Here is a 117,960-nt window from a genome sequence, read left to right as displayed (position 1 = left end):
ATAACACGCAAATGACATGTAATAACACACAAATGACATTTAATAACAGGCAATAACATCTGATGACATTTAATAGTATTTTTCCGATCGGGTTGACGTCAGTCCGTCACCTAGTTTGGTTGCCGCGTCAGAGCGCCAGGTAGTTTCGGTTCCCACCAAGCGCCCTCTAGTTTTCAAGCTTTGGCCGTCTGTAGTTTCGGTTTCGGTTTTAAATGAATGGACGCCAAGCTTGGTTGCTCCACGTGTAGTTCTGGTTTCAGTTTCGAATTCCTAGGTGTTGCCAGATGCCCTCTGGTTTCAAGCTATTGACCGACTGTAATTTCGGTTTCAAACCGCAGCACGCTAGTTTCGCTGTGACAACGTCAACGCATTTTCTGGCGATATAAATTAAGCGTACGCGTAGAAATTTCATCAGAAAAAGAAAAAAAAAACATGGTTGACCAGTTCTATGTGAACCTGCTCTCAAATGCATCTTTGGATGTGTTCCCCGACAACACAATGAGCAAGTTCCGAGTAAAGCTAGCCCATCCACAGACGTTGGAGGGTAGGTGGGAGGCCGCTTTAACAGAAATCAACATCCCTTTTGCGATTAAAAATGTAACTGACACAGTCAATAGTATATCGGAAACGACATTCCTTGGTTCTACGATTGAAGCAACAGAGAAGGTCAAGTTCAACGCTAATGAAAACATTCTCTTGTCTTTGAGACAATTTTTAGCAAAACATTTGCAGTATAAGACAAGAATTATACGTGGTAGCGGTCATTATGAGATACAACTTCCTCTGAACTATGGTTTGGAAATTAGCGCAACTCTTGCCGCTAAGCTTGGCATGGCTGAAAAGATAATCGGCTGTGGAGAGTTGGACAGAGGGTCACCCGTGAAGCTACTCAAATACCAGGTGGATACGGAAGAAACGATTAACATAGTTACCTATCGTTCACGAACGGTAAAGTATGAAGTTCCAGAAGGCTACTACGAATCGGGGAAGGACCTCGTTAATTCCATTAACCATGCCTATCGAACAAAACTTCATTTGTCGCAAGATGTTCGTCTCCTCGTATGTAACCCATACAACGGAATTTGTCACCTGGAACGCATGAACGATGGCTATGTGACCTTTCATCCTTATTTGGCTTTGATGTTGGGCTTCGGAAAGAGGACAACTTTCTCAAGTTATGCAGTCGCCGAACGAGACGTTTGTCTATTCCCTGCTCAAAACTATATTTTCATATACTGCGATGTCATCGAGAACGAATTTGTGGGTGACGTGACAGCACCACTTCTTCGATCGATACCGTTCAGAGTCCAGGGTAGGAATGATGTGATGTCTTATTTATTCACAAACCTGTACTATAAATATGTATCTGCGAAGGAATTGACAACCATTCAAATCGAGTTGGCAAACGAGATAGGTGATTTCATTCCATTCATTTCTGGCTCTGGACGTGTCGGGTTGACGATCCACCTACGTAAATGTATATAACAAACCCACCATGTTGCATAGCACATTTTGGTGCAGGAAAGCGAGAGCATCTACCACACTATACTGCTCCCGAGCTTTATCAGATTGGAGGAGGCATATTTGGTGACGTATTGAGGGGTTTCTTGCCCATACTGACCAAGAAGGTAGCGCCATACGTTGGAAGAAAGCTCCTTGATACTGGAAGACATATAGCCGAGGAAGTCCAGCAAGGAGCATCATTTCGAGAAGCCGTCAAGAAAGGAGTAGACCGCACAGTGCATAAAACTCGTGACGAGTTACTTCAGAGACTCACAGGGAAAGGAAGAAAACGCAAGGCCGTTAAAAAAGCTCGACCTGCGGAGAAGCGGAGGAAATCTGACTTCTTTACTTGACAGAAAAAAAAAATGTCTATTGCAGTAGTGCATAAAGATTCCTGTCTATGTACTACAAACCAGCTGGAACTCTTCTCTCTTCCACCTACAAACTTTGCTTTGGAGAAGTCTGAATACGTCGAGTTTTTCCCAGTATCTGCTCCGACATCAAGCGGAGTGATCGAGTACAATGTTCCGGGACTCGGCGGGGGCTTCTTTGATCTTCAATCCAGCTTTTTGCATATTCAGTGCAAGATCATTCGAAAGAATGGAGATCCAGCGGTAACTACAACAAGCACTTCAACAACACCTGATGCAGTCATACCTGTCCAAGCGTTTGGTTCATCATTGTTTGAACACGTACATATCTACCTGAATTCAACCTTGGTTTCGAGTTTCGAACATTATGGCTACCGTTCCTACTTGGACATCATTACGAATGCCAACAATGTAACTCAGACACACACCCTTTCAGCAATGTTATACGAGCCAGACCCTTTAGGCACGAGTGAGGTATATGCTCCCACATCTGATTCAAAAGGAGTTTTCGCTCGTTACAAGTGAACCAAAGGATCGGCACTGTGTGACATGTACAGCCCAATCTTCAGCGACATATGTCAACAACAGAAGCTCATTCTTAACGGAACCGACATACGAGTTGTGCTACGTCAAGCGTCGGATGATTTTCGTCTCTTGCAAGCTGATGGTGCAACAGAAAAGCACACTGTGGAATTTTCACGTATCGTGCTCTATCTCCGACGTGTTCAGTTATCGCCGAGTATACTTGTTGGTATAGAACGAAGACTTCAAACAACACCTGCAGTATACCTTCTCCGAGGACTGGAAATTAAGTACAGAACCATCGCCCCTAACCAATCTCAGGTGATATTTGACGACTTGTACAGCGAGCGAGTTCCCTCCAAGTTAACAGTATTGATGGTCAGGAGCGATGCCTACCAAGGTAGCAGACCACGAAACCCATTCAAGCTTGAGAACTTCAAACTAAAACGAGCACTACTGGACGTTGGTGGACAACAGTACACGGATGAGTTCGACTTCCAACGAGACATCTATTCCAAAGCCTATATACACCTGCTTCACAAACTAAAACGCAAGGATATACCAATAGCTCCAGCTGCGTATGCAAAAGAGACATTTATGCTTTATTACCATCTGACTCCAGATGCAGAAGTGAATGCTCTTTGTCCTGTTGTTCAAGCCAACTTTCGTCTGACCCTAACGTTTGCTGCCAATCTAACAGAAGCAGTTACGGTGTTGTTTGTATCCGAAACACCACGTGTGCTAGAAATCAACAAAGACAGACGAGTGAAATTTGTCTGAAAAATAAACATGGAGGAGTGGCAGTTCTATGCAGCATTCAGTAGACACTACTGCACCAGAGAACTGTTTCGGGGAACCTTTGCATGCAATGAAATCGCAAGACAGGAAGCCATACCCGGGATTTATGTGATTAACACAGCTCCAAGGAGCAGTAACGGTGAACACTGGACCATGACTTATGTTTCCGGTGACAATGTGGTTACGTATTTTGATAGTTACGGCATTCAGCCCGTCTACAAAGAATTCTACCAATTCATTCATCCTACCAGGTCATTTTACTATAACAAGAAAAGACTTCAGGACTATGGATCAGCTACATGTGGCCTCTACTGCCTGTATGTAGGCAGCATGCTCGCTTGTGGGTTCTCGCTCTGAGAGTGCACTCAGAGATTTTCGTCAACGAAATTCACACTGAACGACAAGCTGGTACCCGTCCTTGTACGGAAGCAATTCCCAAGAAAGACAGACAACATGTCATGTTGCAGTGTACTTTGACACAATAAAATTGTATTTATTTCCATGTCGTTACAGGCACAATCTTATATATATATAAAAAAAACAGCATTACAACAACAACAGCCAGGTAGGGCAACATATGCATAAAAACTGTCTACATCTTTCCATTGGATGCGTACCCAAAGGGTAACGTGTGGATACCATCCTCACAAATGAAACGCTTTGTGTCTAGGGGATTTAAAGCTACTTTCGTAACACATACACTTTTATTTATATTTTCCTTGCGCACAATGAGGTTCTGACAAACTTTGTACACTTCACCAAGCTTAAGAGAGTCTATGTACATTGAATAATGCAACTTCTGGGCTTCACATTGTTTCACCCCCTTAGCACGATTGTATCGTCTTTTACTATGGAGGTCTAGTGCATAGAGCTTTGGTTTCAGGCAACAGAACCCTAGGATGTGGTCGTGGGGCATTTCGTTCTTAAATTTTCCTAGCACCATCTTGTTTTTCGTAGAATACATCGAGTCATCACAAGAATGACCAGATGTATCAAGGTGGGTATCGGCGAGCTCCGCAAGGGCCTTCTCAGCGCTCAGCATCACGATATAAGAATCTGTGTCCATATACAAGAGCCTTGTGTCCGGGGCTACCCGAAGCAAGTTGTTATAATAAAAGTCGTACATCATGACTTTAGACAGCTCGAGAATAGTGAACCCCAGGTACAGAGGCTGTCGCATACGGACTATCGATTGAGCGAACTGAAACAAGACTACGTTAGAGCTTAGAGCCCTGAATTGTTTGAGGTTCGGTTTACGCAAGAATTCTACGTAGACCGCCTCGCCATACCTCGTTTCAATTTTGTTAACATCAACCACATCATACTTGATGTTTTTAGGAATTGTCGCCATTTTTTGAAACTCTCCACATTTCTTTAGCTTGTCAAGTTTATGCAAGATCGACGAAGACATGATGCTTACTTGTACACTGATGCAATGATGACGACGATGATTCTTCGGACACGTTGGACCGACTGAAAACAAAAGGAGCACATGTTAGAACACTGCAAAATATTTCATCATTCTGAACACCATACCTCCTCAGAAGGAGGTTCGAGAATGAAGGAGCTGAGCGTCAGACAGTTCTTATATAAGAAGTTGCCAGCATGGCAACCTTGAGGAGTCTTCTTTTTTTTTACATCGTCAACTCTGCAGTCGAACCTACCTTTGCAGTTTGCTTTTTTTTTTCCTGCACTTTGCAAGCACGGACTTGTTTATCTAACGAAACGTATCTTGACCAGACTTCATTCCTTTGCACGAAATGACAGTGATAGCACCTTTTAGGTTCGTGACGCCTGCCTCGGTGTCAATTTCAGGGGCTAGTCAAAGTGGGAAATCCACCTTCGTGGCACGACTAATTAAACATAGAGCTGTCCTCTTTGACAAACCGTTCAAGCAAATATGGTATATCTATCTTTATAAGCAGCCGGTATTCGATACCCTTCCTGAAGTAAATTTCAGTCAAGACATCCCTGCAGATCCGGAGAATTATAGCCACTCATTATTTATATTTGACGACTGTTTAGCCGACCGGCAAAGACTCAAAGAAATCTGCGAATTTTATATCGCTGGGTGTCACCACCTGTCAATCACGGCTGTGTTCATCTCGCAATACCTGTTCGTCAACGACCCTTTGTATCGCACAATACAATTCAATAGCACGGCTCTCGTTTTATTTCGTTCACCACGCACTACAGACCAGCTGCGTATGCTGTCCAGGCAGATTTTCGGGCGAAATGATTTGTTGCCCACGATATATAAAGATGCGTGTCAGAAACCATACTCATACTTAGTTATCGACTTGTCTCAACAGAGCAACGATCACTATAAGGTGTGGACCAACATTTTCCCGGATGATCACAGACAGATCGTATACAGGTCATGAAAAGGCTTAACAAACACATTCGTTTCCTTCGTATGATCGCTGAAGCAAAGACAGGGGAAGATCGTTACAACCTGATTCAACATGCCAGCAGGGAACAGCTACGAACAATCAGGGAGATTTGTATGAACCTCTGCAAAGGAAACATCGACGTACCGCCGAAAGTTAAAAAGCAATTGAAGCCTTTTGCAACACCCATTAGGACACTGGCTTCCAGGCAAGACCGTGCAGATGTGAAGAAAGTTAAACGGATTCTTCATCAGTCCGGCGGGTTTTTGCAATTTTTGTTGCCCCCCTTGTTAGGTCTCGTTTCAAGTTTAGCGGGCAAAAGCATCGCAAAAGCAATCGGCATTTAAATAATGCAGAAATACGAGCTTGTTCCCTATCGGGAAAGCACTATTCCGTCGATATTGAATAAACAGGAGCCTCATGATATCAAGGCCAAGGAGATCATCCAGTACTTGCACAAGCTATTGCATCCTCCCGCGAACACATTAAGACAGCCTAGTGCAGCAGGTGAGGAGACAAATCATGTGGCGTCGACAAGAGAGCAGACACAGATTCAAGCGGACGAGGAGGAAGATGCCATCGTTAATTTTATGAGCAGCGGCTACAAGATGTGAGCAAGCCAATTACTGCGGTTACTAAAACCCGTGCTCGGCTGGAATAGTAAAACGTTTGAGCTCATTGTCAATGGTGAACAAATATCAAATACCAACGTTGTAGACCTTGTTTATTATTTGGTCACAAGAGCGCGAAATGTGTGGCGACCCGCGTATCTCGAGAGGATCCTACCACTATTGGTCAAGCTAAATATACCGACACTTATCGTACATCCATCTCGACTTGAAAAGGAGACTGCAGAGCCATCAGCCAGTAGTCCTACGTTCACACCTGAGACACCTCGTCGACGCATTTCTCCGGTTATCACAAGAGCGGCTAAGAGACTTCGAGAATGGAAACAGTATTGAGCACGTTGGAAACGCAACAGGAACACTGTGGTTACCTTCGGGACGAAAACATTCTGGCGCATTTTCCCGGACGACACAGGAAGAAGGCCCTCGCCATTCTGCAGATGCTAAAGACCGTATTTGCGATAGATGAAGAGGGAAGGATTATCTGTCATTCTCGCGTTGTTCCAAGTAGTTCCGTCATCGAGCTTATAAAATACGAACTGCACAATCGATCGCCCTCTTGGTACAAAGGTGACGTGGCAGCCGTTATAAATGCCTACTTGTCATTCGACGGACTTCGTGTTCGTGGAAGAAAATTGTGCTAATGGCTGCTTACGTGGACGTATACCATCCTGGTGCTCTAGGTGGTGTTCAACGACTCGCACGAGCGATCGGTGAAAAGCCGGCGAAGGTTGCCAAGTTCCTGGAAACCAGTGATGTGTACTCTCTCTTCAGAGAACTTAAGCGACCACGTCAGTTCCGGAAGACCATCGTTTTGGGTGTGAAGGATATATTCCAAATAGATTTGAAAGACCTTCAGAAACTGTCGAGATACAACAAGGGTTTTCGCTATCTTTTGTTTTGTATCGACGCATTTTCTCGTATGCTTGCTGTAGTGCCTGTGCAGAATAAACGAGCAGCGGAAATTATACGTGGACTGAGACTCGCTTTTAGACGTATTGGGACTCCGAGACTGATTCATTCAGACAGAGGTACAGAGTTCACCAATAAGTCAGTCGGAGCATTTTTAAAATCAAAAGGGATATCTCTCTTCCACTCTAATTCAAATACGAAAGCAAGTATTGCAGAACGATCTATTCGAAGTCTTATGACGCCACTTTATCGTGCTTTTGAATATCAGGGACATAAATCGTACTTGAAAATTTTACAGCCTCTGGTCAAAGCATATAATCATCGTGTTCATAGAACTCTGTCGGCACGGCCTGTGGATGTCAACAAAGAAAGTGAACATTTATTTAGGCAAAAGCTCTATCCTACTCCGAGCAAACCCCCAGAGAAGCCACGTTTTCGCGTTGGCCAGCTTGTCAGAATAGCAAAGTCTACGATGAAAGATGAAAGTCACTGAAAAGGTTAGCCAGCTGTAGGGATCGAACCCACATCTTCTGGATTGCCGGTCCAGGGCTCTACCAATTGAGCTAAGCTAACACGCCTCTCCAGTGACTTTCGGGGTGCGTCATCTGAAGGGACGACAAACCAGCCACTCACTCTCACTCACCCTCCTTTCACTCTTACATTTTTGCTCACTCATACACACATTCATACGACGGAAATCGACGCAGGCGGCACCTGTTGAACAAGAGATAAACTGATGTTCTGAGGCTGGAACGACATAGAAGGGACAGATACAAACAAAGCCTCAAATTGCCTAAGAAGTCAACGATGAAAGATGTGGGTTCGATCCCTACAGCTGGCTAACCTTTTCAGTGACTTTCATCTTTCATCGTTGACTTCTTAGGCAATTTGAGGCTTTGTTTGTATCTGTCCCTTCTATGTCGTTCCAGCCTCAGAACATCAGTTTATCTCTAGCAAAGTCTAGACACCAGTTAGTCAAAAGTTATCTTGGTTCGTTCACGCGTGAAATTTTTGTGGTGAGAGCAGTCAAGATTGGTTACCCGAATACCTATCTCTTACGTGACCAGCAGGAAGAACCTATTGAAGGTCAATTTTATGCAAGCGAATTAACACGTCTGCAGCCTGGAAAGGGCCACCGCATTATAAAAAGACGCGTTCGGAACGGAAAGGTGCAGTACCTGTTGCAACCTTCTGGAAGTCGTAGAAGGACTTGGGTTCCGGAGAACTACCTGCCACCACCGACGACGAAATGACTGGCGATCACTGGTCCGATGTCGAACAGCCAGCCAACGCTGGCGATTCCTGGTCCCAATCGGGTGATGATGTGTGCGGCATGCGGGACGTTACCCAGGATCATCAACTCCAAGGAAAATGTCGCCGTCCTCATACCTGTTGGAATGACATGTTAGAATGTGGTTCATCGAAGTCAACGGACGACACAGTGCTCGTCGCAGCATTTAAGATAACCAGAGACATTTTCCTGTTCCAGTCCCTGCCTCTGAACCTTCCCGCGAAAAAGACTGTGTGGGAGTCTTCAAAAACAATGTATGCCAGGGTACACAGGAAGTGTGAGCACCTATCCGACCACCCGTTCGACCTGGTCTCCGAATGGGGAAAACAAATGAGCTCCATATTCAGCTATTACGGTGATCGTGACGTCGACGTAATGCAACTGGTGGCCGAAAGTCTATGTATCATGTACTACGCAATGAAGACCGGCTACCATTACCTGGCTGTGTACATAAACGACATGACAATTGACCTGTTGCAAAATAGGTTGTCACCCAAAGACGCTTACCAATAAATATTGAAATCCATGACGAGTTGTCTCATTTTACTGTAGGTCGTCATGGTAAATAGATGTCCGGAGATGTTCTGCTACACCTTGTCCTTTCTGAGTGCTGTTTCCCTGTTCGTTTTCGTAGCTACAACAGAATTTACAAAACCAACACTGAAACAGGGAAAATGCACTACCGTGACTCAGATTGACCATAACATCTACGTCCATCGATGTCCAGCTGCAGTAACTGCCGTACGCCTTTGGCTCAGCAATGGTCATCCGACGAGATACGGAGTAAATCTGTCGCAAAATGATACACGTCAACTATGGTATTGCTTGAAAGAAGCAAATGTCGCGCACAATTATTATAACTTCGAGTGCTCGAAGCTATGTGAAATAAACTTCGAACCCAGGCAAGTAATAGAACGATGTCCCGGCAATGTGTACAATATTGCAAGACTCATTGGGAATGGAAAGCACAGCGGTTACGGTATCACTCTTTCGAAATCGGCTACCATGTATCTGTTGTCTCATCTGAGCGAAACAATAAAAAGAATTTAAAACAAATACATGCCCGCATTTCATTTAGCTATAAGATACACTGTAACACAAGAATGGTTTGAAATACTCACATCACTTGGCTCTTACGTGGCACACTCACTGCTGGAAGCTCGTACGTGGCAGACAGCGTATACCACCAGTCGAAAATGCATCTTGCGAGGGCGATAACGGTTTCTTTTGTGTGTGTGTGTGGTTGGTGTTCCCAAAGAGCGTTTGGAAAAAGCCAGACGGGTGTTTCGCGGTTGTGTTATCATACCAAAAGAAGAAGAAAAAAGAGCGCGTCGGCAAGAGGTATCGCATTTCACATGCTGCTCCTGCGAAAGGAGAAGCTGTCCACGATGCATTCACGTGATCCTTCCTTCCCTTGAAATAAAACAAAAATGAAGGGTCTTATAAGCTAGCTGTTGACGACTGAGACCGATCAGACCTTCATCGACGACGCAACTTTGAAAGGATGTGAGTATACCTCTTGTCTTTATGCCTTTTCTTTTTGTTATTTTTATTTCGAAACCATCACAGCTGGTAACCGCAATACGTAGTCATGCAATGCTTCTCGATTCGTTGTATGCTGTTGTCGCAATGCGCAACACAAGTTTGGAAATGTGTGTGTATAGAACACCTCTATTTTATTGTGATTGTTGTCACTGGGTTATTTACTTCCAAACGTCGTACTCCAATGCAAATGCATGACACAGTAACAGAGACATATCGGAAAGTGGAAAACGTTAACCGATTCTTTGATAATGCTGCTTGTTGTTGTTGCGTGACACCTGATCGAGATTTGAGTCATCCTAGACTTTGTCCTGATTGAGAAGAGCATTCACAAGATGTTTCGTTTTCCCTTTGTTTTTGCAGATTGCTTCTGTACAAGGATGAAGTCAAGCAAGACTCTGGTAATTTGTAACATATCTTTCGTTAGTTGAATAAAAGAGTAGTAAAATAATGTGCTGAAATAAAAAAGGAATATATACAGTGTTGTCTGGTCTCTGATATACATCATTATTTGAGTGTACTTATCAAATGGGGGGAAAATCATGCTGTGACGCGGCATTTATTTTTGTCAAATGAAACCGAAAGTACAGACGGTCAAAAGCTTGAAACTAGAGGGACATCTGGTAACCATTCAAAAACCTGCGTTGACGTTGTCACAGCGAAACTAGCGTGCTGCGGTTTGAAACCGAAATTACAGTCGGTCAATAGCTTGAAACCAGAGGGCATCTGGCAACACCTATGAATTCGAAACTGAAACCAGAACTACACGTGGAGCAACCAAGCTTGGCGTCCATCCATTTAAAACCGAAACCGAAACTACAGACGGCCAAAGCTTGAAAACTAGAGGGCGCTTGGTGGGAACCGAAACTACCTGGCGCTCTGACGCGGCAACCAAACTAGGTGACGGACTGAAGTCAACCCGATCGGAAAAATACTATTAAATGTCATCAGATGTTATTGCCTGTTATTAAATGTCATTTGTGTGTTATTACATGTCATTTGCGTGTTATTACATGTCATTGCGTGTTATTAAATGTCATTAAACGTGCATCCAGGTGCCCATCAAACACTATCGACACGTGAGTTCCCATTGTTTACCTGGGTTAACCGTTACCTTATCCTGGCGGCGCATGTTATTGAAACCTGGGAACCCATTGTTCACACTATCGATACATGATTTCCATTGTTTTCTGATATATCTTATCGTGCGTGTGCGTGTCGCATGTAACCTGAGCGGCCCATTGTTATAAGATCTTATATATACCACTACTAACCTGTTTCCAGCACGTACCAAAAATCGCTGCCGACCGGAAAGAAAAGCTAGATGAAGAAATGAGCATAGAGGAGGTGGCCTAGGCGATTAAAAACCTGCCTGGAAGAAAGGCTCCGGGTCCTCACGGATTTGGCTCCGCGTTCTACAAAGTGTTCAGTGATCGCGTCGCTCCTATTTTGAAAGCTGTCTTCAGCGATATCTATCGAAGAAAGCTTCTCCCTCCCTCGTTGAGGCAAGCTCACGTCGTTCTTATTAAGAAAAAGACCAAGGACAACGTTCGTGGTGTTGGGGATTTCCGTCCGATCAGCCTGCTGTCAACGGAGTACAAGATACTCGCAAAGATTTTAGCTAGACGAATGGAGCTTGCTCTCGGCCCGGTAGTGGGGCATCATCAACCCTACGGATTCAAGGGTCGTTCCCTAGTGACCAACCTGCACTTGATGCGGACAGTGGTGGAAGCAGCGGGTGCGCTGGACAAACCTTTGCGCGTGCTTCAGCTTGATCTCCGGCGTGCGTTCGACAGAGTAAGACATGATTTCTTGTTTGCTCTGCTGGAGTGGTGTGGAATCGGAATTTACATGAATACATGGATCAAAGTGTGTTATAGAGACATTACGACAGCGCTGCTAATAAATGGGAATCGAAGTGCACCAATTCCAGTGAGGCGATCGGTGCGGCAAGGTTGCCCCTTGTCCCCAATCCTGTTCGCCTTATACTTGGAGCCACTCTGCAGGAGCCTGCTGGCGGACGTACGTCTGAAGGGGCTTGAAACACCGGTAGGAAACCTGAATGTTTTGGCTTATGCAGACGACGTAGCGGTTGTGTTTTCAGAGAGAGAGCACGTGCCAATGATACTTGAACACGTCACTGACTTCAGCAATGTCTCCGGAGCCAGCCTCAACAAGGAGAAGACGTCGGGGTGTTGGTTAGAACAATGGGATGTAACCCCTGATTGGTTTGCCGGCATCAAGTGGGATCAGACTATCTCAAAATACCTCGGTATTCCTTTTGCTTCGACGGCGCCCCTGATCGAGCAGTGGAGCCCTCACATTCAGCATCTACGGGCCCCGCTTCTGCAGTGGGAAGGCAGGAATGTATCATTCCTAACCAGGTCCTTCATTTGCAACACCTCGGTGTATCCAATTTTCTTTTATCGACCCCAGGTCACACCGTGCCCTGCCGCGATCGCACACCGTGTGCATAGAGTCTTCGTGACATTCGTGTGGGGATCCCCTTTCGAAAGGATGCGGAGAACTAATGTTTTTCACTGTGTGCAAAGTGGTGGTTTCGGACTGGTGAATGTGGCGGTGAAAGCTCTCGTTCACCGCTTCATGTACTTCCGTCAGCGGAAACAAGCGATTCTTGAGTGGGCTCTACAGGTGCTGGGCCCTCCTTTTCTGCAGAGATACAATGCTTCGAGTGCAGGTGTCCCGTTGCGAAAGAAGCCCCTCATCTTCTACAGAGAAGTAGCAGAATCTGTAGACTTCCTAAGCAGCAAATATTCGTGGGCATACCTCGCTTCAGTACGACGACGTAAACTGTACTGGGACCTGATAAGCGATATCTTTCCTGCTCCTCTCTACCGGACAGCGTATCCCGGACATGAACATGACAAGGTCCTAAAGAAAGCTACCAGTGCCAACAAGCACTTTGAAGTTTTTCACCTTGCTTCATACTCAAACTTTACCGGTGAAAACTTGGTTGCTTCGTAAAGGCTTCATTGTGCCATGGGGAAGCCGCTGTGGCACATGCTTCGCAGAAGATGAAGATTTGTTTCATGTTTTCTTGGGCTCCAGGACAGCAGTACAATTTTGGGGCCACCTCAACATGGTGTTTGGCATGTCTGGCGAGCTCACCTGGACCCGCATCACCTTCCTCGATATAACAGGGGAAGATGCTTACGCTTGGGATATTTTAGGCATTCTAGGTCTGCATGCTTTGTGGCTACACAGGGCGGATGTTGTGAACGGCAGAGTACCCCCTCAAATTCCTCTCGTCGTGCTCGCAGCAAAGCTCGACTGGTGCGTCAGCGTCGTAAAGGAGCGCTGCGCAACAGACACAAACTTTCAAACCAAGTTGGGGAACACAAGGGACAGACTGAAGGCCACTCTCCCCAAAGAGCTCAAAAAGTTCGTGGCGACAGTCGGAGATCATCGAGACCCTTCGGATAGCCCTCAACACAACGTAAGAGTAAACTGAACGAGTGACATAGGCGTTCGGGCACCTGTATGAGTACAATTGCAGCAAGTGATACCTATGTCCTCTGATGCCGTACAAATATAACTGACAGTCAGCCGTGTGCTTAGGGCTTAAGTGTTTTTAATCTTGGGCGCTCAAGCGAAGGCGTCGACCATGTTTTCTATATAGATGTTTGAATAATTTTAAATAAAGGGAAAAAAAAGAAAAAAAAAGCTCAGTGGAAGAGCACTGGTCTTGTAAACCAGGGGTCGTGAGTTCAAACCTGACTGGCGGCAGCTGTCCCGCGTTTTCATTATGAAACGTATTATTCTGGTGATGGTGTAGCCATCTTGAACGAACAAAAAACAAACAAAAAACAACAACATTGAACAGTATTCATTGTACGACTACTCTATGCAAATATTGGACGGCCTAGGCGTTCGGAGAGGGAGGTGAGAAACCTCATGACGTGCTGCTATAGCAAAGGAACTCACACGCTAGATTGGATCGCATATACTATTCCGCCAACAAACTCAGAGAGGTGACGAAATACCAAGTCTTCCCAGTCCACTTCAGCGATCATTGTCTCGTAGTGGCAACAATTGGAAATCCCGAAACGGCAAAACGCACTCCAAAGACGTGGAAGCTATGGAAAATGAATTCGAAGCTTTTACAGGACTCTGTTTTCGATGATTACATACGACGAAAGCTTGCATGTCTTGCCGAGAATCCCTTAGGCTGGGCCGAAAAGTGGGAAATCTTCAAGCAGGAGGTTAGAGGTTACGTGATTGAGAGGAGTAAAATAATAGCATATCAAGGAATGTGTGAAGAAACCAAATTGAAAGAAGCTCATCGCAGTCTGGTCCAGCTTGAGGCGAAAAACCCAGGCACATGTTTTGACGATGTAAAGGAAATCGAGCTCCGGCTCGACCTTTTCAGCGAACATAGGTATGAAGGCGCAAGAGTTAGATGTCGAACAAAGAGATATTTGCCGGATGAAACGCCAAACAAAAGCTATTTGGCAACAGAGAGGAAGCAGACGCGTAGTAGGCGCATTGAAAGTTTAGAGCACGGGGGTAAAGTAGTGGGTGATTCTGAGAAAGTGAGGGGGATATTCGTCGATTACTATAAGAGATTGTTTGGACAAACAGCACGAAACGTCGATGAGGGTTTGATAAATAGGTACATTGCAAATGTTAGGGTCGGACATTGCAGCAACAGAAATACAGTGTGCAATCAAAGAGTTAGCTTTCAACCGCACTCCCGGGCCCGATGGCTTGGGAGCAGAGTTCTACAAGAAGTACGTAGAGCTGCTCACGCCTGTTTTACTTAATCTTTATGCAGAAGCGGAGGAAACGGGCATTTTTTCTCTTAGTTTTCGGAGGTCGCACACTGTATTAATCCCGAAGAAAATAGCTGAGGGGTCCACTCCGAAAGTGACTGACTATAGACCTATTACCCTCTGCAATGTTGACTACAAAATTTTCGCTAATGTGCTTGCTGCACGTCTGCAATTTGTGTTGCCCCATCTAGTAGGGGAACATCAAACGTGTGCCATCAAGAATAGAAGAATACAAACCAATATACACCTAGTTCGTACGGTGTTGGACTGGTGCAGATATGAGGGTGGGCATGTGGCGATGCTACAGTTGGATCTTTCGAAAGCTTTCGATAGAGTTTGTCATACATACCTGTTCGCATTGCTGCGTCATGTCAACATGGGAGATAGGTTTGTAAATCGCATCCAGTTGTGCTACAAACTAGTTGCAACGAGCCTTGTGGTGAATAGATTCATTGCCACCCCGATTGCGCTTGGAGCTTCGGTCCGGCAAGGTTGTCCTTTATCGCCTTTGCTTTTCGATTTGTACTTAGAACCGTTGTGTAGACACGTAATCTGTCAGTATGACGTTCATGGCTTTCAGCTGGGTGGTGTTGAAGTTAAAGTTGTGGCGTATGCAGATGACGTTGCGTTCTTGGTGAAAGATAAGAGAAGTGTCGAAAAAATAATGGAGCAGGTCGACTTGTTTTGTGCAGCTTCTGGAGCTCAAGTAAACAAAGAGAAGTCTTTAGGAGTATGGTGTGGGCTTTGGGGTTCAACTCCAGAAATATTTTGCGATATCAAGTGCCAGACGAGCAACCCGGACTACCTGGGGGTGCCATTACACGCAAGTAGAAACACAAACAGGATGTGGTCAGAAAGAATTGATAAGATGAAAAAGCATGCATTCACTTGGAGAGGCAAGGAACTGTCAATATTCCAGCGGGCTTCAGTTTGCAATGTGTTTTTCGTGGCGAAAATGGTATACATTTTGCAAGTACTTCAGTGTTCCCGTAAAATCGTACATGCATGCCATCGCGTGTTTGCCACCACGATACGGTGCTCAACATTTGAAAGAATGCGCCGAGAAAACCTTTTCAAGAAAGTCGAGGATGGAGGTTTAGGTCTACAGCACTTGTTTGTAAAGCAGCTAATTATGAGACTCTGGTTTTATAGGCAGTCTGTCCACCCCCTATTAGACGCCGTGAAGAGAGCAGTAGCCTACAACTATATGCCTGATATATATGTTGGCTTCCACGAGCAAGGCTTGCAGTTGACAGGGTTTTATCAGGAGGTCGTGGACTGCATCAACTTTCTAAAAGTCAGGTTTACCCCAGATTACCTCTTTTCGGTTTCAAAGAAAGTGTTGGCAGCCCATTTGATAGATACCTTGTTTCCCGTGCCAATTTACAGGCAAATTCCGTCTGAGTGGCCTGGAGCGGACGTTTTACACAGGGTCAAACGCATGCACATAAAGCCGAATATGAAAACATTCTTTTTCAAGCTTCATACATCAACGCTCTCTGTGAAAGCATGGTTGGAACAGAAAGGCATATATGTTCCATGGTCTGCCAACTGCAGGTTTTGCAAAGTCCCTGAAACCGTTGACCACATCTTTCTTGATTGTACGGAAGCACAGTTTTTCTGGGACGACATACAGATTAAAGTACTGAATAAACGCCTCTCTCTGAACCCACATACAATCAGATTCCTACCTTTACATCCGAATGAAGATATACGCTACGATATTATCATGCTGATAGCTATGTATTGCTTGTGGAAGCTGCGTATGGCAGACAGAAATGAAGAGCCATTGGCGTCGCCCATGCAGTATTTTAAAGTAGAAATAACGCAGCAGAAGCTATGCTGCATGCAGCATTTGGAAGCACCACCGTGGTTAGAGCATCTGTGTGAATCGCTGTCCTCTATGTAAATTATTACTCTCTGTGTGTGACGTGTTTAACCTGTGCGTTGTGTACCATGTATTTTTTTTTCTATCCTGTGTGTATGTAAATTTTTACTCTCTGTATGTGACCTGTGTAACCTGTGTGTTGTGTACCATGTATTTGTATTGTGTACCTCTCGTAAACCAGGGGTCGTGAGTTCAAACCGCACTGGCGGCAGCTGTCCCGCGTTTTCATTATGAAACGTATTGTTCCTGGTGATGATGTAGCCATCTTGAACGAACAAACAAACAACAACATTGAACAGTATTCATTCCATGACTACTCTATGCAAATATTGGACGGCTTAGGCGTTCGTAGAGGGAGGTGAGAAACGACGGAACGTGCCGCTATAGCTCAGTGGTATAGCACTGGTCTCGTAAACCAGGGGTCGTGAGTTCAAACCTCACTGGCGGCAGCTGTCCCGCGTTTTCATTATGAAACGTATTATTCCTGGTGATGATGTAGCCATCTTGAACGAACAAAAAACAACGACATTGAACAGTATTCATTGCACGACTACTCTATGCAAATATTCGACGGCTTAGGTGTTCATAGAGGGAGGTGAAAAACGTCAGAACGTGCCGCTATAGCTCAGTGGTAGAGCACTGGTCTCGTAAACCAGGGGTCGTGAGTTCAAACCTCACTGGCGGCAGCTGTCCTGCGTTTTCATTATGAAACGTATTATTCCTGGTCATGTAGCTATCTTGAACGACCAAAAAACAACAACATTGAACAGCATTCATTCCATGACTACTCTATGCAAATATTGAACGGCTTAAGCGTTCGTAGAGGGAGGTGAGAAACCTCAGAACGTGCCGCTATAGCTCAGTGGTAGAGCGCTGGTCTCGTAAACCAGGGGTCGTGAGTTCAAACCTCACTGGCGGCAACTGTCCGCGTTTTCATTATGAAACGTATTATTCCTGATGATGTAGCTATCTTGAACGACAAAAAAACAACAACATTGAACAGCATTCATTCCATGACTACTCTATGCAAATATTGAACGGCTTAAGCGTTCGTAGAGGGAGGTGAGAAACCTCAAAACGTGCCGCTATAGCTCAGTGGTAGAGCGCTGGTCTCGTAAACCAGGGGTCGTGAGTTCAAACCTCACTGCCGGCAACTGTCCGCGTTTTCATTATGAAACGTATTATTCCTGATGATGTAGCTATCTTGAACGACCAAAAAACAACAACATTGAACAGCTTTTTTTTTTTTTTTTTTTTTTTTTTTTTTTTTTTTTTTGCGAGCTCGTGCGAGTCGGCCGGACGCAAGAAATATGTGCTCTGATCGAGCGGCTTCTACGGCTAGGCCTAGCCGGGATGATGGATATAAATTTGTTCTGCCAATGATTCCTTCAGGTACTGTTGCCTTGAATACAGTTTTCCTACACGCGGACCCCGCTGGGCGACCGTACAACATTGGTCATTTTAGTGATGCACTCAAGGACAAAGTGAACCGGAGTCAGGTTACATCAGTTGGTCCCTTCGTATACAATCATCTGTGGGCCCTGACGTTCGATAATGTGGCTGCGAGGGACGAGTTGCTAACCCTTGGGGAAGTGACAGTAAAAGGGAAACGCTGCGTCATTCTGGACCCCCACAAAAAAGAGCTTCAAATCAAGCTACATTGGCTTCCGCAGCATGTACCTGACGAAGCTGTTGAGGCTGCTTTAGACCGTTTTGGTGTTGTGAAGAATATCACTCGAGAACGGTGGAGAGACTCTTTCTTTGAGGGCGCTGAGACGACCACTCGACAGATGTTTATTACTTTGAAGCGTGGTGTAACGGCAGATAACTTGCCGCATCAGATGTTTATCGCCGGATGTCAGATTCTAGTTGCCGTCCCAGGTAGGCCACCCCTGTGTCTGCGGTGCAAAGCAGTCGGCCATATTCGGAAGCAGTGCCACACCCCGTGGTGCAAGGTTTGTCGTCGCTTTGGCCATGCGGATGATGAATGTGTCGTGACCTATGCGTCTCAGGTTCGTCAACACACCAGCCACGGCGATCAGATGGACATAGAACTTGATGACGATGCCGACAGCAATCCGTCGCCTTGTGTACCCAGTGCTCCGCTTCAGCCCGCTGCTCTGCCTCAGCCGACATCGTCGGCCCCCCTCTCAGTGAGTCAGCCTCAGAAGTTGGTGGAAAATGGATGTCCGTCCTCGTCGGAACCACACCCAGTACCAGGAGATGGTCCTTCACAAGTCCCAGTCCTGGAAGGTGGAAATTGCAACAACTGGGCCGAGACCCGCGTAGAAGACGATGATAACGATCAATGGGTAACCCCGAGAAGGAAGAAGGGTAGAAGATCACCTCCGGCGACATTGCCCGTCAAGATTGTCGAAGTGGGGCACTCTGCCCTCGACGATGTCGGCTTTCAGTCGGAATAGTGCTGTTTGCTGTGCTGACATGTTGTCACATTGTGCTGTTGTGTGTTGTTGCATTGTACGTTTCCCTTGTTTTAAGACTCGGTTCTTGTGACTGTGCAGTTTGACTTCTTCAAGCGCGGTAAGTCTACTGCTACGAACTCACTCCTCTTGTTTGCCCATCCTGCATGTACGCTTCCCCACTCTCCTAATGACGCCTCCACAACTTACATTTGCCACGCTTAACGTCAGGGGTTTGAATACCAAAAAGCGACAGTATCAACTGAAAAGACTCCTTGACAGCTTCCCACATGTCGACTTTTTCGCACTCCAAGAAACAAAACTAGGTTCTCCGGAAAACACTGAGCATATGTTATCCCAGTATTTTCTCGATGAGTTCGACGTTGTTGTTAGTGAGGCTGTGGGCTACTCAGCAGGTATTCTCCTTCTCGTGCGAAAACGCCTAGGCTACACTCATGTTTATCACGCGGTGGACAACGACGGTAGGGCTGTGATGCTTGATATCCTTATTGACAGAACGCCTTGGAGGTTTCTAGTTATCTATGCTCCCAATGATGCAACCTTAAGGTGTGCGTACTTCGAATCCTTAACGCAATATTTGCAAGCCCGTGGTAACCTGGTCGTTTTAGGGGACTTTAACTGCGTGCTGTCAACTAGTGACCGGAGCGTTGCCTCTCAAGCGAAGGACCGCAGTGCCGAGTGTCTGCAGCGAATAGCACGTGATTATGGTTTAAGAGATGCCTGCGAATACAGCACACAGCCAGTGATAAGATACACTCACTTTCAAGGTACATCGCACGCACGATTGGATCGTATTTATCTTTCTGTCGCTCAGTGGAATACGGTGTGTGAGTACGAAGTGCACCCTGTTTATTTTACTGATCACTGCCTCGTGAAGGTCGCTATTGGGTGTCGCCCTCCTAGGCTGGGCAGCCCCAGGTCATGGAAGTTGTGGAAGATGAACGTTAGGTTGCTCCAAGATCCAGTTTTTGATGAGCGCGTGGTGGCCAATCTTTCACGGCTTCAACATGACCCGCGAAATTGGGCTGCTAAATGGGAAACATTCAAACAAGACGTGAGAGCCTTTGCAATAGAGAGAAGTAACGTGCTAGCCTACCTAGAAATGTATGAAGAGAACATGTTAAAGGAAGCACAACAAGAACTCACAAGACTGGAAGCAGATAACCCTGGGACGTTCTTGGAAGATTTAAATGAGATTCGTCTCCGTCTTGAACTTTTCAACAACAATCGGTATGAAGGCGCGAGGGTACGATCGAGAACGAAGAGGTTTTTGCCGGATATGACCGCGTCTAAAAGTCATGCTGCAGGAGAGCGTAAGCACACCGGCTCTCGACTCATCACGCGGTTGGTGGACCAAGGGCATGTTGTCACAGACCTTGAACGCATGAAACAAATATTTGTTGACTACTATGAGAACCTGTTTGGGAGGCCAACTGCCACGGTGGACGACGATTTGATCCAGTCGTTTCTCTCTCATATGCCCAAGTTAAACGAGCAAGAGAAAGATGTCCTGGACGCTTAAATTACAGAGGCGGAAATCCATTCTGCAATACAGAGTTTGAATTTTAACCGTTCTCCTGGACCTGATGGCTTGGGAGCTGAGTTCTACAAGCGGTACGTGGACCTGCTGGTGCCCATTCTACAATGCGTCTACGCGGAAGCTGAGACTAACGGGATCTTCTCGCACAGTTTTCGAAGGTCCCATACTGTGCTCATACCCAAAAAAGTGGCGGAGACACGGTTACCCAAGGTGACCGATTATCGGCCTATCACACTCTGTAATGTGGACTATAAGGTGTATGCTAAAGTACTTGCTGCCAGGCTCCAGCTTGTGGTGACACAACTTGTTGGCGATCATCAGACATGCGCAATCAGGAACAGGACCATACAAACAAACATCCATGTTGTCCGCTCAGTTCTAGACTGGTGTCGACTTGAAGGAAGTCATGTAGCCCTGCTGCAAGTGGACCTCTCTAAGGCTTTTGATCGGGTGTGTCACGATTATTTGTTTTCGCTCTTGCATTACGTCAACATGGGAGACAAGTTCGTAAGCCGAATCAAGTTGTGCTATGAACAGGTTGCAACGAGCCTGGTAATTAACGGCACTCTTACCGCGCCAGTGCCCCTTCGAGCTTCAGTACGACAAGGCTGTCCCATGTCGTCCCTACTATTTGATCTATACCTTGAGCCGTTATGCCAGCGTATCATCTCTCGTGATGACATACGTGGTTTCGAGCTTCGCGATGCTGTGGTGAAGGTCGTGGCGTACGCGGATGACCTTGCGTTTCTCGTGACAGACAAGCCAAGTGTCGTCAAAGTTATTCACGAACTTCATGTGTTTGGTCAAGTCTCTGGGGCACGTCTAAACAAGGACAAATCTCTGGGGATATGGTGCGGTCAATGGGGAACAGCCCCGGAATTCTTTTGTGGCGTTCAGTGGCAAACCCGTGGTCCTTGCTACCTTGGGGTCCCGTTAGACAAAAGTTGTAACACGACCTCCTTGTGGTCGGAGCGATTACAAAACATTAGGACACATGCTTCGACCTGGAAAAAACAAGATATCTCAATGTTTCAACGAGCTTCTGTGTGCAATGTTTTTCTGGCCGCTAAGCTGATTTACCTCTTGCAAGTTCTGCAATGCTCCCGCAAAATTATACATCGTTGTCATCGCATATTTGCCACCACAATATGGTGTTCAACGTTCGAAAGGATGCGAAGACAAAACCTGTTCAAGAAAGTCAAGGACGGCGGACTAGGCTTACAGCATCTCTACATCAAGCAACTCGTCATGAGACTGTTTTTTTATAGGCAGAGTTCACACCCGATTCTGGAAACCATCAAGCGGGCCCTTGCGTACAACTACATTCCCGATATATATGTTGGGTTTCACGAAGAAAGTCTACGCTTAAGCGGGTTCTACAAAGAGGTTGTCGAGAGCCTAAACTTCTTGAAGGCTAGATTCAGCTTAGAGTACCTCTTTTCTGTCGCCAAGAAAACGTTGGTAGCTCATCTTCTCGATGTACTCTTTCCTGTGCCCATCTACCGTCAAATCCCCTCCGGATGGCACGGCACGGATGTATTGTGCAGAGTCAGGAAGATGCCGGTCAAGCCCAACATGAAGTCATTTTTCTTTAAATTACACACGTCCACACTGCCCGTGAAAGCTTGGCTTCAACAGAAGGGATTCTATGTTCCGTGGTCCGTGAATTGCAGATTTTGCAACACGCCCGAGACTGTCGATCACCTTTTTCTGGACTGCACAGAAACTTTATTCTTTTGGGATGACTTACAGTTCAAAGTCCTTAAGCGCCGTCTTTCGCTTAATCCTCACACTATCCGCTTCCTCCCATTACGCCCCGGTGAAAATGTGAGATACGATATCGTTCTTCTTGTTGCCATGTACTGTTTGTGGAAGCTTCGTATGGCCGATAGGAACGAAGAGCCCTTGTGTCCTCCTATGAAATATTTCAAAGCCGAACTACTGCAGGTAAAGTTAGCTTGTACTCAGCTCTTAGAAGTGCCTGAGTGGTTAGATACAGTTTGCGAAAGGCTGAATGTTTTGTAGAAATTGTTATTAACGTGTCCGGTATAGAGGAGAAACATCGTATTCTCTCTCTGTGATTTTGTCGTATTGTGTATGGTATTGTGAGGTATTGAGTCGACGTGACTCCGAGTAGTAAGCTCTGAAAAATAAAGGTGGAAAAAAAAAAAAAAACATTGAACAGCATTCATTCCATCACTACTCTATGCAAATATTGAACGGCTTAAGCGTTCGTAGAGGGAGGTGAGAAACCTCAGAACGTGCCGGTATAGCTCAGTGGTAGAGCGCTGGTCTCGTAAACCAGGGGTCGTGAGTTCAAACCTCACTGGCGGCAACTGTCCGCGTTTTCATTATGAAACGTATTATTCCTGGTGATGTAGCTATCTTGAACGACCAAAAAACAACAACATTGAACAGCATTCATTCCATGACTACTCTATGCAAATATTGATCGGCTTAAGCGTTCGTAGAGGGAGGTGAGAAACCTCAGAACGTGCCGCTATAGCTCAGTGGTAGAGCGCTGGTTTCGTAAACAAGGGGTCGTGAGTTCAAACTTCACTGGCGGTAAGTGTCCGCGTTTTCACTATGAAACGTATTATTCCTGATGATGTAGCTATCTTGAACGACCAGAAAACAACAACATTGAACAGCATTCATTCCATGACTACTCTATGCAAATATTGAACGGCTTAAGCGTTCGTAGAGGGAGGTGAGAAACCTCAGAACGCGCCGCTATAGCTCAGTGGTAGAGCGCTGGTCCGTAAACCAGGGGTCGTGAGTTCAAACCTCACTGCCGGCAACTGTCCGCATTTTCATTATGAAACGTATTATTCCTGATGATGTAGCTATCTTGAACGACAAAAAAACGACATTGAACAGCATTCATTCCGTGACTACTCTATGCAAATATTGAACGGCTTAAGCGTTCGTAGAGGGAGGTGAGAAACCTCAGAACGTGCCGCTATAGCTCAGAGACCGGTGTGCAGTGGTGGGGTGGGACTACAACATCTGTTCGTGATGCAACTCGTTATGAGGCTTTTCTTTTTCCGTAACTCTACGCACCCTGTGGTAAAATGTATGCTGCAAAGTATTGGGCAAGTGTACCTCCCAGAACTAGTAGTGGCAACAGTGGATCGTACATTCAAGCTGTCAGGTTTTTACACTGAAGTACTGTTGTGCATGCGTTTCTTGCTGGTAAGGTTTTCACGGGACTACCTCTTTAGTGTGTCAAAAGCGAGACTGAAAAGTGATCTTATAGATTCGCTTTTCCCAATACCTCTTTACAGAGAGATTCCCAGTAGCTGGGCAGGATCAGACATCCTAAGCAGAGTGAAGAAAATGTGTATCAAGCCACGGATTAAGACGTTTTTCTTTAAAGTGCATACAAATACCTTACCAGTGAAAACATGGTTAGCGGATAAAGGTATATTCGTACCATGGTCCACCAACTGCCGATATTGTAATGAACCTGAGACCAGTGAACATGTATTCATACATTGTACTGAAGCACAGTTTATGTGGGACGACTTGAGCCGGTTGATTAACAAAAGGATACGATTGAACCCTCACACTATGAGATATCTGCCCCTAGTGGAAAAAAACGGTCCCGCGTATGACACCTTGTGTATCCTAGCAATGTTTAGTCTATGGAAAGTTATAGTCGCTGGCAGAAATGAAGAGCCAAGGAGACCACCAATGGAGTACTTGGCAGACGAACTGTTACAAATGAGGCGCTTTGCAGAGTACAGAGGACATGTGCCAGGTTGGCTTAAGAAATTCTGTTCTTGTGTGACTCCAGGCCGGAGCACACTTTTTAATGATATGCAATTTTAATGTAATTACTGTGGTGGTGTGATGTGCACATAGTAATAAAAAAAAAAAAAAAAAAGCCGCTATAGCTCAGTGGTAGAGCGCTGGTCTCGTAAACCAGGGGTCGTGAGTTCAAACCTCACTGGCGGCAACTGTCCGCGTTTTCATTATGAAACGTATTATTCCTGATGATGTAGCTATCTTGAACGACCAAAAAACAACAACATTGAACAGCATTCATTCCATCACTACTCTATGCAAATATTGAACGGCTTAAGCGTTCGTAGAGGGAGGTGAGAAACCTCAGAACGTGCCGTTATAGCTCAGTGGTAGAGCGCTGGTCTCGTAAACCAGGGGTCGTGAGTTCAAACCTCACTGGCGGCAACTGTCCGCGTTTTCATTATGAAACGTATTATTCCTGGTGATGTAGCTATCTTGAACGACCAAAAAACAACAACATTGAACAGCATTCATTCCATGACTACTCTATGCAAATATTGATCGGCTTAAGCGTTCGTAGAGGGAGGTGAGAAACCTCAGAACGTGCCGGTATAGCTCAGTGGTAGAGCGCTGGTTTCGTAAACAAGGGGTCGTGAGTTCAAACCTCACTGGCGGTAAGTGTCCGCGTTTTCACTATGAAACGTATTATTCCTGATGATGTAGCTATCTTGAACGACCAAAAAACAACAGCATTCATTCCATGACTACTCTATGCAAATATTGAACGGCTTAAGCGTTCGTAGAGGGAGGTGAGAAACCTCAGAACGTGCCGCTATAGCTCAGTGGTAGAGCGCTGGTCTCGTAAACCAGGGGTCGTGAGTTCAAACCTCACTGGCGGCAACTGTCCGCATTTTCATTATGAAACGTATTATTCCTGATGATGTAGCTATCTTGAACGACAAAAAAACAACAACATTGAACAGCATTCATTCCGTGACTACTCTATGCAAATATTGAACGGCTTAAGCGTTCGTAGAGGGAGGTGAGAAACCTCAGAACGTGCCGCTATAGCTCAGTGGTAGAGCGCTGGTCTCGTAAACCAGGGATCGTGAGTTCAAACCTCACTGGCGGCAACTGTCCGCGTTTTCATTATGAAACGTATTATTCCTGATGATGTAGCTATCTTGAACGACCAAAAAACAACAACATTGAACAGCATTCATTCCATCACTACTCTATGCAAATATTGAACGGCTTAAGCGTTCGTAGAGGGAGGTGAGAAACCTCAGAACGTGCCGTTATAGCTCAGTGGTAGAGCGCTGGTCTCGTAAACCAGGGGTCGTGAGTTCAAACCTCACTGGCGGCAACTGTCCGCGTTTTCATTATGAAACGTATTATTCCTGGTGATGTAGCTATCTTGAACGACCAAAAAACAACAACATTGAACAGCATTCATTCCATGACTACTCTATGCAAATATTGATCGGCTTAAGCGTTCGTAGAGGGAGGTGAGAAACCTCAGAACGTGCCGGTATAGCTCAGTGGTAGAGCGCTGGTTTCGTAAACAAGGGGTCGTGAGTTCAAACCTCACTGGCGGTAAGTGTCCGCGTTTTCACTATGAAACGTATTATTCCTGATGATGTAGCTATCTTGAACGACCAAAAAACAACAGCATTCATTCCATGACTACTCTATGCAAATATTGAACGGCTTAAGCGTTCGTAGAGGGAGGTGAGAAACCTCAGAACGTGCCGCTATAGCTCAGTGGTAGAGCGCTGGTCTCGTAAACCAGGGGTCGTGAGTTCAAACCTCACTGGCGGCAACTGTCCGCATTTTCATTATGAAACGTATTATTCCTGATGATGTAGCTATCTTGAACGACAAAAAAACAACAACATTGAACAGCATTCATTCCGTGACTACTCTATGCAAATATTGAACGGCTTAAGCGTTCGTAGAGGGAGGTGAGAAACCTCAGAACGTGCCGCTATAGCTCAGTGGTAGAGCGCTGGTCTCGTAAACCAGGGATCGTGAGTTCAAACCTCACTGGCGGCAACTGTCCGCGTTTTCATTATGAAACGTATTATTCCTGATGATGTAGCTATCTTGAACGACCAAAAAACAACAACATTGAACAGCATTCATTCCATGACTACTCTATGCAAATATTGAACGGCTTAAGCGTTCGTAGAGGGAGGTGAGAAACCTCAGAACGTGCCGTTATAGCTCAGTGGTAGAGCGCTGGTCTCGTAAACCAGGGGTCGTGAGTTCAAACCTCACTGGCGGCAACTGTCCGCGTTTTCATTATGAAACGTATTAGTCCTGGTGATGTAGCTATCTTGAACGACCAAAAAACAACAACATTGAACAGCATTCATTCCATGACTACTCTATGCAAATATTGATCGGCTTAAGCGTTCGTAGAGGGAGGTGAGAAACCTCAGAACGTGCCGCTATAGCTCAGTGGTAGAGCGCTGGTCTCGTAAACAAGGGGTCGTGAGTTCAAACCTCACTGGCGGTAGGTTTCCGCGTTTTCACTATGAAACGTATTATTCCTGATGATGTAGCTATCTTGAACGACCAAAAAACAACAACATTGAACAGCATTCATTCCATGACTACTCTATGCAAATATTGAACGGCTTAAGCGTTCGTAGGGGGAGGTGAGAAACCTCAGAACGTGCCGCTATAGCTCAGTGGTAGAGCGCTGGTCTCGTAAACCAGGGGTCGTGAGTTCAAACCTCACTGGCGGCAACTGTCCGCGTTTTCATTATGAAACGTATTATTCCTGATGATGTAGCTATCTTGAACGACCAAAAAACAACAACATTGAACAGCATTCATTCCATGGCTACTCTATGCAAATATTGAACGGCTTAAGCGTTCGTAGAGGGAGGTGAGAAACCTCAGAACGTGCCGCTATAGCTCAGTGGTAGAGCGCTGGTCTCGTAAACCAGGGGTCGTGAGTCCAAACCTCACTGGCAGCAACTGTCCGCGTTTTCATTATGAAACGTATTATTCCTGATGATGTAGCTATCTTGAACGACCAAAAAACAACAGCATTCATTCCATGACTACTCTATGCAAATATTGAACGGCTTAAGCGTTCGTAGAGGGAGGTGAGAAACCTCAGAACGTGCCGCTATAGCTCAGTGGTAGAGCGCTGGTCTCGTAAACCAGGGGTCGTGAGTTCAAACCTCACTGGCGGCAACTGTCCGCATTTTCATTATGAAACGTATTATTCCTGATGATGTAGCTATCTTGAACGACAAAAAAACAACAACATTGAACAGCATTCATTCCGTGACTACTCTATGCAAATATTGAACGGCTTAAGCGTTCGTAGAGGGAGGTGAGAAACCTCAGAACGTGCCGCTATAGCTCAGTGGTAGAGCGCTGGTCTCGTAAACCAGGGATCGTGAGTTCAAACCTCACTGGCGGCAACTGTCCGCGTTTTCATTATGAAACGTATTATTCCTGATGATGTAGCTATCTTGAACGACCAAAAAACAACAACATTGAACAGCATTCATTCCATGACTACTCTATGCAAATATTGAACGGCTTAAGCGTTCGTAGAGGGAGGTGAGAAACCTCAGAACGTGCCGTTATAGCTCAGTGGTAGAGCGCTGGTCTCGTAAACCAGGGGTCGTGAGTTCAAACCTCACTGGCGGCAACTGTCCGCGTTTTCATTATGAAACGTATTAGTCCTGGTGATGTAGCTATCTTGAACGACCAAAAAACAACAACATTGAACAGCATTCATTCCATGACTACTCTATGCAAATATTGATCGGCTTAAGCGTTCGTAGAGGGAGGTGAGAAACCTCAGAACGTGCCGCTATAGCTCAGTGGTAGAGCGCTGGTCTCGTAAACAAGGGGTCGTGAGTTCAAACCTCACTGGCGGTAGGTGTCCGCGTTTTCACTATGAAACGTATTATTCCTGATGATGTAGCTATCTTGAACGACCAAAAAACAACAACATTGAACAGCATTCATTCCATGACTACTCTATGCAAATATTGAACGGCTTAAGCGTTCGTAGGGGGAGGTGAGAAACCTCAGAACGTGCCGCTATAGCTCAGTGGTAGAGCGCTGGTCTCGTAAACCAGGGGTCGTGAGTTCAAACCTCACTGGCGGCAACTGTCCGCGTTTTCATTATGAAACGTATTATTCCTGATGATGTAGCTATCTTGAACGACCAAAAAACAACAACATTGAACAGCATTCATTCCATGGCTACTCTATGCAAATATTGAACGGCTTAAGCGTTCGTAGAGGGAGGTGAGAAACCTCAGAACGTGCCGCTATAGCTCAGTGGTAGAGCGCTGGTCTCGTAAACCAGGGGTCGTGAGTCCAAACCTCACTGGCAGCAACTGTCCGCGTTTTCATTATGAAACGTATTATTCCTGATGATGTAGCTATCTTGAACGACAAAAAAACAACAACATTGAACAGCATTCATTCCGTGACTACTCTATGCAAATATTGAACGGCTTAAGCGTTCGTAGAGGGAGGTGAGAAACCTCAGAACGTGCCGCTATAGCTCAGTGGTAGAGCACTGGTCTCGTAAACCAGGGGTCGTGAGTTCAAACCTCACTGGCGGCAGCTGTCCTGCGTTTTCATTATGAAACGTATTATTCCTGGTGATGTAGCTATCTTGAACGACCAAAAAACAACAACATTGAACAGCATTCATTCCATGACTACTCTATGCAAATATTGAACGGCTTAAGCGTTCGTAGAGGGAGGTGAGAAACCTCAGAACGTGCCGCTATAGCTCAGTGGTAGAGCGCTGGTCTCGTAAACCACGGGTCGTGAGTTCAAACCTCACTGGCGGCAACTGTCTGCGTTTTCATTATGAAACGTATTATTCCTGATGATGTAGCTATCTTGAACGACCAAAAAACAACAACATTGAACAGCATTCATTCCATGACTACTCTATGCAAATATTGAACGGCTTAAGCGTTCGTAGAGGGAGGTGAGAAACCTCAGAACGTGCCGTTATAGCTCAGTGGTAGAGCGCTGGTCTCGTAAACCAGGGGTCGTGAGTTCAAACCTCACTGGCGGCAACTGTCCGCGTTTTCATTATGAAACGTATTATTCCTGATGATGTAGCTATCTTGAACGACAAAAAAACAACAACATTGAACAGCATTCATTCCGTGACTACTCTATGCAAATATTGAACGGCTTAAGCGTTCGTAGTGGGAGGTGAGAAACCTCAGAACGTGCCGCTATAGCTCAGTGGTAGAGCGCTGGTCTCGTAAACCAGGGGTCGTGAGTTCAAACCTCACTGGCGGCAACTGTCCGCGTTTTCATTATGAAACGTATTATTCCTGATGATGTAGCTATCTTGAACGACCAAAAAACAACAACATTGAACAGCATTCATTCCATGACTACTCTATGCAAATATTGAACGGCTTAAGCGTTCGTAGAGGGAGGTGAGAAACCTCAGAACGTGCCGCTATAGCTCAGTGGTAGAGCGCTGGTCTCGTAAACCACGGGTCGTGAGTTCAAACCTCACTGGCGGCAACTGTCCGCGTTTTCATTATGAAACGTATTATTCCTGATGATGTAGCTATCTTGAACGACCAAAAAACAACAACATTGAACAGCATTCATTCCATGACTACTCTATGCAAATATTGAACGGCTTAAGCGTTCGTAGAGGGAGGTGAGAAACCTCAGAACGTGCCGCTATAGCTCAGTGGTAGAGCGCTGGTCTCGTAAACCAGGGGTCGTGAGTTCAAACCTCACTGGCGGCAACTGTCCGCGTTTTCATTATGAAACGTATTATTCCTGATGATGTAGCTATCTTGAACGACCAAAAAACAACAACATTGAACAGCATTCATTCCATGACTACTCTATGCAAATATTGAACGGCTTAAGCGTTCGTAGAGGGAGGTGAGAAACCTCAGAACGTGCCGTTATAGCTCAGTGGTAGAGCGCTGGTCTCGTAAACCACGGGTCGTGAGTTCAAACCTCACTGGCGGCAACTGTCCGCGTTTTCATTATGAAACGTATTATTCCTGGTGATGTAGCTATCTTGAACGACCAAAAAACAACAACATTGAACAGCATTCATTCCATGACTACTCTATGCAAATATTGATCGGCTTAAGCGTTCGTAGAGGGAGGTGAGAAACCTCAGAACGTGCCGCTATAGCTCAGTGGTAGAGCGCTGGTCTCGTAAACAAGGGGTCGTGAGTTCAAACCTCACTGGCGGTAAGTGTCCGCGTTTTCACTATGAAACGTATTATTCCTGATGATGTAGCTATCTTGAACGACCAAAAAACAACAACATTGAACAGCATTCATTCCATGACTACTCTATGCAAATATTGAACGGCTTAAGCGTTCGTAGAGGGAGGTGAGAAACCTCAGAACGTGCCGCTATAGCTCAGTGGTAGAGCGCTGGTCTCGTAAACCAGGGGTCGTGAGTTCAAACCTCACTGGCGGCAACTGTCCGCATTTTCATTATGAAACGTATTATTCCTGATGATGTAGCTATCTTGAACGACAAAAAAACAACAACATTGAACAGCATTCATTCCGTGACTGCTCTATGCAAATATTGAACGGCTTAAGCGTTCGTAGAGGGAGGTGAGAAACCTCAGAACGTGCCGCTATAGCTCAGTGGTAGAGCGCTGGTCTCGTAAACCAGGGGTCGTGAGTTCAAACCTCACTGGCGGCAACTGTCCGCGTTTTCATTATGAAACGTATTATTCCTGATGATGTAGCTATCTTGAACGACCAAAAAACAACAACATTGAACAGCATTCATTCCATGACTACTCTATGCAAATATTGAACGGCTTAAGCGTTCGTAGAGGGAGGTGAGAAACCTCAGAACGTGCCGTTATAGCTCAGTGGTAGAGCGCTGGTCTCGTAAACCAGGGGTCGTGAGTTCAAACCTCACTGGCGGCAACTGTCCGCGTTTTCATTATGAAACGTATTAGTCCTGGTGATGTAGCTATCTTGAACGACCAAAAAACAACAACATTGAACAGCATTCATTCCATGACTACTCTATGCAAATATTGATCGGCTTAAGCGTTCGTAGAGGGAGGTGAGAAACCTCAGAACGTGCCGCTATAGCTCAGTGGTAGAGCGCTGGTCTCGTAAACAAGGGGTCGTGAGTTCAAACCTCACTGGCGGTAAGTGTCCGCGTTTTCACTATGAAACGTATTATTCCTGATGATGTAGCTATCTTGAACGACCAAAAAACAACAACATTGAACAGCATTCATTCCATGACTACTCTATGCAAATATTGAACGGCTTAAGCGTTCGTAGGGGGAGGTGAGAAACCTCAGAACATGCCGCTATAGCTCAGTGGTAGAGCGCTGGTCTCGTAAACCAGGGGTCGTGAGTTCAAACCTCACTGGCGGCAACTGTCCGCGTTTTCATTATGAAACGTATTATTCCTGATGATGTAGCTATCTGGAACGACCAAAAAACAACAACATTGAACAGCATTCATTCCATGACTACTCTATGCAAATATTGAACGGCTTAAGCGTTCGTAGAGGGAGGTGAGAAACCTCAGAACGTGCCGCTATAGCTCAGGGTTTTTTCTGCTTCCGGCACTCGATGAGTGCAGACGCAGGTTCTTCGAGCTCCGTTGGAGCGACTAGTACGGCTAAGCCTAGCCGGGTGCAAGGACAGGAAACAGGCTCAAAGGATACAATGAACTACAAGATTATTATGCCAACGATTCCAACAGGTACTGTGACACGTAACACCCTGTTTTTGCATGGAAACCCCGAAGGAAGACCATATAACGTAGGCCATTTTGGGCAGGCGCTGGAAGGCTTAGTAAAGAAGGAAGACGTATCAAACTTCGGGGTTTATCAGTACAATCATGTTTGGGTTATCAGCTTCCGGAGTGCAATAGCAAAGGAAAGGTTGCTGGCTATGAAGGAGTTAGAGGTCAAAGGGCAAAGATGTATGGTTATCGACCCAAACCGCACGGAAATAGAAATTAAGATTCACTGGATCCCAGGAAATGTGTCGGACGAAGCGCTTCAGAAGGCGTTAGAAAAGTATGGAAATGTTAAAGAAATAAGACGAGAAAAATGGAAAGGCTCCTTTTTCGAAGGGATAGATACCACAACACGGCAGGTCACGATTCGGCTTCATGAGGGAGTCTCAGCTACGAACTTGCCGCACCAAACTTTCGTAGAGGGCTGTCGTGTGCTGTTCTCTGTGCCAGGCCGACCGCCAATGTGCCTCAGATGTAAACAAATAGGACACATCAGAAAACAGTGCCACACCCCTTGGTGTAAAACGTGTCGCAGCTATGGTCATTTAGACGAAGAGTGCGTTGGGACGTATGCCTCAAGAGTAAGAAAGAATAACGAACAAGAAAGTGAGTTTCACATAGCGGACCCGAATGAAGAAAATAAACAGCGCGGAACAGAGGCTGACAAAGATGACGTTGTAGGCCGAGATTTGCGAGAAAGGAATGCTCAGTTACAGGAGCAGGAAGGACAGGTTGATGAAAGTGGCACTGATGAGGAAATGAAAGAGGCAGAGGTAGCACAAAAGAGAAAAGGTAGCACAAAAGAGGTTGTTGCTGAACTGAGCGAAAACAAAGCTCAACAGTGGTCTACAACGAAAGGAAAGAGACTAAAATCGAGCAGTAATTTGGGGTTGAGACTTCTTCCAACGCAAACTGACTTGTCCCAGTTGGAAGATGCAAATTTTTTGACAACATAGGCTTCGTAGCGCACAGCGGCAAAAGAGAGACACCCATAACACCGTTTAAAAGCAATGGGAAGAACAATATCAGTGGCAACTTTAAACGTGAGAGGTCTTAACTCTCGGAAGAAGCAGTATCAGCTAAGCCGCTATCTTGAAAAGTTCCCAGAAATAGACATGCTTGCGATACAAGAATCAAAAATCAGCACACAAGAAGAAACAGAGAGGTTAGTAGAAGAATGCTTCATCAAGAACTACGACGTCGTCGTAAGCCATGCTATGGGAAACTCGGGAGGCTGTCTGTTGCTGCTAAGGAAGTTGGATTGTTTTAAACCGATATCTCACATGGTCGACAATCGGGGCAGACTAGCAGTGATGGACGTACTCATTGACGGCGAAATATGGCGTTTTCTAAATGTCTACGCACCGAATGAACCGCAAGACAGAGCAGCCTTTTTTGAAACTGTGAGTAAACTCGTCAACAGCAGTTATAAAACGGTGCTACTGGGTGATTTCAATTGCACGTTGAACAGAGAGGACCGAAGTAATCGGAAAGAGGATAAAGATAAAAGTACGGACGTACTGCAAGGTATACTAGAAGAACATGGATTGTGCGACGCAGCAGATGGAAACTCGGACAGGAAAACAATATTTACACACTTTCAGAACAACTCCCATGCTCGACTAGACCGAATTTATGTGGCGCAAACGAAAACTACGCATTGTGTAGAGTATAAAGTACACCCCGTCTACTTCAGTGACCACTGTCTGGTAATAGCGTCGCTAGGTCAGATGCAAAGAGAAAGGAGGAAGCACATTGGATGGCAAATGTGGAAGCTCAACGTAAATCTACTTGAAGATGAAGAATTCTCGAACTTCGTAAAGGATAGCATAGTTGAAATAATGAATGAAAGAACCAGTTGGACGAGAGCATGGGAGGAGTTTAAACTCAAGTTACGGGCCTTCGCCATAGAACGAAGCAGCATTTTGACATTCCAGAAGAAACACCGAGAGCAAGAACTACAAAAGACGCTGGGAAAAGTAATGGAAATGGAATCAAGAAGGGCGGGAGAGTTCACAGAAGAGATGGCTCGGATAAAGTTGGAGCTGAATATAATTGACGAGCAAAAGTATGAGGGAGCGAAGATAAGAGCAAGAATGCAGTGTTGCGTAGCGGACGAAATGCCCAGCAAAAGGTTCATAAGAAAGGAGAAGGAATATAGTAAAAACAAGATGATTACAGACATACAGGAGAATGGAAAGATACTAGCAAACTCAGAGGAAATACGAATGAGTTTCGAAAGATATTACACTGATTTGATAGGGAGGTCCAGAGGCAAAGTGGATCATCAGATAGAAGGACGCCTATCGGAAGTGGTAGCGCGGTTGACAGAGGCGGACCAAGATAATCTGGAAAAACCGATAACATTGGAAGAGGTCAGGCAAGCAATAAGCAGTTTAAAAAAGAACCGAGCACCTGGGCCGGATGGGATAGGACCCGATTTTTACATTAAATATGTTGATTACATATCTATGATACTGTTGCAAGTAATTCGGGAAGCCGAAACGGAAAGAATGCTTCCGCCGAGTTTCAGGAAGACCCACACAGTCATGATACGGAAAACAGTGCGCGATGATGCTGTGCCCAAAGTGACAGACTATAGGCCGATAACTTTGTGCAACGTAGATTACAAGGCGTATGCAAAAGTGCTTGCAACGAGGCTGCAACAGTGTGTGGACAAGCTCGTCGGAGACCACCAATCCTGTGCCATCAGGGGGAGAACTATCCAGACAAATATTCATGTGCTGCGAACGATTTTTGAACTTAGTAGAATGGAAAACAAACAGATTGCTGTGCTGCAAGTAGACCTTAAGAAAGCGTTTGATAGGGTTAGTCATTTGTTTTTGTTCATGGTATTGAAAGCAATGAACTTTGGACCAGTGTTCATAGAGCGAATTAGAATGTGTTACTCTTGCGTAGCAACGAAGCTCGTGGTTAACAACCACCTCACAAACCCAGTACCATTGTGTTCTTCGGTGAGGCAAGGATGTCCCTTATCTCCGCTGTTATTTGACCTTTACCTGGAACCTCTGTGTCAAAGTGTCATACGTAACACTAGCATCAACGGTTTCAAAATGTATGGTGTCGAAGTTAAAGTCCTAGCCTATGCGGATGACATAGTGTTTCTAGCGGAGGATAAGCCCAGTGTCAGTAAGATTCTGTGCGAGCTTGACCGGTTCAGCGAGGCATCTGGAGCGCAAATCAATAAGGAAAAATCAATTGGAATTTGGGGAGGAATGTGGGGTACAACACTGGCAGTCTTTGAAGGAATAACCTGGCAGACCATACCAGCCACATACTTAGGTGTACCTTTGGAACACAGCACAAATACAAACACGGTGTGGAGAGAACTAGCTACGAAAGTGCAGAAGCACGCCAACATCATGAAGCAAGCAAGGCTCTCAATATTCCAACGTGCTGCGGTCTGTAATGTTTTCCTAGTTGCTAAACTAGTGTATCTGTTACATGTACTGCAATGCTCGCGGAAGAACATCCATGTATTCCATCGCATATTTGCCCGCTTTATATGGAATTCCCCATTTGAACGCATGAGAAGAGAAAACCTCTTCTGTAAGGTAGAGAGAGGGGGACTAAGTTTGTCTCACTTGTACATCAAACAGCTGATCATGCGACTAAGCTTTTACAGAGAAAACAAACATCCACTGCTCGAGTGTGTGAAGCAATGTGTCGGACATGACTTTTTGCCAGAGATAACCGTTGCTGTAAAAAAAGTGGACATTGTGCTACGTGGTTTCTATTTTGACCTCGTGCAAAGTATCAGGTTCTTGATGGTAAGGTTTTCCAGGGAGTATATTTTCACGGTCTCCAAGAAACAGTTAGCAAATGATTTAATAGATATGCTTTTCCCTATCCCGATATATCGGCGCGTACCACAAGGATCACATGGTATGGACATATTGCAGAGGGTGAGAAGAATGCAGATTAAACCGGAAATGAAAACTTTCTTCTTCAAGTTACACACGAGAACCTTGCCAGTGAAAACCTGGTTGCACGAAAAGGGTATATTTGTACCTTGGACAACAAATTGCCGTTTGTGTAAGACACCCGAAACCATAGAGCATGTTTTTGTTTATTGTACCGAAGCTCAGTTCTTTTGGAGTGACCTCAGTAGGATGATTGGGAAAGATCTGGATTTGAACCCGCACACAATACGTTTTTTGCCTTTGCGTGAGACAAATGGTGTAAGGTATGATGTGCTATGTCTAGTTGCTCTCTTTTGTCTATGGAAGCTCAGGCTGAAAGACAGAAACGAAGAACCTTTGCTGCCACCGATACAGTTACTGAGAGAAGAATTGACGATGCTAAAAGAAGTAGCTACAGTGAGTGGAGAAGTGCCTACATGGTTGAATGAGATTTGTGTGAAAGTCCTTGCGAGAGACAAGGTAGTTTATAGCACTACAGGAAGTAGTGTATATGTATAGAAATATTTTAGCGTGAACATTGTTTTACAATAAAGGAAAAAAAAAAAAAGCCGCTATAGCTCAGTGGTAGAGCGCTGGTCTCGTAAACCAGGGGTCGTGAGTTCAAACCTCACTGGCGGCAACTGTCCGCGTTTTCATTATGAAACGTATTATTCCTGATGATGTAGCTATCTTGAACGACAAAAAAACAACAACATTGAACAGCGTTCATTCCATGACTACTCTATGCAAATATTGAACGGCTTAAGCGTTCGTAGAGGGAGGTGAGAAACCTCAGAACGTGCCGCTATAGCGCAGCCTTGGTGTAGGACGTGCAGGAAGTACGGGCACGAAGATGAGGAATGCGTAGCCACATATGCATCGAGAGTGAGGCAACCGCAACGAGAGCAGATTGAAGAGCACATAATGGACGTGGAGGAAACAGAAAGAACAAGTCAATTGACGGAGACAGATAAAAAGGGCGAGCAGCAACAATCAGGCGTCGGAGGCGCTGAAACACCGCAGAAAAAATCGAACGAAGGTTCGACCGATATGTACAGCCCCAAGGTTATCTCTTCTGGTTCACCGGAAGGGTCGAAGGGCATGCTAGCTTGTGGTTCTCAAGAAACAGAAAACATGGGTATGGCGGCGGCGAAAGAAAGAAAGAAAAGAAAAACAGAAGGTCAAGTTGCCAGTATGCCGCAGCTGGACGAAGTGGGAGCATCGAGACTTGAGGATATGGACTTTTTGACTGCTAAATAGCCGACGGGTAAAAAGTGATGCAAGTGTAGAACGAGTAAGTCGGCTGCTTTCTTCACAATTAGATGAGTGCAAATAACATAACCGTGGCTACACTAAATGTAAGGGGGTTGAATGCAAGGAAAAAACAGTACCAACTGAAGCGTTTCTTGGAACAATATTCATATATTGATGTCCTTGCTATTCAAGAAACTAAAATAAGCACAGAAGAAGAAACCACAAGATTGGTCAATTACTTGTTTGATAAAGACTACGACGTAGTAGTCAGCCACGCCGTGGGACATTCAGCCGGGTGCATCCTATTGTTGAAGAAAAGCGAACGTCTTATCCCCGTATCGTACATTACTGATAATGCAGGGAGAATAGCTTGTCTTGATATTCAAATTGACCGGTGTGCTTGGAGGATTGTATGCCTTTATGCACCTAATGATGTGCGCGAAAGGAAAGTGTTCTTCGAAGAGATGGCGCAACTCATCAACAGTACAGGAAATATCATGTTATTAGGGGATTTTAACTGTACGCTAAATGACTCTGACAGAAGTGGTAATCGCATCCAAGTCGACGCAAGTACTCTCACGCTAGCGGGCATTTTGGAGAGCCATAACATGAGAGATGTTTTCGATGACGTTGAAAATAAGGACACCCTCTTTACGCACTTCCAAAATGGCTCACATTCTAGATTGGACCGGATATATATGAAGTGGGAACGAAGGACGACCGTAACCAGATATGAAACACACCCGGTTTACTTTAGTGACCACTGCATGGTTCTAGTCACTTTAGGGGAAGTGCGGAAACCCTCCGGGACAGGTAGTAACCGATGGCAATTGTGGAAGCTGAATTCTAGACTATTGGAAGACGACGGATTCGTAAATTTCGTAAAGGACGGAATTGTGGACATTGTGACTGCAGGGACTTCTTGGTCTTCAGCGTGGGAAGCCTTCAAGCTGAAACTGCGAGCTTTCGCTGTGGAAAGATCCAATGTAATCTCATATGCACGTAAAGGGCGCGAGGAAGAATTGAAGAAGCGGATGAATGAAGTGGTTAAGCTGGAATCTCTAAAGCCAGGAGAATTTCAACAAGAGATGGAAGAAATTAAATTGGAACTAAATCTCCTTAACGAAAGGAAATATGAAGGTGCTCGGATCAGGTCGAGAATGCGCCTGTTTGCACCGGACGAAATCCCCCGCAAGACGTATGTTTATAAAGAGAGGCAACAAGGAAAACTTAAGAAGATAGAGGCTATAGAGCATGAAGGAAATTTAATAACAGGCGAAAGTGAAATAGAACGAATTTTTGTACGCCACTATAAGGACCTCATAGGCACGGCACACGCAACGCAAATAAATGCGGAGGACAAATTAAAAACTCTTCAACTGCCGGCCCTCACTGAGGGCCAACGTCAATCACTTGAAGGACCCATCACCAGGGACGAAGTACTCAGCGCCATTCGATCACTATCCAAGAATAAGACACCAGGACCAGATGGCATCGGTGGCGAATTTTATCACAAGTTCAGCGAACATATGGCGTCTATTCTTTGGAATGTGTTCCTGGAAGCCGAAGAAAATGGAACCTTTTCGCCTTCCTTTCATCGAACTCACACTGTGTTAATTCCCAAGAAGATAACGGCAGGGAAGACACCGGGAGTAACAGACTACCGCCCAATAACACTTTGTAATGTTGATTACAAAGTGTACGCGAAAGTACTTGCTGCAAGGATTCAAACAGTGATAAAGACCGTTGTTGGCCCAAGCAGCAAAATGTACTGAAAGTCGAGTGCAATAGGGGTGGACGGGTAGGTGGAAGGCCTTGAACAGAGTCGTGAAACTAGAGAACATTGATAAGACACATACCGTCCACCCCTATTGCACTCGACTTTCAGTACATTGTGCTGCTTGGGGGAGAGCATCAGGTGTGTGCGATAAAGGGCCGGAACATCCAAACGAACATTCACGTGCTACGCACTATCCTAGATATTGCAAGGACAGATGGGGATCAAGTAGGTGTAGTTCAAATAGACTTATCTCAAGCGTTCGACAGAGTGGATCACACTTATCTGTTTTGTACATTGAAAGAAGTAGGGTTTGATGAAATGTTTATGAGAAGACTAAAATTATGTTATCAGAACGTGTCAACTAAGCTAATTTTAAATGGTCATTGTTCAGGCCCAATACTTTTGAGATCCTCGGTAAGGCAGGGATGCCCCCTATCTCCATTACTGTTTGCCGTATACCTAGAACCCCTTTGTAAGGCTATTGTGGGTTGTAAAAATATTAGAGGATTTACAATGGACAATGCAGAAGTAAAAGTGCTAGCGTACGCGGACGATATTGCTGTTGTGGTGGAGAACAAGCAAAGTGTTAATGCATTGTTTAGCATTATTGAGGACTTCTGTCGCATATCTGGTGCGCGTATCAATAAGAAAAAATCTCTTGGGATATGGGGAGGTCAATGGGGCAGCACCCCAACTACGTACGCAGGCATATCGTGGGATACTGTGCCAGGAATGTACCTCGGAGCTCCACTGGGAGACAGTACAAATACGAATTCTATGTGGTCTCAAGTTGCCGGCAAGCTCCGCAAGCAAACCTCTGTGTTGAAGCAAAGTGTGTTTTCTGTCTTCCAGCGTAGTAGTATATGCAGTGTTTTCATGTTGGCACGGATTGTGTACCTCTTGCATGTACTGCAGTGTTCGCGTGCCAATATTCAAAGGATCCACAGGATTTTTGCAACGTTTGTGTGGAATTCTTCTTTTGAATCGATGACGCGTGACAACTTGTTTAAAGCGGTGCAGGATGGTGGGTTAGGGCTACCACATATGTTTGTGAAGCAGCTTGTCATGAGAATCGTATTCTACAGAACAAAAACGCACGCGCTACTGGAGCATGTAAAACAATGCATAGCATTAGAACACTTACCATACATAACAGTGGCAACAAGAACCAGACATGTTTCATTGAATGGTTTTTACAGAGAGGTTGTCGAGAGTGTTAAGTTTTGCTTAGTTCGATTCTCAATCGATTATGTGTATTCAGTGCATAGATCACGCTTATATTGGGACCTTATTGACACATTGTTCCCGGTTCCAATTTATCGAGTCTTATCGCAGGAATGGCCCGGAAAAGATATTTTATGTAGAGTTAAGAGAATGCCCATCAGACCCAATCTTAAAACTTGCTTCTTTAAACTGCATACAGGTACGCTGCCTGTCAAAACATGGCTTGAAAGAAAAGGTTTCTTTGTACCTTGGAGTACCAGTTGCAGGTTTTGCAAGGTGGCGGAAACTATTGATCATATTTTTATTGACTGCACTGAGGCGGCATTCCTGTGGGATGACATAAGTCAAGCATTGGGCGTTACCTTCACACTGAACCCACACACCATTCGGTTCCTGCCATTAATTGACCGTAACGGTCCTAGGTTTGATGTCCTCTGTGTTATAGCAATGTACTCTTTGTGGAAGGTGCGCATGCTGGACAGGCACGAAGAGCCGCTAAGTCCACCGATGGTCTTTCTCCGAAAAGAACTGTCGAACATGAAACTGGCCGCGAAGTATCGCGGGCAGGGCTCGCAACCGTTATTTTTTTGGGTTCGGTTCAAGTTCCGGTTCAGGGTTATCGGTTCGGTTCGGGTTCGGGTTCAGCGCAGCTAAAATAAAGGTTTGAACCGATGTTTATCGGTTCGAACCGGTTTACGTCTGTTATACTAATCAGCAGAGTTCGAGGTAAATCGCTACTGTAACTAAGTTCCTTTTGTTAGTAACTTGTACTAGAGTTCCGGGTTGTCGGATTTATCCGAAAAACATATACCCCGGTGAAATTTTAAGCAATTCGGATTAATACGAAAAACTCCTCTTGGCAGATGTTTTTTTTTCGGATAACCGTGTTATTGTTCTTGGCCTCCTTTTGTGTCCTGGGTTTCTTCTGCATGACCTCGCATACCGGCCCCGCCGGAACCTGATAATGGTCTCCGCGACCTAGCGTTTTCTTTCGCGGTCATACCGACCACTTTGAGGATTCACAGCCCGTGTTTTTCCCCAGTCTGTTTCCCTATATCCTTGTCCTACATTGACCTAAGCTCTAAAATGAGCATCGAACCGAGGTCATACGGAGTGATCTTTTTGGAAGGACAACTAGTTGCAATGCTGACGAGCAGATGGGACGCAAAAGAAAGCTGCATTGGGACTACGTCAAGGAGTACGCTGATTTCGATGAGTTCACATCATCCCGAGATCTCAATGTAGAGGTTGTCGTATGTAAGCACTGCTATAACAGTGACCACAGTACAAGGAAAGGGTGCATTTGAAATTGCGGAACACTTCAGTGTGCGTCGTACGAAATGTATTTTTAAGCTTGTGGTCTTTAGTGTTGCGTTTTCGTTGCACAACCGTGCGTGCGCCGTCAAGTTTTCTCCAAATGTCGGATATTAACTGAGCTGTAAATCATGCACACCGAAAAACTTCGTTCTTCGAAAAACCAATAAACTCCGAAAAATATCCTCCGGTAAAGCCCGGAAATAAAACCCGGAATCCTATTATGCCGTGGTAACTTTAAGAGGGACTTGTTTCTCTTTCAGGTAACTTTGTCAAAGTAACTTAAACTAAGTTAAGTTACAAGTTACTTTTAATTCTTTTTTCACTCGCGTACACTTATTTTCTTGCTTTCTCTCCGGCTCTTTCAATGAATTTTATGCTATAAAACGTGATATTCAATCAATACGGTATTCTCTTCAGGAAGTAAGAACAGCTGCCACTGAAATGAAGCTGAACCATTGTGCGCCCACAGGGACTAACATGCAAAGCGTTCGAATTGTTGGACATAAACGAAAACGATCTAAGCGTGTTGCACTCCTCCGCAGAAAGCTGAACGTTGAACTCAACTGCTCACACGCTCAGCAGCTGCGTAGTGCTATTTTGTGTCCGAAGTAACTTCGAAGTAACTCGTTCTTGTTTCTAAGGAACTGCGAGTTACATTTCAGGCTGAAGAACTTGAATATTACCTTAGTTACATTTTTCATACAGTAACTTAACTCGTAACGAGACGGGTAACTTCTCTATCTATGCTAATTAGTGTATCACATGTGAGAGGTAATATCAGGTTCCGGCGACGTCTTGCTCCTGGTTCCTACATCTTACTCCCTCGACAGAGAACCATGCAGTTCACGGCAGATCATCCTTTACTGTACTGAAAAATGCTGGGAAATGACGCACAGCGTACCATTGAACTCCATTGCAAAAGGCTATCGCCAATTTCTCAAGAAAACGGAAGAAAGCGGTCACGTGGTAGATAGGAGTATCTCAGAGTCCCATTCGCAGGCCAGCACGCTCCCCGTTGAAAAGAGAGCGGGAGACCGCTCCTGTGTTCCCTTCCTCCATGCTCTGGACCACACGCCAGCCTCTTTCCCTTCGTCGCTAGAGGTCTGCGTTGCTTGTGGATGTCACTGTGAACTATAAAAATGTATGCCGCCTTCACACTGCGGTGCTGAATGAAAGGAAGCCGCCGATGCAATAATACAAAATGTAGCTGTCGTGTAGCTCATCTTTTTTTACACATCGAGTTACAAAAATGTACAGGGATGTCATGAATCTTTTGAAGGTGAAGCTGTAGGAGGTACATGGACTAACCAGTTCTTAGTTTATTAATTTGTCTGTTCTATAAATTCGGCAAGATTCCGAGCGATGCAGAGAGCTTATGCGGGGCAGCCGAGAGGAAAGTATAGGCGTTTTTGCCGTCTCGCGAACCGGTTACCGCATCATATTTTTTCGGTTCAGTTCCGGTTCGTTCAAGGAGAGAGAAAAAATGTTTACGGTTTGGTTCGGGTTCGGTTCGGCAAAAAATAACGGTTTTTTGCGGTTTTCGGTTACGGTTCAGTTCCGGTTCCGACCCCTGATCGCGGGTACACTCCACCGTGGCTCACGCTTTTCTGTGAAAAGCTTCTTCCCTGTGTTCATATCCCACGCCTTGTATAAATTCACATTGTCATCTTCATAGAAGTGTTATTTTGAAATGAATGAAATAAAAGTTCAAAAAAAAAAAAGAAAGCCGCTATAGCTCAGTGGTAGAGCACTGGTCTCGTAAACCAGGGGTCGTGAGTTCAAACCTCACTGGCGGCAGCTGTCCTGCGTTTTCATTATGAAACGTATTATTCCTGGTGATGTAGCTATCTTGAACGACCAAAAAACAACAACATTGAACAGCATTCATTCCATGACTACTCTATGCAAATATTGAACGGCTTAGGCGTTCGTAGAGGGAGGTGAGAAACGCCAGAACGTGCCGCTATAGCTCAGTGGTAGAGCACTGGTCTCGTAAACCAGGGGTCGTGAGTTCAAACCTCACTGGCGGCAGCTGTCCGCGTTTTCATTATGAAACGTAGTATTCCTGATGATGTAGCTATCTTGAACGACCAAAAAACAACAACATTGAACAGCATTCATTCCATGACTACTCTATGCAAATATTGAACGGCTTAGGCGTTCGTAGAGAGAGGTGAGAAACCTCAGAACGTGCCGCTATGGCTCAGTGGTAGAGCACTGGTCTCGTAAACCAAGGTCCGTGAGTTCCAACCTCACTGGCGGCAGCTGTCCGCGTTTTCATTATGAAACGTATTATTTCTGATGATGTAGCTATCTTGAACGACCAAAAAACAACAACATTGAACAGCATTCATTCCATGACTACTCTATGCAAATATTGAACGGCTTAGGCGTTCGTAGAGGGAGGTGAGAAACCTCAGAACGTGCCGCTATGGCTCAGTGGTAGAGCACTGGTCTCGTAAACCAGGGGTCGTGAGTTCAAACCTCACTGGCGGCAGCTGTCCCGCGTTTTCATTATGAAACGTATTATTCCTGGTGATGATGTAGCCATCTTGAACGAACAAAAAAACAACAACATTGAACAGTATTCATTCGATGACTACTCTATGCAAATATTGGACGGCTTAGGGTTCGTAGAGGGAGGTGGGAAACATCAGAACGTGAAGACAGCAGTAGCCTACAGCTATATGCCTGATATATATGTTGGCTTCCACGAACAAGGCTTGCACTTGATCAGGAGGTCGTGGACTGCATCAACTTTCTAAAAGTCAGGTGTACCCCAGATTACCTCTTTTCGGTTTCAAAGACAGTGTTGGCAGCCCATTTGATAGATACCTTGTTTCCCGTGCCAATTTACAGGCAAATTCCGTCTGAGTGGCCTGGAGCGGACGTTTTACACAGGGTCAAACGCATGCAGATAAAGCCGAAGATGAAAACATTCTTTTTCAAGCTTCATACATCAACGCTCTCTGTGAAAGCATGGTTGGAACAGAAAGCCATATATGTTCCATGGTCTGCCAACTGCAGGTTTTGCAAAGTCCCTGAAACCGTTGACCACATCTTTCTTGATTGTACGGAAGCACAGTTTTTCTGGGACGACATAGAGATTAAAGTACTGAATAAACGCCTATCTCTGAACCCACATACAATCAGATTCCTACCTTTACATCCGAATGAAGATATACGCTACAATATTATCATGTTCATAGCTATGTATTGCTTGTGGAAGCTGCGTATGGCAGACAGAAATGAAGAGCCATTGGCGTCGCCCATGCAGTATTTTAAAGTAGAAATAACGCAGCTGAAGCTATGCTGCATGCAGCATTTGGAAGCACCACCGTGGTTAGAACATCTGTGTGAATCGCTGTCCTCTATGTAAATTATTACTCTCTGTGTGTGACGTGTTTAACCTGTGTGTTGTGTACCATGTATTTTTTTTGTATCCTGTGTATTTGGATGCTACGGTGTGCATCATTCATTCATCATACATCACTCATTAACACTGTACAGTCAAAGCTTATTTTAATGTTTGTAAATAAACGTTTTTACCTGGTGGAAAAAAAAACGTGCCGCTATAGCTTAGTGGTAGAGCACTGCTCTCGTAAACCTGGGGTCGTGAGTTCAAACCGCACTGGCGGCAGCTGTCCCGCGTTTTCATTATGAAACGTATTGTTCCTGGTGATGATGTAGTCATCTTGAACGAACAAAAAAACAACAACATTGAACAGTATTCATTCGATGACTACTCTACGAAATATTGGACGGCTTAGCCGTTCGTAGAGGGAGGTGAAAAACGTCAGGAGTGAGAAAAATTCAAGTTAGATTTCAGAGCATATGCAATTGAACAGAGCAACATAAAGTACGTACATACTATGTACGAAGAACGTCAATTAAACAAACTACTCCTGGAGTTAATGAAATCAGAGTGCGCAAGTCCAGGGGAATACGCAGCAGAGATAAAAGACGTGAAGCTTAAACTAGAGTTGATATGCCAAAACAAGTACGAAAGTGCAAGAATAAGATCAAGGTCACAAGTGTATTTCCCAGACGAAGTACCTGATAAGAGGCTACTGTACTTGGGAAAACGCCATGCTAAGAGGAAAACAATAACGGAAATTCAACATCAAAATAAGATAGTCACGAAAGCAGAAGAAATCCAGGATTCCTTTGAAGAATATTACAAAGATATAATCGGGCAAAAACAACAGAAGTATGACAAAGAAAAGGCTGAAGAAGTGCTCAAGCAAATGCCGAAAATTCAGGAAGTTGAGAAAGAGAGACTTGAAAGTGACATTACTCTTGAAGAAGTAAAAAAAGCGATTAACGAGCTGTCAGCAAATCGAACTCCGGGGCCTGACGCAATTCCAAACGAGTTCTACAAAGCAAACATAGAAAAAGTGGCTAGAATATTGACTCAGGTTTATGCCGAAGCAGAACGAAGTAGAGAGCTACCAGCCTCTTTCAGACGAACACATATTGTGTTAATACCCAAGGAGATCCCAGAAGGAAAAGTCCCAAGTGTTAATGACTTTAGGCCCATAACACTGTGCAACGCGGATTATAAGATTTACGCCAAAGTATTGGCTTCGAGAGTTCAAAGTGTGATAAAAGTGCTTGTCTGGGAACATCAAACATGTGCCATAAAAGGACGTAAAATACAAACCAAAATTCATGTGGTCAGAACAATCTTGGACTTCTGTAGATACGAAGAAGAACACGCAGCACTGATAGAGACAGATTTATGGAAAGCATTTGATAGGGTCGAGCATGAACTTTTGTTTCATTTGCTTAGCTGTCCGAATTTCGGCTCGTTGTTTGTCAAAAGAATTCAAAAGTGTTACCACCGAGTTACAACAAAACTACTCATTAACAATATGTTAACGAATGCCATGAAAGTCGATCGTTCTGTTAGACAAGGATGTCCATTATCCCCCTTGCTGTTTGACATGTACCTTGAGCCGCTATGTAGAAACGTTATCGCTCCCAGGCGCATTCGAGGGTTTGCACTGGCCCATGCCGAAGTTAAAGTGATGGCTTATGCAGACGATGTTGCCCTTCTAGGCAAGGACAAAAGAAGCGTGGTTGAAGTCTTTAACGAAATCGAGAAATTCTGTAATGTCTCTGGTGCTCAACTAAACAAAGCAAAAACAGTTGGTGTGTGGGCAGGGCAGTGGGGCACTTCCCCATTTCTATTCCAAGGGATAACCTGGCAGACAGTGTATCCCAAGTACCTGGGTGTACCGCTAGAAGCTAGTCGTAATTCGAACTCTATGTGGACGGAAGTAAGAGACAAAGTGGAAAAGCGTGCCCTAGTGTGGAAACAACGACGGTTGTCAATCTTTGACAAAGCAAACGTCTGCAATGTGTTCCTCCTCGCTAAAGTGGTGTACCTCCTGCCAGTGCTTCAGCGTAGTAGAAAAAAAGTGCAGGAGCTTCATCGAATATTTGCTACGGTTATCTGGGAATCAACTTTTGAGCCCATGAGGAGAGAAAACCTCTTCAAGAGACTGAAAGACGGTGGACTCGGCCTGCAGCACCTTTTCTTGAAACAACTTGTGATGAGGCTAATGTTCTTCAGAGAGGCTGCACTTCTTCAGGTTTGAGGACCTGTTACAAGTGGTGAAGCATATATCAAAAACCAGGTCACATGGTACAAGAGAAAAGGGTAAGGGTGAAGAGAACTACAAACGCAATACAAATATCAACAAAAATGAAAAACAAAACGCAATCAATAGGAGGTGGCTGGACAAGGTCAGACAGACATACAGACGAGTCGGAGTTGTACGTGGAGGAAACCAATGAACATCACATGAATAGGCAAAGCAGCCAGTTGGCACAAAGAGCTTTAGAATGCGTACGGGGAATTAGGGCTCAAGAGCGAAGGATTGGGGACACACAGCACCTTGATGCCTAAGAGCTTCCAGACTCTGGGAAAGTAACGCGGAGTTGGTGTCTTACTGATTGTGTATCATCGTGTATGATGTGAAAAATGGCAGACAAGTGATAATACAATAAATAGACTCATAGTATAAAGGACTGTAATGGGCCGCCGTACACGTTGATGCCGTGCGGCTGTAACGTTGCAAATTTCGAAATGAAAAAGGATTCTCGATTTTTGCGTTTGATGTCATTAGCGTACCCGGATTCTAAAACGGTGATAAGTATATGCGTATGCAGATCATGTCCCGGAAGTTTAAAATGTAGCGATACAGGGGATTGACGTCTGATTTATGGCCATAAAATCTTTCACGGATGGTGTTACGTGTTTCGCCTATATATTGTTTATTGCACAATTTGCATGTAATGAGATAGCAGACATTGAATGAGTTACAGTGAAGAATCTCTTTGAGACGAACCGTAGCATCAACTTCATGAACCAAAATTTTTGGTACTTGTCAATCGTCAACGACGACATCGGCTTCATCCGACACAACCGCCTATATCAGTCTCCATGGGATTTTCTGGGGTTAGACGGTCACCACCTCAATCTCCGCGGGGCCAGAGTTCTTTCATCACCCCCCCTATCGCAACTGCATCAAGCGTTTCTTCTCTTCCGCCGTTTGCTCACCCCTGGAGCCCAACGATACGTTTCATCTGAACCTCCAAGATTTTCCTCCGATTGACCTTCTTTCGCCGGGCCCCCCACCTCAAGCCCAACATGTCAAAACCCCCGTCACATATACAGCCCCGTTGAGCCCTGTTGTGCCACTTGCAGGCCCGAGCAAGTCGGATTCTAGCCATCATCTTCTGCCTGTGGTAGTGCCTACGTCTCCACATGCCACCCAGTGCGCACCATGTGACCTTCAGTGTGACTCTACCTGCAATGATGGTAATTACGTTCTTGTGCAGCCCTCAACTTCTTCGCCTCCAGCGCCCACTGTGTGTGAATGTCCTCGTTTGGACACTGTGCACCCCACTGTAAGTGTCATCCCTGTCTCCAGTTCACCAGTTCGCCTGGCATCCAACGTCAACCTTCCGAGGCCTACATCCCTTCGTCTTCGGGAGGGGCCACTTTCAAGAAACCAGGATTCCGCACTTCACGGTACAACACACGAAGCTCAAGTTCACGTTGACTCATCTCGGACAACTCAAAATCCCCTTCTTTCCTGAAGGCTCGTAAATTGTTAGATAAGAAAGCAAGGTTTGTTTCCCACTTGTATTTTTATACCGATTGCATTAGACAAAACGTTGTTCCTAAAGGTTTGTTGCTCAGTGCATGTTCCTCCTTTAAATTTCAATCTCCCCGTAATTCCAAAAGTTGGTCCAATATCTTGACCCATGCTTCCATAAGCCTCATCAGAATTTCACAGAATGAAGCCTCATATGTCATTAAGGACACAGAAAATCAACTTCGACAACTTAGCCGTGTACTATCGCCGGAAGAGCTCTAGAGAGAGCTCTAGAGAGAGTACTATAGCTGGTGGAGTGAGTACCTGGTGGAAAAAAAAAGTACTATAGCTCAGTGGTAGAGCACTGGTCTCGTAAACCAAGGGTCGTGAGTTCAAACCTCACTGGCGGCAGCTGTCCTGCGTTTTCATTATGAAACGTATTATTCCTGGTGATGATGTAGCGATCTTGAACGAACCATGAACAACAACATTGAACACTATTCATTCCATGACTACTCTATGCAAATATTGGACGGCTTAGGCATTCTTGGAGGGAGGTGAGAAACGGCAAAACGTACCGCTATAGCTAAACGTAACGAGGGGTCGTGAGTTCAAACCTCACTGGCGACAGCTGTCCCGCGTTTTGATTATGAAACGTATTATTCCTGGTGATGATGTAGCCATCTTGAACGAACAAAAAACAACAACATTGAACAGTATTCATTCCATTACTACTCTATGCAAATATTGGACGGCTTAGGCGTTCGTAGAGGGAGGTGAGAAACGTCAGAACATGCCGCTATAGGTCAGTGGTAGAGCCCAGGGGAGGAGGAGGAGGAGTGTCGTTGGGAGGAACCCGAGAGGTCTGCCTGCCAGGCGGCATGTTTCTCGGGAAGGGAAAGGTGGTGGAGAGGAGGAGAGGAAAGGGTGAAGTGGAAGACCGAGCGGAATCCGCTCGGGGGGAGGATAGCTGCGTCCATGGGCCGACTTCAGGGGAACTGTGCCGGCATACGCCTATTACACATCTGAGGGAAACCCAGGAAAAACCCCAGACGGCACAGCCGGCCCGCGGATTCGAACCGCGGACCTCCCAGTCTCCAAGCGCACGCGTTACCGCTGCGCCACCGGAGCTGGTGTGGTAGAGCCCTGGTCTCGTAAACGACGGGTCGTGAGTTCAAACTTCACTGGCGGCAGCTGTCTCGCGTTTTCATTATGAAACGTATTATTCCTGGTGATGATGTAGCCATCTTGAACAAACAAAATAAAAAACAACAACATTGAACAGTATTCATTGCATGACTACTCTACGCAAATATTGGACGGCTTATGCGTTCGTAGAGGGAGGTGAGAATCCTCAGAACGTGCCGCTATAGCTCAGTGGTAGAGCACTGGTCTCGTAAACCAGGGGTGGTGAGTTCAAACCTCACTGGCGGCAGCTGTCCCGCGTTTTCATTATGAAACGTATTATTCCTGGTGATGATGTCGCCATCTTGAACGAACAAAAAAACAACATTGAACAGTATTCATTCCATGACTACTCTATGTAAATATTGGACGGCTCAGGCGTTCGCAGAGGGAGATGAGAAACGTCAGAACGTGCCGCTATAGCTCAGTGGTAGAGCACTGGTCTCGTAAACGAGGGGTCGTAAGTTCAAACCTCACTGGCGGCAGCTGTCCCGCGTTTTCATTATGAAACGTATTATTCCTCGTGATGATGTAGCCATCTTGAACGAACAAAATAAAAACAACACCATAGAACAGTATTCATTGCATGACTACTCTACGCAAATATTGGACGGCTTAGCCGTTCGTAGAGGGAGGTGAAAAACGTCAGAACGTGCCGCTATACCTCAGTGGTAGAGCACTGGTCTCGTAAACCAGCGGTCGTGAGTTCAAACCTCACTGGCGGCAACTGTCCCGCGTTTTCATTACGAAACGCATTATTCCTGGTGATGACGTAGCCAACTTGAACGAACAAAAAACAAGAATATTGAAATGTATTCATTGCATGACTACTCTATGCAAATATTGGACGGCTTAGGCGTTCATAGAGGGAGGTGAGGAACGTAAGAACGTGCCGCTATAGCTCAGTGGTAGAGCACTGGTCTCGTAAACCATTGGTGGTGAGTTCAAACCTCACTGGCGGCAGCTGTCCCGCGTTTTCATTATGAAACGTATTATTCCTGGTGATGATGTAGCCATCTTGAACGAACAAAATAAAAACAACAACATTGAACAGTATTCATTGCATGACTACTCTACGCAAATATTGGACGGCTTAGCCGTTCGTAGAGGGAGGTGAAAAACGTCAGAACGTGCCGCTATAGCTCAGTGGAGTTCACTTCCGGTTTTCGTCCGAGACGGTTGTGCACGACATGAGCTCCGACGGAGCAAGGAATATGGCTGGTGACAGCCAGGCTGAGCATGTGGTTGGTGGTCGTATGGATGAAGAATACAAGACTTTGCTTGTCAAGATTCGACTGCACTGGGTGCCTTTTGATGTCGCTGACGAGACGATTAAAAGTTTCTTCAAAGTGTATGGCGAAGTGAAAGAGTTAAACCGCTTGAAATGGAAAAGCGAAGGAATGGAGCAAGTGGAGACGACGTCAAGGCTTTTATCGCTCAAACTGGACCCGGGAGTGACTGTTGAAAGTGTTCCTCACCAAGCAAGGATTAATGGCAGTCAAGTGCTTGTTACGGTGGAAGGCAGGGCGCCGATATGTCTGCGTTGCCGCCAAAAAGGACATTTCAGGAGGCTGTGTAACGCCCCGCGGTGTACTGGGTGTGGCCGAGTAGGCGGCGAGATGGTTGATTGTGTTAAGACCTATGCCAGCATGACAAGAGCTTCAGGAGAGTACATCGTAGAAGGAATACCAATGGATCATGAGGAAGCTGTGGAAGCAGAAAGAGAAGATTTGGCGGATAGCAGAAGCGACGGCACCGATCCCATCCCTTGAGAGACCCCCGCGAAAGCAGACGACGGCGGTTTGGTAGAAGAGGCAGCGGGAGGTAGGACAAGCGTAGAAGACAACCAGGAAGGTGAAATTGGAAGGCCTCCAAAGCATGACGGAGGGATAGATGAGGAGGCAGGGTTGAAGATTTTAACCAGCGGAGATCGTATGGAAGAAGACACCGGTGAAAAGCGGAGGCCAAGGGAGGACCCAATGGCAGAAAGAAGCTGGAAAATAGTGCAAAGCAAGAGAAGGAAATTTGTTGCAACGCCGACAGTGCCGTATGACACCAGAGACAGGTATATGGAAGGGATAAGCAGAGAAAATAGTAAAACAGACGGGCAGAAGACAAAGGAAGAGGGCACATAAATAACATGCGCAGTTGTTTTGTAATTGCTACTCTGAACGTAGTAAGTTTAGTGTCGAGTTTTCGAAAGCAGTGTGTATTGAATTTGCTGTTAGCGAAAAAAGTGGACGTTGCCTGTTTGCAAGAAACCAAAATTGCAACTTTGGAAGGAGAGATTGAAGCAGCAGAGTTTTATAAACGCCACTATCAGATTTTCTTATCCAGAGGAAGCCCAAATAGAGCCGGAAAAGCGGTTTTGATAAGAAGATGTGCAGAAATAGTGGTAGTACCTGAAATTGGAAATGATCTTGAAGGACGGGTGTCCGCGGTCGACGTTTTCCTAGGGAAAAGACTGGTTCGCGTCTTATCAGTTTACGCGCCAACAAATGTAACCGATAGAACGAAGTTCTTCCAGTCGCTGGATGGCTTTACTGACACTTCGGCGGAAATTTTGATGGCAGGAGATTTTAATTGCACCACAAAGGACAGTGACAGACAACCCAAGCGTCGCGTGAAAGATGGAAGTGTGTCTGTACTTCGTAAACTATGTGATATAGTTGACATTGTAGATGCATCTGAGGAATGTGGTAACGGACAAGTAAACTTTACCCATTGGCAAGGAAACAGCCATGCCAGACTAGATAGGATCTATATGTCCGCCTCGCTGAAGAGGGGTCGGTGCAAGGTTGCAACTGTCCCGGTGCCATTCTCGGATCATGCTTTGGTTGCGACTACTATTTCCCTGGGAAAGAGCGAAGTTCGGCAGATGAGTGGGCAGGGCCATTGGAAGTTGAATGAGGAGCTTCTAAAAGGTGAAAAATTTTGCAATAGGATCGCTTCAGAGCTTAGCCACATGTTGCAGTCAGAGGCATGTGACGCTTGTACGTGGGAGAAGTTCAAGTTGAAGGTGCAAAGGGTTGCCAAAGAAGAAGGCGAAAGAAGGAAGAGAGAGGAGGATGAAGAGAGGAAGGCTTATAAAGATCTTCTTTTGAAGTTGGTGCAGGAGGAAGAAGCAAATCCAGGGAGCTTTGTTGATGAGATAAAGAAGTGCAAGGAAGAGTACCTCAGAATCCTCCAGAAGAGATACAGGGGAGCGGTGGTTCGGAGCAGGGAGCAGGCTCTCGCTGCAGATGAACAGCCTGCGCGGGTCTTCTTGACAATGGAGCGCAAGCATGCTGAACGAAAAACGATCAGAAGACTCAAAGGCATAGCAGGCGTCATTGAGGAGGAAAGGGAAATTGAAAGAATATTTGTCGACGAATACCAAAGACTTCTCAGTAATAAAAGAACACGGGATGCAGGCACACTCGCGGAAGTTATCTGAACTGCAACAGTACCGACAGGAGTAAGAGATCAAATCAATACTGTGATTGAAGCCGACGAGATAGCTGCAGCGATAAGAAGTATGAAAAAGAATAAAGCGCCTGGTCCGGATGGCATTGGAAACTCCTTTTATCAAACCTTTTGTGATCAAGTAGCTGGAGTATTGGAAAATGTATATGCTGATATATACAAACGGAAGTTACTTCCGCCGTCTTTGAGAAAAGCGCATACCGTGCTCCTGCCAAAGAACAACTGCGCAGTTCCTACAGTAAGTGACTTCAGACCCATCAGCTTGCTCTGTAGTGATTACAAAATCCTTGCCAAGATTTTAGCGAAAAGACTGCAATTGGGGCTCAGGGAATTGATTGGAAACCACCAGGCATACGGCTTGAAAGGCAGATCGATCACCGAACAGTTGCATATTATGCGGACAGTGTGGGAATGGGCAGAAATGACTGGCACGCCGCTCGCCGTATTGCAGGCAGATCTGAGCAAGGCTTTCGATCGGGTTAAACACGAATATTTGTTCGAGTTGCTGAAACAATGCCAGGTTGGAGAATATGTGTTCAACTGGGTTAAACTGTGCTACAGAGAACTTACACTAAGTCTGGTAGTGAACGGCAGGATAACGGAAAGCATCCCCGTGCGAGCATCTGTTCGTCAGGGATGTCCCCTCTCTCCTACGTTATTTGCATTGTATATAGAACCCCTGTGCAGACGTATATTACACCAGCGGCATGGCCGAGTGGGCTAAGGCGTCCGCTCGTTGGTGGTAACCAAGGTCGTGCTAAAGACTGGGAGGTGGTGGGTTCGAATCCTACCGCCGGCTGTGCTGTCTGAGGTTTTCCCTGGGTTTTCCGAAGACTTTCCAGACGAATGTCGGCACAGTTCCCCCTGAAGTCGGCCCAGGACGCATACTAACCCCCCTGTCCCCCACTCCTTCCTGCTATCCTCTCTCCGTCTGTCCACATCTGTACGTCGCTCATAGCCACAGTTGCTTCGCGGCGCTAACACCCAATCAAAAAAAAAAAAAAAAAAAACGTATATTACAGGACACTACAGTGATTGGCCTGAGAACGCCTACAGCAGAGGTGAAAGTGTTGTGCTACGCCGATGACCTGGCTGTGATTTGTTCTTCCAAGGAACAAATAGGAAATGTGCTTCGTCATGTGGGTGAATTTTCTAGAGCTTCGGGTGCGGTGCTGAATATAAAAAAGACTAAAGGCTCGTGGCTAGGCGACTGGGGGACGACCCCTGTCAACTTCATGGAAGTCACTTTTGAAGTGGGGAGGCTTAAGTATCTTGGAATTGTGTTAGACCGAGACGCTCCTATAGGGTCATCATGGACATTCCGCCTGGGAGCGGTGCGTGGGAAGGTGGCAGGAATTCGGGGGAGGTCGCTGACCTTTTTAAATAGGGCGTACCTTTCTAATGCTGTTTTGTATCCAGTGCTGTGGTATGTGGGTGAGGCGGCGCCGTGTAACGCTCAGGTGATTGGGAATGTGCACAGGATCTTTGCCCAGAACATTTGGAATTCATCCTTCGAGAGAATGGCCAGGAACAATTTGTTTCGAGGTCTAAAGATGGGTGGATTTGGCCTAGTGAATCTTGAAGTGAAAATCTTGGTGCATCGATTCATGTATTTTCGTAATGTGCGCAGCCCGCTCTTACGGTGGGCCATGCAAACTTTAGGTACTTGTTATCTTGGAGAATGGACGGTATCATCCTGGTATGGCCGGGGTAGAAGTGCAAGGAAAGTGAGTGCCTTTTATAAGGAGATAGCTTACGCTGTGCGTTTTCTGACTCTGAGGTTTTCATGGGATTACCTAGTGGGAGTTAAGCGAAAGACTCTGTACTGGGCGGTGTTGGAGAATGTTTGCCCGGTACCCATATATTGGAGTCCGACGGCGGGTAAAAGGCAGGCAAATGTAATGGCTAGGCTAAGGCATTACTCGGTGGCGCAGTACGTAAAAAACACCTTCATAGGATTGTTGACGGAGACCCTTCCAACGAACAGATGGTTACTGAACAAGGGTTTCCTAGTGATGTCGACGAAGTGCTACTTCTGTTCAGCGGAAGAGACGGTTCGGCATCTATTTACAGAATGCAGAAATGCTATATGTATTTGGTCAGATATTGAGAAAGCTCTGGGGCAGAGGTTGGATGTGACATGGGAGAGCCTTAAATATCTGCGTCCAATACAGAGCATGCCTGGACAAACCGCGGAAGTCATCTTGTTGCTTGGAATCCAAGCAATCTGGTCAGATCGAAATGACAAGGCAGATGGTAGAGCGAGAAACAAGAGTCATTGGGAATATGTTGCCCAGGTAGCGCAGTGGTCTCTTAGCTTGATGGACACAGACAGGGGTGGAGCAATGGATCTCCCGACACTTCAGAAATGCCTGAGTAACCCGTGAAAAAAAAACTGTGCTGTAACGTGAACTGCGGGTGCCTCGCGTAGCACTAGGAGTTGAAGGTACGCTAGCAGTAATAGCGTACGGCCACCACAGTGTGGGTGACCTTTTATGATGTAATGGTTTTAATGTAGCGACGTAAAAAAAAAAAAGCCGCTATAGCTCAGTGGTAGAGCACTGGTCTCGTAAACCAGGGGTCGTGAGTTCAAACCTCACTGGCGGCAGCTGTCCCGCGTTTTCATTATGAAACGTATTGTTCCTGGTGATGATGTAGCCATCTTGAACGAACAAAATAAAAACAACAACATTGAACAGTATTCATTGCATGACTACTCTACGCAAATATTGGACTGCTTAGCCGTTCGTAGAGGGAGGTGAATAACTTTGACGACACTTGGCTTGTCTGTCACGAGAAACGCAACTTCATGTGTTTGGTCAAGTCTCTGGGGCACGTCTAAACAAGGACAAATCTCTGGGGATATGGTGCGGTCAATGGGGAACAGCCCCGGAATTCTTTTGTGGCGTTCAGTGGCAAACCCGTGGTCCTTGCTACCTTGGGGTCCCGTTAGACAAAAGTTGTAACACGACCTTCTTGTGGTCGGAGCGATTACAAAACATTAGGACACATGCTTCGACCTGGAAAAAACAAGATCTCTCAATGTTTCAACGAGCTTCTGTGTGCAATGTTTTTCTGGCCGCTAAGCTGATTTACCTCTTGCAAGTCCTGCAATGCTCCCGCAAAATTATACATCGTTGTCATCGCATATTTGCCAGCACAATATGGTGTTCAACGTTCGAAAGGATGCGAAGACAAAACCTGTTCAAGAAAGTCAAGGACGGCGGACTAGGCTTACAGCATCTCTACATCAAGCAACTCGTCATGAGACTGTTTTTTTATAGGCAGAGTTCACACCCGATTCTGGACACCATCAAGCGGGCCCTTGCGTACAACTACATTCCCGATATATATGTTGGGTTTCACGAAGAAAGTCTACGCTTAAGCGGGTTCTACAAAGAGGTTGTCGAGAGCCTAAACTTCTTGAAGGCTAGATTCAGCTTAGAGTACCTCTTTTCTGTCGCCAAGAAAACGTTGGTAGTTCATCTTCTCGATGTACTCTTTCCTGTGCCCATCTACCGTCAAATCCCCTCCGGATGGCACGGCACGGATGTATTGTGCAGAGTCAGGAAGATGCCGGTCAAGCCCAACATGAAGTCATTTTTCTTTAAATTACACACGTCCACACTGCCCGTGAAAGCTTGGCTTCAACAGAAGGGATTGTATGTTCCGTGGTCCGTGAATTGCAGATTTTGCAACACGCCCGAGACTGTCGATCACCTTTTTCTGGACTGCACAGAAGCTTTATTCTTTTGGGATGACTTACAGTTCAAAGTCCTTAAGCGCCGTCTTTCGCTTAATCCTCACACTATCCGCTTCCTCCCATTACGCCCAGGTGAAAATGTGAGATACGATATCGTTCTTCTTGTTGCCATGTACTGTTTGTGGAAGCTTCGTATGGCCGATAGGAACGAAGAGCCCTTGTGTCCTCCTATGAAATATTTCAAAGCCGAACTACTGCAGGTAAAGTTAGCTTGTACTCAGCTCTTAGAAGTGCCTGAGTGGTTAGATACAGTCTGCGAAAGGCTGAATGTTTTGTAGAAATTGTGTTATTAACGTGTCCGGTATAGAGGAGAAACATCGTATTCTCTCTCTGTGATTTTGTCGTATTGTGTATGGTATTGTGAGGTATTGAGTCGACGTGACTCAGAGTAGTAAGCTCTGAGAAATAAAGGTGGAAAAGAAAAAAGTAGAGGGAGGTGAAAAACGTCAGAACGTGCCGCTATAGCTCAGTGGTAGAGCATTGGTCTCGTAAACCAGGGGTCGTGAGTTCAAACCTCACTGGCGGCAGCTGTCCCGCGTTTTCATTATGAAACGTATTATTCCTGGTGATGACGTAGCCAACTTGAACGAACAAAAAACAAGAATATTGAAATGTATTCATTGCATGACTACTCTCTGCAAATATTGGACGGCTTAGGCGTTCATAGAGGGAGGTGAGAAATGTAAGAACGTGGCGCTATAGCTCAGTGGTAAAGCATTGGTCTCGTAAACCAGGGGTCGTGAGTTCAAACCTCACTGGCGGCAGCTGTCTCGCGTTTTCATTACGAAACGCATTATTCCTGGTGATGACGTAGCCAACTTGAACGAACAAGAATATTGAAATGTATTCATTGCATGACTACTCTATGCAAATATTGGACGGCTTAGGCGTTCATAGAGGGAGGTGAGGAATGTAAGAACGTGGCGCTATAGCTCAGTGGTAGAGCATTGGTCTCGTAAACCAGGGGTCGTGAGTTCAAACCTCACTGGCGGCAGCTGTCCCGCGTTTTCATTATGAAACGTATTATTCCTGGTGATGACGTAGCCAACTTGAACGAACAAAAAACAAGAATATAGAAATGTATTCATTGCATGACTACTCTATGCAAATATTGGACGGCTCAGGCGTTCGTAGAGGGAGATGAAAATCATCAGAACGTGCCGCTATAGCTCAGTGGTAGAGCACTGGTCTCGTAAAGCAGCGGTCGTGAGTTCAAACCTCACTGGCGGCAGCTGTCCCGCGTTTTCATTATGAAACGTATTATTCCTGGTGATGATGTAGCCATCGTGAACGAACAAAAAACAACAACATTGAACAGTATTCATTCTATGACTACACTATGCAAATATTGGACGGCTGAGGTGTTCGTAGAGGGAGGTGAGAAACGTCAGAACGTGACGCTATAGCTCGGATTCTACTTCCGGCAGCGTTAGCGATCGGTCGCAGAAACGATGAGCTCCGTGGGAGCGGCGAATACGGCTAGGCCTAGCCGGGGGAATGCAGTACATACAGGAACAAAGGACGCGCAAGCAACGGATTACAGGTTGATTCTGCCTTCCATACCTGCTGGGAGAATTTCCCACAACACTATTTTCCTTCATGCTGATCCTGCCGGAAAACCGTACAACGTGCATCACTTCGGGGAAGCGTTACAAGGGAAAGTGAACAAGGAGAACGTTGCGAACTTTGGTGTGTTTCAATATAACCACGGGTGGACTCTCAGCTTCCACGACGGTGTGGCGAAGGAAAATTTCCTTGCGTTAAAGGAACTGAAGGTGAAAGGTAGGAGTTGCAAAATCATCGACCCGAACGTTAAACAGGTGGTCGTCAAGTTGCACTAGATGCCGAGAAATATCCCGGACGTCTCAGTTGTTAGGGCGTTATCAGCGTTTGGTGCAGTAAAGGATATCGTTCGCCAGAAATGGAAGTCGTCATTCTTCGAGGGCGTGGAATCTACTACAAGAGAAATAGTTTTTGAAGTCAAAGATAAAGTGTCTGTGGACGATATCCCGCACCTGATGTTCATCGACGGTTGTCAGGTTCTGTTGGACGTACAAGGTCGCGCTCCGCTTTGCCTACGTTGCAAGATGGCGGGCCACATCAGGAAGTCCTGCAATACGCCCTGGTGTAAAAAATGTAAGAGATTCGGGCACGACGAAGAGGAGTGTGTAGCGACGTATGCGTCACGTGTAAAGCGGACGGACGAGCCAGCCAGGGAGATGTTCGCCGACCGCACAGATGACGTCACAATGGTGGAAGCCTGCGAGAACGAAAGGGAAGGAACAAAGGAGGCCTTTCACAACGCTGATCGCCCAGAGGAGTCGACCGTTGGCAAAGGAGATGTGCACGGCCAGGACGCCCCCAAAGACTATGACCCGGCAGCAAGAAGGAAAGAGAGAAGTTCCTCAGTTGATGGCAGCGATGACGAACTTCTTAAACAGGATATGCGAATGACTACTTCTGCAGCAAAGAGACTCAGACAGACAGATCCAACAGGTTTTCCTCCATTAACGCCGCAGGAAACTGCGGGATCCTGCCTCAACGACATCAATTTTGGAACTCTTTAATGTGACTTGGCATGCACTCAGCTGATCGTCCGCTATATGGCAATGGAGATAAGTATGAACTGCTCTCGGCTTTTATTAATTGACGCGGCCGTTCCATGAGAGGCACATCAATCACTGTAGGGACCATAAAGGTGAGGGGACTCAACTCAAGAAAGAAACAGTATCAACTTAAACGTTATCTTCAAGACCACGACGATATTGATGTGCTAGCAGTTCAGGAAACTAAGATCTGCTCTGAAGAAAAGACGACGGAATTGATATCGTATGTGTTTGCATCTGACTTCGATGTTGTCGTCAGCCACGCGGTTGGGTGTTCGGCCGGAACTTTGCTGTGTTTAAGAAAGAGACAAAACATGCTTCCGCTGCAGTACTCTACTGATGATCAAGGTCGAATAGCGAAATTAGACGCCCTTGTAGACAACGAGATATGGCGCTTTATCGGTGTGTATGCGCCCAACGATATGTTAGAAAGGGTCGCTTTTTTCCACTCCGTGGGTGACATAGCAGAGGAAGTGGACAACACAGTTCTGCTGGGCGACTTCAACTGTACGTTAAGCGATAACGATCGGAATAGAATCAAAAACACTGCCGACAAGAGCGAAGTAGCCTTGCAAGCTTTAATAACAAATTGCAGCATGACGGATGCATTTGAGTGCATGAAAGGAACGCCTCCCGTATTTACACACTTTCAAGGGAATTCCCACGCGAGATTAGATAGAGTATACATATCAACACTGTGCAAGAAGAAGGTCACGAGATACGGTGTGAGGCCTGCGTATTTTAGTGACCACTGTTTAGTAAAGGCGACCCTCGGTCAAGACAGAAAGATGGCCAGAAGCGATGGATGGTCGTTGTGGAAGATGAATGTGAGGATACTCGATGATGAGAGCTTCGTTGGGTTGGTAAAGGATGAGATTGCAGGACTCATAACAACTGACAGAACGTGGAGCTCAGCGTGGGATCTCTTTAAACAACGTGTACGTTTTATAGCAATCGAGAGGAGCAGTGTGCTGGCATACCGTGAAAAATGGCGAGAGGAAGAACTAAAGAAGAACCTGAGCGTTATTATCAAGGCTGAGTCCAAAAACCCGGGATCGTTAAGTAAAGAAATGGATGACACAAAATATGAGCTGGAACTAATCAATCAAACGAGATATGAGGGGGCAAGAATACGGTCCAGATCCAGACAATATTTACCGGACGAGTTGCCCAGTAAGAGACACGTCCGACATGAGCTGGAACATGTTCGGGTGAAAGCTATAGAAGAGATTGAACAGGAGGGGGCAATAATTAGTGATGAAGGAATGATACAAAAATGTTTCTACGAGTACTTCGAAAATTTGATTGGGAAACCAAGGAAACCGCAACCGAACGTCGCTGAGATAACGCAGTGGGCGGATGTGGCCAAGTTGACAGAGGAGGAAAAGAGAACACTGGGTGCTCCGCTTGAGCTAGCTGAGATAAAACATGCGATACAATCACTCGGGAAAAACAAGACGCCTGGTCCTGATGGCTTAGTGGGGGAGTTCTATCAGGTGTTTGCTGACTTCATCGCTCCCGTTTTGTTAGAAGTGTACAAGGAGTCAGAAAGACAAGGCACCTTCCCTGCATCTTTTCGGCGTTCTCACACAGTTTTCATCCCTAAGAAGATACCCGCGGGGATTGTCCCTCAAGTGACAGATTTTAGACCAATCACCCTATGCAACCTGGATTACAAGCTATTTGCGAAAGTACTCGCGGCTCGTCTACAGAAGGTGATTCCGATCCTGATAGGTCAGCATCAAACGTGCGCAATCAGAGGCAGGAGCATTCAGACCAACGTGCATGTGTTGCGAACAGTCGTCGACGTGTGTGCCCAAGAAGGAGATCAGGCGGCAGTGCTTCAAGGAGACCTCTCGAAAGCTTTTGATAAGGTTTGCCACGACTTCTTATTTTCCATATTGAACGTGATGAACCTGGGCCAAGAGTTTATAGACCGTGTGCGTTTGTGTTATAGAGACGCGTCAACGAAGCTTGTTCTCAACAAAACCTGTTCAGAAAGCATTATTCTCCGTTCATCAGTGAGGCAGGGATGTCCGTTGTCGCCTCTCTTGTTCAATCTTTATATAGAACCACTGTGTAGAAGGATTATTAGCAACCCCAGCATAGAAGGGTTTCATCTCGGCACCTGCGAGGTGAAAGTGTTGGGCTATGCAGATGATCTAACTTTTGTTGTTTCCGAGAAAAAAAGTGTTGTTGGTGTCATATGCGAGATTGAACAATACTGCAAGCTATCGGGTGCTAGCCTCAACAGGAACAAATCTGTCGGAATGTGGGTAGGTCAATGGGGGACAACTCCCGAAGTATTTCAAGGCATCAAGTGGCAGTGCGTACCAAGGAACTACTTAGGTGTCCCACTACAGGGGGGCAGAAGCATCAGTGGCACATGGACGAAACTTTGTGTGAAAGTGAGAACGCATGCAAACATATGGAAAGCACGGGAGCTTTCCATCTTCCAAAGAGCAGAAGTATGCAACACGTTCTTGGTCGCCACTGTTGTATACTGGTTGCAAGTGCTACACTGCATGCGAAGCAATATACAACATTTTCATCGTGTGTTCGCTACGCTTATCTGGAAGTCGAGCTTCAAGGCAATGCGAAGAGATAATCTCTTCAGATCGGTCCGTAAAGGGGGCGTAGGCCTCCTACATTTATTTGTGATGAAACTAAGTATGAGACTGTTTTTTCGAAAATGCAATCATCCGGTGATTAGAACCATGCTACAGAACATTGGTCATGTCTATCTTCCTGATATTGTGGTGTCGAGTGTACGTCGAATGTTTACTGTGTCCCCCTTCTATGTGGAAGTAATCCAGAGCATGCGATTTTTACTGGCAAGGTTTTCACGTGAATACATCTTCAATCTGTCCAAATCTAGGCTGAAGGCTGATCTTGTAGACGCGCTTTTTCCAGTGCCACTTTACCGAGATATTCCGGAAGACTCAACAGGATCTGATATCCTGTGCAGAGTCAAAAAAATGCCCATCAAAGCCAGAATCAAAACATTTTTCTTCAAGCTGCACACAAACACTTTGCCAGTAAAGACGTGGTTAGCGGCTAAAGCGATATTTGTGCCCTGGTCTACTAACTGTAGATATTGTAACGAGGCTGAAACGATTGAACACGTGTTTATACATTGTACCGAAGCGCAGTTTTTATGGGATGACTTAAGCAGGGCTGTTGATAAGCGAATCCGTCTCAATCCGCATACCATAAGATATTTGCCACTTGCTGACAAGCATGGACCCAGGTATGATATATTGTGTGTGTTGGCAATGTTCAGCTTATGGAAAGTTGTAATAGCTGGTTGGAACGAAGAACATAGGAAGCCGCCTATGGTGTATTTAGCGGAGGAATTGCTGCAAACACAGCGGTTTGCTGAGCACGCATGTGACGTGCCCGAGTGGCTGCAACTCTTCTGTTCTAAAGTGGCTCCGAGACGGGGTTCACTCTTTTAACTGTTTTAATACTGTTTGAGATGTGTATACTGTGATTAATAAAGAATATCTGGACAAAAAAAAGTGGTAGAGCATTGGTCTCGTAAAGCAGCGGTCGTGAGTTCAAACCTCACTGGCGGCAGCTGTCCCGCGTTTTCATTATGAAACGTATTATTCCTGGTGATGATGTCGCCATCTTGAACGAACAAAAAACAACAACATTGAACAGTATTCATTCTATGACTACACTATGTAAATATTGGACGGCGCAGGTGTTCGTAGAGGGAGGTGAGAAACATCAGAACGTGCCACTATAGCTCAGTGGTAGCGCACTGGTCTCGTAAATCAGGGATCGTGAGTTCAAACCTCACTGGCGGCAGCAGTCCCGCGTTTTCATTATGAAACGTATTATTCCTGGTGATGATGTCGCCATCTTGAACGAACAAAAAACAACAACATTGAACAGTATTCATTCTATGACTACACTATGTAAATATTGGACGGCGCAGGTGTTCGTAGAGGGAGGTGAGAAACATCAGAACGTGCCACTATAGCTCAGTGGTAGAGCACTGGTCTCGTAAAACAGGGGTCGTGAGTTCAAACCTCACTGGCGGCAGCTGTCCCGCGTTTTCATTATGAAACGTATTATTCCTTGTGATGATGTAGCCATCTTGAACGAACAAAAAAAAAAACAACAACATTGAACAGTATTCATTGCATGACTACTCTATGCAAATATTGGACGGCTTCGGCGTTCGTGGAGGGAGGTGAGAAACATCAGAACGTGCCGCTATAGCTCAGTGGTAGAGTACTGGTCTCGTAAATCAGGGATCGTGAGTTCAAACCTCACTGGCGGCAGCTGTCCCGCGTTTTCATTATAAAACGTATTATTCCTGGTGATGATGTAGCCATCTTGAACGAACAAAAAAAAAACAACAACATTGAACAGTATTCATTGCATGACTACTCTATGCAAATATTGGACGGCTTCGGCGTTCGTAGAGGGAGGTGAGAAACATCAGAACGTACCGCTATAGCTCAGTGGTAGAGCACTGGTCTCGTAAATCAGGGGTCGTGAGTTCAAACCTCACTGACGGCAGCTGTCCCGCGTTTTCATTATGAAACGTATTATTCCTGGTGATGATGTAGCCATCTTGAACGAACAAAAAAACAACAACAACATTGAACAGTATTCATTGCATGACTTCTCTATGCAAATATTGGACGGCTTCGGCGTTCGTAGAGGGAGGTGAGAAACATCAGAACGTGCCGCTATAGCTCAGTGGTAGAGCACTGGTCTCGTAAATCAGGGGTCGTGAGTTCAAACCTCACTGGCGGCAGCTGTCCCGCGTTTTCATTATAAAACGTATTATTCCTGGTGATGATGTAGCCATCTTGAACGAACAAAAAAAAAACAACAACATTGAACAGTATTCATTGCATGACTACTCTATGCAAATATTGGACGGCTTCGGCGTTCGTAGAGGGAGGTGAGAAGCATCAGAACGTGCCGCTATAGCTCAGTGGTAGAGCACTGGTCTCGTAAATCAGGGGTCGTGAGTTCAAACCTCACTGGCGGCAGCAGTCCCGCGTTTTCATTATGAAACGTATTATTCCTGGTGATGATGTAGCCATCTTGAACGAACAAAAAAAAACAACAACATTGAACAGTATTCATTGCATGACTACTCTATGCAAATATTGGACGGCTTCGGCGTTCGTAGAGGGAGGTGAGAAACATCAGAACGTGCCGCTGTAGCTCAGTGGTAGAGCACTGGTCTCGTAAATCAGGGGTCGTGAGTTCAAACATCACTGGCGGCAGCTGTCCCGCGTTTTCATTATGAAACGTATTATTCCTGGTGATGATGTAGCCATCTTGAACGAACAAAAAACAACAACATTGAACAGTATTCATTCTATGACTACACTATGTAAATATTGGACGGCGCAGGTGTTCGTAGAGGGAGGTGAGAAACATCAGAACGTGCCACTATAGCCTTTTCAAGAAAGTCAAGGACGGAGGTTTAGGTCTACAGCACTTGTTTGTAAAGCAGCTAATTATGAGACTCTGGTTTTATAGGCAGTCTGTGCACCCCCTATTAGACGCCGTGAAGAGAGCAGTAGCCTACCACTATATGCCTGATATATATGTTGGCTTCCACGACCAAGGCTTGCAGTTGACAGGGTTTTATCAGGAGGTCGTGGACTGCGTCAACTTTCTAAAAGTCAGGTTTACCCCAGATTACCTCTTTTCGGTTTCAAAGAAAGTGTTGGCAGCCCATTTGATAGATACCTTGTTTCCCGTGCCAATTTACAGGCAAATTCCGTCTGAGTGGCCTGGAGCGGACGTTTTACACAGGGTCAAACGCATGCACATAAAGCCGAATATGAAAACATTCTTTTTCAAGCTTCATACATCAACGCTCTCTGTGAAAGCATGGTTGGAACAGAAAGGCATATATGTTCCATGGTCTGCCAACTGCAGGTTTTGCAAAGTTCCTGAAACCGTTGACCACATCTTTCTTGATTGTACGGAAGCACAGTTTTTCTGGGACGACATACAGATTAAAGTACTGAATAAACGCCTCTCTCTGAACCCACATACAATCAGATTCCTACCTTTACATCCGAATGAAGATATACGCTACGATATTATCATGCTGATAGCTATGTATTGCTTGTGGAAGCTGCGTATGGCAGACAGAAATGAAGAGCCATTGGCGTCGCCCATGCAGTATTTTAAAGTAGAAATAACGCAGCTGAAGCTATGCTGCATGCAGCATTTGGAAGCACCACCGTGGTTACAGCATCTGTGTGAATCGCTGTCCTCTATGTAAATTATTACTCTCTGTGTGTGACGTGTTTAACCTGTGCGTTGTGTACCATGTATTTTTTTTTCTATCCTGTGTGTATGTAAATTTTTACTCTCTGTATGTGACCTGTGTAACCTGTGTGTTGTGTACAATGTATTTTTTTGTATCCTGTATATTTGGATGCTACGGTGCGCATCATTCATTCATCATACATCACTCATTAACACTGTACAGTCATAGCTTATTTTAATGTTTGTAAATAAACGTGAGTACCTGGTGGAAAAAAAAAAAGCCACTATAGCTCAGTGGTAGAGCACTGGTCTCGTAAATCAGGGGTCGTGAGTTCAAACCTCACTGGCGGCAGCTGTTCCGCGTTTTCATTATGAAACGTATTATTCCTGGTGATGATGTCGCCACCTTGAACGAACAAAAAAAACAACATTGAACAGTATTCATTGCATGACTTCTCTATGCAAATATTGGACGGCTCAGGCGTTCGTAGAGGGAAGTGAGAAACTTCGAAACGTGCCGCTATAGCTCAGTGGTAGAGCACTGGTCTCGTAAATCAGCGGTTGTGAGTTCAAACCTCACTGGCGGCAGCTGTCCCGCGTTTTCATTATGAAACGTATTATTCCTGGTGATGATGTAGCGATCTTGAACGAACAAAAAACAACATTGAACAGTATTCATTCTATGACTACACTATGTAAATATTGGACGGCTCAGGCGTTCGTAGAGGGAGATGAGAATCGTCAGAACGTGCCGCTATAGGTCAGTGGTAGAGAGAGAGTATTCTACTTCCGGCACTTGCTGAGTACGGATGCAGGATGATCTCGGAGCGAACGGCGTCAAGCCGGGTGGATACTAGGCCTAAGATGAACAACAGCGACTACACGTTAATATATCCCACGATTACCGCAGGTAACCTTTCTGCTAATACTTTGCTTATGCATGCGGACCCATCGGCGAAGCCCTACAAGATTCTTGACTTTGACGAGCCTTTGAGGCAAGTTGTAGAGCGCAAGGCTATTGTGACCTTTCGAGCGTACCGATTCAACCATGTATGGGTCATATCGTTCAACAGTGAGAAAGAGAAAAACAAACTAATCGAACGGAAAGAAATATTGGTGAAGGGGAAACGGTGTGTAATAATTGACCCGCACGCAAAGGAGATATCGATAAAGCTGCACTGGGTCTCGAGTCTCTTTCCCAACGAAGCCATCCATGAGGCCATGAGAGATTATGGTGAAATAAAAGAAATTGTCCGGGAGAAATGGAAGTGCCCTGAGTTTGCGGGAATAGGAACCACAACGAGGATTGTCAAACTGCGACTCAAGGAAAGCTTGAGCGTGGACCACATCGCGTACATGATTTATATAAGGGGAGACCCCATTCTGGTAGCAGCGCCGGGAGACCCGCCTCTTTGTTTGCGGTGCAAACAGGTAGGGCATATAAGAAGTCAGTGTAAAACACCTCGATGCAAAGATTGCAAAAGTTTCGGTCACCAGGCAGAAGAATGCGTGCAAACGTATGCAAGCAAGACAAAAGGTCAAGATTCCGACATAATCGCGGAGCATCTGATGGACGAGGATGAAACTGAAAGAAGCGAAGAAGCCAGTGCAGACGATAAGAAAGGAGATCAGACTGGAGCTGAAGTTGAAACGCCCACCACGACGCAACCAAAGATAGAAAAGGAGAACGACGAGAATGCAGATAACAGTGATATGGATATGACAGAAGTTGAAGAAAATAGGGTCAAAAGGAAACGACTGGAAAAACTTAAAACCAAAGGAAAAGAAACTTTGAAGGAACAAAGATGGAAAGCCAGGCAAGAGAACCGGTGGAAAAAGAGCGATGCGCTAAGACAAGTAATGCAGCTTGAAGAGGTAGGGGCATCACAGCTGGACAAGGGGGCCTTCGGAAATGTCTAGCACCTTCTGAATTGTTACCATAAAGAAGATAAAGATTGGAACCTTGAACACTTATAGCCTTATCCGATGGAACAGAAAACAATGGACATTGGAAACAATAAATCTACACAAATTGGACATAATCTGCCTCCAGGAAACAAAAATTTCGACGGTGGACCAAGAGAAAGATTTGATTAATCTATTCAAGCACAAGTTTTGGTGTTACCACTCCGCCGGCCAGGGACATAGTGCAGGGACAGCGATTCTGGTGAGAAAAGAGCGGAGGTTCAAGGTAGTGGACACCATACTGGACCAAAGGGGCCGGTTCACAATTGTTGATCTTCTCGTGTACAATCATCTGGTACGGGTGGTCTGTGTCTACGCACCAAATAAAAACGAAGAGCGGAAATACTTCTTCAAAGAGCTTCGAGTATTAGTTGACACCCCCGCTAGAGTCGCTTTCTATTGAGATTTTAATGTCGTCACGAGTAGAACAGACTGCAGCTACCCTTTTAGGGGGGATCCGAGTGTGACGGAATTGAAGAGATTGCTGCGGGACTTCAGCCTAGTGGACACGGGAGAGAAGCAACACACTGAACCACACCTACTGGCAAGGAGCGTCGCACGCGAGGCTCGACAGAATTTATTTCTCAGCGGAGTGGGACACTTTGGCAAGTAACTATAAGGTCAGCCCGGTGGCGTTTACTGACCACGGCTTGGTGAGCGTGGAAATCAACTGGAATGGTAAGAGAGCACAGGAAGGTCCAACAGATAACGTTAGAGCTAGATCCTGGAAACTGAATGAGAGCATTCTGGAAGATGAGGAGTTCAGGCTCGAACTGGAAAGTGATATAAGGGATTACCTGGATAACGGGAAAGTGGATGCAGTAGCGTGGGAGGTCCTAAAAGGGAAGATAAAGAATAAAGCTATAAAGTATAGCCAGCTGAAGAAACATAAAGAAAGAGAAGAAACCAAGACGTTGATGAGGGATCTGCGTTTGCTCATAGCAGAAGAAAATCGTAGCCCGGGGTGCTACATAGAAGATATACGACATCTGAAGAAAGAAATTCTTCATATTATGGAAAGGCGGTATGAAGGAGCTCAAGTCAGAAGTAGACTGAAGGACATTTCCCTGGATGAACAGCCAAGTAAAGTCGTTCTTATTCGGGAGCGAGAAAGAGCATACGGCAACACCATCTCGGCCCTGAACGTCTCGGGTAGCATAGTAGAGTCGCAAGAGGCGATAGAAGAGGCGTTCCATGCAAAGTACAGTGAACTCTTCGCTTCGACAGGCGCTGAAGAAGGTCCTTCCTTGATAAGAAACTTAAATACTTTGCCTAAAATGGACGAACAGCTAGCGAAGTCAATGAACGAGGAGATATCAATAGAGGAAATAGAGAAAGTCATCAAGAGACTGGGTCCCAATGTCCTGGGTCCTGGGCCTGACGGAATCGGATCTCTTTTCTACAAGAAATTCGCAACGCCACTGTCATTCATACTGAAGATAGTGTACAAGACATCGGAAAGCGCAAGCTACTTCCACCATCGATGCGCCAGTCCTTTACCGTGCTTATTCCGAAGAAAAAGGCCAACGACGGGGAAGCAGCTACGGTGAATGACTACCGCCCTATCAGCCTTCTAAGCACAGATTATAAGATCCTCGCAAAAGTCTTTGCCACCTGACTAAAAGTCTGTCTGCGTAGCGTCATCGGACACCACCAGGTGTACGGTATCAAAGGCAGAAGTATTGGAAGGAACCTACATATCATGCGAGCTCTATGCGAAGCAGCGGAAATCCTTCCCGCAGAGCTTGGGATCCTCCAGGTCGACCTCCGGCAGGCCTTTGATAGGGTTAATCATCAATATCTATGGGCTGTCCTGGAGAAAATGGGTGTGGAAGACTACCTGCGGAACTGGGTGAAAGTGTGCTATGCCGACATCGGCGCCAGGCTACTAGTAAACGGCAAACTGAGCAAACCTATAGACATTCGCTCATCAGTTAGGCAGGGGTGCCCACTCTCCCCACTGCTCTTTGCAGCCTATCTCGAGCCGCTCTGTCGTAACATAATCGCAAACCAACGTATCAAGGGTCTGCAAATCGGATCAGAAAACATTAAGCTGTTGGAGTACGCCGACGACGTAGTGATGGTGTGCACATCAAAAGAAAGCGTAGGCGAATCGCTCCAAGCCATAAAAAAGTTTACGAAGCATTCTGGAGCGCAGCTAAATGTCGAGAAGACTATAGGAACGTGGCTAGGGACGTGGGACGTAGCACCGACCTTCTTCCTCGGGATACACTGAAAAACAACACTCGACAAGTATCTTGGAGTCCCCTTCTACCTTCACAAACCTACGGAACAGTTGTGGAGACCCAAGATGAACGGCCTTCGAGGAGCGCTCAGCCCAGGGCACGGCAGGCGCATCTCACTCTTCAACAAGGCGTACATCTGCAACACTTGCTTGTACCCTGTTTTACTATACAGCACAGTGCACAAGGTATAGCAGCGCAACGGTAGGCAGGTTCCATAGACTTTGTGCAACATTCATTTGGAACTCTCCTATGGAACGAATGCGGCGAACGAACCTGTTCTGGAATCTAAAGATGGGCGGCCTAGGGCTTGTGAACCTTGACATCAAGCTGAAGGTCCAGAGATTCATCTACTTCAGGGATGAAAGCTATGTGTTCCTCAGAACCTGCATGCAAACCTTCAGTGCGGACTACCTTAAAAGTTGGACTGTGAGAGTGGATGCCCACACGACCAGGAAACAAACTGGGACTTTCTACAAAGAAGTCGGAGCTGCCATCAATTTCTTTGAAGATCGTTTCTCTTGGGACTACTTATGCAAAGTGAAAAAGAAAAGGCTTTATTGGGACACAATCGAGTACCTCCTTCCGTATCCCCTATACCGCCAGATAGCACTCCCCAAAGAGGCCGAAAACGTTTTCCGAAGACTCCGAAAGCTTCTGGTACCAACCAGTAGCAAAGGGTTTTTCGTCAAATTCCACTGCGAGGTGCTTCCTGTAAAAGTGTGGCTGTAACGAAAGAAGTTCTTTGTGCCGTGGTCCCTTAACTGCGATCTGTGCACAGCAGAAGAAACGTTGCTCCACGTTTTCGTGAACTGCAAAAGGGCAAGGGACTTTTGGGGGGAGTTTAGACTCTACACTGACCTCGATGTAAATATTGACTGGACCTCACTGAAATACCTGGTTTTCGAAGGCTGTGAAGACAACAACACCCCAGCAGCTCTAGTGACCGTAGGCCCCCACGCCCTCTGGCGCTTCCGGATGGCGCTTGCGGAATGCGAGTCCAATCCCAAGGCACCCTGGATTAACTTCATCAACAGCTTAACCTGGATACACACCGCTGTCTGCGCTCTAGAGGACGGCAGAGAAGACGATGCCCTCAGGACGCTGCTGAGGAGGAAGATCGCAGGCACAACAAGAACCTTAAGAAGCCCCCCCCCCCGCCAACTTCACAGGAAGGGGAAACCTCGGGAAGTTTAAGGCGACCATCAAGCAGGGCCTACCCCCATAGTTCTGGAAGCATCGAGTGCGAAGACGCCTCGTGGTTTTTATGTAGGTTTTCATTACAAAAGTAAAGTCAAATAAAGGTTTAAAAAAGAAAAAAAGGTCAGTGGTAGAGCCCTGGTCTCGTAAACCAGGGGTTGTGAGTTCAAACCTCACTGGCGGCAGCTGTCCCCCGTTTTCATTATGAAACGCGTTATTCCTGGTGATGAGGTAGCCAACTTGAACAGTATTCATTGCACCGTGGTTAGAACATCTGTGTGAATCGCTGTCCTCTATGTAAATTATTACTCTCTGTGTGTGACCTGTGTAACCTGTGTGTTGTGTACCATGTATTTTTTGTATACTGTGTATTTGGATGCTACGGTGTGCATCATTCATTCATCATCCATCACTCATTAACACTGTACAGTCATAGCCTATTTTAATGTTTGTAAATAAACGTTATTACCTGGTGGGAAAGAAAAGCCGCTACAGCTCAGTGGTAGACCACTGGTCTCGTGAACCAGGGGTCGTGAGTTCAAACCTCACTGGTGGCTGCTGTCCCGCGTTTTCATTATGAAATGTATTATTCCTGGTGATGATGTAGCCATCTTGAACGAACAAAAAAACAACATTGAACAGTATTCATTCTATGACTACTCTATGCAAATATTGGACGGCTTAGGCGTTCGTAGAGGGAGGTGAAAAACGCCAGAACGTGCCGCTATAGGTCAGTGGTAGAGCCCTGGTCTCGTAAACCAGCGGTCGTGAGTTCAAACCTCACTGGCGGCAGCTGTCCCGTGTTTTCATTATGAAACGTATTATTCCAGGTGATGATGTAGCCATCTTGAACGAACAAAAAAAAAAAAAAAACATTGAACATGGGGGCTCAATGTGTAGGTTGAATTGAGTAATTGTTCTTTATTACTGTTGTAATTTCTACAGAAGGCGCCCGATAATCAGGCACTCATATCTTGACTTCTTGCATGTCACTTCTTGCGAGGTGCACCTCGAGCACCCATGAAGAAGACCGAGAGACACGGACACAGAAGACGACACACGTAAGTTCTCAGGGCACACCCAGTGCTGCTGCTTCACTCGTGCTGTTGCACTCGTACAAGACGTGATGCTGTTCAAGACAACACTCGCATATGATGGAAGGAGCATCGTCGATGCATGCTAGACAGCTGCCACAGCAACATGTGTCAAGTCTTTTCTTGTGGTTCACGACGGCTTTTAGAGCCTTCTGGTGTAAAATGGTCCGTCACCAGGGACAGGTTCACGGACTCGTCCAGGATGCCATCGGGTACCCGTTCTGGCCTCACCTACAAAAAGGAGGAGCACGTGATAGGTAAGTGCTAACAATCTGGACGAGGACAAACACACACGACTGAGCACAGCCATAGACATGTACTGTAACAGCCATGAGTGTCCTATTTAATCAGGCAAATTGCATCTGCTCATTGCAGTTTAGATATTTACTTGCATGCAACAACTTGCCATAACAAAGAAGAAAAATGTGCTTGCTTTGGCGATTATCTGTTGAAATTTGCAAACTTAGTCACTCTCCAATTAGAGTTTGCTGTCTCAGTGCATCTTGTACAGCTTGTTCATCTGCAACCCATGACAGGATCTTTCTCCTCTTCTCACTTGCCAACAGTTTTACAAATGATGTTGCAGCAGTTCTGATTTTCTTCTTGTGCAGGCCAATGACAGTCTTCTCAGCTCTTTTCGGTCGACCACGCTTCCTGACAATTGGTGGGCCCGGATGTCTGAGAGGCTGGATGTTCTGCCACCGACATCCACAGATGAGAAGCAGCATTGCTGTTCATGGTGCCTGGCTGCTCCTAGTGGATCATCATTTACAACAGTTGTTGCCAGGGGAGTGGCTGCCTCTGAAGTGGATTGAGTCTGAGGGCCCCCTTAATTCTCAATGCGCACGTGTGCTGCCCGTCATCGTCGGCTGTAGGTGTGCTGGAGATGTCAAGAGCAGGATGTAGAATACCCAGCCGTTTTTCCTTCAGGAAACGAAGGTCTTAAAGCTGCTGGAGGTATTCCTCTCCAGTTGCCTCCGACGCCAGTTTGGCAAGGTATTTTCATAGTTGCATGGCCTTTCGGAACTTGTCATGTTTAGACAGGCCACGTGCTGGTCGTTCAGATGTCCTTGTGATCGCGAGTCGGGTTGCTTCGGGCATACGTGCTTCCAGCATGTCCTGGTTAGAATTGTAGTAGCCGTTGGTCCACTTGCTGTGGCACAGTTCCATGCAGTGAAAGTCTGCTCCTTTGAGTTCTGTTGCTGCCAATATATGGCGGCTTGGCAGCAACGTTGATCAACTTGTGGAGCGCATGCAACTATTTACAGTCACAACGGTGGGCCCAGATGATGGTGTGAGCGAGTACGCGCTCTCATGCTGGCAGCTTTACTTTATGACGCTGCTGGAGATATCTCTTGACTGAATTGAAGGCAAATTCGGTCAGAGTGTTGTAGTACTGCTCCTCAGCCTCCTGGGCAAACGTGATTACTTTTCGCTTGTGGGTGACCTGTGGTCCCTTGTTGGTCGCAGCTCTCATCGCGGTTCATTAGGACAGCAAATAGTTAACAGCGACAACGAATATATATATGTAATACAAACAAATAATTAATAAAATATAATTAATAAAAATAGAGAAAATGGAATAACAGAAAAAATATACAGGGTGAACAAAATTAAGCTTTCACAAGACGGACAGAGGAAAACCGGGCGGTATTTTTCTGCTACTTGAGTAAGCATCTGTTTCTTACTCAAGTAGCATAAAGATGGCTCCGGTTTTCTTTTAGTGTTGTTTGTTATGCGCTCGTGGAAGCTTAACGTTGTGCACGCTGTATAACTAGCATATATAAAAATATATAATAAAATTTATAAATGTAAAATATGAGTATTAAATGTAGGTATAAAAATAAATAATATAAAGTATAGTAAATAAAACTATAATATATATGTACATGTACACATCATTATTATACACAATATTAAGCTGTTACACCAGCCGCCGGCTCTAAAGCGAAACGCACCGCCTCGAAAATATTGTCGCCACCGGCGTGCGAGCTCGGAATATCTCTGATTGGCTGCACAACATATGTATATTTGGACGCTCATTGGTCTAAAAAACTGGCGTCAGTTTCCTTCGCGCTGATTGGGCGAGAGTCATTTGATTGAGGCGCGCGTATCCAAACGGTTCGTCGAACGGACCAGCTCCCGTGGCTCAGTGGTTAGCGTGCTGGCCATGTCACGTCGAGACTGGGAGGTACCCGGGTTCGAATCCCGGTGCCGGCTGTGCTGTCTGGGGTTTTTCCTGGGTTTTCCTCAGACACTCTCAGACATATGTCGGCACAGTTCCCTTAGAAGTCGGCCCAGGACGCACATTCCCCCAGAGCGTCAGTCGTGACGTTGCCCACATACGTGAGGCCGACAACGGCAAGCCCTTTCACCATCACCACCACCATTCGTCGAACGGAGGAGAAAGAAAAACGACAGAGGAGACATCGCGTCTGTCCGGCCACGCGTGTTCTCTCGGACTGCAACCGTTGTGCACGCAGACGCTAGGGGTAGTTTGAGGGTTTTGAATGCTTTAGATTTAGATTGTGGCGAACTGCTAATGTGAGAACGGAATGGCATATCCACCTCATCATCACAACAGAGGGAAGACGATCATGACATGGAATCCCTGCACCTCCAAAGGACGCAGAAATCGTCAGAGAGGAAGTCTGCACTCTTTCCGACGTACTGCAGGTGAACGGTAAGACAAGTTTGATTACTTTTTTGTGACCGAAGGAAGTAATGCAGGTTCATCACGTTAAGTGTATTACGTACAACATTTACGAGTCATTCAGTACATTAGCGGCGTTTCATTGTGCAGTGCATTGCCGTAACTTGTACGTTTCTGATATGCCGCTAATCAAATTATGTGTGGTTATGCTAGTTGCCCATCATGCACGTCGCAGCCGTTCATTCACTGTGATCTATGAACATTCGTGACAAATGCGCTTTGGTGTTCAAATACGAAATCAAGATCGACTGCCTATCATAGCAGTGATTTTCGTGCAGAGTTACGGATCATCAATAGATTTTTTTTTTAAGTTCTCCCGCAGCCATGGGCAACGACGACGCACATAGCTCAGCATTGGCTTCTGAACTGCCCTTGGATGTCGAAGCACCTAAAGCTCCAGTAAAGCCTGTTACAAGACGTAAAAAGATATGTACTGTAGCTTTTTCGAGGCATTTCCGGAGGCCAAATAAACTTGATTTGTCATACACCATCGTTTTTTGATTGTCTGCTTTGGGACAGCATGATCGTTGCTCTACAGCTAGCGCCGAAGACAAACGGACGAGGCTGGGGGGTAGGGGGACCAGAGGAGAGACTAAAAACCCGAGGAGAGAAGGGGGAGGAGGTTGAGAAAGGAGGTCGGTCTGCGCATGCGCACTGGGCCCCAGCTTTTTTCCCGCGCTGCACCTCGGAGACGCTGTGAGTGGCCCCTGGGGATCACGTGGTTTGGGCGCCCGCCATTTTCCCTGGACCATTGCGTAAACGGCAGCTTCCGGCGGATGGTTACACTACACTATTATACTATTACATACATATTATAACACATTACATATAACAACTACACTATTACACTACACTATTTCACATATATAAGTATATATAAAACAAATATACAATATAAAGAAAAATAATTTATATAAACAAAAATAAAGAAAATAAATTAAAAGTATATATATATATATATATGTAATATAAATAAAGCTGTTAACAAAACCCTGAAGAGAGCTGCAACTTTTGACAGCAGGTTTAACTAACTTTAACCCAGCGACCACTGGTTGGAGATATCCAGCCAGTCCCGTATTCGAGCACTGGTCTTGATGCGACTTTTTCCAACTTGTCCAGGAACTTTGTATAGTCTTCTTTGCTCTTTGCAGGCAGACTTCCCTCTGAGCCGGTGATATACCAACTTTTCACATCTAACTTCCCAACAAAATATACACAGCACATGAAATATGCAGATTAGCACATTTGCGTTGGCAAATTCTTCTTTCAGGAGATGTCACTCTTTGAGATCTTTATCTGCCATGGGTGCCAGCCCATGTTGGGTTGCATTCCTTGTATTTCTGTAGCAACGACTGGGGACTTTGCTGGACACAGGACGCTTATGGCAGCAACTCCTGACACACCGTTGCGGTCTTCAACGTGCAAAATATACAATGGACAACATATTTTGAGAAGATTTTATATTGCATAGATGGCGATGAATTCCGGGCAGCACTGCATCTTTTTCTTCATTCGAGCATAGGTGATGAAGAGTCCCCTGAATTCTTTCTTGCCATCCAAGAGCAGATGGCAGTCACATCCTATGGGTATTACAAAAAGTTGTGAATGTAGAAATGATTCAACCCTGAAGTTCCTCCTTTTCCTCCTTTCTTTCCTCCTTTCAAATTCTGGGGTAAAAATTGGGCCGGTAGTTTCATGTAAAAAATTTACGCAAATTCGGGTGGAAAAATTATCATCAGACTGAATTTTGGTAGAAATCAGGCTTTGTTGTAGAATTAACGTCCATTGTACCATTCATCTCGAATTTTAGGAGTCATCAACTCTGTATTTTGAGCAAGATTAGTATGTCACTGCCTTGAGGTGTCTAGCTATCAGGTTTAACCTAAAACGGGCGAACCTCGATTCTGGGAAATGTTGGGTTACACCCTAAGAATGAATGGCTCAGAAGTGATGAAGCGATCAATGCAGTCAGGAGGACATAAGAACTGGGAGGCATTACCATACTTCTCCTTCAGTATGGGGACAGTTGCCTCGATGTTGTTTCGTGAAGGAGATGAGAAGGCTGTGACCATGTTGTTGAGGTCCTTCCTGAGGATTACCTTATCAGACTCTTCTTAAATGCTTTGCCTCACAAGCTTGGTGTTCGCACCAATGTTGATGAACTTATTTACCTCTTGTCGCGTTGCCTCAGGAAAATGTCTGTGTAGCTCCTGCAGCAACATGAATGTCAGTTCAATGAAATTTGAGTCGTTCTTGCTGTACGGATCAATGACTGATAACCCAGAAGTTGTAGTGAAATGGCTGTGCATTACAGCATCTAGCTCATTCAGTTATCGACAGAGGACTGAGCATCTGTGGACCACGACTGAGTACACACCTTTGATGTGACATGATTGTGCCTGTCGTCAATGCTGATGATTTGCAAGGACTCCCACCTGGCGTCGCACGGCACTTAATCCGTGCTGGGCAGCCTGCTTAGTATGTGCTGTATCAAAGAAATTGACATGTTGCTTAAATTTGTGTCGCCTTACCTTTTTGGCCCCTGCTCTTACCTTGAGTTCCTGATTCTCTTAAACTTACATTGGAACTTCATGCCACATTTAATGCAAGGGTATATGAGCCCGTAGTGTACAAGCTGTGGATTTACATGCTTTGTAACTTTCTTTCGAGCAGCCTCAACCTTTTGTGCTTCACGCCTGTACTAGCCCTGGCAAACAGGCTGAGAGTAGCTCTCAATGGCTTTGACGAATTCATCGGGCATAGAAAACTCGTCACCCACTTTTAACATTGTTTCCATCATGAAAGACTTAGTGTCTCGCACGACAGTTGGAAAGCGCACCAAGTTCTCAGCGTTCTCAGTTGCCTGCAACAAGCCTACGTGACATGGAGCGTAGCTGCACCAAAGCAGTGCTTGGGTTGCATGAGTAGTGATGCTGATGGGCGATGGCCTGCTTATGCACTTGTTTACATACATGTGTTGATGCATTAAGAAAGGCCAAAAATGTCTACATGAAAAGCACTATGCCAAGACCGTGCGAAAGCAAGGGACTAAAGCCTGAGCATAATTTACCTCGCAACAAGAAAAGTACACAAAGAAAAAGTACTGTTGGTTAACAGTGTGTCATGTCTATCAGATACTTTCTTGCAAATGTCTAACCCCTTATGGCGGACAACTTGCACAGTACAGGTAGACGTGTAGTATTCACTGTGTTGCAATACAGTTGTGGTGCGAGATTTTGTCAGCGAAAGATGGCAGTCTCCTGTCTCAAATAAATGTCAGTTGCTGGTATTAAGTCTTCATGCCTTCTCTCAGTCTCAAGGTTTCATTACTCATTGTGGATGTTCACCTGCTTGCTGCCGCCCTTTTTTTTCTGATATGGTAAGAGTTCGGGCAGCGCACACCCGACCTCGTGGACAACTACCTTGTGCTGCCGGTCTATTAAGGTAAGGCAGGCATACCCAAATGAATCAAATAAAAGATGTACAGGGCGTTTCAGGTTACAGTATACAGTGTGTCCCGGCTAAATGCAAACGATATTTCTAATAAAAAGGGACTCTATAGAGAAGATCGGTGCCTTTTCTTCGATACTTGTGTTGGAAACGTGGTGAGATGTGCCTGTTTTTAACACAAATGGCATAGAAAAGGTACCGTTTTTTCTTTATTTCTGCATTGTATTAGCACTTGGCTGGGACGCTCGGTATATACCTAGTTGGAAATGGTGCTAAAAGTACAGAGCTGACTACACCGACAATACTGAAACTAGTTGATTCAGTAAAGGAAGACTGCTCCGTTTCACTAACTTAACACAGTTCATTTAGTCATTGCTCCACTAGTGTACCGCTGCACACCTCGTCGGATCGTGGATGGAGCTTTGAACCGCACATAGGCCATTGGGAATGTTAGAGGCAATGCTTTTCCAGACTTTCACGGTTTAGCCATGAGCCATCAGATAAGGTTCCTCTATCAAGTAAAACTGTAGCAAGAAACGAGTGTTCTGGCAACGGGCGCAGCCAGAAATTAAATAAAGGAAGGCCCCATGGGAGGTTTATATGGGAGAGGAGGATTTCCCTCTTCCCTTTCCCAAATGCACAACTAAGTCATGGTTTCGGAGAGGGGGGCAGAGCTTCAAAGCCTCCCCCCTCCCCCGCTACGCACACCTAGTTTTTGCGTAAGTTGACTCCAAATTTTCTTTTTATTCGTTTTGTCGCCATTATAAACTGGTACTTTATCTTGGCTCACCCTTGGACTAGCGCCCCACAGAACCAGCGAACGGTGTACGATGGTGGGGCGGGTTAAGTGACTTGCAGTAGTAGTCACGCACAATCCTGTGCGCGCTTCCGAAATCTTACCATATTAGGAAAGGAAGGAAGGAAGGAAGGGCGGCGGCGAGCATAAGTGAACATCCACAATGAGAAACCAAACCTTGAGACTGAGAGAAGACACGGAGTCAATACCAGCAACAGACATTTATTTGAGACAAGAGATTGTCGTCCTTCGCAGACAAATCTTGCACCACAGCTATATGGCAGCACCCTGAGTACTACACGCTTTCCTGTAATGTACAGTCGCCGACCGATTTTTCGGACATGCTCGATTACTCGGACTCGTTCGCGGAACGGCCGCGGGTCCCATAGAGGTGATGTATAAGAACATCCAAAATTTCGGACGTCGTGCAGCTCCGTCGCTCGATATTTCGGACTCTGTTTGCCCAACCCGCGAATTTCTCTCTTGGGGTGACAGAAAATATTGGTATCACCCGAAATTCGTATCAAAAGAAATCAACCAACTAAAATATTGAGGCAAAAAAATAGGCATTGATGATTGTTGACTTTCCATTCCTCTGAGTAGAAGAGGTCTGTCGTAGCGCCTTTGCGTCTTCCGAGCCGAGCACCAGCTCCCGTGGCTCAGTGGTTAGCGTGCCGGCCATGTCACGTCGAGACTGGGAGGTACCCGGGTTCGAATCCCGGTGCCGGCTGTGCTGTCTGGGGTTTTTCCTGGGTTTTCCTCAGACGCTTTCAGACATATGTCGGCACAGTTCCCCTAGAAGTCGGCCCAGGACGCACATTTCCCCAGGGCGTCAGTCGTGACGTTGCCCACATACGTGAGGCCGACAACGGCAAGCCGTTTCACCATCACCACCACCATCCGAGCCGAGCGCGTGCTGTCTGCCCGCGAGTCGCGCGAGAGCGCTGTAAAGCGAGCTTCACCTAAAGCTCGCATGCGTTAGGTGAAGCCTACTTGCGGACTTGATGCGGCGGTGCCTCTGATAGTGTACATTGACGAAATATCGCTTCGGGAAATAGAAGCTGATGTTATCAGGCAGAGCTGGAAGCGCGTTAGGGAAGCATCGACAAATCTTTCCAGCCTACTAGCGCTTAGTTTATTTTGAAGCGAAATTCGTTTTTTCGGACTGCTCGATTATTCGGACTTTTGCGAGATCCCCGCCGAGTCCGAAAAATCGGACGGCGACTCTACACGTTGTGCGCCATAAGGGGCTAGAGCCAGGGTTCGGGAACCTTTACAGTTCCAAGGGCCATATTTCAGCCCCCCCCCCCCCCCTCGTCGTCGACTTTTTTCTAGGGACCGCAGATGAGATTTGAACCCATTCTAAAATAAGTCTAAATTAGCCTGCCGCAATTATTAATCGCTGTTGAATGACAAGCTGACCATTCCACAAGTGCAACTAATACTGAAAGCTTGCTTGTTCCGCTCAATAAGTTATGGTACGAGAATACGACAAACATCTTTTGTTACATGAGAGAACTGATGTGTTCGACTCCTACAGCTGGCTACCCTTTTCAGTGACTTCCATCTTTCACCTTTTGTTAATTTTAAGCGCGGGAAAGGAAACACATAAAGCATACTTTTGCTTTCGGAATTCGCCCAGCTAAACACCGGAATTTTTGCCGTGCGCTCAGTCTGCGCCAAGCCGCAACTGTAGTGCAGCTAGGCCGAAGCGGCCCGCGGGTTCTCGACCCCTGGGCTTGACAGTAGCACGAAAGTATCTGACAGACATATCAAACTGCTAACTAACAGTGTCTTTTTTTTTAACGAAGTAAATTATGCTTAGGGTTTAGTTCCTTGCTTTGGCATCGTACTTGCCATGTAGACACTTTTGGCCTTTCTTAATACTTGAACTCATGAACCTGTACAAGCGCGTAAGCGGCCAATCAGCATGACCACCCATGCAAGCCAAGCGCCGCTTTGGTGCAGCTACGCTCCTTGTCACGTGGCTCGTCGCACGGCAACCGCGAACGCTACGAACTTGGCGCGCTTTCCGATTGCCGTGCGAGACACTGCGTCTTTCATGATGGAAACCATGTTAAAAGTGAGTGACAAGTTTTCTACACCCGATGAACTCGCCAAAGCTGTTGAGAGCTACTCTAAGGCTGTATGCCAGAACTATTACAAGCGTGACTCGCGAAAGATTGACGCTGCTCGAAAGAAAGTTACCAAGCATGTAAATCCACAGCTTGTATACTACGAGCTCACATATCATTGTATCAAAGGTGGCATAAAGTTCCAGACTAAGTCCAAGGGAATCAGGAACTCAAGGTAAGAGCAGGTGACAAAAAAAGGAGGGCAACACAAATTTAAGCAACATGTCAATTTCTTTAATACAGCACTTACCAAGCAGGCTTCCCAGCACGGATTAAATGCCGTGCGACGCCAGATGGGGAGTCCTTGCATATCATCAGCATTGACGACAAGCACAATCATGTCACATCAAAGGTGTGTGCTTGTTGTGGTCCACAGAAGCTCAGCCCTCTGTCAAAAACAGAATGGGATGCCCCAATGCACAGCCATTTCACTACAGCTTCTCGGTCATCAGTCATTGTTCTGTACATCAAGAACAACTCAAATTTCATTCAACTGAAATTCATGTTGCTGCCATGCAGGAGCTACACAGACATTTACCGCATCAACGCCGTCTCCCTGAGGCAATGCGACAAGAGGTAAACAAGTTCCTAAAGCTTGGTGCGAACACGAAGCTTGTGAGGAAGAGCATTCAAGAAGAGACCAACAAGGTAACCTTCAGAAAGGACCTCAACAACATCGTCACAGCCTTTTCATCTCCTTCACGAAACAACATCGAGGCAACTGTCACGAAAGTGAAGGAGAAGTACGGTAAGGCCTCCCAGTTCTTGTCTTCCTGGCTGCACTGATCGCTTCCTCAGTTTTAGCCCCTGAAATTCTAGAACTTAGCCCAACCTTTCCCCGAGTTGGAGTTTGCCTGTAGTTGGTTAAGCCCGAAATCGTGAAGCCGTGCCTAAGCTAGACCCCTCTAGGCAGTGACATACAAATCTTACACAAAATACACAGTTGTTTACTCCTAAAACTCCAGGTAAATGGTACGACAAACTTAATTTCTACGATAAAGCCAGATTTTCCCCAAATTTGGTCTGATGATCATTTTTTTACGCAAATTTGCATGAATTTTTGGCACGAAGCTATCCTCTTGGTTTCTACCCCCAAATTTAAAAAAAATAAAGCCCTTGAACTTCGCGGTTCAATCACTCATTCACAACTTTTCGTACTGCCCTTAGGATGTGACTGCCATTTGCTCTTGGATGGCCAGAAAGAATTCAGGGGACTCTTCATTACCAATGCTCGAATGAAGAAGAAGATGCAGTGCTACCCGGAATTCATCGCCATCGATGCAACATACAAACTCCTTGAGATACGTTGTCCAATCTTCATTATCCATGTTGAAGACGGCAACGGCATGACAGAAGTTGCTGGCGTAGGCATCCTATGTTCAGAAGATAAAAACAAAGTCTTCAGTGGTTGCTACAGAAATTCAAGGGATGCAACCCAACATGGACAGAAACCAGATGCATCATGGCAGACAAGGATCTCGAAGAGCGCCAGCTGCTGAAAAAAGAATTTCCCAACGCAAATGTGCTAATCTGCATATTTCATGCGCTGCGGACATTTGGGCGGGAAATTAGTTGTGAAAAGTTGGGTATTTCACCGGCTCAGAGGGAAGTCTGCCTGGAGGTCCTACAGTCTATGGTGTGGGCAAAGAGTAAGGACGACTATACAAAGCTCCTGGCCAAGTTGGAAGAAGTCGCACCAAGACCAGTGCTCGCATACTTTAATAAGAATTGGCGGGATATCTCCAGGGTGATTTCATCTCAATTCAGGCAAGCCCGTCCGTCGAGGTCCTTCGATTTTGCTACACATTTTTTGTGTGAAAGCCACATCTTTGTGATGAACATTGGCACAAATCTCGAACTTCAAATCGGAACGGATGCCGATAAAAAAATTGAAGCGCGCACGACGGTGCCTCATCGGAGCGCACGACGGAGCACTCGGGCCAATGTTTGAGACAACTCTATGCGCCCTACGTACAAGTGACGGGGACGACATTTTTTCTACTCGTTCTCTACATACTGGACTGTAACTGTGTGGCATACGCTGATACCTACTACCGCCCTTTCGCGTGAGAAAAAATCGCAAAAACGCCGTAGAGCGCGTTTTTGCGTAAACTTTGTCGCCTTCCTGTAGGGGAAGTGGACACTAGACCAAATTGATTTTTACACTGAAAGATAGCCCATTAAGTGCTCTTTCTAACGGTATGCTGTTAAAGATTATGAATGATAAAGCTAAGGCGGTATGAGGGAGCAAACCGGGATCACCATTGAAAAATACACCGATTTCAAGGATCGATTTCTCGAAAACCCCACTTTAATTTTCTAAGAAAAAAAATATCATGTATTCATCATTCTATTGCCTTTCAAGCGGTATAAATTTTGTAGGGACTAAAAACATTTGACAACCATAGCGGAGCGAAAAGGCGACACATGGTACGCAGTGACATCTCACAGGCGTACGGCTGGATTAATACACCGCAGGCGTGCGCTAACGTCTGTATATCCACGTTACCATTTATTTCCTGCGTTCCTACATGCAAGCGAATAATCCCAAACTCTTTCTTGTACCGTCGGGCGTATTTCCATTTCCGCAGTCACGAGATATCACGTTAAGAGGACACAGGTTGACAGACAGCTATTTAGTATTTATTCTTTACATGCATGTATTTTACTCTCTGTTCCGCGTACAAAATGTATTTCACATGACACGTACAAGGTGGCACTGGACATCACGAGGCTCGTGGCTCGTGAGTCTATGAATTCACGGGCACAAGATCACAAAATTGAAGTAGATGAACTGCATGCATCACGAACCAGCGGGTCTGGATTACGGAATGTTCGGATCCTGAAGCCAGGCCCAATCACTCAGGCGGATACATGTCGATGACGCTTCTTGCTAGCAGGACGTCTTCATTGTCGAACCCTCTATTCCATTTCTTATACCACACGTGGGAGGAACGAATGCCTGCGACGGGACGGACCGTCCCCCCACTCCTCCTTTCTTGCTTCTCGGAACACCGTGATGTCGCTCGACGGAATTTCCAGCAGGTGCGTTGAGTGATTTTTCTCTTTGAGAACACCGACGAAATCAGCAGGTGTTCGAATACCTGCAGCAACTGTACACCGCAGGTTGTGTAAGCTTGCCATATGTTTCAAAGAACCGCCAACACCATCGCAATGATTTTTGCCGTGACCACTAGCAGAATACAACCATCTCACTAGCAGCCTGTTCTTCGTCATCTCGTACAGCTGATACCTATTCTTGAAGTGCGCAGCTGCGCCGTCTGAGACATAGATGAGATGCGTGAATACAGGTAGAATTTCTTCCACGGCCTCAACTATCCTGTCCAGGGCTAGAAGTGCGTGCGCCGTGTCATGGGACATGTCGTCGCTCACCGTTGCGAAGCTCGTTGTCGACACAGGTGTTGTTGCCACGCAAGTGAATAAAGAAATTTGATCTGTTTTCCAGTACCGTCCCTGGACCTCGCTTGATAGATTCACTGACCAGTTTTCGGCAAAATCAAAGTGCAACACGACATGACATCGTTCGACAAGATATTTTTCGTTCCAGATGGCGTTCCTCTGGACGTTGCGTATGTGTTCGTGCTTGATGTAAACAGCGGTGCATTTCCTGACTTCCTTAAGAAATTGTGGTGCTTTTAGCGTCTTCGTTATGAGGTCTCCATTTTCCCAGACTGCTCATTTAACGTCGTCGTCCCGCTGTATCTTCAATTTCTGCAGAGAAATCTTTTTGGCCCCTGCGCAACGTGTGCAGTCTTGGGAAAAGCAGGCATCTTGTGGCTCATCACACAAAGACATCGTCTTTAGGTCCTCTCCCTTTAGCTGCGCGGATGAAGCACTGTTGATACCTGCGATGACCAAGTCGAAATTCGCACAGTACGAGCACACACACTGCTGTTGACGTGGGACTGTCTGCACCCACTTGGGCCGGAGTGTATAAAACTTCGTTATTCCCATCTTGATACACGGATGAGCGCTTTTAAACAGGTTAAAGGTTTCACGTATGGTGCATGTCATAAACCTTTTCGTCACAGCCACTCTCTCGCCGTCTTTCAGTACGTGGATAACATCCTTCTTGTTAGGGCTTTGGACAGTACAGTCCATCTCGTCTTGGAGATAGTATTTCAGCGCAGTAACTACGTCAGCCTCGCTGACAGGGTGTCCCGTGTACTTCTCGGGCATTGCCCACACTCCGTGCTTCGCCCTTAGAGCTCTTGATTTCTCTATGACGTGTTTTGTGGCTTCTGGGATTAGTCTCAACGCTTCTTTCTTTGTCATGCTTTCATGAAGAAGTGTTAGGAGTCGACACCGCTGTTGATGCGAGGTGCACTTCTGGTACGCGCTCCTAATATTTTGTACATAGGTACAGCAGCTCGAACAACTTGCATCGGACGTCGCAGGCTCATCCACATTAAATGCCTCACTGATTTTGCGGCTTATTGTCTTGCTTAGTGCGTTGCCAACTTCTTTCTTTTTACGCGAAACGTACGACGCTACTCGTTCCCGTTTTACTGCCGTTGGGTTCCGCAGTGGAGTGACATCAATATTCGCAGTGGAAATACTCTCGTTAATTTCAGCAACAATTTCTGCGCTCTGAACGTACACTGCGTCTGGTGGAGATGTGGGAGGAGACCACTGAGAAAGTTCAGCTATAGCTGAACGGAAATACCTTGCGCAGTTCTTGCACAACTGGTATTCATCGTTGACTGCACCACTGCCATCCGAGCCGAGGAGTTGCTTCAGTGCATCGATGTCGAGGCATGAAACAGACACGAAGCCGCGCTGCTTGTAGATCCTCCTACGATGTCGTCGTGCGTAATCCGCACAATAGGCACGTTCCGTACTGTGGACGAGTCGAAACATGGTACTATATCGAACAGGGACACGGAATGGTTTGGAGCCTTCACTTTGGACAGAACCAAGAACACGCGTTTGTTCAAGCTCGACCCTCTCCCCTGGTGATTAGTAGCCACAAGGTAAGCTGGCAAGGTCATATTCGTTAGCACGTCTACGAAGCACACAGGAAAGGAAGTGTTAGGTTGTAAAGTACAGCGCTCCGGCGACAGACCTAATGAAAACGACCTCCCAAGACGTGGCTTTGGAAGCCGGACGTGTGTTCGTCAAAGATGCGTTGACGCGTGATAGGTGGCGAATGAATGCAAAGCGAAGCGAAATGCAAGGAAAGAGCCGGAAGGCTGGCAGCAGCATCTTGGCCTTTTGGCGTTAGATCTCATATAGTTTAAAAATATAAACACGCCTACACGATGACGGCGCAAGAAACTACTAGGGATCATTCCCCTGCATATGGGAACGCAGGGAATAAATGGTGACGTGGATATACAGACGTTAGCGCACGACTGCGGTGTATTAATCCAACCGTACGCCTGTGAGATGTCACTGCGTACCATGTGTCGTCTTTTCGCTCCGCTATGGTTGTTAGATGTTTTTAGTCCCTACAAAATTTACACCGCTTGAAAGGCAATAGAATGATGAATACATGATATTTTTTTCGAGAAAATTAAAGGTGGGGTTTTTGAGAAATCGATCCGTGAAGTCGGCGTATTTTTCGATGGTGATCCCGGTTTGCTCCCTCATACCGCCTTAGCTTTATCATTCATAATCTTTAACAGCATACCGTTAGAAAGAGCACTTAATGGGCTATCTTTCAGTGTAAAAATCACTTTGGTCTAGTGTCCACTTCCCCGACAGGAAGGCGACAAAGTTTACGCAAAAACGCGCTCTACGGTGTTTTTGCGATTTTTTCTCACGCGAAAGGGCGGTAGTAGGTATCAGCGTATGCCACACAGTTACAGTCCAGTATGTAGAGAAGGGTAGAAAAAATGTCGTCCCCGTCACTTGTACGTAGGGCGCATAGGGTTGTCTCAAACTTCGGCCCGAGTGCTCCGTCGTGCGCTCCGATGAGGCACCGTCGTGCGCGCATCAATTTTTTTCTCGGCATCCGTTCCGATTTGAAGTTCCAGATTTGTGCCAATGTTCATCACAAAGATGTGGCTTTCACACAAAAAATATACATATAGCAAAATCGAAGGACCTCGACGGACGGGCTTGCCTGAATTGAGATGAAATCACCCTCCAACGAGTGGTCACTGGGCCCGGAGTTCCATGTCTCCAACTTTTTGAGCAGCACGAACAACAGACTGGAGTCTCTGAACAAGGACCTAAAATCTGCTATCAAAAGATTCAGCTCTCTTGAAGATTTTGTCGATGGGCTATTTGCTGTCCTCATGAACCGCAATGAGAGCTGCGACAACAAGGCAGCACAGGCCATCCACAAGCAAAAAGTAATAAAGTTTGCCGAGGAGCTGAGCAGCAGTACTACAACACTTTGACTGAATTTGCCTTCAATTCAGTGAAGAGAGAGCTCCACCTGAGTCATAAAGTAAAGCTGCCTGCAAGAGAGCGTGGCACATACTCACTCATATTATCATCTGGGCCCACTGTTGTGACAGCAAACAGCTGCACGTGCTCCACAAGAGAATCGATGTTGCTGCCATGCCGCCACATATTCGCAGCAAGAGAACTTGAAGGGGCGGACTTGTACTGCCTGGAGCTGTGCCACAGCAGGTGGACCAAAGGTTACTACAATTCTAACCAGAACGTACTGGAACCATGTATGCCTCACGATCACGGGGACAGCAGTACGACAAGCACGCTGCCTGCCTCAGCACGAGAATTTCCGGAAAGCCATGCAACTGGCAAAAGACCTTGCCGGACTGGCGTCGGAGGCAACTGGAGAGGAATACCTCCAGCGGATCCAAGACCTTCGTTCCCTGAAGGAAAAATGGCTGGGTATTCTACATCCTGCTCTTGACATCTCCAGCACACCTACAGCCGTCGATGACGGGCAGCACATGTGCATTGAGGATGAAAGGGGCCCTCAGACTCAATCCATTTCAGAGGCAGCTACTCCCCTGGCAACAACTGTTGTGAATGATGATCCACGAGGAGCAGCCAGGCACAACAGTGAACAGCAATGCCACTTCTCTGCTGTGGATGTCAGTGGCAGAACATCCAGCCTCTCAGACATCAGGGTCCCACCCATTGTCAGAAAGCGTGGTCGACCAAAAGGAGCTGAGAAGACTGTCATTGGCCTGCACAAGAAGAAAATCAGAACCGCAGCAACACCATTCGTAAAACTGTCAGCCAGTGAGAAGAGGAGAAAGATCCTGTCATGGGTTGCAGACGAACAAGCTGTACAAGATGCACTGAGACAGTTGACTCTAATTGGTGAGTGGCCAAGTTATGGCAAGTTGGTGCATGCAAGTAAATATCTCAACTGCAATGAGCAGATGCAATTTGCATGATTAAATAGGACACTCATGGCTGTTACAGTACATGTCTATGGCTGTGCTCAGTCGTGTGTGTTTATCCTCGTCCAGATTGTTAGCACTTACCTATCACGTGCTCCTCCTTTTTGCAGATGAGGACTAGGTTGAGGTGAGGCCAGAGAGGGTATCCGATGGCATCCTGGACGAGTCCGTGAACCTGTCCCTGGTGACGGACTATTTTACACCAGAAGGGCTGCAAGCTCTAAAAGCCGTCGTGAACCACAAGAAAAGACTTGACACATGGAGCTGTGGCAGCTGTCTAGCATGCATCGGCGATGCTCCTTCCATCATATGCGAGTGTTGTCTTGAATGGCATCACATGTCTTGTACGAGTGCAACAGCACAGGTGAAGAAGCACTGGGTGTGCTCGAGGTGCAGTGGTGCACCTCGTAAGAAGTGACATGCAAGAAGTCAAGATATGAGGCCCTGATTATCGGCCCAGTCAACCACATCTGTCCTACGGATGTCCGGTTATTATCCCAGAACAAACTGCCTGAATCGATGTCCTATAGATCTCCGTAGGATACCCTTAAAAGATATCTAATGTCCCAAAATTATACAATGAACTACGAACGTCGGATGGACAGAGGACGTCGTGTGGGCATCCGTGTCAGAAGACTTTGCAGTGAAATTCGATTAGAATTAGTGCTGCTACTTCAATAAGCATTAATCTAGTGTACCTGGCTCACAAGTTGGCTTTATTGGTACATGTGATCCCAAAATGCAGTTCATTACCGCGACGCATTTTTTGACTGGGGTAGGAGATCATGCACGAAATCGAGAGCAGCTCACGGCTGGCAACAGTGGGCAGGCGACCGTGGCGTTTGGTTTTGACCAGTTTGCCCGTCGATGAGTGTGTCAGCTACACAAGTTGGTACTTGTGCACGCTTCAGTTAAAGTATCGCTGAAGCAGCAACGTGTACGACACGTAAGCTATGCAAAAACAGAACGGCGAGCAGACGCCGCTCATAGTCGTCTTCCACAACAGGTCAGGCAGCAGGGAGCAATTGAGCCGGCCGCCATATTGCTGTCTCCAGGTTATCACAACAGCTGAGGACATCAGGTACGGATATGTCAAACAACAAACGGTGTTCGCTCAAGCGGTGGCATCGCTGATCGAGGTGGGTACTGGGTACACCTATCCTGTCAGAGTGCAATATATTTCGGATAGCGAAGTGTTTTCAGGTAGTATTTCTGATTTGGGTTCAGAGGTTCATTTTGCGTTGTGACATATGTATCTGCGTAGGTCTAGAACGACGCATGGAATTAACTGACGGTGACAAAATAAAGCTATGCTCAGTGTTGTAAAAGCTATATCTAGGATGCTCCAGAAAAATCTTAAACCTGTTCTTTTGCAGTGTAGAAGTGGGAGCTGACTTACACGCCAACTACATTCCTCCAGTCTAAGGGACTGTAGCACTCGCAGATGTGCCGCTTTGAAGTTTCTTATTGTGTAATAAACGTTCTTTGTTCTGTATATGCTGTCTTTACTGTGTAACCACCACAAGTAAATAAAATAAAGAAATAAAATAAAATCATATACTACCTGTAGAACCCAATAAAAACCTGCCACAGCGTCCACAGGATAACCACAGAACAGACCCCTACATGCCTCAAATTATCCAAAATGTGTCCTCTGTCCGTCGGCCAGGATGTCCTGTAGACCGGTTCGGGCGGTAACATTGAACAAACTATGTTAGTACAATTTCCATCCTTGGGAAGTTTCACGACGTCCTGCGGACGTCTGGTTATCCGAGGTCGTTACTCCATGGGACATCCTAAGGTTGTATATGGCTGACTGGGGGGTGCCTTCTGTAGAAATTACAACAGTAATAAAGAACAATTACTCAATTCAACCTACACACTGAGCCTCCATGTAACGTTCCACACCAGAAGCAAGGGATAGGAGACAGCGGAGCCGAGCCTTGCCTCCAACAGCCTCCTGCGGCTGTGGCCGAGCTCATAGTATCGCTATGCATTGATCTTGAGAAGGTGTCGTGAGCTTGACGATTCTCCTGGCAGCGGAAAAAGTATGCAGCGAGCGCTTGCACGTAACTTTTCACGACAGAAACGACGACGGAGGTCGAGTTTCTTAGTGCGAGCACGGAGGAACAGAACGGCGGTGGCACAGATCACGTGGCCCGACGCAGCCAGTGAGGCACCACTTACGGAAGGACATAATTCTTCCGGGAAAGTCGGGCGGCGGCGGCGAAATGTCACGTGATCCGGCGCAGCCAATGAGGCGCGACTCACGGAAGAATACGGCGGCACAAATTCTTCCGGGTCACGTAAGATTAGCCACTCCGTTTTTCATTCATGTTTTTGTTTTTGCTTTTTTTTCGATCATTCTCGTGTTTTAGACCCTTCACACCACGGATGTTGTCGAACTAGCGTAGCGCGCCAGAGTAGTACTCGTTGCCCCCCAAAGCCGGCCAATCTCTTAGTTGAAAGGTCCAATTACTGCACAACGAAAATGTTAAGAGATTCGCGCACTTTCCGAGGCCACGACTGCTCAAATTGAGTGACTGTCCAGGCACACACTACAATTACATGTTGCAATTGAATGCATATTCACTTGTGCCTTTTCAACTTTCCAGAAACCTTAAGCTGCTGAGGCTCAAAGGAAAATATTGATCCATCGTGTGCTATTAAGAACATCTCAGATACTTTGTTGAATGATTCAAGGTGTCCACAAGGCAGTCAAGCAAGGGACCAATCAACCATGAAGTTATCTATTCCATGTAACTCTGTAGTTCACCTACTGCTATAATTTAATTATGTTATAGTTACGCTACATGTACATTAGAATATGTGTTATGCTTGACTACAAATAAAACACAATTTTGCATTGCAGTTCTTTGGATCTGCCGTTGCTGGGAACAGCGATCCTGCAAAGGGGCACCGGTTACATACAAGCTAACCTCTGTCCGAACAGGCCGCTCTAAGTGAAGCCACTTCAACCGGTCCCAGGTCTAACAATGAGGTTTGCAACCAGTTCCAGTCGAGACTGCGACCGGTTAGAAACCAGTTGGGCCAACTGGTACCAGTTGATCGAACAGGGACCAGTTCGATGAACTGGTACCAGTTACCAGGTACCAGTACCCAGTCTCAACTGGGACCAGTTGCAACTGGGACTGGGTGAACTGAGTTATCGAACAGGCACCAGTTGTCCCAACTGGTACCAGTTGATCTGGGGCCGGTTGAACTCGTCCCTGTTCGATAACACAGTTCAACTGGTACCAGTTCAAAAAATTTTCGCCTGGGATTGCACAACAGGACGAGAGTGTTGGAGACAATCACACTTGTCTAAACAAGTTTGTGTCCGAAACGAAAAGAACTCTCTGCAAATTCTACCTCAAGATATCAGAAAAGCATAAGCATTCTGTGCATAAGCAACATAAGCATAAGCAACAATGTGAGGAAGCATAAGCTTCCTCACACTGTTGCGTCTAGTATATTTAGTGATTGCCAGCTATTGTTGCAAAATGTTGTGGAAACATTCGGCAAGCTGGTTTTACTAGGATTATCCGACACTGACAAGGACGAAGACGTGACAAGGCTCCTCAACTGCTCGTTCCTCACGAATATATTCGGAGGACTAGAAACTCATTCTCAACGGGAGCAGTTTGCCAAGCAAGTGTTCCCACATGTAGCACCTCAGGAACAAGTTTTTTCAGACGAGAAAACAAGCTTCCAGTACATCCCAATAGGGCCACAACTAAAATGCCTTTGCGAAGTGCCACAGTTTGCTGCAAATGCATTCGAGCAGCGCGAAGGGAGGGTGAGCAATGGTGGGATGCTTTTAAACAGTTTCGTGGATGGTGCACTCTACCAAAGATGCTTCGGAGAGCTAATGTCGGAACCTGACTAGTAGACGATCTTACTGCTGATGTACACCGATAAGCTCGAAATTTGCAATCCTTTGGGTGCTGCACGTGGCAAATACAAGCTTGTATGTGTTTACTTTTCTATGCTGAACCTTCACCCTCGATACCGGTCCCAGCTGCAGTCTATTCACCTTGTCTTGCTCGCACGGAATGTTCACATCCAAAAGTTCGGCATAGATGAGTTTCTAAAGCCACTGATAGAAGACCTGAACGAAATCGGAAGACACTGGATTTCACTGGATGCGTCATAAGAAATTTAGATGCCCACAAGTGGCACCTCTCCAGCATACTGATGAACGGCATCATTAGCAAAAGAATGTATGGCGTGAGAGGGCCTTCACCACTTTTAAAGTTTGAATGGTTCGACGTGACCCTTCAGTTGCCGCCGGACATAATGGACATCCTGGAGGGCTCCTTTGAGCATGTTCTCAAGCAAGTCCTCGTGGCACTAATCAAAGAAGGCACCTTGAGGTTCGATGATTTGGACAAGGTCACCAGGTTTCCTTACGGATTCCATGACAAGAAGAACAGGCCTGAGCCGATTCCCAAATCTTTCATCGATGGCAATGCCAACTTGCGGGGAACCGCGTCGCAGAAGTGGTGATTGCTTCGAATGTTCCCCCTGATTTTCGGTGACGGTGATCCACCTAAGAACCCAGATTGGGAGGTGCTGCTGTTTTTAGAGATTGCAAACCTCAGCTTTTCTCCAGAGATAGCGGTAGACTTTGTGGCGTACCTTCAAATAAAGATCCAGGAGGTTTTGTGCAAGTTTGTGAACAGGTACCCGCAAGCATCACTCAAGCCGAAACTACACTTTCTCGTGCATTATCCCCGATTCATTATGCGGCTCGGACACTTACCCAATATTGGTCGATGAGGTTCGAAGCAAAACACCAGGCACTCAAGGCGGTGGCATCGAAGGTAAAGAACTTTAGAAATATTTGCAGGACTCTGGCGTCCAGACACCAGTTGCGTCAGTGCTATGAGCTCCAGTCTTTCGCTTTTGATGATGATCTTTCCACGTCATGTGCGAGAGCGGTCAAAGCGGAGCAAGTGCATGAGTGTGCCAGGCAGCACTTTGACACAGCAGTGTTTAGTGTAAAGAGTGCTTCAGTCAACAGATGCTCATACCACACAGGATATGTGATTATTTTGGAGAGGAAGGACATTCCACTGTTTGGGCAGATTGATACTCTCTACCTGTCCTCTTCAACAGTCTACTGTGTCGTTCACATGTTTCAATGTGACGGATTTGACAGACATAAGTTCTGTTATTCGGTGAGGCCAACCAATGAGCATAAGCTGGTGTGTGGAGGGGAGGAGGCCGTGAACTGCCGTCTTGATATCTATCGAAACTCGGTAGTTCCAAAATGGGAATTGTAATATTCCACAATGTGACGTGATTCATTCGCCTGCAGAAGCTGATCGTATTTTAGGGTGACCAAGACAGGCTCCCACGTTCCTTAGTGTGGATGTCAAGCGACTCAGCAAAATCAGTGTGAATACTTGATCCGTTTTCTGTTGTCTTCTAAGTGTCATGACATCGTAGTGCATTTCTGTACAAAGAGAAAGAATAAAAAAGGAACCGAAAGAAGCATAAATAATCCAAGTGCTTTCCTATATCATTTTCCGTTTATTCTTAGAGCCTTTCCACAAGAAAGGTTTTCACGTTCGCGTGCAGCCTTTTTCTGCTATCTATTATCCACGTTTAGTGGAGTCCAGCGAGATCAAAGTAGACAGACAGTCGAACAACAACAACAACAATAGGTGATGACGATGAAGTGGCGGAGTTTCGCCACCGCCAGACAGTCCAAGGCAGCCGTACACGGACGTGAAAAACGTATCGTGTGGAATGGCCCTAACTTCGAAAAACGGCCCTGCGCACGAACGCCCGCACAGCCTACGCCTACTGCATTTTCATGAGACACAGAGCTTTTTTTAGTAAACATATCGTAGTTTGGAAAAGGAGAAAGAAAAAGAAACGTGGCCCACAGGCTCGAATGTCGGCACACGTCCTTAACGGCGTCCTTGGTAGCTCTATCAGTGCGCTGAGGAAGACGGAGGCTAACTTGGTTATCGCAGTGACACAGAGCCCTTCGCAGTATGCTTCGGCCTTTCATTTCTACCCCACACATGGCAATGCACCGACATATTTTACCGCTGAGAAGAGATAGCCGAGGGGAGGGGTAGAAACTCCGCACTCATGCCTCCCGTAGGCTGAAAAAAAGTTGTCTGGGAAGAAGTGCGCCGTTTCAACCCCTTTCCAACCTTTTTTACTTAGTGATACGGAATCATGTTTAGGCAAACAATCCACAATCTGTAAGCAATGTAACATTCTAGCGAGGGTAGAACTGAAAACCCCGGAAATACAGGGCCTCGTACATCATTCATGACCTCCTCAGGGTAAAGGTGCGCTTTCATAGTGACACTGTATTGCTAGTATAGTAAAGGTGTCCCTTGCAGGAATGGTTAGCACTGTTGTAGCGCATTTCTCTTGCAATATGTTCAGGCAATGCAGACACAACGTGCGTATCTTGCAAATACATGTGCTAGATGCTCCTCCAGTTCGTGCGCCGATCCCAGGTTCTAAAGCGGCAGAGCACCAGCCTCCAAGAGCGCTTGCGTGCTAAACAGCGCGCACTAAGAATGCAAGCCAAGAAGCTACTGCAGCTGAAGGAGACCCTTAAGGTGATGCGTAAGCAAAAATATAGAGGACGAGGTTCTGGAGGATAGGGTATGCCGCACTTTAAGAAACTGTGCCGTGCCCCGGTCTCGTAAAACAAGTGTCATACACAGTTCCAATGTATCTTCCCCAACAGGTTACAGCCCTCAGTCCTAAACAATAGGAGAATGTGCGACACTGCTTCGGTGCCGCCATGCGCAAATCCCTTAAAGGGTACAAGTACAGCCAGGAGTGGATTTTGGAATGCATCGCTCAGTACATGAAGGGGGCACGGTTGTACAGGCACCTACGGTGCAATAAGATCCTGGTGCTGCCAAGTCGATCCTGCTTGAAGCGTATACATTAGCGTGAGTTAACTTTAGTCGTGCATGCTCACAAAGGGAGTAACAAAAACTGCCGAAATTAAAACATTTTATTTCATCGACATTATTGAAAAAAAATGAAACGCCTAATTGGTACTCACCATTGCTAACACTCCCCTTTGATGGCCGCCATGCTATGAAGCAGGGTATTGCATTTCCTGCGGTGAGAGTACTTGCTTCATCATCAGTTGTTTACGAATTGTTGTTTTAATGCCATACGTAGAAACATTTTGTCTTGTTTTTGTGACCACGCTTATGTTGTTGCATGTTATGTGCTGACTTGATTTTGATTTGAAGAAAGAAGTAGCAAACTGACTAGAGCACGTACAGTGCTGGGCAAAAGTTTACGGAACACTCTCCGGTACATTCCTTGCTCAGAATGACACGCTAGCAGAGAATGGGACATTTGTGGACTTACAGACATGTGCCTATAGGTAGTCCAGTCACCTGTTTATAAGCCCACTCCAACAATCCTTGGCCCCGTGCAGCGAGCTAGTCAGTGGAGTGTCACAAAAGCGGTGCTCCGCTTTCTGCGTGGTACAGGCCTCCTGGGGTCCCTGTGAGCCGAGTTTCTTTTTATTTTTATTTTATTTATTTATTTGTCTTTTTGTTCTTTCTTTTTTCTCTCTTATTTATGTTTTTTGTTTAGGGAATAGCAAGCCGGCGTTCTGGACGGCTGAAAGGAAAGCTCAGCTAAAGCTCAGGCTAAAGGAGAAAGGAAAGGTCAGCAAGACGGAGATCGGCTTGCTATTCCAAAAAATGGAAAAAAGAAGAAAAGAAAAGGAGGGAAAAAAGGAGGAAAGAAAAGAAAAGGAAAAGAAGAAAAGAAAAGGAAAAGACAAAGAAGAAAAGAAAAGCAAAGGAAGGACAAAAAACTAAAACTGAAAAGTCACACACACGGTCACACTATCACAAGGCGTTGACAAGGTTCGAAGCGTGGAGTAAGCGGAGGAGCGCAGTGGTGACAGCCCACCGGGTCGACTGACGAACGGGACCCAGTAAAGGTAGCCAGTGTCATAGTGCCGTAGCCAAGCTTGGATAAACGACGACAGAGGGTGTCACGGTGCAGAAGGTGTTGCCGGCAGTGTATGATGCAGTGGGGAATACCACCCACCACGCCACAGCTAGTGCAGAGGGCAGTGCTAGACTGACCCATTCTGAACAGTTGCAGCGGTGTGCGGGCAACGTAGACAGTGCAGGAGCGATTCCTCGTGACGAGTGCAGCCACACGTAATAAAGAAGTCCACTGCGGGGTCGATTGATTGCAGGTGACTGTTGTATGAGGCAGCCTCAGCTCTGAACGCTTGGGCCCGAGCAGCACACCGGCGGCGTATACACATACAACAAGCAGAAACAGTAAGAGGCAGATTTTAGGGTGACCAAGAGGCAGATGTACCGTAGCACGCGTCACAACTTGTGCAGCACGTCGTGCAGCCGCATCTGCGCGTGAGTTACCAGATTAGCTCACATGACCGGGAATCCACTGCAGAGAAAGAACGTGACCATTTGCACAGAGCCGATTGTATGCCTGGATGATCATGCTGTGCAGGTCACGTATGATGGTGGGGTGGGAAGACAGCAAAAGGAGGAGGGACGTCCTGCTGTCAGTGAGGACAACCCAGGACTTCTCAGGTGGCAGACCAGCAATGTACTCTAGGGCTGCGAAGATGGCATATAGTTCCGCCTCAGTAGAGGACACAGGATAGGGCAACGTGTAGGCTTGTTCGTGGTCCATATCTGTGACGTAAAAGGCTGCACCTGATGTGTCACGCATCACAGATGCATCTGTGAAGATTTGACGACAGCAAGGGTAGGTGGAGTGATATGTGCCAAGGAGAGCTGATGGGCTACAACTGGAGGAGCTTCGTGTTTTCGAGGAAGGTCCGGGATTGCAGGTTGAATGACGGGACGTTCAAGGGTCCACATAGCTGGCGCAAAGGAGGGAGTAGGTGTCATGGGCGGGAGATAATCGCTTAGGCGGACAATGGCAGTACCGAAGGCGGAAGCAGGGCAGCTTTCTGCAATCTGACAAAGGGGGGTGGGAACGGTGGGTCAGACAGCGGGCGTATACGCGCAGGGTGGTTGAGTCCCGTAGAGTAGTAATAGGGTGTTCTCTAGGTTCTGCGAGGACGGAGTAGGTCTCCGTTGTCGGAGGGACCCCTAGGCAGACACGGAGGCTGCGGGCTTGGAGGTTGAGAAGCCCCTCGGTCTTGGGTGGGACTGATTTCATGGAGGATAGGGAGATACCGTAGCGTGCCCAAGAGAAGAGCCGGACTCGGTGGAGGTCACGGCTGGAAGGGCCCCAGGAGGCACCTGTGACACGCTTAAGGACGTTAACCAGGCTTGAAGGTTTGGCAACAAGTGTCTTCACGTGAGGAGACCATGTCAAGCCTCGGTCAACGGTAAAACCCAAGTAACGGCAGGTTGAGACAAATATGTGATGGGCGACCCAGCAAGGGATAATGGGTACTTGTGAAATGACTTCATTGAAAAGGTCATGGCTACAGTCTTGGCAGGTGAGATCGTTAGGCCTCGGTCGGCGATATAATGACATATTGTGTCCAAGGAGCCTTGCTGGCGACGTTGGATCGCATCACGACGAAGGGCAGATGTCCAAATACATATATCGTCCGCATAGAGTGTAACGTGAGTGTGTTTTGGCAGCTGTACTGAAAGGGAGGCCATGACTAGATTAAACAATAGGGGGCTGAGTACGCTACCCTGTGGGACACCTCGTTGGACGTGATGCGAAGCAGTATCCCCGTCCGTAGTGCATACAAAGAGAGAACGGTCTGTGAGGAAGTCTCGCGGCCATGGCGGGAAGAGAACTCATACGTTGGCATCTTGGAGGGCTCGCAAAATTGCCTTATGTTGCACACTGTCATACGCCTTCTTAACGTCTAGGAAAACAGCGGCGGAAAGGAAGCCATCCGCACGAGCTTGTTGCACTTCGCTGACGAGGGTAAGGATACTATCAAGTGACGACCGGCCTGGGCGAAACCCCATCATTGTGGCCGGGAAAAAAACCGGTACTCTTTAGGTACCAGCTGAGCCTGTTGAAGATCATTCGTTCCAGGGTCTTCCCCACACAGTTGGTAAGGGCTATTGGGCGGAAGGAGTCCACTTCAGGAACAGCTTCGCTTGACGCAGGCAAAGCGGTGAGGCGGGCACAGAAGTCCTCTGCAATTTGCAGTTCTGTGCGCGACATGGCCAAAGAGAGGGAGCGGAACGGGTGACGTTGTACTACAGGAGTCGAGAGTCCCTTGAGCACGCCCCAGATCCGAGACAGGGGGGTACGGGGCGAAAGGAACGACGTAAATCGACGCCAGCGGTCGCGTGTGAGCTTCTGAAGACGACGCTGTATAGCTCTTTGTATACGTTTTGCGGCCTGCCAGTCTTGGGGCTGGAGAGTGCGTCGTGCCTGCCGTTTGGCACGTCGTCGAAGGGCTCGGAGCCGCTCATATTCCGCATCAGCGGCTGTAAATTGAAGTGGAACACGGTAGGTCCTGGTAGCTTTTGATTTGATTATGAGTTTAATGGCACAGCGACAACTGAGATCATAACTCCTGGTAGCTGCTTGGGTTGCGCTGGATACAATATGGCAGAAGTCTCGAGCATTGCCATAATACATCACTTGAAAGGGTTGACTCGAGTGCCCCTGCGAGGAGATGCCAATTGGTCCGCTTGACGGAGTGTGAGATAGGCGAGCGGCGGGCGCGTGGGATGCCAACTAGCACAGGTAGGTGATCGCTGCCAAGAGTGTCCGCATCGACACTCTAGCGGAGCCGGTGGGCTAGGGACGCCGACGCGACAGTGACGTCGAGACAGGAGGAGAGGTAGGTTGAATGGATGAAGGTTGGCGAGCCGTCGTTTAACACGCAGAGGTTTCTGTCCGCAAAAAGGTGTGCAAGACGCTGGCCGCGGGTATCCGTACGCGTGCTACCCCAGACGGCATTGTGTGCATTAAAATCCCCGCAAAGCACGAAAGGTGTAGGGAGGCCATTAATAAGTGATCCCAAATCGGCCACATGACTGCTGGTGGAATGTATAGCGAGATGATGGTGAGGTCAATTGAACCGACACGAACCGAGCAGCAGTCGTAGTCCCCGATCCCATCCATCTGCAGATCACGTTGGATCACTGGGAGGTCGGCCCGGACATAGATCGCGGCACGACTAGTCCGTCCACGAGGCTCAGACACAAAGGTGAGGTAGTTTGAGAGACGAAAGTCTGCCCTAATGCCACACTCTGAAATGCACAGTACCGGGAATTTATGGCACCACACGAACTGGCGGAAGTCAGACAATTTCGAGGGCAAGCTGCGTGAATTCCATTGAAAGATCGTGGTTGTCTGGTAGTGAGCTAGTGTAGTGCGACGGCGACCGTTATTCATTGTGCGTAGAAGGGGATGGGCCTTTGCGTAGGAGAGGTTCAAGGGCAAGCACAGCTTGGACCGCAGGTAAGTCTACTGCTGTTGGGAGCTGCTTGACAATTGCTCTTAAGGCGGTGAAAAGCATTGTTACAATTGTCCCTCAGACATGCGGGGCGACTGTGCGGCAGAACCAGGAGCTCGTCGTCCTGTGACCTTGGGCAGTTGGCGTGCAGCTTGTGGTACAGGTTGCTTCACAGCATAGGCAAAGGACTGCGTCGAGCCGTGGTGAGCGTGTGCTGGTGGCGCTGGCCTGCCAGTCAGGCGCGGGAAATCGGCAGTACCAGAGGTAAAGCCAGGAGTCGAGCAGCCATTTGATGGAGAAGCATTGAGTACTCGCCGTCGGTGCGCGGCCACTGCCGCTCTCGCGGTACAGGCACGGTACGGTCACGGTAGGTCGCATTTTGCTGACCACCACAGTTTGCGCACGTGGGCTTGCGTCGCGAAGTGCATTGTTTATAAACATGTGGGCCTGCGCACACCTTGCATCTTTGGGGACCGCGACAGTCGCGAGCAATGTGACCAAACTTCTGACAGTTAAAACATTGAGTAGGCGGCTCAATGTATTCTGACAAGGGGAAGTATGTGAACCCGAGAGGAATTTCCGCTGGCAGCGCGTAGCCAGGTTGAAAGGTTAAGAGCACACTAGACTTGACGATGGCTTTCGCGGAGCCGTCACTCTCCCGAGAATAAGCTAGTTCTCGTTGAACCTCAGTGGCACCACTTGAACAAAAGTAGTCAAGGAGCTGGGCCTCGCTGTAACGACGAGGGACGCCAATGATTCTGCCGGTGGTACATAAGTAGGACTGTGGGATAGACGCTTGGACTGCTATTCCGGCGAGTACCGTAAGGCCCAGTAAGCGTTGTGCGGAGTGCTCGTATGAGACATGGACGATGAGAGTGCCATATTTATTGATTCTGTGGCGGAGGACCTTCTCTTGTATCGTGGTGAGCACTTCACGAGCTATTAAGTTGGGGTTAACATTCCAGAACAAATCCGACTCAGTGAGACATCTGAACACAATCGGGATCCCGTTTGGTCGATTCTTCTTATACGTGACCAGCTGAAACAGCGATGCATCAGTCTCATGGGTAGGCTTGAGAGTAGGGTCAGGCGGGACATCCATGGACTGAGTGTCACCATTCGTTCGTAGTGAGGACTCCCCCTCATCTTGAGGGTCATCAAGAAGTTCCGTTTGCGAGGTCCGTGGGGCAAGCAAACGGTCTTCACTTAAGCGTCGTCTGACCGGGGAGCGAATCCTGTCACCCTCATTAGGCTGATCGGGTCGGGCCGGGTCAGGCGCGGCCTCAATGTCGTGGGCTCCAGGTGTCCTGCAACACCGCCCGCTGCCTGTCATGGGTGCACCCCAGAAGTTGATAGAGGTTGAAGGTTACTGAGGAAGCCAAGGTAAATCGGAGAGCAGAAAGAGCGAGCGAGCGAGGCTTGTGTTTGTCCTTCTATGTTTAATTGCCTCATTCCACTACAACGAAGCAATTCCCTCGCTCTTTTTCCCCAAAGAACTTCATAAAGCAGCTTCAGGTTCAATGAGAACGTATTCAGCGCCATAAAACCTAAAGCCAACACTATGGATGAGTATAAGAGACACGGTGGATTGGTGCTGCACGAAATGAAGCTATCTGATCATCTCTCCAGTGCAGCGTCAGGCGAGGTGCAAGGCTTTGTGGATCTGGGTTCATTTACGTCAGATGAAGACAGACCAGACGCAGATCATAGGTATCGCACGTGCGTTATACACATGTCACCTCTACATTCCAATATTGCCTAGCAATATAGAATGCGCCCATGACAGTCTGTGCTCATTTGCAGTATTTTATTTTTATTGTTTATTAATGTCCGTGCGTCTGATCATTTAGCAGCGTTCCCCTATGCCGCAATATTTAGAAAGCTGGTAATCCGCATAAGTAGGTGGTGGTTAAAGGCTTCTTTGATGAAGCGAAATTTCCTACTTTATCTGTAGTTCCATAGCTCGATCATTCATCCCCAGAAATTCTGGACAGCGACGCCTTGTGCCATCTTGTGGCTGTCGCGCGAAACTAGTCAAAAATACAGTGGGAAAGTAAGAAAAACTGCTGTATCTGCCGTTCTACTTAACATATCAAATTTTTCCCCGGGATATAGTATCAGGGAGCCATTCTGAGCCCATTTAAAAGAAATCATCGTTGGGTACCAAATGGCATCGGTTCCCTAGAGGTTGAGCATTTTGGACGGCTAATACATGGGAGGTATAGGAAAAGTGCACCAACGAGACAACTTTATGAGTTAATATCTCGGGCTGTGATGAAGATATCACATTTTCCCCCGGGATATAGGTTCAGGGGTAAATGGGGAATTAAAATTTATTGTTACCTTTGCGGCAGTCCTACCGCCTGCGGTTCCCTGGGCCAAAAAATCTCAAATGACAGATGTACACGAAAATATGTTTCGCTTGACCGCAAAGAGGGAAGGCATAGCGTGCACGCCGCTTTCAAGGGTTGCTGATGTCAGCTGCTGAGGTTGCGGTATTGGTCGTGGTTTTGTTTTCCTTTTTTGTGTGTATGTTTTGTTTAATCCTCTGTTGATGGGCGCATGTATTGACAAATGCCGTAGTTAGTCTCAAGAGATGACTTGCGCTAAGCGACATTGGTGACCGTGCCTGCTCCCAGTGAATTAATTAACTGGGAATTGGTTAACTATTTATTTGATGTCACTTTCTGTTCACTAATTATTCACTTTAATTCGGTAAGTGGTACTTATGTGGATAATCAATGATTGAGTTCATAATGAAGTACTTAATTAACCGATCAGGTAATTAAAGTAGTAATTAGTCACTTTAATTCGGTAAGTGATACTTACGTGAATAATGAATTAGTTCGTAATTAACGAATTAATTAAAGGGGCAATAAACAGGTATACAAGCTGCACTTTTTTCTAATGCAGTGTGATTCGTTTCCTACAGTGACGTTTAGCAAAAAAAGTTGTCGCAAAAAAGTAAATAATGGCTCCAAACCGACCGAATATTCACTGGACCCTTTCGCGCTCATGCCCGGCCCTGCGATGCCCTGGCGACAATAGCCACACGTCATTTTGACGTCGCACACCACCAACCATTCAAAATGCGGAAAGCCTATACATTGATTTTGTTGTAATATCGGGAAGTGAGGTCAACTGTAAACATATTTGCACTTGTCAACCCCAAGGTAGCCAGGTCAAAAGGTAAAAAAATCGCAGAATATTACATTTCATATGCGCACTATGTTTTCAGCGCTGTATTGCTCCGCGAGGTCACAGCGATGTTCCCACAACCGGTTCTCCCCGCACGCCGCGGCTTGTGTCAACGAGGCTTGTCATTGGCTAGGAGTCCGAAATCTCCCCAATCTCCAGTAAATGGAATGCAGCTTTGCTTCACGTGCGAGACGTGTGACGTAGGTGTTCTCGGAGTAGGAAGGAGAGACTCACTCGGATTATGCTCTTTGAATAGCATTGTTTCGTGGTAAAGACTCTCGCTAGAAGTAAATGAATTTCATAATTGCATATCGCGAGGCACGTTCTTTCATAAAGCATAATAATTGGAGAATATTCGTGGAGCTGTTTAGTGCCCCTTTAATCGACTAGCCATTTAAATTAGTTAACGTAGTTGTCATTCAATTCATTACTAACTGTTCATTAAATTACCTATTAACTATGTAATTAATCAATTGAGTACCCGCTATTCCGTCACAATCCTTACAAACTATTTGCTAATTACTGAATGAATAATAAAGTTACTTATAATTAAGTGGCTAATTAGGTGCCAATAAATTAAAGATGTAACTTAGTATCAGCGCACAAATATCAGTTTCGCGTAAGTCTTGCGTCTTCTTTTGCTCGTGTACAATAGCCTGCATAAAGGATTTCATATCTTTTTTTTATATATATAAATTGACCTGCCTGGCAAGCTCGTCGCACTTTTGCTCGCTCACGTGACCAAAAATGCAACCAGCACAACACGCTTTCTAGCTGTCTCCAGACGAAAAGAGACAGATAAGCGGCGTCGCTATCACCTTTTGTCTTTCCCATTGAGCTGTGCCTTTCGCAGAGCCCGAGCGCTGATAACAGCGACTGGAACAGAATATCGCAATTCATCATACCCCAATTTTTTTTGCAAGCTTAAAGGCCCGTTCCGACATACAGCGCTTTGCTCCACAGCGCTGCACCACAGCACTGCAAAACAGCGCTGTATTTCCACTGTGGGGTTCGCACTTGCAGCGCTTGTCCCAGCGCTGTATTTGGTGATCTCACGTGATCGAAAAAAAAAAGGCAGCTCCGTCACGTGAACGCGGCGCCGCGTTCTCATTGGTTCAGGGAGCCTATCGCTGGGAGACAGCGATGGGAAAGTTCACCGAAGCTCAACTTCGCCAAGCGCTGTTTTCCATCGAGTCGCAGCCGGGAGAGGAGGGAAAAACAGCGCTGTTTTCCAGTGCTCTGGAGCAAAGCGCTGTATGTCGGAACGGGCCTTAACTTTCAGAAAACAGCTCTCCAGGCTGCGAACACGCATCTTGTCAGTTTTGCGTTGGAATTAATGAAGTGCGCAGCTGAGTGCATTGAATGATGTAGTCATACGCACTGAAATAAACGTACGAAACCATTGCGTTTGGTTATGATTAGAGCTCGCTATTAAACGTTTACACGTTTTCTTAAGAAACGCGTTTTGTAACACGTTTCCCAGATTAAACGTTTTCTTAAAACACGTTTAAACGCGTTCTGTTAGATATACGTTCAACAGCACGTATACGCATTTAAACGTTTTCCCAGGATACGTTTAAACATTGCAGAAGCAGTAACCCAGTGCAGGGGATGAAAAATTGGGACGGACGACAAGGCACTAACTAGCAACCACAGTTTACTTAGACGACAAGACACACAATGACACTAAACACAGGCACGGTTCAAACGAACTCGTCAGAAACCAGTAAAAACTTGTTCGGCTGCACCGCTTAATTCACATCGATACAATTTTTCACCTTATCGGTTAGTGTTACAGACGTGGAACTGACACACTTTTTGCCTGCTTTCGTAATATCAAGCGCTTCTAAATACATTAACGCTCCAACCTTCTTTGATCTATGTACCACCGCAGTTTTGTTCCACTTCCCCCCACAGCCACCGCAGTTAACCCAAATGCTTTCCCAGTGGAAGGTCCAGACACTTTTGCCGGCTGACGCGCTCCATTAATGTAATGTTAACACACCTTGATGTCTGGCCGATATAGACCCTCCCAAATTTTAGAGGTATACAATAAACAGCTCCCACACATCAATCTACATAAGTATTCACATGGTTGATTTGACATCCAGTTCTTACTTCCTTATTTACATTTTTCATAATGCTAGATAAGTTCCAACCTTTCTTAAAAACCATATCAACACAAAATTTTCTAGACAATTTCTTTAACCAGTGCGAGGCATTGTGAACATACTGTACCACTCCGAAATTAAGATTTCTTTCATTTTAGTCACTTGAACACTCTTTCCTGAACTTAGTTAACATCCTGCCAACCACATCTTGAACAACACCCTCCGGGTATCCCGCCTGCTCTAATCTCATCAATTGGCCCAAACAGCTGTTCAACACCTTATGCACACACGACTTTTTTAATGCAGCCCCAAGAACATTTTGTACGACCGCATTTTTTACAGATTTTGAAATGGAGTATTCAAAAGGCATTAGCGGTTTCCGGCACCTTTGTTTGTATTCCCAGAAGATGCCCCTCTCATGACACTCAATTTCAATATCTAAAAACTGAATGGCACCTTCCACCAACTCCTCCAAAGTGAACATCAAACCTCTTTTAGTTCATGCTGTTCATTCTTTTCAGCGCTCGCCTTGGAACGTCAAAACAAATTTAACACCACTATCATTCATGGGCACACTTTGGGTGCCCCACGCGAAAGAAGAAATGGCTGGATGATCACGATACTCGGTAATGCGGAACTTGAGCGGAGCCCAGTTTCGATCTTGATTTTGGTTCCCGCGATGTTCTTTCTCATCACATGATGTTACGTCATATTTCTGTCTACCTCGTATCCCTATCATTTTCCTTCTTTCTCAAGCTTGTCTCGTTCCTTTTCCTCCTTATTTCTGTCTCTTTCTCTATTTTCTCTTCGCGATCTTCTTTTTCAGTATGTGATCGACATCGTACCGCGCATGGCATCATATGCTGTGGCTTTATCATCACGGCATTTACAACCACTGACGTTTATATGTTTGTTCATCGTTCTTGCGGACAGATACAAGGTACCTCCCCCTAATACATTCCATCGTGTAAAGCCAGAAAAGTAAGAAGGAGTAACGACTCTGCGAGTAATACCCAAAAACCCTGTCCTTTGAAAGCAACGCAGAAATCTGCAGCAGAAAGCAGAAATCTGCTTTCAAGATAAGCGCCAAGTCTGTCCTTCAACGCTGGTTATCATCAGACGGGACGCGCGGTTTTCAGTGATAGTTCCGTCTCACCCTTGCGAATTTTTCCTCCTTTCCTCCCCACCTGCCTGTACGTAATGTCTCCCTGATTGCGCATGTGATGTTAGGGGAAGCCCTCTCTTTAGGAGCGCCTGTCCAGATTTTCTGGCCATGAGAGAGAAACAACATAAAAATATCCCAGCCAAGTTTGCACGTTGTATCAACAAACGTGACAATTGATTGCAGTGTAGTCTCTACGCGAAATCATAAGTGAAAGTGGCCCAAGCTTTCCAAGTAAAAACACTTACTAATAAGTGGTTAGGTATTTTAGTATTTATTTTGAGTCCGTTAGTATTTATTTGAGTTTCAAGACCTGCAATATCGCAATCGGGGATTTCGCAACAATTCCACGCGTGCAAGAAGGGGATGTTTCTCAGGGGATATTTTTTCCGGGGATATTTTTTCCGGGGAACATTTCTTCCGGGAACATTTTTCCCGGTTTCCAACCTTTTCAGTGACTTTCATCTTCCATCGTTAATAACGAAGTTGTCCGAGAGAAACGTTGGTATAACGTTAGCTCCGTGAGCTCGGCTGTGCTTTCTTCCAGCTCACCTGCCATCCTAAAAAGCTTGAATCGCAAGTTTCCCGACTCTACAGCTGGTCCCGTTACAGGAAATCGCACATAGCACGACCGCCCGAATACTCAAACATGGCGGCGCCGCCAGCCGCCGCCACGAGATGGCAGCACTTATGAATAAGGCGTATTCCGGAGCAAGTTTATCGAGGACGCTATGAATTTCACGGGAAGGGCATGTGACTCGAAACAGAAGAGTACCTAGGATCCGCACAAAAATCCTTCCGCAAGGCGCGCAGCGAGCGTCAGCGCATCCATGTAAACAATCGCACGTGGCCGAGTACCACGGCCGCGACCAAGCGCTCCCATGCATTGGGTAGACCGGTGATCACGCCAGTCATTCTAGCTCACCATAGTTCTGCACTGAATGGGTGCGCTCTAGTGCAGTTTATCGAGGATGGCAAGCCGCGCACCAGGTCGCACCGGTGCAGTTTATCGAGGACACTACGAGAAAATCGGTCCGAGCGCCAGAGTGCAATCCCAAAAAGCGTCGCGATTGCCGGAAGCACGGAGGAAAGCGGAAGCAGCAAAGTCAGGTGTAGCCGGGCAAGTAGCAGCAGACAGTCATCGTCAGCATGGCATTCAATCGGTGTCGCTCGCTACGGGTCGCGCAGCCCACGAGCACAGATCCCTAGGTGGCGCACGCTAGTATCCACCAGATCCACCAGTGCAGTGCAGTTTCATGTTCGATAATGCCTGCGCCCAGGGCACCGCCAGTGTAGAGCGCCACGCACCACGGTGGTTTCGGGGCAATTCCGGAGCAAGTTTATCGAGGACGCTATAACTCTCAATCACGGCGGGTACCTATGACAACCGGCGTTCAGCACACTTGTCTTTCTAGTTTCTAGCCCACCATACCGCAGGTTCGCCGAATCACGCAGCCGCCGCCGGCCCAAAATGGACCCAACACCTCTACTCACAAGACGATTACGAAGGCACCGCACCGTCCGATAGCGTCTTCGATAAACTTGCTCCGGAATTGCCCCGAAAACACCGGGGTGCGTGACGCTCTGCACTGGCGGTGCCCTGAGCGGAGGCATTATCGAACATGAAACTGCACTCAGCTGCGATGCCTTCGACGTTCAAGCGAATGTCCCCAGGGGGCAAATAGGTCGTTTTTTGACGGCAGCGACACCTAGTTCGAAACTAATCGAGTTTGGTACATGAAATAGTTGTGACTTCGCCGCAACAACAATGCATTGAATGGATTGCATTGCAGTCGCTGCTCGAGAACCCCCCCACCCCCACCCCCCACCGCAGATGTAATGAACTGAACACCGTTCGGAACCGGCTCTTCCGGAAACACATCCGGGCTTCCGGGCTCCGGCTCATCTGTGCTGTGCATTTGTGCCTCGTTGGTGGAGTTTTTGTGGTTTTTCGTGCCTTTTGCTGTTTGCTGCTTATTGAAGTATTTGCGGAATGTGGCGTGGAAGCCCATGGGCCGTTACCGCGCCGCGAAGTGGTGCAACAAAACTCCCGGAATTTCGCTTTTCCACTTCCCAACCGACGATGACGAGAGGTACAGTGCTGGACAAAAGTTTACGGAACGCGCAAGCGGCGTATTCTCCCTGGGCAGAGACACCCTAGCGGCGAGTGGAAGCGGGTGAGTTCACTCGTTCAGAGGGATGGAAGAGTGCGCTTGTGGCGACCCACCGTGGTAGTAGTGGTAACTTTGCTTTTGAGTGTAATGAACGCCAAAATGGTTTCGTTTTCGGTCTACTGCAGCGAGGGCGAGTGGCTATCGCGGGAAGGAAGTGTCTTCGTTATCGGAAAGATAACAGGGCGCTAAGATGAATTGAGGTGACAACGGGCTGCAGTGCCTAGCTCTTTTCTTTTTTTATTAGACAAAAACAGAAGAAAAGAGCGTGTACCCTTGAACACACGCATAAAAAAAGAGGCGGGGGAGACGATACTGTCTCAATACTTTGTCGGCCCCCCTTTCGCAGCAATAACTGAGGCCATGCGCACAGGAAGGGAAGCGTATAGTCGACGGACAAGGTCGATGTCTTCACGTAGTAGGGACCACTCTGCTTCTATAAATTCCCAGAGTGCGTCCTTGCTCCTTGTGGGCGTCCGTCTCTTGCTCATCCTATTCTTCAGGACGCCCCAGACGTTTTCGATGATGTTTGAGTCTGGGCTCTGCGCAGGCCATGTCAGCTGCACTACGCTGAGGTCGACGAGAAGGCATTGGACAGTTTTACTACGATGGACGGAGCTGCCATCGTGCTGGTAATGGTAGAACCCATCCGAGAACGGCCCATTCAGAGCATAGGGGAGCAGCGTCCTCTCGATGACCTCTGCGTAGGCCATGGAGTTGAAGCGCCCTTCCAGTCGTACCAAAGGCCCGAGTCCGTCGTACGACAAGGCGCCCCAGACGCTCACCGTGTGCCGGCCACAGGACAACACTCTATGAACCCAGGGAGCACATGGTGGGCTAGTAAACGTCTAAATGACGTCTAAAAAAGAGATAAGGAATGTCTATAGAATGTCTAGGCAATTAGACCAAATGTCTAGTATCCCTCCACTAGACGTCAAATAACACGTCTAACGTTACGCCACCTAGCCATCTAGTCCTAGACATCCGATGTCTATGTACCTAGCCGTGATTTAGACACTGTTTTGACCTGAATGTCTGGAACAGGGTCAGACACTTAACCATGTATTAGACATGAAGTCTACAGCTAGACCAATTTTATCCCTCCATTCAGGCGACAGGTCTAGGGTTATACATTTCCTGTACCTTACTTTAGCCACCTTTAGACCTACTTTAGACCATGACTAGTCCTGCTACCGTCCTAGCATGCATTCATGCAGAAATATGATATAATTCATAGCAACACGGATCTCAGCATAAACATTTATTCGCAGTAAACCACACACAAAGTCTACGGTACAAAACTCTTGTCTAAAACTGGATTGACTTTGCCGCCAAGCAGGCGTCTTGTGTTTTGACTGAGGAGTGTTGAACTGGCAGCAGGGTGTTGATGGCGACATCATTCCTTTCTTCCAACGAGTGATTGTTGGTGCTGCAGCACTGCCTCCAATGACTCATTGTGGCTAGAAAATAGAACAAAACATGTCAGAAAGCATTATGTAGACTGCTAGTTCTAACTAGTTTGTTTAGTGGCTATGCACACTCTTTCACGGGATGCTTGTCTGGCCACATAAGAGCAAAAGCTGTATCAATACTGATCTGAGAGACACAAAGAAAAGAAGCTGCACGTACAAAAATCACAGAACTGTTACATCTACACAACACAAACTGCAGCAACGCTGAAAATCTGTTTGCGCGTCACTACCTGATGTGGACGCTAGAGCCCTGCACCATCCGCGGATGGAAGCGGATATCCGTAAGATACTTGCGGATTCGGATGAGAATTTATCACTTTCTGCGGTGTGCGGATCGGATGGCTCGAGGTCGGATGCAGATATACCGCATGCTGTAATTTTTCTACTAGCAATTTATTTGTATTGCGCACCGACAGCGAGCGCATGCCCGCGGGTTCACCTTTGACCATGCACGGCCAAGACGGGAGAGAAGGCATTTTGGCGTCCACACGAGCACTGGTGAGGAAGCGTTCCAGAAGTCTCTCCATATCGCGTTTGTTGAAAGGTTTACCTTTGCTTGTCGCCATGAGTCCTTCCATGAGAGCATGGAGGCATCCGAAATTATACCAACATTCTTCCGGCTGTGTTTACGCGTCCTTCGAAACTTGCGGATCTAAACGGTTGTGTATGCAACCGTGCGAATCGGATAATGTGTACGCGGATGCTAAAAATCTTATCTGCGCAGGGCTCTAGCGGACGCTGCCAGGATCTCAGGGAAATGAGGATGTAACAGCTGTCGCTGTGAAAGTACATCAATGTGACAGGCGTTTTCTCGTGACACACGACCTTACCTGGTCGAGCAGGCGACTGCTAAGCACTCCATGATTGGCGCAGCACTTCCATCACTCCATTACGCTAAAACAACATCTGTGCTGCTCTCATAACTTTGGTGCAAAACTTCTGTACAGGATAAAAATAAACACTGTGTATATTATAAAAGACAATACAAAGCAAGAGCTGTATCACCACGTCAAATATTATAAGTACGTACAAGTAGTATACAAGTTTATTCACATGAAGTCATCCGCAGGAGACCGTTACTGTCGCTAGCAGGCAGATTTTCTGCCATCGGCCCTATTGTAGATTTCAGTCAAGCTGTTACCCATATTATACTCACCGTATATCTGGTGTTTAAAACTTGTTGCTCTGTGATTTGTAGAATGTCTGAGCAATTTCCATATTTTTGGTGTTAATAGTCACCTAAAAAGCATAATGCAGCGAACAAATGCAAGGACTAAACATTGAGGGACCTGTAGTATGGCGCTGAGGTGACTTCAAGGTGAACTCAAATCTTACTACCAGATAGCTGTTTGGGTGAAGTAAGACGGAATGACATAGTCACGCTGTTCTCCATACAATACCAAGGATGTCTCAAAACGACCAAGCACAAAAATACTAGTTTTGTACCGTTTGATGAATATTTTGCCTGCTGCCCACACAGGTTGTGCGGTTCCTTAGCAAGCTTCTGGCAGTCGTTTCTTCTACATCGCACTTCCCTGCTGACTTTCACAGCATCTGAAAAAAAGTTCGATTTCGTTAACCACAAGACAACCATGTAAATGGAAAGCAGTTAGAGTCTTCCACCAACTATATTTGCAATACTTTGGTGACAAAAAATTTAAAGAGGCACCCTCCAGAGTAAGATTAGGGGGCACATCGAACATCAGGAGCATTGGAGGACAACACAGTCACACGTCAGTCACAACTGCTTCCCCTCACCTCACAGGGAACTGTTAAGCTTACGTGCAAACAGCTGTTTCGTAGGGTAGGTTACCACTATTTTCATATCCACCGACGCAAGATAGTCCAAGCACCTATAAAAAGAAAAACCCAGTTGCTATGAAACCATGATATGCAAACAAAAATACTTGCGCAAAATTTTCAGTGTGTAGTTTCACTACCAGCGACAAATGCAACAACCGAAGTCGGGCTGACATGACAATGAACTAACCAGCATTTATGTTCCGGCATGTCCGCCCTGCAAACTGTAACTCTCGACTTTCGTTTACTCAAGACTTCAACAGTCATCGAAAACTCGTTAATCTCGATGGTTAATTAGTGATACCGTATTTGTTTTAGCACCAAGACGAACCAAGGCACTTAATGAAACGTTGTACTGCCGAACATACAACGTTAATCACTACTTTGAATGCAAGTGCAGTCAGGTCAACCCACACTTCCAATATGCTTCAATCGGTGATACGAAGCCGAAATAAAGGAAACGATATTCCAATATTATGCCACGCATCTCTACTACATGCGATTTGGTGCACAGAAACAGGCACATACTTTAATGAAGAGTGAACTCACCCCTTAAACTCGAAAGCCAGAGTACAAAGAAACGTTGTCCACCACAGTACTCTGGGAGCTCTTCTGCGCTCAACAGCTTTTATCACTGGACAGCACGGCGTACGTTCTCGCTATGCTCAGAAATTGCAAGACAAAACGCGCGGGAGATTAGAACTTCGAAAGATTTTCGTATAACAACCAGTGGAATGCAGCCGCGAAGACCACAACTGCTACCCGTTGCGCGTCCGGAAAGTTTGAAGTTTCAACTTCAACTTTCAACCGTTGAAACTGAACTGGTTCGAACTGGTTGGATGGATGGATGATGGATGGTGATTGGGTAGACGGGAAGACGTCATTGCCATTGCTTTTAGCTCATGCTTATTGAGTACTTATTTTTTGTAATATCTTTAATTTCCGAGGCCGTTCATTATAATTGGGTGGTGGAGGTTAAATGTTAAATAACACATATGCCAATCCAGCGGAAGTTACACCAACATCATCATCATTATGCAATCGCCATCGTTGTTGCAGCGACCAGTGTCGTATTTTGTGATGTGTGTGTTGAAAATCGCTGTTCTTTTTGCAAACATTTTATCAGTGCTTTTGCTACTGAGCTACAGGTGTGCCTAATATGTAGCGCATTGCCTGTTCAGCGGTTTCAAAGAGACACCATGGGCAGTTTCAAGATTTTTTGAAGGGTCCTGAAATCCCTGAGTCACGTCAGATTCCATTTTACTGCTGCAGCTGTGTAGCTTGTGGGAAAATGTTTTGTGCAGTAAACAAACATCTGCTATCTGCTGCCCACAGTACGTGCAAAGTGCTTCTGTGTTTGTGGAGCTATGGTTTATAGTGCTGCGCTGCACGATTCGTCGGAGTCGTCGACTTTTTTATTGACGTTTCAGTGATTCAATAATTTAGTTGCTGATTTCTTTAAGTTGGTGTAGCAGTTGGTACTAAGGTGTTGGTGCAGGGGAGTTACTAACGTACAAAATTTACATTTACCAGCAACGGTAACGCCATCAGGAACGCTAGTTCAAAAAACATTGCCCCGAACAAATGCGGGCTTTCGTTAAGAAAAAAGATATATATTCAGTAAAATAAAATATTACTTCACAGCACTTAGATTCTGGTAATGTCTTCTAGTTGTGGATGCTGTCAGTGTGTATGCATGTCAGTGAGCCAAAAACACTCGGATCATCATATGTATGGACATTATTTAAATTATCTACGTACCTCAGTCAGACTGCCTTCATTTGACTGATCTTTTGTTACAATATATGGGCATACAACTCACATAGCACGAAAGACTACATACTATCCATTTGGTCATAATATAATTGGACAAAGTTAATGTGGTCCATGCCTTGCATAGTTTCTGAAGGTTGTTGCAGAGTCCAGTTTTATTACCTCAGTATGATCATTTGCAAACAGATTGTACTTGCTGCTCTACACACGTGTGATGGAAAGTAAGAGAATAAGGAATTTCCTTCATGTATAAGGATCATCCAACAAAAGTTCCTCTGCTGTGATCAAAATAATAAACCTATAGCGCAACATTGAAAAAAATTTATGTACAGATTAGAGCTCAACGTTACTCCCTAATACAGTCACCTTATTTAGCTGAACATTTGTGATACTGTGATACCAAGTATTCAATACGTTGTCTGTGCCATGCTATGCCCTGTTTACAAAGTGAGGCATTCACTTTGCATTTCACCTGATCAATTTGTGTTTCATGATCACTTGCGAATTGGTGACTGCCGAGGGGTGCTTTGAGGGGAAGATGGAACAGCAGATTGGGCAAATTTTCATTGAAGTAGGAATCATCACCTTGAGCACGAGGAGAACGAAGTATACAGGAAGCTCACGAAAAGGAAACTCACGTTTGTGTGTCTCCTGTATACTTCATTCTCCTCATGCTCAAGGTGATGCTTCCTATTTCAACGTTGTACCAGCTCGCTTGTGTACTTTTTCTCTCTTTGGCAAATTTCCAGATGAATTTCTGGAACAAATTCCGAGTCTTTCAAGACGAGTGCAGACAGCGTTGACGTGGTTGTACTACACCCTTCCAAGCCCTGTGAATTTTTGTTTCATTGTAGTTTGACGCTTTCCCAGGATCTCGCAGTACATCTGCATTTACTGTCATTGTGCATGTGAGATAATCTACAAGCTGCACACAATGATAGTCCTAAAACATTGTCGGCATAGCCTTTCCAGACGAAAACGCGAGTTTGACCTCCTTCAGAATGCTTTCACCGGACACCCACCATGACTTCCTATGGTATTTTGTCTCAGCACTTGCCTAATGCACCCAGGTTTCATTAATAATAATTGTTCCAAGAAATTCATCTTGACCGTCTTGATACCATTGAAGGAAAATGCAAGCTGCATTCATTCGTTGCTCTTTACAAACGTTACCGAGCAAATGTGGCCCCCATATCGCATAACTTTCGTTGACCATGCTGAAGGAAATTTGTTCCCATTAGTATCAGAGTGCAGTACCAGTGACCCGCCAGTCTCCGTTAACAATTCTCAGAATTTCAGAAAAGCAACGTCGTTTCGTGGTGTTATAGCTGATCTCCCACTGTACTGTTCATTGTGCAGATTTTCACGACCCTGTATAGAGGACACACCATTTCAATGCCTGTAAAGTGTTTTGAATAAACAGGTGTTAACTGTCAGTGGATATTCTCTAAAGTACTCTTTCACTCTTTTATTCTTTAACGAAAAATAGGATAACTCTTCCGTACTAGGATAGTCAGACGTACTCGGAAATATTACATCCATGCTTGAATGCCTGACACATTAGGTGAAGGGCACTCCATTAACCAACATCTGCAGTGCCGGGATCTCACACCCAACTACTACACCATTCAGTTTGTCCTAGTGGTGTTTTCTTTGAATAACAAATATCGGGAAACTTATTTTTGGATGGCCCTCCTAATTCCAGTTCTCTTTCTGCATTTGGCTACATTTTTTAGATTTCTTGTGACGACTCTTGGGGACAGATACCAGCATGGAAGACTTATACCCCAGTCAGACGGCATGCTCGAAGGACTTCGGGGAATTTTTATTTGCAAAAAATGACCTCTCAGATCCGTGTCAGACGGCAGCTCAAAGGACCTTTCTAAGAAATGACCACCAACGCGAAAGGAGGCCCCCAACGACATTTGAGGTGCAGAAAGGAGCAATCTCGACAACAGTGTTATGCCATTGTACCCTCGCTACCTTCGCAGCTGAATGTAGGAAAACCTATAAAATACGGATAATGGAGTGAAACTGTGTAAACATATTTAGATCCTATTTAGAGGAGTGCATATGACTTCTGCATCTTGATTTGTGGCGCACAGACCAACTTCAAATTTCCACAGCAGACAGGGAAAACGAAACCGAAAAAGGGAGCCGATGAGGGCAGTCAGTTGAGGAGCACTCCTTTCCCGCCTGTTTGGCAGGCGCCCCCGAACAACGGTCATTTGAGAGGCCGAAGGCCATTTCTCGCAGTTGACATTTGAAATGCTGTCTGACTAGGGTATTAATAACAATTGGGGTTTACATTGCGAGACAACTGAGATCATGAGCAACGCCACAGCAGTCGGTCTGTGGATTGCCCACCTGAGTGTCCTTAAATGTGCAATGAAAGCTCACCACACAACACACCATATTTAATGTCCCTTGTGGAAGATGGCATGTCTAAGCAACCTGTATCCTGGCACTAAGTTGCTGCTGTTTTTGGCCGGGTTCGAACCAGCGATCTCGGGATCAGAAAGCGAACAGACTCAGTCACCAGGGCCGGTTCACGGACAACTTGAACACCACAATTATGTTAACTCTGCCATCAAGTAATTCAGTTTCCTGCATATGTTTTGTAACAATTGAACTTCAGTTTTGTAAGCCTGAAAGCTAAGCTTAGAACCACCTCTTATAATATAGTGACTGTATTTGATGTGTGAATGTGTTCACACCTCTTAAAAAGCTAATAAAACAAAAATATTGATGATTTCTAATATGTGGTATATATAAGGCCAGCTACAAGACGTCTACAATTAGACGTCAATTACTAAATGTCTACAAGATGTCTAGTAAATCACTAATTTTAGACGTCTAAATAATGGTAAGACTTTTAGACGTCTAGTCAACGTCTAGTTTGGGCACTATTCCTAAAGTCTAGGGCTAGAACCGGTATGGACGTCTAGTTGACTACCATGTGTTCCCTGGGAACATACTGGGGCAGGTATCTAGCAAAGGTGGAGAAAATATGAGGTCGTGCATAAGAAAATGAAAATGATTAGGGATACTGAATAGGTATACCTGCAGTTCGGAGGCCGCCAGACCCGCCTGGACTGGCACCAACGCGTACTAAACGTGGCCTCGTCGATGAAGATTACGCTGTGCCAACGGTTGTCGTCCTCGTCCATGTGGTCGAGGGCAAACTGGAGGCTGGCTTCTTCGTGGTCAGCCTTGAGGAGGGGCTTCTGTACAGCAACACCAGACTGAAGGCCTAGGGCCTTGAGGCGGCGCTGAACAGTTTTGGCCGACGCCCCTAAGCCCAGTTCCCGCTTGATGTCCGTCGACGTGAAGAATGGCTCGACGGCACTTACGGCAACTATTTGCTGGTCCTCCTCCGTGGTGGTGGCCGGCGGTCTTCCACTTCTCGGGGCATCAGTAGTAGGAGGGGGTGTCCAGCCTTCGGGGTGTCCACTTAGAAACATGGACCCTCTGAGCCCTGCGCGTATTTCTCCCTGCGCGGCGCCTGTGCGGAGGGTTGTCCGCGCGCTTATCGGCGGGGGAGGGCTGCGCGGGCGCTCATCGTAGCGTATTTTTCAGCCTGGGCCAACTTCTTTCGTCATTTTTCAATCTGCGCCGAATTTTTTCGCGACTTTTTCCCGTGCGCGACAGGCGGCGCTCGGGTGGAGGGCTGCTGCGGTGGGCGGAGCGTAGCCGGAGGGTTGCGTGAGCGCTTACTTGCTCACATTTTTCAGCCTGGGCCGACTTCTTTCATCATTTTTCAATCTGTGTCGACTTCAATCGCAATTATTTTCCCGCTACAGCAGGTGTGCAGTAGGCGATTTACATGCAAAGGATAACCATACACAAAAGTACATGTGAAAATATATTTATTAAAGTGATTAGTGTCAGGA

The 117,960-nt window shown here is 46.2% G+C and overlaps 3 protein-coding genes, 2 long non-coding RNA genes and 63 other non-coding genes across 68 annotated transcripts; 66 read left to right on the top strand and 2 right to left on the bottom strand.

Moving 5' to 3' along the window:
- Positions 1–3,650: 3,650 nt before the first annotated feature.
- Positions 3,651–9,843, bottom strand: LOC135365958 (uncharacterized). Its single transcript, XR_010414043.1, has 4 exons — positions 9,535–9,843; positions 8,921–9,202; positions 8,301–8,511; positions 3,651–4,667 (listed from the first exon to the last, which is right to left on the bottom strand). It is a non-coding gene; the product is annotated as an uncharacterized LOC135365958 (long non-coding RNA).
- Positions 9,844–17,013: 7,170 nt separating this feature from the next.
- On the top strand, positions 17,014–17,085 carry Trnat-cgu (transfer RNA threonine (anticodon CGU)). The gene has a single exon. It is a non-coding gene; the product is annotated as a tRNA-Thr (tRNA).
- Positions 17,086–17,250: 165 nt separating this feature from the next.
- On the top strand, positions 17,251–17,322 carry Trnat-cgu (transfer RNA threonine (anticodon CGU)). Its single transcript has one exon. It is a non-coding gene; the product is annotated as a tRNA-Thr (tRNA).
- Positions 17,323–17,484: 162 nt separating this feature from the next.
- Positions 17,485–17,556, top strand: Trnat-cgu (transfer RNA threonine (anticodon CGU)). Its single transcript has one exon. It is a non-coding gene; the product is annotated as a tRNA-Thr (tRNA).
- A 161-nt stretch (positions 17,557–17,717) lies between these two features.
- Trnat-cgu (transfer RNA threonine (anticodon CGU)) lies at positions 17,718–17,789 on the top strand. Its single transcript has one exon. It is a non-coding gene; the product is annotated as a tRNA-Thr (tRNA).
- A 5,091-nt stretch (positions 17,790–22,880) lies between these two features.
- On the top strand, positions 22,881–22,952 carry Trnat-cgu (transfer RNA threonine (anticodon CGU)). The gene has a single exon. It is a non-coding gene; the product is annotated as a tRNA-Thr (tRNA).
- Positions 22,953–23,113: 161 nt separating this feature from the next.
- Trnat-cgu (transfer RNA threonine (anticodon CGU)) lies at positions 23,114–23,185 on the top strand. Its single transcript has one exon. It is a non-coding gene; the product is annotated as a tRNA-Thr (tRNA).
- Positions 23,186–24,506: 1,321 nt separating this feature from the next.
- Trnat-cgu (transfer RNA threonine (anticodon CGU)) lies at positions 24,507–24,578 on the top strand. Its single transcript has one exon. It is a non-coding gene; the product is annotated as a tRNA-Thr (tRNA).
- Positions 24,579–24,739: 161 nt separating this feature from the next.
- Positions 24,740–24,811, top strand: Trnat-cgu (transfer RNA threonine (anticodon CGU)). The gene has a single exon. It is a non-coding gene; the product is annotated as a tRNA-Thr (tRNA).
- A 161-nt stretch (positions 24,812–24,972) lies between these two features.
- On the top strand, positions 24,973–25,044 carry Trnat-cgu (transfer RNA threonine (anticodon CGU)). Its single transcript has one exon. It is a non-coding gene; the product is annotated as a tRNA-Thr (tRNA).
- Positions 25,045–25,195: 151 nt separating this feature from the next.
- Trnat-cgu (transfer RNA threonine (anticodon CGU)) lies at positions 25,196–25,267 on the top strand. The gene has a single exon. It is a non-coding gene; the product is annotated as a tRNA-Thr (tRNA).
- Positions 25,268–25,428: 161 nt separating this feature from the next.
- On the top strand, positions 25,429–25,500 carry Trnat-cgu (transfer RNA threonine (anticodon CGU)). Its single transcript has one exon. It is a non-coding gene; the product is annotated as a tRNA-Thr (tRNA).
- Positions 25,501–25,661: 161 nt separating this feature from the next.
- Positions 25,662–25,733, top strand: Trnat-cgu (transfer RNA threonine (anticodon CGU)). The gene has a single exon. It is a non-coding gene; the product is annotated as a tRNA-Thr (tRNA).
- A 161-nt stretch (positions 25,734–25,894) lies between these two features.
- Trnat-cgu (transfer RNA threonine (anticodon CGU)) lies at positions 25,895–25,966 on the top strand. The gene has a single exon. It is a non-coding gene; the product is annotated as a tRNA-Thr (tRNA).
- A 151-nt stretch (positions 25,967–26,117) lies between these two features.
- On the top strand, positions 26,118–26,189 carry Trnat-cgu (transfer RNA threonine (anticodon CGU)). Its single transcript has one exon. It is a non-coding gene; the product is annotated as a tRNA-Thr (tRNA).
- Positions 26,190–26,350: 161 nt separating this feature from the next.
- On the top strand, positions 26,351–26,422 carry Trnat-cgu (transfer RNA threonine (anticodon CGU)). Its single transcript has one exon. It is a non-coding gene; the product is annotated as a tRNA-Thr (tRNA).
- Positions 26,423–26,583: 161 nt separating this feature from the next.
- Positions 26,584–26,655, top strand: Trnat-cgu (transfer RNA threonine (anticodon CGU)). The gene has a single exon. It is a non-coding gene; the product is annotated as a tRNA-Thr (tRNA).
- A 161-nt stretch (positions 26,656–26,816) lies between these two features.
- Positions 26,817–26,888, top strand: Trnat-cgu (transfer RNA threonine (anticodon CGU)). The gene has a single exon. It is a non-coding gene; the product is annotated as a tRNA-Thr (tRNA).
- Positions 26,889–27,049: 161 nt separating this feature from the next.
- Positions 27,050–27,121, top strand: Trnat-cgu (transfer RNA threonine (anticodon CGU)). The gene has a single exon. It is a non-coding gene; the product is annotated as a tRNA-Thr (tRNA).
- Positions 27,122–27,282: 161 nt separating this feature from the next.
- On the top strand, positions 27,283–27,354 carry Trnat-cgu (transfer RNA threonine (anticodon CGU)). The gene has a single exon. It is a non-coding gene; the product is annotated as a tRNA-Thr (tRNA).
- Positions 27,355–27,505: 151 nt separating this feature from the next.
- On the top strand, positions 27,506–27,577 carry Trnat-cgu (transfer RNA threonine (anticodon CGU)). Its single transcript has one exon. It is a non-coding gene; the product is annotated as a tRNA-Thr (tRNA).
- A 161-nt stretch (positions 27,578–27,738) lies between these two features.
- Trnat-cgu (transfer RNA threonine (anticodon CGU)) lies at positions 27,739–27,810 on the top strand. Its single transcript has one exon. It is a non-coding gene; the product is annotated as a tRNA-Thr (tRNA).
- A 161-nt stretch (positions 27,811–27,971) lies between these two features.
- On the top strand, positions 27,972–28,043 carry Trnat-cgu (transfer RNA threonine (anticodon CGU)). The gene has a single exon. It is a non-coding gene; the product is annotated as a tRNA-Thr (tRNA).
- Positions 28,044–28,204: 161 nt separating this feature from the next.
- Trnat-cgu (transfer RNA threonine (anticodon CGU)) lies at positions 28,205–28,276 on the top strand. The gene has a single exon. It is a non-coding gene; the product is annotated as a tRNA-Thr (tRNA).
- A 161-nt stretch (positions 28,277–28,437) lies between these two features.
- Positions 28,438–28,509, top strand: Trnat-cgu (transfer RNA threonine (anticodon CGU)). Its single transcript has one exon. It is a non-coding gene; the product is annotated as a tRNA-Thr (tRNA).
- Positions 28,510–28,670: 161 nt separating this feature from the next.
- Trnat-cgu (transfer RNA threonine (anticodon CGU)) lies at positions 28,671–28,742 on the top strand. Its single transcript has one exon. It is a non-coding gene; the product is annotated as a tRNA-Thr (tRNA).
- Positions 28,743–28,903: 161 nt separating this feature from the next.
- Positions 28,904–28,975, top strand: Trnat-cgu (transfer RNA threonine (anticodon CGU)). The gene has a single exon. It is a non-coding gene; the product is annotated as a tRNA-Thr (tRNA).
- A 162-nt stretch (positions 28,976–29,137) lies between these two features.
- On the top strand, positions 29,138–29,209 carry Trnat-cgu (transfer RNA threonine (anticodon CGU)). The gene has a single exon. It is a non-coding gene; the product is annotated as a tRNA-Thr (tRNA).
- A 161-nt stretch (positions 29,210–29,370) lies between these two features.
- On the top strand, positions 29,371–29,442 carry Trnat-cgu (transfer RNA threonine (anticodon CGU)). The gene has a single exon. It is a non-coding gene; the product is annotated as a tRNA-Thr (tRNA).
- Positions 29,443–29,603: 161 nt separating this feature from the next.
- Trnat-cgu (transfer RNA threonine (anticodon CGU)) lies at positions 29,604–29,675 on the top strand. The gene has a single exon. It is a non-coding gene; the product is annotated as a tRNA-Thr (tRNA).
- Positions 29,676–29,836: 161 nt separating this feature from the next.
- Positions 29,837–29,908, top strand: Trnat-cgu (transfer RNA threonine (anticodon CGU)). The gene has a single exon. It is a non-coding gene; the product is annotated as a tRNA-Thr (tRNA).
- Positions 29,909–30,069: 161 nt separating this feature from the next.
- Positions 30,070–30,141, top strand: Trnat-cgu (transfer RNA threonine (anticodon CGU)). Its single transcript has one exon. It is a non-coding gene; the product is annotated as a tRNA-Thr (tRNA).
- Positions 30,142–30,302: 161 nt separating this feature from the next.
- Positions 30,303–30,374, top strand: Trnat-cgu (transfer RNA threonine (anticodon CGU)). Its single transcript has one exon. It is a non-coding gene; the product is annotated as a tRNA-Thr (tRNA).
- A 161-nt stretch (positions 30,375–30,535) lies between these two features.
- On the top strand, positions 30,536–30,607 carry Trnat-cgu (transfer RNA threonine (anticodon CGU)). Its single transcript has one exon. It is a non-coding gene; the product is annotated as a tRNA-Thr (tRNA).
- Positions 30,608–30,768: 161 nt separating this feature from the next.
- Trnat-cgu (transfer RNA threonine (anticodon CGU)) lies at positions 30,769–30,840 on the top strand. The gene has a single exon. It is a non-coding gene; the product is annotated as a tRNA-Thr (tRNA).
- A 161-nt stretch (positions 30,841–31,001) lies between these two features.
- Trnat-cgu (transfer RNA threonine (anticodon CGU)) lies at positions 31,002–31,073 on the top strand. Its single transcript has one exon. It is a non-coding gene; the product is annotated as a tRNA-Thr (tRNA).
- Positions 31,074–31,234: 161 nt separating this feature from the next.
- Trnat-cgu (transfer RNA threonine (anticodon CGU)) lies at positions 31,235–31,306 on the top strand. Its single transcript has one exon. It is a non-coding gene; the product is annotated as a tRNA-Thr (tRNA).
- A 161-nt stretch (positions 31,307–31,467) lies between these two features.
- Positions 31,468–31,539, top strand: Trnat-cgu (transfer RNA threonine (anticodon CGU)). Its single transcript has one exon. It is a non-coding gene; the product is annotated as a tRNA-Thr (tRNA).
- Positions 31,540–31,700: 161 nt separating this feature from the next.
- Positions 31,701–31,772, top strand: Trnat-cgu (transfer RNA threonine (anticodon CGU)). Its single transcript has one exon. It is a non-coding gene; the product is annotated as a tRNA-Thr (tRNA).
- A 200-nt stretch (positions 31,773–31,972) lies between these two features.
- On the top strand, positions 31,973–33,100 carry LOC135378227 (uncharacterized). The gene has a single exon (XM_064611184.1). It carries the CDS (start codon positions 31,973–31,975, stop codon positions 33,098–33,100), a length of 1,128 nt encoding a protein of 375 aa, XP_064467254.1.
- Positions 33,101–36,635: 3,535 nt separating this feature from the next.
- On the top strand, positions 36,636–36,707 carry Trnat-cgu (transfer RNA threonine (anticodon CGU)). The gene has a single exon. It is a non-coding gene; the product is annotated as a tRNA-Thr (tRNA).
- Positions 36,708–43,367: 6,660 nt separating this feature from the next.
- On the top strand, positions 43,368–43,439 carry Trnat-cgu (transfer RNA threonine (anticodon CGU)). The gene has a single exon. It is a non-coding gene; the product is annotated as a tRNA-Thr (tRNA).
- A 162-nt stretch (positions 43,440–43,601) lies between these two features.
- On the top strand, positions 43,602–43,673 carry Trnat-cgu (transfer RNA threonine (anticodon CGU)). The gene has a single exon. It is a non-coding gene; the product is annotated as a tRNA-Thr (tRNA).
- Positions 43,674–43,834: 161 nt separating this feature from the next.
- On the top strand, positions 43,835–43,906 carry Trnat-cgu (transfer RNA threonine (anticodon CGU)). Its single transcript has one exon. It is a non-coding gene; the product is annotated as a tRNA-Thr (tRNA).
- A 161-nt stretch (positions 43,907–44,067) lies between these two features.
- Trnat-cgu (transfer RNA threonine (anticodon CGU)) lies at positions 44,068–44,139 on the top strand. Its single transcript has one exon. It is a non-coding gene; the product is annotated as a tRNA-Thr (tRNA).
- A 5,975-nt stretch (positions 44,140–50,114) lies between these two features.
- On the top strand, positions 50,115–50,186 carry Trnat-cgu (transfer RNA threonine (anticodon CGU)). Its single transcript has one exon. It is a non-coding gene; the product is annotated as a tRNA-Thr (tRNA).
- A 163-nt stretch (positions 50,187–50,349) lies between these two features.
- Positions 50,350–50,421, top strand: Trnat-cgu (transfer RNA threonine (anticodon CGU)). The gene has a single exon. It is a non-coding gene; the product is annotated as a tRNA-Thr (tRNA).
- A 169-nt stretch (positions 50,422–50,590) lies between these two features.
- Trnat-cgu (transfer RNA threonine (anticodon CGU)) lies at positions 50,591–50,662 on the top strand. The gene has a single exon. It is a non-coding gene; the product is annotated as a tRNA-Thr (tRNA).
- A 165-nt stretch (positions 50,663–50,827) lies between these two features.
- Positions 50,828–50,899, top strand: Trnat-cgu (transfer RNA threonine (anticodon CGU)). Its single transcript has one exon. It is a non-coding gene; the product is annotated as a tRNA-Thr (tRNA).
- Positions 50,900–55,937: 5,038 nt separating this feature from the next.
- Trnat-cgu (transfer RNA threonine (anticodon CGU)) lies at positions 55,938–56,009 on the top strand. The gene has a single exon. It is a non-coding gene; the product is annotated as a tRNA-Thr (tRNA).
- Positions 56,010–56,587: 578 nt separating this feature from the next.
- LOC135378212 (uncharacterized) lies at positions 56,588–57,459 on the top strand. The gene has a single exon (XM_064611161.1). It carries the CDS (start codon positions 56,588–56,590, stop codon positions 57,440–57,442), a length of 855 nt encoding a protein of 284 aa, XP_064467231.1. The 3' UTR covers positions 57,443–57,459.
- A 160-nt stretch (positions 57,460–57,619) lies between these two features.
- Trnat-cgu (transfer RNA threonine (anticodon CGU)) lies at positions 57,620–57,691 on the top strand. The gene has a single exon. It is a non-coding gene; the product is annotated as a tRNA-Thr (tRNA).
- A 165-nt stretch (positions 57,692–57,856) lies between these two features.
- Trnat-cgu (transfer RNA threonine (anticodon CGU)) lies at positions 57,857–57,928 on the top strand. The gene has a single exon. It is a non-coding gene; the product is annotated as a tRNA-Thr (tRNA).
- A 158-nt stretch (positions 57,929–58,086) lies between these two features.
- Trnat-cgu (transfer RNA threonine (anticodon CGU)) lies at positions 58,087–58,158 on the top strand. Its single transcript has one exon. It is a non-coding gene; the product is annotated as a tRNA-Thr (tRNA).
- Positions 58,159–58,323: 165 nt separating this feature from the next.
- Trnat-cgu (transfer RNA threonine (anticodon CGU)) lies at positions 58,324–58,395 on the top strand. Its single transcript has one exon. It is a non-coding gene; the product is annotated as a tRNA-Thr (tRNA).
- Positions 58,396–63,514: 5,119 nt separating this feature from the next.
- On the top strand, positions 63,515–63,586 carry Trnat-cgu (transfer RNA threonine (anticodon CGU)). Its single transcript has one exon. It is a non-coding gene; the product is annotated as a tRNA-Thr (tRNA).
- Positions 63,587–63,751: 165 nt separating this feature from the next.
- Positions 63,752–63,823, top strand: Trnat-cgu (transfer RNA threonine (anticodon CGU)). Its single transcript has one exon. It is a non-coding gene; the product is annotated as a tRNA-Thr (tRNA).
- A 170-nt stretch (positions 63,824–63,993) lies between these two features.
- Positions 63,994–64,065, top strand: Trnat-cgu (transfer RNA threonine (anticodon CGU)). Its single transcript has one exon. It is a non-coding gene; the product is annotated as a tRNA-Thr (tRNA).
- A 169-nt stretch (positions 64,066–64,234) lies between these two features.
- Positions 64,235–64,306, top strand: Trnat-cgu (transfer RNA threonine (anticodon CGU)). The gene has a single exon. It is a non-coding gene; the product is annotated as a tRNA-Thr (tRNA).
- Positions 64,307–64,475: 169 nt separating this feature from the next.
- Positions 64,476–64,547, top strand: Trnat-cgu (transfer RNA threonine (anticodon CGU)). The gene has a single exon. It is a non-coding gene; the product is annotated as a tRNA-Thr (tRNA).
- A 169-nt stretch (positions 64,548–64,716) lies between these two features.
- Positions 64,717–64,788, top strand: Trnat-cgu (transfer RNA threonine (anticodon CGU)). The gene has a single exon. It is a non-coding gene; the product is annotated as a tRNA-Thr (tRNA).
- Positions 64,789–64,956: 168 nt separating this feature from the next.
- Trnat-cgu (transfer RNA threonine (anticodon CGU)) lies at positions 64,957–65,028 on the top strand. Its single transcript has one exon. It is a non-coding gene; the product is annotated as a tRNA-Thr (tRNA).
- Positions 65,029–66,311: 1,283 nt separating this feature from the next.
- Trnat-cgu (transfer RNA threonine (anticodon CGU)) lies at positions 66,312–66,383 on the top strand. The gene has a single exon. It is a non-coding gene; the product is annotated as a tRNA-Thr (tRNA).
- Positions 66,384–66,547: 164 nt separating this feature from the next.
- Trnat-cgu (transfer RNA threonine (anticodon CGU)) lies at positions 66,548–66,619 on the top strand. The gene has a single exon. It is a non-coding gene; the product is annotated as a tRNA-Thr (tRNA).
- A 5,305-nt stretch (positions 66,620–71,924) lies between these two features.
- Trnat-cgu (transfer RNA threonine (anticodon CGU)) lies at positions 71,925–71,996 on the top strand. The gene has a single exon. It is a non-coding gene; the product is annotated as a tRNA-Thr (tRNA).
- Positions 71,997–72,159: 163 nt separating this feature from the next.
- Positions 72,160–72,231, top strand: Trnat-cgu (transfer RNA threonine (anticodon CGU)). Its single transcript has one exon. It is a non-coding gene; the product is annotated as a tRNA-Thr (tRNA).
- A 149-nt stretch (positions 72,232–72,380) lies between these two features.
- LOC135365949 (uncharacterized) lies at positions 72,381–75,197 on the top strand. Its single transcript, XR_010414035.1, has 4 exons — positions 72,381–72,500; positions 72,561–72,790; positions 73,145–73,529; positions 75,118–75,197. It is a non-coding gene; the product is annotated as an uncharacterized LOC135365949 (long non-coding RNA).
- A 25,418-nt stretch (positions 75,198–100,615) lies between these two features.
- Positions 100,616–101,713, bottom strand: LOC135378202 (uncharacterized). The gene has a single exon (XM_064611150.1). The coding sequence runs from the start codon at positions 101,711–101,713 to the stop codon at positions 100,616–100,618; it is 1,098 nt and encodes a 365-aa protein (XP_064467220.1).
- Between the last annotated feature and the right edge of the window lie 16,247 nt (positions 101,714–117,960).

Source organism: Ornithodoros turicata, chromosome 1, assembly GCF_037126465.1.
Source record: "Ornithodoros turicata isolate Travis chromosome 1, ASM3712646v1, whole genome shotgun sequence".
NCBI classification, from domain to species: domain Eukaryota; kingdom Metazoa; phylum Arthropoda; class Arachnida; order Ixodida; family Argasidae; genus Ornithodoros; species Ornithodoros turicata.
Note: the sequence above shows the minus strand (reverse complement) of the source record. Positions and strands in the feature narration are given on the sequence as shown.

What these genes read in the sequence shown, in the direction of transcription:
- LOC135378227 (XM_064611184.1), top strand. Translation starts at nt 31,973, where the DNA reads ATGAGTGCAGACGCAGGTTCTTCGAGCTCCGTTGGAGCGACTAGTACG.
- LOC135378212 (XM_064611161.1), top strand. Translation starts at nt 56,588, where the DNA reads ATGCGAAGACAAAACCTGTTCAAGAAAGTCAAGGACGGCGGACTAGGC.
- LOC135378202 (XM_064611150.1), bottom strand. Translation starts at nt 101,713, where the DNA reads ATGACAGGCAGCGGGCGGTGTTGCAGGACACCTGGAGCCCACGACATT.